The 144,179-nt window shown below is 44.7% G+C and overlaps 3 protein-coding genes across 5 annotated transcripts in view; 1 reads left to right on the plus strand and 2 right to left on the minus strand.

Annotated features, from left to right (window-relative positions):
• ACSL5 (acyl-CoA synthetase long chain family member 5) overlaps positions 1-8,060 on the minus strand; it is a 41,631-nt gene extending 33,571 nt beyond the window's left edge. The window contains exon 1 of the mRNA XM_059899481.1: positions 7,818-8,060. The gene's annotated coding sequence lies outside the window, so the exon portion shown is untranslated. The remainder of the gene's footprint in view (positions 1-7,817) is intronic.
• Positions 8,061-22,112: 14,052 nt separating this feature from the next.
• LOC132351058 (guanylate cyclase 2G-like) lies at positions 22,113-62,581 on the plus strand. The gene is given in 24 exon segments (XM_059900767.1): positions 22,113-22,496; positions 23,927-23,942; positions 23,945-24,247; positions 26,354-26,463; positions 29,163-29,348; positions 30,898-31,042; positions 34,849-34,984; positions 36,183-36,286; positions 36,911-37,074; positions 39,150-39,287; positions 39,657-39,740; positions 40,376-40,480; positions 41,014-41,085; positions 47,060-47,272; positions 48,881-49,017; positions 53,507-53,686; positions 55,393-55,533; positions 56,441-56,633; positions 58,382-58,424; positions 58,427-58,555; positions 59,725-59,823; positions 61,107-61,182; positions 62,293-62,308; positions 62,477-62,581. Coding segments are annotated over 24 exon segments (3,279 nt in total).
• A 2,635-nt stretch (positions 62,582-65,216) lies between these two features.
• TECTB (tectorin beta) lies at positions 65,217-82,296 on the minus strand. Of its 3 annotated transcripts, none has more exons than XM_059899563.1 (11): positions 82,157-82,296; positions 81,877-82,024; positions 80,957-81,147; positions 79,049-79,191; positions 78,876-78,948; positions 75,208-75,311; positions 74,976-75,059; positions 70,888-71,050; positions 69,315-69,387; positions 68,153-68,185; positions 65,217-66,000 (listed from the first exon to the last, which is right to left on the minus strand). In XM_059899563.1, the coding sequence occupies exons 2-11, from the start codon at positions 81,950-81,952 to the stop codon at positions 65,939-65,941; spliced, it is 1,002 nt and encodes a 333-aa protein (XP_059755546.1). In that variant the 5' UTR covers positions 81,953-82,024; positions 82,157-82,296; the 3' UTR covers positions 65,217-65,938. The 3 variants fall into 3 exon arrangements, with proteins under 3 accessions (XP_059755546.1, XP_059755547.1, XP_059755548.1); XM_059899564.1 differs by having other exon boundaries at positions 65,217-67,051; XM_059899565.1 differs by lacking the exon at positions 70,888-71,050 and having other exon boundaries at positions 65,217-67,051.
• Between the last annotated feature and the right edge of the window lie 61,883 nt (positions 82,297-144,179).

Here is a 144,179-nt window from a genome sequence, read left to right on the forward strand (position 1 = left end):
CAAAATGCACTATCAATCACGAAGACGTAAACTTGGGGCAGCCTCCGTAGGGATGTGCCCATTGCCCGCTACCACAATTTAAAATGTGTTCCCTTTGACCTAATGACCCTACTAGTAATTTATTCCATAGAAAGACATCAGTTCAATAAAAAGTGCATCACTTTAAATGGCTGTTTGAGGCACCGGTTAGGAATATGGACCCTGAGTCACACTGCGCTTAATCCTTGTCTGTGGTCAGCTTTGTGACCTAGGGTAGATAACTTCTGTGTGTTCTCTCATCCATAAAATGGCAATACTAGTATCTCCCTCATAAGGCTGTCACCATGATTAAAGGAGTTCATGTACCTGTATGGTGCTTAGAACAATGCCTGAAGCATGGGCTCAGGTATGAGCTATTCTGTTCATCATCATTAATCTATAGGATTGCTGATAATGTCAGACACCAGGAAAGCCTTCCTTGATAGGAGAGTAACCAGATAAATTATGGCACTTACACACAATGGAATTCTTGGCAGGTAGTAAGGAGAATAAAGCAGGTCTGTATATACTGATAAGGAAAGAACTATGTGAAATACAACCAAGTAGAAAGGAAAAAACCCACTTGGACAGTGTAGTGTATGCTTTTGTGTTTCTGAAAGAATAATCCTCATAGGAAAAGACAGACTGAAGAGGAGAAATTATGAATGGATTGTCCAGAAAGTTTTGAGTATTCAGTCATTCAGCCAAAGATATTTAAGGGCTTGACTGTATATCATCAGCATCATTCCAGGTGCTGGGGATATAGCAGTGAAACCCTGCTCTTGTGGGGTTGTATTTTATTGGGAGTTTGGCGACAAGCCTGAACAAGAACTAGATTATAGAATACTGTGGAATAAAAACTATATTAGGGAAAGAGGATTGAGTGTACAGCAGGGGGTGAATTTTAATTAGGGAGGTTACAGTAGGTATTATTGGGACGGTAACACTTGAGAGTATGTATCATTTAATCTGTAATATGCATGCTTTTTTTTAAAAAAAGAAAAACGTAAAATGAACAACTCTGAATTATCCCACTTCTGACTAAGGCAGCTGACTTAGAAAGTTCCACCACCTTGGTTGGTGGCATTTCATGTGACTACACCTGAGAATACAGCCTCAGCCTCGTTTCTAGAAGTGCAGCTCTCCCACCACTAAAGCTACATTCCATCAGTAGCCTTTTCCCTGCACTCACGTTACCTGCCAGTCTGGATGGCAGCTCTGAGGGTGGAAACGTTTTTCATTCATTCCCTTAGTGGATAAGAAACCAAAGGTGAAGGTTGAGTCATGGGGTCAAAGGGGGCCCGAAAGTGCATCTTTCAACATTCTCAGCAGTTGCTGAGCACAGAGGCTGGTGTAACATCCCAACCTACGAGCCTACAGATAACTTCTCAGCCACTCACCAGCGCCTGGTTGCTCAGGCCACCGCCTGGCACTAGCCTTCTCCACCAAGCAGGGCCGGGTTCCCAGGCCTGGGTGGCTCTCTTCCCCTGGGGGCCTGGCACCCAGTGTGCTCTGAAGCACACAGCCCACGGGATGCCCCCAGGCAGATGGGAAAGGGCCTCCTTGTCACCTCCACGGGGTCATTCACGTGTGGCCAAGCAGGAAGACAGCATTATCAAAGGGGATCCCTGTTAAAACCCCAAGGGTGGCGAAGCAGTCATTTCCACACCCCGGAAAGATTCTGTGAGTGCTTAAATAACTAAAACAGGAAACAGAGGGACCTCCCTGGCGGTCTAGTGGTTAAGATTTCACCTTCCAATGCAGGGGGTGCAGGTTCAATTCCTGGTCAGGGAGCTAAGATCTCACATGCCTCAGGGCCAAAGAAACAAAACATAAAACAGAAGAAATACGGTAACAAATTCAAAAAAGTCTTTAAAAATGGCCCACATCAAAAAATCTTAAAAAATAAAAGCCAAAAAAAAACAGGGAAGAGATACCAATCTCCCACATTTGTTTTTCCTAGCCCAATTCCTAGGCCACACCCAACAGTTCCAGTTTGTCAGGCGGCTGGCAGAGAGGAGGTGAGGGCTAGGCTTGGGACAGTTCCCTGACCCACCAGCAAGCATAACCGTAAATAAATCCTCAGGGTTTCGATGTTTTTCCACTGGTGATATCTTTGCTACCGAATAGCACAGGAAAAGCTGTAGGAGTCGGATCAGCTCTTTCCTTGGGTTTGGGTCTCGGGGGTCCCTGGGGCTCAGCTGACAACTTGAGCTGCCTCTCCCAGGCAGAGGCTATCTTAATGCAGCACTGTGCCCGACATACGGTGGGAACCCACTGAGTGCCCTCGAGCCAACCTCCCCTTTCGCTCACCATTAGCACAAGTTCAGAGGAAGGCACCGAGGGAGGGGAGTCTACTGAAGGAAACAGGTTGCAAAACTCATTCCCGCAATGACACGATGTGCGCCTAGACACAGTGGGGGGTCGGGGGGTGGGGACAGCCGCTGAGCCCTCGTCAGAAATGCCACAGCCGGACTTCCTGCTACAGCAAGGGCAACACTAAGCAACCCGACCCGAGTGAGGTCAAGGTTCACTCATCCTACAAGCATTCGAATATATGAGCACCTACTATGTGCCCGGCAGTGTGTCCAGCATGCGGAAACTACACTCAGAGTTCATAGTCCAGTAGGGGATGAAGCCAATTCCCCAGGCAGGAAACAAATGCTCTGTGGAATGTACCCCAGCTTTGGGAGCATCTGCTCCATACATTCTGGAGAAAGTATGTATGTGGCAAGAGATACATTTACCCTCTGCACTTTAAATTTACGTATAATTTCCTTTGAATGAGGCAAACCAAGATCTTAGACTCAGTGTATGCCCAGCACTGTGCTGTGTGCAAAGGGCCAAACACTTAGAAGGCACAGCTCCTGCCCTCTGGGGACTTATGGGTCCATCGAACACTAAAATCACTTATACAGGGCTTCCCTGGTGGCGCAGTGGTTAGGAATCCGCCTGCCAATGCAGGGGACACAGGTTCGAGCCCTGGGCCGGGAAGATCCCACATGCCGCGGAGCAACTAAGCCCGTGCGCCACAACTACTGAGCCTGCGCTCTAGAGCCCACGAGCCACAACTACGGAGCCCAAGTACCACAACTACTGAAGCCCGCGGTGCCTAGAGCCCGTGCTCCGCACCAAGAGAAGCCACCGCAATGAGAAGCCCGCGCACCGCAACAAAAGAGTAGCCCCCGCTCGCCACAACCAGAGAAAGCCCGCGCACAGCAATGAAGACCCAATGCAGCCAAAAATAAATAAATAAAATAAATTAATTAAACAAAAATTTTTTAAAAATCACTTATACAAGGATTCAGTGTGCAAGATAAGCTAATGAATATGAAGAAGGGAGAGGCCAGTGTAGACTGGAGTAGGTGGAGGTGGCTGTAGACCCTCAAGGATATGTGGTCCTTGATCCCCTGGCTTTATTGACAATAGTCTTATGTCCAGGGTCAATCAAGGATGACCACCCCACCAAGGAGGCCAATGGCTGGTAAGACCCCAACTATGATTCCAACCAGGGTCACTGTCACCAAACTATCTTTCTCCATTGTTGTCTGTGTCTCTCCATCTTCTTTTCCATGGAGAGAGCAGTCACCATATTAGGTTGGATAAACCTAAGTAGAAAAGAGGAAGAGGAATACCCGGATGTGGGGTGAGAGGTGCAGCAGGGTTACAGGCACCAAAGTGGGACAAGCGTGAAGGGAGATGGTGAAGAGACATGTCTGATGGAGATAGAGGATCCACCTTTAGTTGAAAGGGAAAAAAGACAAAGTCTCCAAAGGGCTGAGTAAGACAGTGTCTGGGGCCTGGTATAGACACTACACCACTGGAGTCATTTGGTTCACAAACACCAGAGAGCCTTGGGATGCCAGGCCTTGGTGGGGTGGGTGGGATTTATCAGGTAAGCCTTCATTAAGTCAAATGCCAAAATCCTCTTAACTCAGTCCATGAAGATCACATAGGATAGTTGCTGAGCCACTCATAGGCTGGTGACAGGCAGTGACAAATCCCACCGGATCTTAGATCGACTTAGTCAACCTTGATCTACTACTGTGCTTCCAACAAGCCATAGTCCAGCAGCTCTACCCTGAGGAGATTCTTGTCTCAGTAAACATTCCCAAAGGCCTCCCAAGCCTATTGCTGACCAAGTGAATTATGAGAATGCTGAGGTCAGGAGAACCAGTACCATCCACTGGAGTTGATAAGAGCCTGTATAAAGATAGGCTGGACAAAGTGCTAGCACCCCGTCACCCAGGCCAGGATAAAGACAGGCTGATGCAGGAGGCTGTGAAAGAGGTCTCTGCAGAAACAGCCCACTCGCTACCTGGTCGGGCAAGTGGTCAGAGGTCACCAGATTAGTGTGCAAACAAGCAGCTTTATTCCCAATAGTCTCATTTCCAGTGGCAAACATTTAAGGCCATTGCCTTTCTAGGTACCAGAGCAACAGCACTACCACTTACCAGATATGTGGCCCTGGGACAGTTACTTAATGTCACTGAGCATCATTTTCCCTCCACTGCACACCAGAAGGGGTAGGTAATTATCTCTACTTAAAAGGGATACTATGGGTAGACTTTCCAGTATGCTGTCCAGCACATAGGAAGCCCTCAGTGAAGATGAGCTCTCTTTTTCCCTCTTCCACTTAAGTCAGTTTCTAACTCCTTGTCAATATCAGATGTTCTATTTTGAGATGTCCCCAAAGAGAAGAGATGGTCATGATCTTTGTAGTATAACTGCCCTTCGACTTACATACAAAGGTCTTAACAACTCCTCATTTCTATTTAAACAGAGGATTTCTAGTTGGGGACCACATGGTCCACCTCTGAGCTCTGACCCCGCCATCTCCCTCAACCCTACCGCACCCCTGCATCCTCCCACAAGCCACTCACAACCTCACAACTCTTAGAGTAGAGTGACCCGTGGAGACCCAGAGATCTACAACAAGCTTCCCCACAGAGGGTGGGTACCAGGGCCTCGGCACAGCAGTACAAGGGCTGCCTGACTTTCCAAACTCCAAAACTCGTATTTATTCTAATGACATGAATTAAGAGCCTGAAAATACCAGCCTCTGTGCCAGGGGAAGAACGAGAGAGTACATTTCTGATCTCATGGTGCATGGTCAAATGGGGGAGAAACAGACCGGGATGTGTTTATAGCAGAGTGCGGCCAGAGCAGCGACGGCTGACCTCAGGGCTGCTGGGGACATGTCACCCTCATAGGGTGCCTCTGGACACGAGTCACCTGAGGTCACACTCCAAATGAGGGTCAGTTCATCTGCTGGCCAGGCATATGAGACAGACAGAAACAGAAACCTCCTTCCTGATTTCTAAAAATATCGCCAAATCCTGGTTTAGGAATTCACCTGCCTAGAGGTGGGAGGGTTTTTTTTTTTTTTTGAGGTGCAATTCATGTAACGTAAAATTAACCACTTTAAAGTGAACAATTCAGCGGCATTTGGTACATTCACAATGTTGTGCAACCACCACCTCTATCTAGTTTCAAAACACTTTCATCAACCCCAAAGGAAATCCTGTAACCACTAAGTGGTTACTCCCCATTCCTATTTCCTCCCAATCCCTAGCAACCAAGGATCGATCTGCTTTCCATTTCTATGGATTTGAAAGTGGGAGGATTTGCAAGGAAAAAGTTTCTCCCAGTTTCTAATTCTTTGGTCCATGCACTAAACTAGACTCATCAGAAATGGAGGCAGAGTTTGCCTTCAGAACTAAATGAGCCAGAGTTCAAATGCCAGCTCCAATCTCTTCATACTGTGTCCAGTTTATTTCTAAGTCTTGGTTCCCCTGTCTACAAAAAAACATACCTACCTCATAGGACTGTTTTGAAGATCAAAAGATAAAAGCCCCATAAATAAGTAAGCACTGGGGCTTCGCTGGAGGTGCAGTGGTTAAGAATCCGCCTACCAATGCAGGGGATGCGGATTGGGGCCCTGGCCCGGGAAGATCCCACATACCACGGAGCAACTAAGTCCGTGCGCCACAACTACTGAGCCCATGAGCCACAACTACTGAAGCCCGTGCGCCTAGAGCCCATGCTCCGCCATGAGAAGCCATTGCAATGAGAAGCCCGCACACCACGACAAAGAGTAGCCCCCGCTTGCTGCAACTAGAGGAAGCCCACACGCAGCAACGAGGGCCCAACGCAGCCAAAAATAAATAAGTTAAATAAATAAATTAAAACAAAACAAAAAAAACAGTAAGCACAGCACTGCACCCACAGTAAATATTCAAAGAATGGTAGCTGTGATATTTACATTCTAGAAAAATGTCAACCTGAAAAGTCTCTAATAAATATATGAAGTCAATATCTGCCCAGGTCACCATACATAAGAATCTTTTTAAAAATGAAAATTTCTAGGAAGTCCAGAGAGAGGTTAACTCTACACAGGAGTGGATGGAACACAGTTTTTAACATCACACCAACTGCAGCTTCTGTTCCAGTTGACAGCTGGCTGCTTTGTGATCTTGGGAAGGTGGCTTCACCTCTCTTAACCACCCATCTCCTAATACTATCTTAATGAAATGTCAGAGTACCCACTATGAGCTGGTGCGTAACTGGCTTCCTGTTCCCCCTCCCCCTTAGTTCCCTTCCTTTCTCCTTCCTGGACCCACAGCCTCCCTCTAGCATCTGTGGCCCCCACTGCAGGTTTAGGGCCTAGGCACTCAATGATACACTGATATTATTTTAGGTGTCATTGCCCCCAGAGAGTTAGAATAAAAGTTGGGAGAAAAGACTATTTCAGGTCAGGACCTCAACAAATGCTCGGCTGAAGCATTCTGTTTGGTCTGGATAATGTTTGAAAAAAACCCGTTAAATTGGAGTATGTTTATCTGGGTGCGCCTGCCTTGCATTTTGCCTCTCACCTGCATCTTATTACATATCACCTACTTTACTTAGCTCTATTGCCTGCCTCTTCTATAAGTATTTGTGACTCTTGTTTTATTTCAGTTTTTGTCCCTTTTATTGTGCCAAGCGTACAAGTGATGCCTACAAGATTTTATACCAAATCTCTTCCAAGACTATTCTGTGTTCACCTCAAATACTTGTCCATTGGAGGGGACAACCATAAAGTAACTCTCACGCTGGAATACAGAGGGAGGGATCACCAAAACCAATTATTCCTTTTTTTTCAACTGAACCAATCTTTTATTTTTAAATTAAATTAAATTTAGTTTAATTGTATTATTTTTTAAGACTGCCTCTGTTAGAGAATACCAATTACCTACAAACTGGAGCTATAGATCCAATCCTACTTTTCAAATCACCAAAAAGATGGATACCCACAGAAGGTAGTAAGCCCCAACTATGGAGTCCCTTTCCAACACTCACTCCTTGAAGGTCAAGTTCATCTTAGATTCAACTTGTGGCCCTACTCCTTAAAACAGATCCAACTTCATCCAGAAACCATTCCATTAGTCACGCATCGGGCAGCTCTTCCCTTCAGAAGGACTGAAAATCCATCAGGAAAATTGAGGACAACCCCCAGTGCAGCACAGGCGAGCTATAGGCAGAGGCTCAGGCTCACAAAAAGGGGTCTGGGTTGTGGTTCCCCTTCCCCAAGAGAGGCAGGAGAAAGGACTCCTCCACACTCCTCCTTCTCCTCCATGCTCCTGATGAGGAGGGTTTAAAGAAGTTCCTTAGAGACCAGGAAGAAAGTGAGCACTGACATGTGCCTGTGACACAGCAAGCTGCAGATTCGCCAGAGCTGGGGGTCAGGATGCCACCTGGGCTTCTGCCCCATACCCACGAGACCCCTTACTGAATACCCCCTCCAGCTGCCCCCTTACCCTGCGAGGGGACCACATCTCTTGGTGCTTCCAGGGAATGGGGCCTCCTGGCTCTGAGTTCCTCGTGGCACGAGTCCCTGCCCTCTCCCCTCACCCCCCGGTTCCTCCAGAGTCACGGGGGCTTCAGAACATTTCTGCAGGCTGAGGGTCCCCGGTTCTGAGCCGTCTGAGCCGTCAGGCCCCTGTCTGAGCTGCCCCGTGTCAGGAGTCAGGCCATGGCCAGCTTCTAACGTGCTCGGGGACTTCACTTCCTGGTTTTTCTTTCACAACTGAAAGTGGAAGCGTTCTGACCAGAAGGAGAAAGGCTGCTAAAGCTCTCCTGGCTCCGTTTCAAAGCCTTTACCATCAGTCCCTAAGGGCTGACACAGAAGCCAGACTGCATCCACGCGACTCACGCTCTCCCTGTTTGTCTGACTACCGCTAAACCAAGACCAAAAACCAGACGGAGATGACTGAGGTGCCCCCTGCAGACCACCAGTGTCAGAGAGGTGAGACCCCCTCCTTGGGTTCCCAGGCGAGGGAGGTCCAGCCACAGGGCACCTTGGCCCTCGCTTCCTTCCCAAGACTGTGGGGACACCTGGAGGCCAGCCTGGCCTGGCCAGCATTGCCGGCCAGCTGCGCACTGTGTCACCACCCACTCTCCAGTCCCCAGTGAGCCTGCCTCAGTCCCCGAAGCAGTGCTGATAAAGCCAAGAAAACAAGCACGTCAGGAACGACAGGGACAGCCACGGAGATCTGTTCCTTTCCTCTGACACATCCTTTTCGTACCTCATATTTTTAATTAAAAATGTATTCTGCTGTCTCCCTCACCTCCCAGATTACAACTGGGAAATTTTAAAATCAGGAATCCACAAGCACACATGCCATTAGCTGTCAGATTGATCCTGCCTCTTGGAGCCTCTGGAAAACTCCACTGTATACTCGTGAGACAACGACAGTGGAAAAGACAAATTACTTCTTGGTATTATTATAAAAATTGCTTTGAATGTGCAGATGCCCTGAAAGAGTCTTGGGGATTGGTCTACAGGGCATCGGGACCTGCAGTAGTCTCACTGGATTCACCCACAGCTGTGGCCACAGAAGGGCATGGGAGCTTCCATTCTCAGATTTGAAGGCAGAAAGAACAAGTTCTCCGGCCCCTTCCTGCCCCCACCCCTCCCCACCACCTCTCAGACACCCCAGAATTAAGCAGCACTTTCCCCAGCCTTGGTTCCTTTAAGAAGGCTGAGGTAAATCCAGCATGAGCTCAGCTCTTTACTAGAGTTAGATTAGGATTCCTTCTCTACACAGAGGAGGGCCTAAAAGCCTCCAACCATAAAAACCAAAGTGAGCTGTGCCCCAATCTCAGGGAACATAAGAGCTGGTCCCTTGGCCTCACAGGAGCCCACTTTAGACATGGGAGAACGATGAAGTATGGGAAGATGAGGGTGCCCCCTCTGCCTTTCCATCTTCAGGTTCATCTCATGGCTGGAGGAACACTTGGCTTTGCTTAGTTTCCAAGCTCACCTCCCACAGGGGCAGCTCCCTTCAGCGGAGAGCAGAGGATGGCAGAGTGGGTGTCAAGCCTCAGTCATTCTAATGCTACTGGGCTCTTCCCTGGGTGCTGTCTTCTTCTACCAACCCGACAAAGAGCTTAGGGCCAGGAGAAGATGGTTTCCTCCAGGATCAAATGCTCAAGTACAGAAGAGTCTGGGTCATTCTAAAGCTCTAGCATCTAGAGGTGCATTCCTGTTCAATCCTACATGCATGAGGGACACCCCCAAGATTTGAGGGAATGATGGAAGGTTTTCACAGCCCCCAAGAATTCTGCATCATGCAGCAGGCTGTAGTCACATACTGATCAGGACTCAAATTCCTGCCCCACCTCCTCCTAGCTATGCAGCCCAGGCTGCGCTGTTTAACAGCCCAGAGGCCCATTATTCATCTGTTATATGGGAACTACACCACCTACCTTACAGGAGAAAACGAGCCAATGAGGTAACGCACATCACATATCTTGTACGGACCCCAGCATGGGATAGAAAGTCTGCTAAGAATTCCCTTCCCTGCTCCCTTCCAAATGGGAAGGGCTGTCAGCAGCAGCTGATGGATGGCCTTTCTAATCACATTGATACAGACATTTCTAAATGGAAGATGAAGGAGACCCACATCCTGGCTTTGGCTATAACCTTTAAAGCTTTTAAGTCTGTTTTATTTGCATTTGGTGAAATTAACAACTCTCTCTTCCAAGTCCATCTCCTGCCAGCATTCAGAGCCCCTTCCATGTCTCCACCCCCATTTCAGTTGATTTTTTCTTTGCCTCCCACGCAAGTCAGCTGAGATTACTACTCAACCAAATGTTATTTCATGTTGTGAAAGAGCCTTAGGCTGAGAATAGACACACGTCCCCACTGCCTCCTCCCCAACCACCCCTATCTCTGCTCTCCCATAAACATATAAGCTATAGAGCAGGTAGCATTATTGCAGCTTACCTTGTAAGAATACTCTCACTTCTGGGGTCCAGGAAATGCGTCCCTCACAGCTGGCTGTACTCGTTCAGCACCACATTCAGCTCCTGAGTCCGGACGTTTCCTTCAGTGATGATGCCTTTCCTCAGCGCCTGAGTCGGGACCACACCTGAAGCCAATGAGAGTGGCTAACCAGCTCTCCTGGAACCTTTGAACCTGTTGCAATAGAAGTTCAAAGGTAGAAGTTACCTGTTCAAACACTTGTGGTAACCTCCGACAGTGAGAAGTGTAGGATTTGGCAAAAGTTTAAAACAGGAGACTGTTATGCAACGGGCTTTAGAGGAAGAAAAAAAGAGAGAGAGAGAGAGTCCTCAGCTCAGAAAGCTAACGTTTAACAAGCAAAACATTGTATAAAGCCCATACCTCAGGGAAACCAGAGGGGTTAGACAGGGCTTTGCACCTGCTTTTTGGGCAGAATCCTTGAGACTGTGACAGGAAGAGGAAAAAAGTGCTCCTTGAGTTTAGGGGGGAGAGGAAAATGAGACACCACTCTAACTGGCTCTAGCTATAACTTTAAGATTCAGATAAGCAGAGGCCTGCATTTTAGAGATGAGCCTTCTTCTAGAAGGGGCCAGTGACCCCTACAGAATTACAATGTCTCCAACACAATCAAATAAGGCAAATCACTCTAGAATCTAGACAGAAGGACAGGCATAGCCGGGTCGGATTTAGAATGCAGAGTCATGCATACAGCCTACACCACCCACGGCTCAGCGAGCTCTGGAAGAAGCAGGGCTGCTGTTGCGTCATGGTCCAGGCTATCCTCCTCTGTCTTTCCATTTTAAGTCGCTAGTCACCATTCTCGAGTCCAAAATCTTTAAGACTGCAAAGCATCGTCACTAAACAAAAATGCTGGATGGAGAGGCAAGCGGCTCTGGAGATCATTTGTGATCTCTATTTTATAGGTGAGGCCAATGAGGCCTTTTCAGGTGAAAGAAATCACTCTGAATCATGCAGTCAGTTAGTAGTCAAGGTGAGACCTGACCCAGGCCCACAGACAACCACCGCAGTGCCTTTGCCCCCATATGGTGTTGCTTTGTTGCTAAGTGTTCATTTCACCACTAGCAGACTTGAACGCTTTCTGAGTATCAGGCCTGCAGAAATTCGTGGAAATGCTGCATTAGGTTTCTTCTCACTGTATTTGGTCGGGCGGCCAATATCAAAATCAGAAACCAATACCACTTCCTGCTGACTCTGTCTGGAGGAGTGGCTACCTCACTGACATAGAGGTCTTATTTGGCCAGATTCTTATCCAGGTCGTAGGTGCATTAACTCTGTAAGCTCACTTCTTGCCATGGAGCCCTAGTCCTACCGTAGGACCAGAGAGAAAAGGCTTCTAAGAGGTGGCTAAAGAAGATACAGTTCAATGGGAACTGGGGGCTGAGGTCCCACTTGATTAGATTAATGTCAACTTGTGTTAAGTAGCAACCCACTGAACACCTGCTGACGCCACACTAGCCAGAGAGCAAGATGCTCCAAGCCAGTCGTTCCCAAACTCCAGTGAGCATGACAGTCCCCTGGAGAGCTTGTTATACTGATTGCTGGGCCTATGCTGGAGTTTCTGATTCAGTGGGCCTGGGTCAGGGCCTGAGAATCTGCATTTCTCACAATTCCAGTTGATGTGGAGGCTGCTGGTTTGGGGACGCTCTTGGACCCCCACTGCTCCAAGCAACCACCCCGCCTTCCACGGGCTCAACTACTGAACTGTTCAAAGGAACTCTGCATGGGGTCGTTTTGGCTCTGGTGATCCTGCCGTTGGGAGGACAACTTAACACAGAGTGGAACTCATGATGAGTTCTAGAAGAGAGGTGTTGCTCAAGACCAGCGAGAGGGCCAAGACCCAGGGAGGGTGCTTTGACAACAGCAGGAGTTATTGCCACTCACTCTTCTCCTTTAGGTAAGTGTAAGTCAGTGCTGACAGCATCCCAGCTAGACGACCCATGTGGGTATGAGTGCGGGTGTGGAGGGGGCATCACCTGATCTAATAACCTTAACTTTATTCCCAAGGGCATCTGAGACACCAAAAGGTGAAGCAGCCGGCTAGGGTGAGGCATCAACTTAGTAGGAGAGGGAAGTCCAGAACCCAGGCCTCCGGTGCCCTAGCAGGCCACACTGTCTCCTGATCAACCATGGTTTCCTATAACATCTCCCTTCAAAAAAACACATGTTCGATAAGGCTTTGCAACACCCTCTGCTTCTCCCTGCCTTCCCACAGCCATATGCATTGAGAAATCAATAAAAACCAAATTCCTTTCCTGTCCAGGCATCCCATGGCCTCTAAAAAGTGCAAACCTTCATTGTTTTATGTCATTCACAGGTGAGGTGCCTGAGGTGAGGTGCCTGACCCAACAGCTGCAGTTCTGACACACATACTCTCTGCTCTGGTCAGGGGGAGCAGTATACACTCCTTCACTCCTTCCCCTTTCGTAGGGACAAAGGAACCACACATCGGGCTTCCCTGGTGGCGCAGTGGTTGAGAATCTGCCTGCCAATGCAGGGGACACGGGTTCGAGCTCTGGTCTGGGAAGATCCCACATGCCGCGGAGAGGCTAGGCCCGTGAGCCACAACTACTGAGCCTGCGTGTCTGGAGCCTGTGCTCCGCAACAAGAGAGGCCGCAATAGTGAGAGGCCCGCGCACCGCGATGAAGAGTGGCCCCCGCTTGCCGCAACTAGAGAAAGCCCTCGCACAGAAACGAAGACCCAACACAGCCAAAAATAAATATAAAAATAAATAAATTAATTAAAAAAAAAAAAAAAGGGAACCACACATCTCATTTACAACAGTTCGAGAAGACCAGAAGCCAACACTCCAGAGTTCTGTAACACAGTCTGGAAACAGCCAAGAAACCTCTCACCATAGGGCTGGCAGCTCTTTGGAAGCAGGAACCAGGTTTCCCCTAGTTTTGAAAGCAGGGAAAGCAAGACCTGCTCAGTAGGCCAACGTTACATAACGCCACTGTGCATTTGTTCAGCTCCTCCCAACTTATAAAACACCTCCAAACTAACTCTCAACAAACCTGCGAGGTATAAGTGGGGACAACACCTTTAACAGCTTCAGTGGCTGCCAGGAGCCAGGCTCTGTGACAAGGACATCGTTTGGCCCTCACAGTAAATCTTCCAGGTAGTTATGATTTGTACGGGTGAAAAGATGGAGGCTCAGAGCAGGTACGTTACCTTCCTAAGAAGATGATGATGACGGTGAGGGCAAGCATTTTAAAAAAAATAATTTCAGGCCAATTTGCAAAGCCAGGTGATTCGCAGCTTGTTCCTGAAAAGGATACCTTTATTCGGGAGCAGAATTGGTGGCAAGGCAGATTTTAGAGCAGGTTGGGAGGTGTGAATCAGTCAGGGAACCAAATATTATTTAAAGGTCTTTGGGGTGTTTCCAGATTCCAGACATCACTGAACCTTCATGAAGTCCCTCTAGGGGAAAGTGGAATTTCTCCTTTTAGTAAAACCTCTGCCCTCAGAATTCAGATGATTCATCTTGTACCTCTGGCTCGTCTGCTTTAGCAAACTTCATTGGATTCAGATTATGGACTAGCTACTCAACGATGCTCACTGTAGGCATTCCGAGGGAGGGCAAAAAAGGAAGCCGGAGATGAGAAGGGGCGGCACAAGGTGTGTGGAGTAGCTGGGACGTGTGGGGTCCGGTGAACACTTATTTAGGAAGGATCTGAGGCTGTTTTGACTGCTAATCCAAGTCTTTAGAAGCCAGGCAACATGGCCCAAGAAGAAAGAGAAGCAGAGTCCTAGAGCTATAGGCTGCATCTATTCATGTTGACTCAGTAGTGATGAATCAGAATGCCATGTCCCTCCCTAGAGTCAGCTGTACAGCAGGGCAGAGGGTGTGATGGCACAAAGTGGGCAAAATGAAAGCTGTGATGGACTGACCTTTAGCTTCCCACATGGCAGAGCTGACTTTGAAGTTTAGCCTTCCACTGAGATGTGAAAAGAAAGGGGCAAAGTTCCCTAAACTCTTAACAAGATGCCCTAACCGACCATTCCGATGATCTGAATTCCATACCCACCCTTTCCTTGGTTATCTGATGTTTCAAAAGGCTAATGGCGCTCAAAGTACACCTTACCGAGGAGCAATCTTAGGTTCCCAGGTCAGCTCCATTGTGAAGGCCTTCGAGATGATCGTGAATATTGTCGAGCACTTGCCATGTGGCCCCACTGCGCTGAGCTATCTGCAATACCACATTTAACCTCACAGCAGCCCTATGAAGAAGTTATTGTCATTTTGCAGAAGAGGAAAGGCTGAGAGAGGTCAAGTTTACTTGCCCAAGGCATGTGGCCAACAGTTGGCAGAGTCTTAGAGGTGGATTTTGAGCTCAGGTCATCCTGAGTCCAGAGCCCAAGTACATGTCTATGATTAAGGATGACTCATCCCATGAACCGCATGCAATATATAAACCCTGTGTGTTTATATATTTCTCTTGGGAACTCTGATTGGTATCTCAAAGAGAATTAAGAGCCATTGCCCTGGAGGAAGGAGAGCCCAATGCCAGCCCTGGGAACCTGATGCCCAGGGTGGAACAACAGCTCCCTTTCCCCTCCTCAGAAGGGCTTCCCAGCTGCCTGGACATCCTTCCTGATGCTGAGCTCACTTCCCACACAGAGCCTTGCTTCCCGCAGTTGAAGGCGGCCTGGGGGGGCAGTGTACCACATCTTTCAGCTGTACGATCCCCAGCTCTTTCTGCTTTGCTGTCTGCTGGGCTGGGAGTGGCCACTGTGCTATTCTGGGCCCCAGTGTTAGCCACACGGGACAAGCTGACCCCACAGCTCAGTGTCTGGAGCAGCTTGTTTTGCTCAACTCGGGTCACTGACAGTAACAGCTTGGGCACCTGAGCTCTTGAGGCCACTTACTCATTCTTTGTGGGAAGGAAGTGTTACTTAAGCATGAGCACTTGATTGACAAGAATGGTGTTTGCACAGATTGCAATAAACAGCTTCCCTCAACCCCAGATACTCCCCCTGTGCCTCCCCTCCCCCAGATAACACTCATAGAGCAGATTGCCTTGCAGGCTTGGACCTGAGCTTCCCAACTGGCGAGCCATGGGACACTGGTGGGCCAAGAGATACTGATGCCTCAGCCCTCACAGGGCTGGGTGTGCTCACGGCCAGCCCCACCTAGGGGATTCAGTGTGTCATATAAATACTGTTATTCTCAGTGTCACGATGTCAACGAGGTTGGAACGCAGTGACACAGGCAACTTGCACCTTTATCAGCAAGAGCATCCCAAGAGCATTTAAGAATCAGATGGAAAGTGTGAAGGTCCTCAGAGAGGCGGCAGCTCTAAATTCCCAGAACTTCCAACAACCCCATAGGAAACATCACTATTTCCCAGCTGGTTAGAAGCGTAGCTCAGAGCAAAGATTTAGATGTACGCTGTCCAATACTGTGACCAGTAGCTACACGTGGCAACTGAGCACTTGAAATGAAGAAAGTCTGCACTAAGATGTGTTTAAGTACAAAACACATGCCAAATTTTGGAGACTTAGTACGAAGAAAATAACATAAACTCTCAATTTTTAAAATATGGATTATATGTTGAAATGATAATATTTCAGATAAACTAGCTAAATAATTCTAGTTGTTTCTTTTAATCTTCAAATCTGTCTGCTGGGAATTTTTAACATTACCTAAGTGGCTCACACTCTATTTTTCATGGACAACACCAATTTAGACCAAAGAGCCTCTGTCTTAATGCCTATAGGACACAGGTGAAAGGTGGTGTTACCCAGTGTCAGCATGTTATACCTGCTCTGGGTGAACTTGAAGACAATGAGATCTTTGACCTGTTTCTCTGGGTTCTGTAGCAGCAGCAGTTTGTTCCTTTCGGTTTACATACATCCACGCAACAGAGGTCATGATCTTGACGGAAGCAATAGTTCCTTATTATAGAACCGCTACTATTCACTGACCGTTGTTCCGGGCCAGGCACTACGCTGTGTGTTCAACATCTGTTCCTTCATCTAATCCTCTCATGAGCTCATCAGGGTAATTAAAAATGAAGAAACTGAGGTTCAGATAGTACAAAACTTGTCCCAGCCAGCTCAAGTCTCATTCCAAACCCGTGCTCCCCACCCTTCTGCTACACTGCCTCTTACAGGGGAGTGTGGGAGAAATCTCAGACAGGAGCATCAGTACTTTGGGGGAGCCACGATCACACCTCCCCCCTTGCCAAGCCTTTAAGAACATCGTCCTCTGCTTTGCAGCCTTGGTTCCCTGGGCTCGCAACATGGGGGAACATCACTGAGTGCCTGGCTAGGGAGCAACTTGGGAGCTTTTAACACGAGCAGAACGGAAACGCCAGGAAGTGGGAGGGGTACTGGTCTCTGCAGACCAGAAGCTGTAAAGGGTGGAGGAGCCTGGAGGAATATCCTGCCTGGCTTTAGATGGCTACGCACCAGAGAGACACCACCCAGATGACAAGCCTGGTGCTACCCAGGCCCCCTATTGGCTTGGATGGAGAAGCGTATCATTTTTATGGGTCAAAAGTGTGTAATCACCAGAGGAAGATGCGTTAAGGCAAGGACACATTCTTTATTTGCTCCGTGTTTGGGACACTGTGACAACAAAGGTGTTCTTGGAACACTTAAAATTTTATGGACAGTAGCTTGGAAAGTCATTCCATCACTGCTGAACATTTAGTATCTTGATTACTGAGCAGACAGCTGCCCCTTCTCCCCACTAGTTTCTGGAAGGTTTTGCTCTTCATGTAAAGGCTAATTAGGGGCTGGGGACAGTAATCTGGGAGGCAGGATCAAAAAACACAGAATAAATCTTCAGATCGGAAATCTGGCATTTAGGCTGGATCAATCTGCTAAACTTCCGATTAGATCTGTAGCCAGAAGAAAACTTGAAAGTATTGATTAGAAGCTCCAGGTTGTCAACAGCAACTACTCAGGCATCAAAAACCCATTCCTGGGGGGCTTCCCTGGTGGCGCAGTGGTTGAGAATCTGCCTGCTAAAGCAGGGGACACGGGTTCGAGCCCTGGTCTGGGAAGATCCCATATGCCGCGGAGCAACTAGGCCCGTGAGCCACAGCTACTGAGCCTGCGTGTCTGGAGCCTGTGCTCTGCAACAAGAGAGGCCGTGATAGTGAGAGGCCCGCGCACCGCAATGAAGTGTGGCCCCTGCACAGAAATGAAGACCCAACACAGCCAAAAATAAATAAATAAATAAAAACATGCTAATAAAAAAAAAAAAAAAAAAACCCATTCCTGGTAAAAATGGGCATGAGAAAGAGCAACGCATTACAGGCCAGAGGAAGAGTCTATTTCAGTAGCTCAGGACGAATAGCAAGAGTTTGAAGTACAGATGAGACAGGCAGTGTCCCCAGGAGGGAGGATTCTCCTCCCTCACATCAACCTTTTCAGAAACAATCAGCATGTCCTCATCAGAAAGCCAAGGCCAGTGCCCCATCCTCGGCTTTCTGGGAGTAGTCTGTGCATAAAGGGGTGGATTTGGATTCAAGGAATTGCCTTTTGTTGCAGATCTAAGAAACACAATCTCCCCTTCGTGCAAGTTCAACCTTTACTCCACTCTCCTATGGCTCTTTAGACATTTACTTACCAGGAGATTCTTTTTACTTGACTGCATCACAACTATTGGCAAGTGCTGAGAACACAACAGGGAAGTTTGAAGTTCATACCCCGGTAGGTAATAGCCACTTTTGACTTGCGCTTACTTGTAGGATGGTTGGTACAAGGTATGCTAGACCTTCAGGAATGCTCCCTTTAGGAACCTGTAAGCAAGACCTGGAACGAAACTGCAGCCATCACTGAGCATGGAGTACTTGGGTAGTTATGAATCCACCAGGGTCCTAGGGTTGTAGGGCAAGAAGCTGGTAAGGTCAGAAGTCTCAGCCCTCTGCCATTCCCTCAGCCCACTTCACAGATAAGAAAACGGAGGCTCAGATCCAGTCTTATAGACTCTGGAAGCCTGAAGGTGTTGCCTCTTCCCAGAACACACCGTGAGGTGTGAGAAAGTGTGAGGGCAGAGGTGATGGCTGTCTCTCCCTTGGTCTTTCCCTCCAGGTGGGAAACTCCAGCCTGACTTTATTGTATTCCAAGTGAGCCAAACACCTGTTTCTGTTTCTCACCTTCTGGAGAAGTTCCAACCCACATCATTTCAAACCTTTCCGTTTTCTCTAAACGTGATCAGGCCACAGATTTACAAATTGAAGGGAGGGAGGGGCAAGTGGGAGGGGAGGAAGGACAGGTAGAAAAAAGCTAGTCCCATCACCCTGGATACAGCTAATCTTATCTGATTTTGTATGCTGAACAGCTGGCCCTATATCTGATTTATGGCCCAGCTGGTCAGCAGTGAGGAAACTATAAATTAGAAAAAGAGAATCCTCCCTCTGTAATAATCTTTTCAGGAAACAGAGATGGGATAACGTATCTAGGAATCAAAATGCTAACATAGGGAACCAAGCTCTGCATCTCTGGGGGTCAAGCACAGATTACTTTTGTTCCAAAGCATTGTGGGATAAAACAACATGGTCTCCCCCATCTACCACCACTGGTAACTTGCAGGCATAAGACTCTCCTAGAAGAGAGCAGGGCTGGAGAAGCAAAGTGGAGAACAGTGTGCCCCCTCCAGCAGCCACAGTCCCTACCAATCTCCCTGGTTTTAACCTCAGGCCTTGCCACTCCAGCCAATCAAGCACTTCGTACAAAGTGGGTGGGGCTGTTATCATGGCAATGGTTTCCAGACGATGATCACCATTACCTGGACCACCGCATCTCTGTCTCCCTCCCCCTCTGAGGGCAGTGGAGACATGGAAGGGGCTGAGTTCAGCAGAGAATAAGCCAAGTGCGTAGAAGTGTGAGGGTCCAGACCAACGTGAAGTGCTCCTGACCCAGGAATTCAGACAGCATGAGTGTAACTCCCTGTGATTTCACTCTGCAAATATGTCTGTAGGGTTTATTTTCAATTAAAACTTTCACTTTTCTTCCTTATTGCAAAGACATGAAGATAAAAATATGAAAATTAAGCAGAGAAGAAAAAACATCCATAACTCCTATCACCCAGAGTTTTTATTCGTTTGGTGTGTATAATATTTGTTATGCAACTTTATGTGCTTTTTAAAAAAACAACAAAAAATGGAATACTATTCATGTTGTTTTAAAGTGTGCCTCCTCTCTTAATAATTGTGACTATTTTTCTAAGTCAGTAAGTGCACATTTAATATATCATTTTTAATGACTGCCCTCCTCAGTCACATGGATTCACTCCATGTTACTCATCCAGGCCCCTACAATTGAACATGGGGGTTGTGCCTAATTTTTGAAAAAAATTTAAAAAAAAAAGCATTTTGGTTAAATCTTATCATAAATGCCCCAAATTGGAATTTCTGAGTCAAAGGTGCATATATATTCTTAAGGCTTTTGGGTGCATATGGGAAAACTGCTGTCAATCAACACTCCTACCAGCAGTGTATGTCTATTTCTTAAATTCCCACCGACACTGAACATCATTGGCATTTTCTTCTGGTTTTGACCATGCTCACTTATAAGCACTTACAATACAAAAAAATACTTATTATGATTAGTATGAATTTGCACGCTTACTGGCCCAACACTGTACTGGATCTGAGGCTCCAAAGAGGAACACACACAGTCATCTGGCCTCAAATGTTCTCAGGGAAAGGCAATCTGTACACACAAAGAATCTCAAATTATCCAGAGTAGGAATACAAGTTTTAAGAAGTTTGTATATTGGAGGGGGAGAGGGGGGACACAGAGTGTATCAGAAATATTGTTCTCACAATCCTAGTGTTGAGACCCCAACTTATGCAATGACACACCCATTTGGAGTACTTCTTTACGGAGTTCCTACTAAGTGTAGGGTACTGTGCTAATTTATGTCATCTCACAATATCTTTACAACATCCTTCTGAGAGGGACATTATTAAGCTCTTTCTGAAGCTGAGGAAACTAAGGCACAGATTTAACTGACTCGCCCAAGGCTACTTACATCTGGTAAGCATCTGAGCCAAAAAGATCCATGGAATTCTGCCTGTGATTAGAGCAAGGGAGTCCTTAGACTCAGACTTTAAAGAATTTAGACTTTAGTCTTTATGACTTTGCAAATTGACACTAAGCTGTCCTAGCAGAGGAGAGAGAGACTCTGAAGTTCAGTGAGGAAGAAGCGACGATGAATTTGGTTTGGAGAAAAGCAACCCCTCTAATCCAGCAGTTTTGAAATGCCCTTCTGAGGCAGGTCAGAGCTAAAGCTCCGTAATCCCATTCTGGGAATTTGCTACTGAAGGAAATTGAGTAGTGAATAGTTATTGGCAATTCCTTCTCTCTCTAGCTGCAGACTGTCTCAGAGCTTCTCAAACTTTAGTGTACTTAGGGATATGTGAGGGTCTGTTAAATGCAGATTTCCAGAGTAAACCCAAGACATTCTGGTTCATAGGGTCTGGAGTGGAGCCCTGGAATCCGTCTTTTTAACCGTCAGAAGAGACTGATGTAGATGGTCCTTAGATCAAGCTTTGAGAACCACAGCAAGTCTTCTGTGTTAAAAGACATGATCCTGGACTTCCCCAGTGGTCCAGTGGTTAAGACTCTGCACTCCCAATGCAGGAGGCATGGGTTCAATTCCTGGTCCAGGAACTAAGATCCTGCATGCCACACGGCGTGGCCAAAAAAAAAAAAAACATGATCCTGAGATGAGTGGATGAGTGGGAGATGCCAGCCCCTCCCCTGCCAGGGTCCAAAAGAAAGTCCATGGTAGTCAGAGTTGAATTCTCTATACTGATGTGCATTTGCCTGGCTGATGGCTGGGTCATCTTACCTGGGGACAATAATGGCTTCCCAAGGGTCTTGCCATCCCTGTAATACTTCATACAAAGTGATACTTTACATGTGAAGTATTACCTATGTAATACTTCATATGTAATTCTTCAACGAAGAACTGCCCCCAGCTCCTTGCCCTGACCTATGCAGATGGAGAATTAGTATTCATCCATCAGTAACCTTTCCATGGCACCCTAGACCAGGGTGAGGGACACAGATTGTGCCAGTTGTGAGTAAACCCTTTCATAACCATTAGCTCACTCATTGTAGAAAAATTTCTTATAAGATGGAATCGGCAGGTGATAATAATAACCATTATTGCACTATCAACATCATCAATCACCCCATCATCATCGTTATTGTCATCCTCATCACCACCATCATCTAACATCTAATGTTGACAAGGTGGCTCCCTTTGCCCAGACGCTGTACCAAGCACCAGACTTGTATGATCTCTTTTCATCTTTACCATATCACATTGGGGAAGGTCCCATTAAATTTTATCCCCATTTTACGGATCTGGAGATGAAGCCATAGAGAGGGAAAGTAACATGTCCTAGGTTACACCACTGATATGTGATGGAGTCAGAATTCCAGCCTAGGCCATCTGTCTATACTTGAGTGGTTCCCATGATTCTTATTTTACTAGTGGAGAGGGATCTGGGGGGTTGAGAGGGAGTGGGGGTTATGTGGCTTGCCAAGGACCATGGAGTTTGACAGTGGTGCCACTGGATCAATTACCAGGGCCTTGCCGGCTCCCTGTCCCAGCCTCCTTCCACAAGACTTCTGCTTCTAGATGTGTTAGGACGGACTCTGGAAAGGGAAGGTTTTGGTTAATTAACAGCACTGAAGAGAAAGCAAGCTGTGGTCCTCAGGGAACTGCGCACTATCATTTAAGCTCTGGGCACAAGTGGTCAGGAGGCTAAGCCTCCCAGGGTTCTGCAATGATACAGGTGGTTGACCCCATCCATGGCTCCCAGGACAGGTGCTGAGGCCCCACTCGGATCTGGGCTCTGTTTGGGGGTTGAATGCCAAGCTGGCCACGCAACCTTAGTTCTGATGCCCTTTGTCAGTGTCCTGGTGACATGGCTTGAGGCTGCTAAATTCACCGGGGGGTTCCAGGACCCCTGGAACATCTCCCATCCATTCAATGTGCAAAGGCTGGGTGCCGGACTCCAGATTGCCGTGGACAAGGTCAACTCTGAGCTGGCAGACTTCGGAAATTTCAGCTGGGAGTTTACTTACACCAACTCAACCTGCAGCGCCAAGGAGTCTCTTGCTCCTTTCATCAACCAGGTCCAGAAAGAAGAAATTTCTGCCCTGTTTGGACCAACCTGCCCAGAAGCAGCAGAGGTAGAGTATACAGCCTTCTAAGAAACTCTGAGCTTCCATTGGAAAGGGTGGTCTTAAAGATGATGGTATAGACTTGAATAATCTCTTGACTTGGATGACATTATTATAAATAATAACTGTATAAGTCTTGGGTACCATTTCTTTGAGATGTAATTAGACCATGCAATTAGAACAATTAATACTCTCTCTAAAGAAAGCCTCTCAAATCAATAATTGTTAGTTCACTTACTAACTTGATGTTCACTAACAAACTTGTTGATTGTTTGGCCTTGGTGCTGTTGGATATAGACTCATTATTCACTCTAACATTGCCAGCCACGTGGCTCAGAAAAATTAAGAAGAAATTGAATGCTTGGCTTTAAATAGAAAAATAACATCTGTTTGTGTAGGTTTCCCTTTGGCATGTATAATAAATTATTCAGTGATGGGAAAGAAAGAGGGAAAGGATGAAGTATGACAGATTCCTGTAAGCTAAGGCAAGAAAATGAGAGATGTGAATGATTTGTATTTGTTTAGCTAATGAGATTAGCTTTGTTGACATCCTTGGGTATCTTGTGCTCTGAGAGGTATAGATGCAAAGGCTGAATAGATGGGACAGCACAGTTCTCACGTTCAAAAATACATTAGTGGATGCTATAGAGTTAAGTTTACATTTGAATTTGAATCTTAGTGTCTCCTAGAATTCCCCATTTGACACATTCCCCATTTGATTAACAAAGCCTACCCATTCTTCAAAGTCAAGCTCAAATGCCACGGAGCCTTTCTTTATCCCTCTACCCTCATCGTTCACATCTCTAATTCCCAAATCAGAAGTAATTTCTTACTTCTCTAAGCTCCTCTAAATCTATTGTCTATAAATATTGAAGGGCATATTTAACTCTACAGCTGTTTTTACACGTCTTAACTCCTGTAATAGTTGATCACAAGATCTTTTTAAGAGGAAGGTCTCTGAAGTTCCCTGTAAATAGTAGGCTCCTAGTGGAAAATGAATAAGTACGAAATTAAGAAAAAGTGAGTAGTACCTATGAGTGTGGCTCTGTGACCACATTACCTGAATTCCAAGCCTGCTCCACTATTTGCTAGTTTTGGAACTTATTAATACATTTCTGTGCCCCCATGTTTTCATCTCTAAGATGAGATGATAATACCTACCTGATAGAAAATGTAAGAATTGAGATAATATATGTAAGCTCTTAGTCGAGTGCTTGGCACATAGTAATCACTCAATAAATGCTGGCTATTGTTACTCTTGTGCTCTGAGGTTTTGCATCCTTAAGTTGGATCCAAGACGTTATCATCAATATTCCAAAAGAGAGGGGCAGTATGACCCATAGACTCACTGAATCCAAAGTTTATACAGATATTTTACAATGGGGTTGGAGTGTAGCAAAACTCAATTATGGAAAGACATCCCTTTGGTTACTTTCAAGGTTATTGGTTTGCTGGCTTCCCCATGTTTGACTTTGTTGGACAAACAGCAAAACTGGAGAACAACTTCTTATATGACACCTATGTGAAACTTGTGCCATGCATGGACAGAGTCGGTGATGTGCTCCAGAAAAGCCTCCAGTACCTGGGCTGGAAACACATTGGGCTGTTTGGAGGTCACTCTGGGACTTCCTCCTGGGATGGAGTGGATGAGTTGTGGAGGGTCGTAGGGAATGAACTCAAATCCCATTTCAGCATGAAATACACCACCAACAATCCAGCCTTTCAAGAGAATCTTAGGAGCCTGTCATTGATTTCCAGAGGTAAGTAGGAAAGAATCTTCTGTTGCTTATGTTTAGAGGGGCAAATAGAAAAAAATGATGGAAAAAAAATCTAAGAATTTTTCATTTTTCTATGAGTGTAAAAAGCAGATGAAAACAGAGTATAAAATTAAGGATACATAAAAGCATTACCAACCAACAGAAACTTTTTTTTGTCTAGAGTGAAATCCTCGATGCTATAGTGTTATGATGTACAGAGTAATTTCTGGAAACACCTGCTAGGTGGGCTGGGTCTTGGACTTGGGTGTTTGTTCAGAGAATGGGCTCTGGAGACAGACATCCCTAGGTTTGAAACCCGCCTCTGACACTTTCTAGCTGTGTGCTCTTGAGCAAGTAGCTTAACCTCTCTGTGCCTCAGGTACCTTATCTGTAAAACAAAGACAATCATCTTACCTACCTCATAGAACGGTGAGGATTAAATAAGATCATGCCTGTAAAGTGCTGGACATAGTAACTGATCAACACACCATAGTGAATGTTGTTGTTGTGGTGCCTCTAAGACTCTACTTTCTAGCAGGAATTAGTAGCTGACTCCTTTCTCTTCTTCCAATAAACCAAGCTCCTTCTGGCTTTGGAACTTTGGGACTTGGTATCCCTTGGCCTGGAGTTCCACTGCAATCCCACCTCATCCCGCCCAGTGCTCTTTCCATAGGTAGCTTGCTCTCATCCTTCCTGAATCAGCCCAGAGTCCATCCCATCTCCTCTGAGGGGCCTTTCCCAACTACTTGACATGGAGCGATTCCCCCTCCCCACATTAGTATCACAGCGTTCTTTTCCCCCTTCATTCATTAGAATCTTGAATGATCTCTCTAATCTCTTCAATTGTATATTGTCTGTCTTAATGTCAGCTCCCTGAGAACAAGGACCTTCTATTTTGCTCACTGTTGTATCCTATGCTTAGCGCATTGCCTGGCACCTAGCTGGAGCTCAGGTAAATAGATTAAAATTTAACTCATTTAAAAAATAAGTCACTAAGGACTTCCCTGGTGGCACAGCAGTTAAGAACCCACCTGCCAATGCAGGGGACACAGGTTCAAGCCCTGGTCCGGGAAGATCCCACATGCCGCGGAGCAACTAAGCCCGTGCGCCACAACTACTGAGCCTGCACTGTAGAGCCCACGAGCCACAACTACTGAGCTCGTGCGCCTAGAGCCCCTGCTCCGCAACAAGAGAAGCCACCTCAGTGAGAAGCCCCCGCACCACAACGAAGAGTAGCCCCCGCTCACCGCAACTAGAGAAAAGCCCCAGAGCAGCAACGAAGACCCAACGCAGCCAAAACAAAATAAATAAATAAATTTATTAAAAGTAAATAAATCACTAAAATAGATAACCAACAAGGACCTACTGTATAGCACAGGGAACTATACTCAATATTTTTAACAACCTATAAGGGAAAAGAATCTGAAAAAGAATATATATATGTGTGTGTGTATATATAGATGTATATATAGATGCATATCTATATCTGAATCACTTTGCTGTACACCTGAAACTAACACAACATTGTAAATCAATTATACCTCAATTAAAAAGAAAAATTCTGAAGCAAAAAAAAGGCATGCTCCAATTTAAAAATAAATACATAACAATAAATCAGTATTTCATTTTTGGTCCCTCAAAAAGCATGCTGATGTGTTTGGATGGAAGAAAAATACCATGGCCTACTCCTTTTCCCCCCATCCCATCTCAGACGGTCTAAATGCTCCTGGTTCTAGGTCCTCCGTCAACGCAACCTACCTGATGATGAGTCACAAGCCAGATCTATTGTTCTGAGTCAATTAAACGAAGAAACTAGAGCACAGAAGTGGTCTCAAACTTTTTCGATTTGTGCTTTGGGAGAGAGCTGCAGCGAAGGCTTTAGTTCCGCAAGACGAAAGCTGCCAGTTTGTATGCTACCGGCATGATTAAAGAAGGACACGCTCTGGGAACAGTTTAGACCTTCCTATTTCCTAAAGCATGCTCAAGGAAAGACAAAGTTCATGTCTCATTTCTAGTGGTTTTAGGCTAGACTTTAAAACGTGTGTATCTGTGTGTGTGTGTGTGTGTGTGTGTACACATGTGCAACTGGCTGACTGTCTTCTCTTACAGTTCTTATCTTAATCTGCAGCTCAGAAGATGCAAAACTTATCCTGCCGGCTGCAGAGAACCTGGGACTCCACACAGGAGAATTCGTCTTTATCATTTTGCAGCAGCTGGAGGTGGGTACTGATGAGTCGTCAACGGCTCCCGCAGGAAGAGGTAACAAGCATGCAGCACTTGCTATGTGCCAGATGCATTAGCTCACTGAATACTCAACCCTAGGAGGCAGCTACTCTTGTGACCTCAACTTAAGATCAAGAGACTGAGACTGAATTGAAAGAACCTACCCAGAGTTCGTTTGCACAGTTCCTGGGACGGGGACCCGGGCCTTGAACCAGGCTGCTGGTTCTGGAGCCTGGTCCTCTGTAGTCTACATCAGCAAACACCAGCTGAGGAAGAACCGTCATTCCTCCCGGGTGGCTGAGACCTCCCCAAAGGCTCTCAAACTCGGTGGCTCTCACTTTCTTTTCTTCCATGGCCACCTGTGTTTGAGCCCCAACAATGGCCTGGAGAAACCAACACGCTGGTCTAATGAGGCAATCTGTAGGTGGTTTGGTTCTTTTGGTAACGATAGGGATGGCTGACATGTACCACGTACCTCCCATGAGTACCGAGTTATACATTATACCTGCATCTGTGCACTAGATTTTCCCAACAGCCCCGTGAGGCAGATAGAGAGTCCATGAATTGTTTACATGCGTCATTACATTCAATATTTCCAACAACCTTATAAGGTACAGATTATTAGCATTCCAACTCACAGATGAAAAAACTGAGGCTTAGAGAAATAGGGTAACTTATCCAAGATCTTGGACCTCCTAAGCTAGTCTTTTGGACTCTGGGACTGAGCCCTTGACCCCAACAGCTCTGCCTTGCGGAGTGTGTACTAAGTGCCAGGCCCCACGGTGAGCGCCTGATAAACCAACACTCATTTCAGCTCACACCACCCTAAGGGGAGACACTTTCATCTTCCTCATTTTACAGATGAGAAAACCGAGGTCCTGAGAGGTGAAATAACTTAACCAAGGCCACACGACTAGTATGAGGGAGACCTAGTAGTCAAACCAGGTGGGCTGGCCTCAGTGTCTGTACATTTAACCACCACACTACACCAACAGGCTTCTAAAATAAAGCCCCTGGTATTGATATTTAGCCATGGACACACTGTGTAATTTTTCCAGCAGTTTTATCTTTCTAAAATGAGCTTGTTTTATATGATCATAAGAAGTTGAAATGGGGTGACACGGAGTACAGGAAGATGCATAATAATGCTCCAGGTTTCTTTTATCTTTTTTTTTTTTTTAATTAATTTATTTATTTATTTTTGGCTGTGTTGGGTCTTCGTTTCTGTGCGAGGGCTTTCTCCAGTTGCGGCGAGCGGGGGCCTCTCTTCATCGCGGTGCGCGGGCCTCTCACTGTCGTGGCCTCTCCCGTTGCGGAGCACAGGCTCCAGACGCGCAGGCTCAGTAGTTGTGGCGCACGGGCCCAGTTGCTCCGCGGCATGTGGGATCTTCCCAGACCAGGGCTCGAACCCGAGTCCTCTGCATTGGCAGGCAGATTCTTAACAACTGCGCCACCAGGGAAGCCCTCTTTTATCTTTTTGTCATTAAGTATTTCAGATTGCCAAAAGTGTCTCAGGTTTCGCTGGGCAGCCAGTTGGAATTCTAATCGTAAGCCAAGCTTTCCAGAACCTCCCCCTACCTTCCCTTTTCATTGCCGTCCACCCCTTTCTCTTCACTTGTCCTCTCACCTCTGCCTGCAGACAGACGAGAAGGGGAGAGGGTGCACCAAGTCTCAGGATCAGCAGGGAAGTCCTGCCAACCCCCTCGTCACGTTCTCCCCAAACCTTGATAATCAAATTCCATTTGGCTGGAAGTGCAGAAAGAATATAGGACTAAAAATAGACCACACGACGTCCATGCAAGTGAATTCATGCTGCTTTAAAAAAAGAATAGCATAAATCCATTCCCTAAAAGTGTTCCCAATATAGGCTGAAGCTGACAAAAATCAAGTTGCAGAATACCATTATAGCATGATACTATTTATGTAAAATGCACATACGCTCACACACACCTCTGTACACGTCTAGAACATTCGGATACCTCTCAGAGGAGACAAGAGGGAGCAGTAGGGAAATTGGGGAAGATCTTACCGTCTTTCACATATATACACACAATGAGTGGGTGTTACTTTCATAATAATAATAATAATGTAGGTAATAATGATAATAACAAACCATTTAAGCCACAAGCAGAAATTTGAGAATTGACAATTGTAAGTTTCTCAAGTTTTTGCCGCCCATTGTTAAAAGGTAAGCTTTCTACATATTAGTTGCTCGATGCCCCAAGTAATCTTTTCTTATTTATTGATTGATTTTTTGGCTTCCTGCCCACTGCTTCGAAGCTAACTAGAAAACATAGACTTTGCGTGGCAAAGTCTTCCAGAGTCATTGTGTTTCCGAGGTTTAGAATAAAAATTCACATTTGATGTTGGGGACTTCCCTGGTGGCGCAGTGGTTAAGAATCTGCCTGCCATTGCAGGGGTCATGGGTTCGATCCCTGGTCCAGGAAGATCCCACATGCCATGGAACAACTAAGCCCACGCGCCACAACTACTGAAGCCCGCGGGCCTAGAGCCCGTGCTCCGCAACAAGAGAAGCCACCGCAATGAGAAGCCCGTGCACAGCAACGACAAGTGGCAACGAAGACCCAACGCAGCCAAAAATAAATAAATGAAATTAAAAAAAAATAAAGTTGATGTTGACTATTGCTTAGGGTATTTCCTACAGAACGGCTACATTTATTTCATTATTTTTCAGGACAGTTTTTGGAAGGAGGTATTGACAAATCAGAAGGCGATGCACTTTCCCTCAGTCTACAAGTCAGTGATTCTCATAGCCCTCAGCTCCTCCCGAGAAGGCCCTGGAGATGAAGGCTTCCGAGAGCAGGTCCACCGAAGGCTGCGGGGACCGCCCTTCCACGGCCCCCTCCACATGCTGGAGCAGGTCTGATGGGGGTCTTCCTACACAGGTCCCTCCTCCCTTCCTTGAGAATATCTGTGTTTGGCCTTTACATTTTCCCTCTTATTCCCCTTCTTCTTCCTCCACTCCCCAGGCTCCTAACACACATACACACACACACACATGCACACGTACACGCACACACACACACACGCACACACATGCACAAACACACACTTCTGCATCTTCCACAGCCCCAAACAAACAGTGGCCCGATGAGATCTTGTGAAATCGGCACCCCAGGTCCATGCGGAGGACAGAGGTTACTAGATGGGTGATTGGGTGGCCTTTGGAGTCAGAGTCCTGGGCTTCCATCCTAATTCTGCTATTTACTAACTACGGGGCTTTGAGGTGAATTGTTTAACCTCCCTACACCTCAGTCTCTTCACCCAAAAATGGGACTGATAATGACATCTGCCTTCCAGACTGTGGTTTTGAGTATCTAATGACATAGTACACAGAAGTAGCAGAACAGATATCAGTGGGAGCTCAGACCATGACAGTCTCCTTTCCCAGCTGGATGCCGTGACCAGGAACCAGAATGGAGTAGTCAGAGATGTGGAGCTAGGGCAGGTCAAGGCAAGAAGATGTTCTGAGAAGGCAGCCAGGAGAGCCAGTGGTAGTTCCAGTATGTGTGGGATGATGGGGCAAAGTGTCTGATTAACTAGACCATTGTCCAGATCTGGAGCTCCTGCCAGAGCGGGGCCAAGCTGAGCCTGAAGGCGATGAGAAGCTACTGATGACCAGGGTTCCATTTGGAATGAGGCAGCCGATTGTGGATCCCAACACACAAGGAAAGATGGTGGATCAATGAATATTTGGGGAGTCATCTCCTAAGTGTCAGCTCTGTACCTGGTTCTATGGGAAGAACAGTGCCTAGCACCTAGTAGGCACATGCATTTTTGTTGACTAAATGAAGTATTGAAGACCTACTATGTGCCAGTTTGTACAATAGATACTATACCTATTCTGCCTCATTTAACTATCCTTATACTCACCACAATAGTGGCTTTATCCGCATTTTATAAATGAATGAACCGAGATTCAGAGAGATTCAGAGAGGTTCTGGAACTTACCCCAAGTCTCACAGTAAGTACCAGGGCCAACCTGACTCCAAGATCCACCCTCTTTCAATTAAACCATATTCCCTCCTGCCTATGGCCTAAAAAGCTGTTCTCAATCTGAAAGATCATGCAATCTAATTGAGAAAACAAGGCCTAAGGAGGAAAAGTGCAGTTGTGATACGTAGGTATACCAGCACAGGCCAGGATACGTGGAGGGTCTTCCTTTCTCTGTGGAATAATGGAGAACGTGTGCTCTGTTACAGTGTTAAGAGGATGGAGAAAGCTTGCTTCTAACTGAGCCCGGACTGTGACGTAGCAGGCCATGGGCTTTTTTTTTTTTTTAATCTTTTTAAAAATTAATTAATTTTTATTGACGGAGAAATCAAACGCTTCACAGACAAGTAAAAGCTAAGAGAGTTCAGCACCACCGTGGGCCTTTTTCTACCCTGCCTTTCCTTCCCTCATCCAAGGTGAGCCCTTACTCTGCCTACTTTCACGATGCAGTCCTGCTGTATGCTGAGACCGTGAAGGAGATGATAACGGCCAGAAGGGATTTCTGGGATGGGCGGCAGCTCGTCATCACTCTGAAAGGCTCCAATCGGACTGCTTTGCAGGGTAAGTGGCTTGACTGTGGTAGGTTTGCTGAACTCAGGCCAGCTGAGTCCGTGGGGCTTGGAGTTGCTGGGCGTGTGATTACAGAATTCCGCTTTCTCATGGCGATTCCGGCCTTCTGGGAAGCGTTTTTGAGGTTATAGCTCCCAGCGGCCACCGTCTGCTCTTTCTGCTGTGTCCAGAAGCCTTCCCAGACCAGGTGGGGGGCCTCTGGGGTCCCTTCCCGCCCCTGAAAAGTCTCTCCCACAGCTCCTTTCAAACTGAACCCATCAAGAATAAAACTCAAGAGGGTGGGACCCTCCTCCTGGTATCACTCCCTTGATCCTCCCCAACCTGCATCCTCACTGATGCGGTGCCTGTCTGAATCATGACCATCAGCCTCTAAAGATGGGGCCAATCCTATTTTACTTTCCTTGCAGGTGTGAGGATAGGCTTGGAATTGAACTGTTTTAAAATCACCCTGGGAGCTGGCCAACGGCTGTCATCTTGCTCTACTCCAGCTTTCTGTTTTGTGAGACAGAGATAATACATACTGCCATATCTAGTAATAATAACCAGCATCTATTGAGGGCTTACCTTATATCAAGCTGGGTGCCAAGAGCTTCTGTGCACTATTTCATTTAATCCTCACACCACCCATGAGGTAGTGCTATTACCATCCATAATATACTACACATGTGAGTAACCCCAGGGTAGAAAAGTTACATACTTGCCCGCGGTCACAAAGTTACGAGATGATGGAGCCAGAATTCAAAATAAGGCCTGTTTTTATCTCCAGGGCTCATGTTCTTTACTGCTGTGTAACACCGAGGAGTAATTAAAATATTGGGTTGGCCAAAATGTGCCTTCGGTTTTTAAGTAAAAATAAATGACACATTTTTCATTTTCACCAAGAACTTTACTCAACAACATATTTACCCTTTTGTTCCACTATCTTCTACCATTTTTCAGGCAACTTCATAATTCCACCTTCCCAAAACTTTTAATCTTTTTGAGCAAAGAACTGTTCCAGGTGCTTTTACAGTCTTCCAGGGAATTGAAGTTTTTTCCATTAAGAGAATTTTGTAAAGACCGAAATAAACGGAAATCCGAAGGTGCAATGTCTGGTGAATACAGCGGATGAATCAGAACTTCCCAGGCAAGCTGTAACAGCTTTTGCCTGGTCATCAAATAAACAAATGGTCTTGTGTTATCTTGATGGAAGATTATGTGTTTCCTGTTGACTAATTCTGGACGCTTTTTGTCTAGTGCTGCTTTCAGCTGGTCTAATTGGGAGCAGTACTTGTTGGAATTAATCATTTGGTTTTCCAGAAGGAGCTCATAATAATGGACTCCCTTCCAATCTCACCATATACACAACATCGCCTTCTTTGGATGAAGATTGGCCTTTGGTGTGATTGGTGGTGGTTTATATCACTTGCCCCACGATCTCTTCCATTCCACATTACTGTACAGTATCCACTTTTCATCGCCTGTCACAATTTGTTTTAAAAATGGAACGTTTTCATTAAGTTTAAGTAGAGAATTTCATGCGGAAATATGGTCAAGAAGTTTTTTTTGCTTAACTTATGTGGAATCCACACATCAAAGTGATTAACATAACCAAGCTGGTGCAAATGATTTTCAATGCTTGATTGGGATATTCTGAGTATGTTGGCTATCTCCCGCGTGGTATAACATTGATTTAACGTCTCGATTTGATCTCTATCAACTTCAGCTGGTCTACCCCACCGTGGACCATCGTCCAGAGAGAAAGCTCCAGCACGAAACTCTTTTTTTAAAAAAATTTATTTATTTATTTATTTATTTTGGACTGTGTTGGGTCTTCGTTGCTGAGCGCGGGCTTTCTCTAGTTGTGGAGAGCGGGGGCTACTCTTTGTTGTGGTGTGCGGGCTTCTCATTGCGGTGGCTTCTCTTGTTGCGGAACATGGGCTCTAGGCACGGGGGCTCAGTAGTTTTGGCTCAAGGGCTCTAGAGCGCAGACTCAGTAGTTGTGGTGTGTGGGCTTAGTTGTTGCATGGCATGTGGGAACTTCCCGGACCAGAGTTCGAACCCGTGTCCCCTGCATTGGCAGGTGGATTCTTAACCACTGCGCCACCAGGGAAGTCCCTCCAGCACAAACCTTCACAAACCACTTTTGACATGTTCGATCAGTCACAGCTCCTTCTCCATACACTGCACAAATCTTTTTTTTATGTTTCAGTTGTGTTTTTACCTTTCTTGAAATAATAAAGCATAATATGCCAAAAATGTTGGGTTTTTTCCATCTTCAATATGCAAATGGCTACACAAAAATTCACCAATTTTGATGTCTTTTTCTAAATGAACGCTGATATGACAGCTGTCACATACAATCTAACAAAATTGTTTTGAATGAAGTTAAAGACAACTAAGTGCTACTAGAGTCATCTTACAGAAAAAAACAAATGAACGTCTGGGCCAATCCAATATATGAAGTGCTTGGCACATAGTATGTGCTCATTAAATGGCAGCTATTTATCTTTTCTTTGGCTTATCATTCCCTTAATAAATTAAGACTTAAACTTCATCCTAAATTTTCAAAAGGACAGCCAAGTCCTGCTCTTTGGGGCATTCATAGATTCAGTTCACAATGACCCCATCCACACCTTTTCCAAGTGGAAATATTAACTTGCTTCCCTTTCTTCTTTTCTTCCTGACCCTGAAGCATTTGCTTTAAAAAAGGGGAGGAAGTGGGAGGGGTCTGTCTTCCTGCTCGCAGTTTAATCCCCTCTGTCAGATCAATTTATTTCCTGGTTCAGCCCTGGTTATTGCATTTGCTGCAGCCCTTTCCCTGTGCAGACCTTGGGAGGGAGCCGTGCTCAAGCCCCACATTCAGGATGCCAGCAAGTGGGCACAGCAAGGCAGCAAGGGCTGTGGGAAGACCACGCACTTGGGGCACAACAGACCTGTGTCTTCCTGGCTCTGGAAACTCCAGCAGGTCTGTGCCTCCAAGCCCTGCTTGCTTATTAGGAGTGGATCATGGTGCCTCCTCTGTGGGGTCAACCGGGACTAGATGTGTGAAATCACTACCGCCCTCAGTGCTGGGCACATAGCAGAAGCTTATGAATGTTAATGTTGTGTCCTGTCCCCAGTGGGAACAAATCATAAGTCCTAGGTCAGACCTTGGGTCCTAGTTTGGGGTGTGGAACTGCTGTACTTTACTCCTCTGGGATCTCTGATGTGTCCTTTGTGTGGGGGGGCAGGGCATGTCCTAAGCAAGAACAAGGAATGCACCTGGGCCAGGTCTGAGCGCAATGCCTGAGCACAAAGCAAAACCGGGAAGGAAGGGCCATGCTGAGAACAAGGCTTGCAAACTCGTGCGTGCCCCAGGGTCTGGCAGCGTGGAGAACGTGGGGGGAATAGGATGGTAGGGGCTGGGAGGAGGCAGTGTCCCCAGCCCCAGCCAACCGCTGCCATGTCATTTGGCCTCCATTGGTCATATCTGATTGTTTGGGAAGCATAAATCTTGGGTTTTAGGTGAAATTCATTGGAAACTGCTTAACTTTTTTTTTTTTTTTTTTTAATGCTGGATGGTCCTCCCCAGCGTAGGCCTAACAGAACCAAGTGGCCCTTGAGTCCCACCAGGGTACCACCTCTGAACTATCTTCTTTCTTTTCCACTCTCCTTCTTGACTGCATCTTAGATTCCCTGAAAGGGCAGAAAACTCACGGGTGGCTTTCAGCAGCTGCTGGGGAGGGCATTCCTCTGATATGACTCGGCAGGCTGGCATTTTGAGCCCCAAGCTCCTCTCTGTTCCCTTTACTGTGTGCAAGTGCCTCTCTTTCCAGAAATCACCGGCCCTGTGTTTGTGGACTTCCAGGGAGAAAGGCGCATGGATTACCGGGTCTATGCCCTACAGAAATTCCCAAACGGGCCCCTCTTTCTTCCTTTTCTTCATTATGACAGCTTTCAGGAAGTCATCAGGTATGGCAGGGCCTTTCCCAAGTTTAGCTCATGCTACAGGAAGAGGCCTGGGAGGAGAGGAAGGGCCGGTGGTCCTGCTGGGAGGCCAGCTGGGGATCCAGCTCCTATAATCAAGTTGTCTGCTGCTCTCTGAACTCATAAAGATCGACTATAAAGATCGACTTTGGGCCTTCAACGTGGTCTTGCCCTTGACTGTGGGTGTGGCTCAGCCACTTCCGGTTCCACTTATAACACGGCGTCCCTACCTGCACCTCCATGTGGGCCTGGGCCTCCTCTGATGTGCCAGTTGGGCAGGTCCCACAGCCCCAGTGTCTCAGGGAGAGGCCCTGGCCCTGGGCGATGATGGAGCACAGCGCCTCCTACAGGGTCAGGTTCACAGTCAGTGAAACCGACTCATCCAGACAGCCAGGGGGACACCAGGACCTGGATGCTGTCCTGGGCTCACAGTATCCAGAAATCCCTGGGGGGAAAAAAAAAATCTCTGTTTCTGTTCTCTCAGTTATAAATCAATGAGCAACTACATGAGAACATAAAACTTAATTCAATTTCTACTTGCCCCCCACTGCCATCACCCACAATTCAGATTTGATTTGACAGTTTTCTCTCCCCTACTCTTATGGAATTTTAATGTCCCCAAATGGGTTGGCCCAAGAAATAAAACAACCATGGCCAGCTAGGTTCTCTGTATTGTAGGAACAGGCATTCTCCAGGCAGGGGTGACGTTTTGGTCTGTGAAGTGTCAAGATGCTCTATAACAAGATTTGTCTGTATCAAACACGGGAGAAAACTCCAGTAACATCTGAGAATTGACACTTCATCTTTTAAATCAGAAGTGACATGGTTTAAATCAAAAGATAGAGTCAGTTATTCTATCTAGCAAAAAGGTATTGCTCTCTCATGAATTATATTACCAGAAGGCTAGGTTTGAAGAATCTTGGTGAGGTGGGAAAACTGGATGGGTCAGCAGATGTTTGAATGAAGAGACCAAGGCCTGCTTTTTGCAAATGACATGTGTGTTTCAGTTGCCCCTGCTCTACCTGAGGTAGAGACAAGTTGAATAAATCAAGTTGGCACTGACCTTTCATTGTCTTCTTTTTTTTTAAGACCCATGGGGAATTTCTCCACGGTTCCCTTCCTGAAGACAGACGTGGCTGTGGATTTTCCAATGAGCTCTGTGAAACTGAGCCTGCTTTTGCAGATCAGTGTGGCCGCCTGGAGAAGGCAGCAGGAAAGGACTCTTTACAACAGGGCTTTTCAGCAGTGGCAACAGCATTGATGTTCAGGACGGGATAATCTTTGTGTGTAAGGGGCTGTTCCGTGCCTTGTAGGAGGACTAGCAGCACCCCTGGCCTCCACCCCACCCACTAGATGCCAGCAGCACCCTCTAGCTCTAACAGCCCCAAATGTCTCCAGACATTGCCAAATATCCCCTGGGGAGGCAACGTCATGGCCTCCCCTGTTGAGAACCTCTGCCCTGGGGAAACCTGGCTCCTGAGATATGAGTCTCAGGAATTCCATTTCTACGGAGGTAGAGTCTGGACAAGGGAGTGTTTCCTGGTGGTTAGGAGCCCAGGCCTGGAATGAGGTGGATCATGACTGAGGACACATGTAAGGAGAGCACATAGTAAATGTTGAATGAAAGGTGGTGATGGTCTTAGAAGTCATCCTTTTTTTCTCTACAAGGGAAATTTCTATATAAGGAGAAGGTGAGTGCAGTTGCCGTGGGAACCAGAGAGGTGTGGGAAGACCACGCACTTGGGGTCCAATAGGATTCCTGGAAAAGACAGGTCTGAGTGGACGCTGTGTGCCCTAACTTGGACCCGTGCCTGGGCAGCTTTTGAGCCATCTGTTTGGCAGGGCTGGGATGGGGCCCTGACGTGCTCACTTCTGCTCTTAGGTGGGCCTGAGTAACGATATGCCCTCCAGGTGTGACTGCTGTGATTTTCACCATAACCCTCCTGATTACCAACCTGGGAGCTGTCGTCATAGGTCTGATTTTAAGGATACAGAGGGGGAAACTGCAGAGGCAAAATAAAGATCTTTGGTAGCAAATCAATTATGATGACATCACCATGCTGTCCCAGAACAAGGTGAGGCCACGCCTGGCCCAGACATCCACATTCCTGCTCACTGCTGGTGATTCATGGAAGGGACCTAATCTAGGAGCTTGCGAGGGCAGAGGCTGACTCATTTATAAAGTGAGCTCTTAATGGAGAGTCTTAGGCCCTGAGTTCTGGTTCTAGAACTACCACTTTTTTGCTGGGAACATCATTTCCGAGCCTCAGTTCCTGAATACTTTAAAATGATCAGATGGCTTCTAAAGTTCCCTTCAGCTCTGTTCCCTGGTGGGTAGAAGAACCCATACATCCTGCTCAAATATTAAAGCTGTCTCCTAGGGAGCATTTAGTTATTTTCAAAACCACATTAACTCCTTTAAACTACTGATAACTAAGACAATATAATTCATTTGCTCAACACACACGTGTTGCCCGTCTACTGCAGGTCAAGCAGAGTGCAAGGCACGCCACAAATGGATGCCTTCCGAGGGAAGTAAGCACTCTGGGAGGTGTCTACAAGCTGAGGCAGAAACCCCGCAGGTAGAGGGATTGAATGTCACAGCATCATGAAGGCTTCAGAGAAGAGGTGACATCTGGGGAGAGTGGGTTTCCTAGTGGTGACCAGGAGAGAAGTAACACAGGGTATGCTGAGGGCTTCTCAGGGCTGTGAAGCTGGGCACGCATTTAATAAGCATGACATTATTTGATAAGTAAATAACAGTTATATAATTCCAGAAAATATAGCCATGACTATCTTTTATGCATATCTTAAGCTTGAAGTTTTGAAGTCTCTTTTCTTTCTTTCCTTTTTTGTTTTGTTTTTGTTGTTGATGTAATCTTTGCAAGCATATATTGATTATTCTGGAGTACCTACTGCCTTCCCAGAAAGGTTAGTAAGAATTGTTCTTTAGAGTAGAAAGATAGACCCAAGTTTCTATACTGTAATAAGAGCTCTTTGTTCCTGGGGGGAGGTGGAGGGAGGGGGTGAATTTTGTTTTCATCTCAAGTGATTAAAAACCCACAACTGAAATAAATTTTACATCAAAGATCAAGAATTTTAGAATTTCATATAGTACTTGTTCAGGAATACATGTTACTCATGATATTCAGAGAATAACAAGATATGCAGATTAACCAATGAGTCAGAATTTATGTTTTTGAACAAATGTGTGAATCTTAAATATCTCAAAGCAAAAGAAAAGTGTTCTAGAATGTTGTTGCTTGTTAGAGAGCGCTCAAGTTAGACCAAGGCATACAGGTTTGTTCTAAAGACATTTAGGTTAATTATAAAAGTAAGGAAAGCATGATGGGTCAACAATCAAACATTCATCTCATGTTATGTGTATTTTGTTCCTGTTATATTGGCTTTATTTTCAAAATTGTAGTTTATAGTATGTTTCCTTTTATTGGTATCCTTGCATATACTATTCATTGAATAAATGAATTATGACTTTCAAGAAAAAAAGGTGACTTGGCAGGTACCAAGTCAAGGAGGCTTCAACATGCTATGACCAGGTGATTGGGGTTCATTTGTAAATTATTTTTCAAGTGTCCCTGGGGATTCTGGAGCTCACTGGTCTGGCCTTGGGTGAATGATAGAATGAGGTAGAGGTGGGGAGGAATCCTGAGCCTTCCTCTTCCTCTTCAACTACAGCAGCTCTGCTTTGAGCTCTTGTTTTCTACATTAGGGTTCCAAGTAAGACTCTTCTAGAAAAACAGGGGTCCTCTGTTTAAAATATATTCTCTAGGTGCTGGGGAGGCACTGGGGGTGTTACACAGAGAGTTCACCTCCTTAGATGCTCATTGAGGAAAATGACTGTGTCATCAGGTCACACATCTAGTTAAAGGCCAAAGCCAGCACTTGAATTTGGGCAGCCTGACCCCAGAGTCTTAACCACGACATTGTGATGTTGGCACAGACACAAGAGTGGTGTGGGTAGCAGTTCAGCACTCACACTTCGGGTTAGAGAAGTCAGGATTTGAGTCCTGACTCTCATTTACTAACTGCTATTAACCTTGGTGCTAATTTTCCTCATCTATAAGAGGCATAGTCTCATCAGTACTTGGTCGTCCTACTGAGAGCAGCTGAAACGTGTCCTGTTCCGCAGCCATCCCGGAGAGGCACACCTGTGTCGAGAGGGAACAACAGTAACTCATCTAGTGTGATGATTTCTGGGGACTTCAGCTCCTTTGTTGAGAACCAGCAGGGCGAAGAGCTCTTTTATGCCCCAGTAGGGCTTTACCGGGTAATTCTGAGGGCAGAGTGGCTGCATGCAGATGTTCAAATTCTGGCTGTACTACCTACAGATGTGTGACCTTGAACTAGTTCCCTAACCTCAGGGATCCCATCTGGAAATGGGCTAATCACATCCCACCCCCCCCTTGCAGGGCTGTGCTGCCTGTTAAATGAGGTCTCCTGTGTTGAGCAGCTAGCTCGGCTCCTGGACACAGCTCGGGGCCACCCGAGGGCTGATTTGGGCAGGGAGGAGCTCAACGATCCCTTCTGTAGGTGGATTTCTTGCCAGTCTTCCTGCCCCCCTTCCTAGCTCTTTCTGAGCGTAGCTTTTTCTGGATCAGCCTGGGTTAAGGACATTCCACTTTGTCTCCGGTTGCAGGGAAACCACGTGGCCATCTGTGATGTTGGTGACCAAGCGCAAGCCTGGGTCAGGAAGCTGTCTGTGCTTCAGGAAATCTGGCTGGTGAGGCCCCCAGCCCTGGGAGGAGGCAAAGCCTTGCTGCCCTTTGCCTTGCATCTGCCAACTCCCTGTTCCCACCTGGGGTGCGGGTGGCCTTCACCCCAAAGGGCAATGGTGGGAAGCTGCTTCCCTTAACTTGGCCCATGACCCCCACCCCCCAAGAGCCCAGACTTTAGACCTCAGACCCTTATGCCTGACCCAGGCACCTGCATCCTGGGAGCTCTCCTAGCCTGTTCTTTGCCTTTAATTCTTCCTGGCCTTAATTCTGCCTCTTCATTCTTTGTGTCTGTATCTGTCTCCCTTGAAGCTGGTCCTTGCAGGGGAGTCAGGTTCATGGGGCCCACTTCAGTTAATCCTCGTTACTTTGGGGGACTTTGATCATTCCTCTGGTTTATTTGCTGGAGGCAGAGTGTCTGGATTTACCTCCCAGCTCTGCCACTATTAAGTTGTATGATCTTTAACACATTAATTTATCTTTTGAGCATCAGTTTCCTCATCTGTAAAATGGGAGCAGTCATAGTTCTTATCTCACAGGGTCTTTGTGAAAAATAGCTGAAAGTGTGTAAAGCACACAGCATTGTCCCTAGGGCAGAAGACACATTATAATCACAAGCTATTATTACCATTATTATTTTCAGATGTATGAATTAAGGCATGAAAACATTGTTCCCATCTTTGGTATCTGCACAGAATCACCCAACATCAGCATTGTCACCCAATATTGCAAAAGAGGAAGCCTTAAGGTAAGTAAAATAGTAAATCTTATCTCAGGTTTGATTAGCGGCAGCTAATAAAGAAGCTTATCAATGCTTTTGCCCCTTCGTCCAAGAACAGTTCCTCTCTGGTTTAATTTCAAGACCTGAATTATCTTGCTGGGCTGCCTATAGGGAATTAAATTAGCAGCGCAGTTGCCAAGTGTCTGGTCTCTTTGTTCTGGGAAATTGTCTGAGCTTGGTTTCATCTCCTAAGATGTCATATCTACGTCTGAATTGTGTTCCTGGGCCCAACTTTCCCGTGGTATGTGACCACCAGCTTTATGTCAGGAACAAGGAAGTATCTGTAAAACTCAAGACTGCGTAACTTTCTCCATATTGAGTCAGGTTATGGTTTCTTCCAAGCAGAGTTCCGGTTACTAGATGTAGAGTTCTCTGCCTCAGGTTGTATCATTTCTGCTCAACATCATCCAAAGCATTAGAATCAAATCCACTGAACCCGCGAAGATCACTGTGCTTCTGGTTGAGTTACTGGTGATGTTTCAAGTAATTGTGTTTTCTAGGATGTTTTGAGAAACTCAGGCAATGAAATTGATTGGATATTCAAGCTCTCATTTGCATATGACAGAGTCAACGTATCACATAAACCTGTGTAAAGACAAATGCTATTAGTGTTTCTTTTTTTTTAGAGGGAAGGATTTATTTGTTTGTTTGTTTGTTTGTTTGTTTATTTTTGGCTGTGTTGGGTCTTCGTTTCTGTGCGAGGGCTTTCTCTAGTTGCGGCAAGCGGGGGCCACTCTTCATCGCGGTGCGCGGGCCTCTCACTATCGCGGCCTCTCTTGTTGCGGAGCACAGGCTCCAGACGCGCAGGCTCAGTAGTTGTGGCTCACGGGCCTAGTTGCTCCGCGGCATGTGGGATCTTCCCAGACCAGGGCTCGAACCCGTGTCCCCTGCATTGGCAGGCAGATTCTCAACCTCTGCACCACCAGGGAAGCCCCTATTAGTGTTCTTGAGGGGACCAAGCTAATGACCTGGGAATGGGTCCTGGTGGGGAAGTCACTCACTCTGACACATGGCAGCAGGACAAGGCTGGTTGTCATCTGTCAATCAACAGTCCATCCATCAATCAACATTCCCATCCATCAACTGACAGACTCCTATGGGCAAGACCCTGCCTGGGTGCTGTGAGGGATACGTGGGTGAAATGTAAACTCTGCCCTCCTAGGTTTTAGGGCCAGTGACACCTTGAATGACTGTGGCAAGTTACTTCCCCGCTGATGGTAACGGCAGATGCGGTGAGCTTAGAGAGAGCAGCTGGAGTTTAGCCCAGGCTGAGGAGAGCATCCTCCGAATGCTGGTCCACACTGACATGGCCCACACGGCTCATTTCCCATGTGTGAAATAGGGATAATAATAGAGCTACCTTACATTTTGTTGTGAGAATAAAGTAAATTAATATACACAAAGGGCTAGAAAGTATCTGAGCCAAAATAAGTACCAAATATATTTTAGCTATTATTGTTGTTATTATTATTATTACTCAGCCTCCACGTAGGTTTAATGGATGAGGTTGGCCTGATTAACATCGAAGGAGTTTTCTTCCTCAAGAATTTGATTGCTCTTTGTGTGTAAGGAGCTGAGTCTTAATGGCCCTGTTAAGCTTTGACTTCCCAGGCCTTAGTGGGAAGCCAGTGTATTGTTACCAGGAGAGGTAAACAAACAGAAACCTCTCTGTGACTGGTTTCCGTGGGCCACCGCTCATTATTTCAGTAAAACTTTATTGAGTGTCTGTTAACGGTTTGTCGTACTCTGGGCACTTTCATATGAAGACAAGGACTTGTTTCCATCTTTGAATGGCTTAAAATTAAGCTAGAGAAAAAAAAATTAAAAAGTCATGAAGTGTACGTACCAAATTATTTAAGTGGCAGTGGAATGGTTATAAGATAGGAGGATCTGATTGTCATCCTCTCCTCCTCTGGGCTCCTCTCTCTTTCCCCTCACCCACTTTCCCTCCCTTCCCACCAAGCCCAGGGAAGTGCTCTAGTCTCTGGTGATCTGTCTCCCACCCAATCAAAACAGTTGGCATCATTTATATTGGATGTAAAGAGAAAGCTATTAAGTTCTCACCATGGTGTGAATGACTAGTAGATTTAGCCTTTTCAGTGGAGGCATTTGGCTTTCAAGAAGAATTGACTCCATATATATGTGTTAGCAAATACCATATGCTAACTCATATATATGGAATCTAAAAAAAAAAAAAAAAAAGAATTGATTCTGAAGAACCTAGGGGCAGGACAGGAATAAAGACGCAGACATAGAGAATGGACTTGAGGACACAGGGAGTGGGAAAGGTAAGGTGGGACGAAGTGAGAGAGTGGCATGGACATATATACACTACCAAATGTAAAATAGATAGCTAGTGGGAAGCAGCCGCATAGCACAGGGAGATCAGCTCAGTGCTTTGTGACCACCTAGAGGGGTGGGATAGGGAGGGTGGGAGATGCAAGAGGGAGGGGATATGGGGATATATGTATATGTATAGCTGATTCACTTTGTTATACAGCAGAAACTAACACACCATTGTAAAGCAATTATACTCCAATAAAGAAAAAAAAAAAAAGAATTGACTCGAAGGATTCTCTGGAGAAATGCTGGGGTGGGTGCGAATGACACTTTGAAGGGGAAAAATCTCCCTGGTGGTCATCAGCTATTCTAGCTCACTGAATCTATCCTCCACTCCACGCCAGGACAGAGGACAGCTTGACACCTTGCTTTGGTAGGCTCGCTGTCTCCTGAAATGGAGTGTACACATTCTGGGATCCTGTAAGGAAGTTGCAATGCCAACCTTCCCTGAAAGGGGACTAAGAGTAAGAGAAGAGTCCCTACAGCATTTTGGAGCTCTGGCATGGGTGACTTTGAAGCGAACCCGGGCACTGGGCCAAGCTCTGTGGGTCAGATTGCGCTTTTGGCCATCACATACCAATCACAAGAACAATTCCTGTCCCGATATCTATTTGATCAGAACCTCCTCTATGCGAGGTAGCAGGGAGATTCTGAGATGCCACAGACTTTTCAAAATAGCAGATGTATGTTGATTCAGCACCTAATTGGGTCAAACCCGATTCTAGGCATGGTGGGCACAGAGGAATAAGTCTTATTGTCCTGTCCCCAAGGAGTTGAACCCAGTGGGGCCAACTTGGGAAGGAGCTTTGGAGAGTATAATACTCGTCTTGTGTTAGGGAGGGGCCTTTGTTTCTAAGTGAGAGAAGTCTTGATAGATTAAGAGGATGAAGGACAGTTTGGCATGCAAGTTGTATTGGGGATTTAAACCCTGGCTCTGCCATATACTGACCAGGTGACCTTAACTACTCTGACCCCTAGTGTCCCTGTGTATAAAATAAAGATAACAATAGTACCTGCCTCATAGGGTTGTTGTGAGGACTAAGGTATGTAAATTGCTTAGCACCATGTCTACGCCATAACAGGTATCTAGTAAATGTTAATTGTTAGTATTAGCAGGAGTAGAGTATTACTATTATCCCAGATAACCCAATTTCTAGTACTAAAAACCACACACTTTCTTATTTATTCCCCCAACAATCTTACAGGATAAGCCTGCACTGTCCAAATATGGTACCACCAGCCACATGTGACTACTGAACACTGACCCTGTGGCTAGTCCAAATTGAAATGTGCTATAAGTATAAAATCCATGACAGCTTTTGAAGATTAAGAAAAAAAAGGAATGTAAAATATCTCACTAATACTTTTGTGTTGATTACATGTTGAAATAAGATTTTTAATACATTGGGTTATATAAAATATATTATTAAAAGTAATCTCACCTGTTGAACTAAAAATTAAACATTACACATGTGCTTACATTGTACTTCTATTGGACAGTGCTCTTAATAATTAACAATTAACTCCATTGTTAATTTATCCTGAACTCCAATATTAATAGTACGAATTCTTACTCCCTTTTCGAAAGGGGAAAAAAAAGAGGCTTAGTGAGGTGAAGTAACCAGCCCAACTGGTAAGAGGCTGATTGGGACTTGCAGCCAGTCTGTCTCCCAAAGCTGAATTCTTTCCTCCCTGGAAGTACCAGAGAGCACAGATATGGGATCCAGAGGTAGGAGCCCTGTGGACCAGCCTCAACTTTCCAGCAGGAAAATAAATGTAGCTTCAGACACGCAGGTAATAGAACTGCCAAAAGTGTAGGAAACCTGACACGTCAATGGTGAGCCTCTCATGGTTCTATTTGTTCTCAGACAACAGAATACATAAAGTCAGACATTTCCATCAAGATAGAAAAATATAATAGAACAAAACAAAGAGATGTGTGCCATCTCTTGGAGAGGACTACATTCCTAGGATTCCAAGCATCCCGAAACATGTTATTTTTGTCCTAATGGAAGGAGCTCCGCTAATATACCTGGATGTCAGGGGTGGTCAGCAGCGACCAGAATGTAGAATGTCTCATGCCAGGGGTGGGCCTGGCACTAGCAAGGGCAGGGACAGTCGTGTGTGTCAGGGAGAGTCCTGTGGAATGGAAAGGTCTCCGTGAGGTCAGAGAGAACTCTGTCTTGGACACAGGTCTCCCCAGATTTCAAGACCAGACCTCTCAGCCTGTTGGAACCTCGCTGGAAACATTCCAGAGGGAGCCCCACCCAGGCCCTTCCTCTCTGGTTAAGTGAGTTGTGTTTCTAAAATGTGATTCAGCTTTGTCATCTCAAAAAACAAATAAGCAGATTGATAAAGGAACACGGCCTCCTGATTTTTTAGGGGCTGAGGTGGGTGTGGTGTACCCACTGTCCTGAATGTTTCCTTATTGCTTTCTGTATTAGCCTGTATTTCTAATGCAATATTAGCTCAGGGTTCTTGCTAAAGCTGACAGTGATTCAGCCTGTCGTCACTGCTGGAGGAAGAGGTGAGTCCCAGAGCTGGTGCCCAGGAGGCCCGAGGACCCGGTCCCTGGGTGCAATAGTCCATTCAGGGGCCCTCCTCACATTCCTCCTTGTTGGGCACCGAGGGCCTGTGACTTCTCGTAACCACGCTGTGTGACTCAAGCTGGACTTGTGATTCATTTAACTTGGCAATGTTGCCAGAAGAACACGTATGCTTTTACCTACCCTCTTCCTCCTCCACCTTTCTCTTACAGCCACCCAGGGCACCAGAAACAGTAAAACTAGTGGTTTAGAAGTGGCTGGGCTTCAAAGGCGACTGGACCTGGGTTTGTCTCCCAGCTCTGTCCGCACTCCCTGGGAGCAGTTTAAAACGCTGAGTTCCTTCATTGTGAGAGATCCCCACCCCCCTGCCCTCATCTCCTTGCTAAATAAGAATCATCACTGCCTTGAGGACGGAGCTCCCTCAGCCAGCCTTCAGATTAAGCCCTCTTCCTCCATTCTGATCACTCACCTCTGCACGCAGGCTTGTTTTGTGTGAGAGGTAATCTGCAGCTAGTATAGGTTCTTATATCTGGGCCCTAGCATTGATATAGTCTTTTTAAGCTCCCCAGGTGATTTTAATGTGCAACCAAGGCTGGGAACAATTGACAAGGACAGGTCTTCTCAGACTAATACGCACACGCATCTCCTGGGGATCGGGTTAAAATGCACGGTCTGATCCAGTAGGTCTGGGCAGCGCCTGAGATTCTGCATGTCTGCCAAGCTCCCAGGTGATTCTGCTGGTCCCTGGGACATCTTTCAAGTAGCAGGCGTCTAAGGCAGACCCATTTCACGGATGGTGAAATCGAGGCCCCCAGGTGATTTGTTTGAAGAGACTGGTAAAGTCTAGACTTGAACACGTCTTCTGACTCCAGAGTTTGTTCTGTCCTCTTTATAAATAATAGTGCTTCATGACTGCATACAAATAATTGATGTAACCTCTTAAGAACACAGTGAATGACATGAGAACTTTTCAATGTTCCTCATTTCATTGCCTCTCCCTGTGAAGTGCTCAAACAGGACCCTTAAGTGCATGTAATAAATATAATATTCTATTATTATAGAACCATTATATGTAGATAGTAATAGAATATAACCCACAATATGTAGGTAATAAAATAATATTTTTAATTGCATAGTGTTGTTTCTAGATTGTTGGTATCCTTTATTATATTCATACAAATTTTTCATTATAATTTGTAGCAGTCTTTACTTTGTGTCAGGCACCATGTCTGGTGGTTCGCATGTATTATTACATTTAATCTCCACAGCCACCCTGAGAGGGATTATCGTCATCTCCATTTTGACAAGAAGCGTGAGGCTTACAGGGAAAAGTAACTTGCCCTCTACTGTGTGGTAGAGCTGGGATTTGAACCCAGGAGTCTGACCACGAGGCTACATTTATTTTAAGCTGACCTTGCCTTTGTGGCTCCACGTGGAGGGGCCAGAAATAGTTTTCTCCTTTTTGGCTGTTCCTGCCCAGGGTGACCCCCTGGGCGAGGGGCTGTGTTAGTGGCTCTTGAACAAATGAACGTGAAGATGGGCATGTCTCCCACCATGGGTCTGTCTGTCTGTTTCTGTCCATCTGCCTCTGTGTCTCTGTTTCTTCCAGCAGCGTCCGCTGGCACCTGCTCTGATTCATTTGCTCATTTCCACTCTTCAGGGCTTGCTGTTCCTCCACAGGAGCCCACTGGGATCCCTTGGCAACCTGAAGCCTTCCAACTGCCTGGTGGACAGACAGATGCAGGTGACGCTGTCAGGATTTGGGCTGTGGGGACTCAAATATGGCCAGACGTACAGAACGTATAACGAGAGAACGACGGACCGCTCGGGTAACCGTTGGCAGATCTTGCACCCACTAGCTGTCAGGAGAGGGGTAAAGGGCTCCTTATCCCACCTCTGCTTTCCGATGCTCATGTGCGTGGGTACCTGCAGGTGGGCCTTCCTCTGGGGCTGATGGTATGTGGTTATTCCGGTCACCCAAGGAGATGAGAAAAAAATAATCCCCACGAGTGGCATGAGTCCATGGTGGGATGTCTGAGTTAGGAGACTAGTTCTCACCCTGGCTTAGCTGGGTGATCTGAAGTGAGTCACTGCCCTTCTCTTCAGTCCTCTGTGTCTCCTCGCGTCTTCATCCTGTGTTCTCAGTGGAGAAGGCACGACCTGCCAGGCACCTTACACATGATGAGCTCAGTAGTTCTCCAACCTCTCCGCGCTCCGGTATCACTTGAGAAGCTTTAAAAAATATGCAAGGGGCTGGGTCCCACCCTATGCCAACTGAATCAGAATTTATGAAGAAGGGGTCTGGCCATCTGTATTTTATTTATTTATTTGTTTGTTTGTTTGCTTATTTATTTGGCTGCACTGGGTCTTAGTTGCAGCATGCGGACTCTCAGTTGAGGCATGCGAGCTCTTAGTTGCGGCGTGCATGTGGGATCTAGTTCCCTGACCAGGGATCGAACCTGGGCCCCCTGCATTGGGAGCGTGGAATCGTAGCCACCGGACCACCAGCGAAGTCCTCGTATTGTTTTCTAAAAGCCTCTCAAGTGATTCTGATGGGCATCTCAAGATCAGACCCACCACCCGGAGTCCAACCCTCCTTCACACGTGCACGAATTGAGACTCTACGACTCTTCCTACTTGTCCAAGTTACTGAACACTCCTGAGTCTCACCTTGCACTGTCCTGGGCCCTGGTGAGCCCAGTGGCCTCCACCTTGACTGCCTGTCTCTGAAGCAGCACACTCCCAGCAGCTTTGCTGTGTGCACATGGCGCGGTTTCTATAATATGGGGGCAGGATGGTATCTTGCAGAGAAAGGCAAAAGGGGGAAATTTTGAAAACCTGCTAGCAGCCACTTCTATCTCCCCATCCCCCAATATATTTTCTTTTCATGATTATAACCTATAATGATATAAACCTATAAACCTCACTGCCAAAGAAATGTAGGTTTATAAAATATCCAGAATACATACATCTGTAGAGACAGAATGCAGATTAGTGGTTGGCAGGAGATGGGTGGTGGGGGAAATGGGGATAAACTGCTTAATGGGCTCAAGGTTTTACTTTGGGGTGTTAGAAATGTTTTGGAACTAGGTAGAGGTGGTGGTTGTACAACATTGCCAGTGTACTAAAGGCCACTGGATTGTTCGCTTTCAAGTGGTTAGTTTTATGTTCTATGAATTGTTAAATTATTTTTTTACTGTAGGCAATACAGAAAGGGAAAAGGAAAAGGAAAGCCACCTGTAATTGCACAGTTGTGAGTTAACTGCTGCTAACATGTTAGTGCAGAATCATTTTGATTATTTCCTCCGTATTCACACACACGGACCCCCAAGTGTGTGAATATGGAGAAAGTCTAGAACCATCAGGGCTGACTTCTCAGGGGCTGGAGGCTTTCACTGTTCCTGTGCTTCCCTGAGAAAAAAGGAGCGGCTTTTCCAGTTCCGCCTGGCAGCTCTGACGTTTGACATCCTCGGCTTTGCAGAGCTCTGCTGGACGGCTCCCAGAGGTGCCCCCGTCGGGCACCCTGAAGGGAGACGTTTACAGCTTTGCCATCCTGATGAGGGAGATGATCCACCACCAGGACCACGAACATTTTGATGATCAAAACCTGGCACCAGAGGATAAAGCTGGGAGAGACTCCTTGGCTGGCTTTGGTCATTCGGGCTAGCTTTTAAGTGCTTGTTTTTATTGTTTTGTTAAATGTTTATTAATTTAGAATCTATTCCATTCTTATTTTTTATTTTTAACATTCATATATATTTTTTAAAGAATTAGAAGACATATTGCAGTTTGGTTACCAAAAAAAAAAAAAAAAAAAAATCAAGAAACTCAGAACTATATAATTTATTCAATAAGAGCAGCCAGAGCAATTCTGTTAGAAAATGAGTCAGATTGTGTCACTTCTCTACTCAAAATCCTCCCTTGACTTCCCATTTGGGGAGTGAAAACTAAGTCCTTACAATAGCCTGGAAGATCACTGGAGGCCTCTGATGGAGCCTCTATGACTTATGTTAGTGTCCTAGGGCTGCCGTAACAAACGACCCCAAGCCTGCTGGCTTGAAACAACAGAAATTTATTCTCTCACAGTTCTAGAGGCTAGAAGTCCAAAATCAAGGTTCGGCAGGTCTGAGCTCCCTCTAGAAGCTCTAGGGAAGATCCATTCTTTGCCTCTTCCAAGGTCGCTGCCCCAGCGTCCCTGGGTTTGTGGCCATGTAGGTCTATGTAGAACCATCTTCACATTGCTGCCTTCTCTGTATAGATCTCTTCTGTATGTCTCCCATGAGGACACTTGTCCTTGGATTAGGACCCACCCAGATAACCCAAGAAGATCTCCTCAACCTGAGATAATTATATTTGCAAAGACCCTTTTTTTCAAATAAGGTCACATTCACAGATCCTGCAGATTAGGACATGGACATATTTCTTTGGGGACCATTCAGCCCACTGCACCCTTCTAATCCTGCCTCCCATGCCTTGCTCCTCTCAGTCACACTGGCCACCTCTATGTGCCTCCAAAGTGCCAGACACACTCCCACCCCAGAGCCTTTGCACATGCTGTGCCCTCTCTCTGGGCATCTCTTACCTCATATTCGTATATGTAAATTTGCCTCATTCTTTCTTAAGGACTACAAAATTTGTCATTGTAAGGCTATGTCATATATTATCGATTGATGGACATTTTTGTGACTGTTTTCCGTTTTTTGCAGTTCCAAATTGCTGCGATGAGCAGTCTTGTATCTTTGTGGGCATGTGTGAATGTTTCTTCAGGATAGATTTCTGTTCATGAAATTGAAGAGGTAAACGTATTTTAAACATATTTAAAATTTTTGATAAATGGTGTCCAATTTTCTACTTACAAAGGATATACTCAGGTTTGGTTTTTTTGGTTTTTTGGCCAGGTTGTCTCTTAACACATTCCATGAGGGAATTAAGGGCAAAAGCAATGGGAGGTGAAGCAAAATTTGATCAAAATTGATAAGAAAATGTATAGCAGCTGTAACCCCCTGGCACTTTTATCTTCCGCTTTGGCTGCACATTGGAATTTCCTGGGAAACTTTAAAAACTGCTGAGGCCTGGATCTCAGACTCAAGAGAATCTGATGTCACTGGTTTGGGGTATGGCCTGGGCATCTGGGTTTTTAAAGTTCCCCAGGTGATTCTAACATACAGTTCAGGTTGAGAACCACTATCTTGGAGAGAGGAGAGGGATGTGTGTGTGTGTGTGTGTGTCTATGTAAACCCAGCCCACCTTTCTCTCTTGATTTTTTTCCTGTTATTTCTTCTTTATTGCCTTGCCTACCATTTCTAGCCCATCCCCAGTGGCCTATCCCAAGTCTCATCTTTCGATCATCATGCATTCCCTGGAGACTTTTTCAAGTCAGGAGGCTTTCTGAGTGTGCTAGTTGCTTTGAAAGCAGATTCTGATTCTAATTTGTGGCTAAATGAAGCAGACGTGAGACTCATCCTAAAAGGTTAATCTCAAACCCAGGGGCATCTGAATTTGGAACCCAGCAGCGAGACAGATCTTCCCTCCACTGAACCCAGGCAGGAGCCCACCTACACTTGCTAAGCTCGGCTGCCATGTGATTGTGCCAGCTGGGGTGGGGAAAGGGTGGGAACGCTGTGGACCATCAGTATATTTCCCCCTCAGTGTAGTCCTCTGCTCACCAGGGTAAATGAGAGCTGGTCACAGGGGACGATGGGTACACAGGACCACAACCAGGAAGAGTAAAATGTGCACCTAATTTATAGAGAAACACACCCTTCCATTAACTTCTCATACACCCCTGCCAACAATCCTGGTGCTGGAAACAGTACGGATTCTCTGCGCACACTAGACCAATGGTTCTCAAACGTGTTAGTGGGCAACAGAATCACCTGGAGGGCTTGTTAAAACAGAATTGCTGGGTCCCATCCTCAGGGTTCCTGACTCAGTAGGACTGGGGTCAGGCCTGAGAATCTGCTTTTCTATCAAGATCCCAGGTGATGTTGAAGATCCCCAGTCTGCGAAGCACTGGCCTAGCGTGGTCCCTGGCCCCGTAGGAGCAGATCATCTGGGAACCTGTTAGAAAATCAAATTTCAGGCCTTACTGCAGACCTTCTGAACTGCAAACTGGGGGTGGGGGTGGGGTGAGGCGTGGGCCCAGGGTCTGTGTTTTAATTAGCTCCCCAGGTGATTCTGATGCCCACTAATGTTTGAGACTTGATTTCCCCTCTTCCTATACTGTCCTCATAAGAAAGAGGTCACGATGTGAAATCTTCACCTAAGGATGGGGGTGTTTGCTCCACCACCTTGAATGGAGAAATATCTACATAAGTTATTTGGAATTTATTTCTACAGGTTTGTCCATTCTCTCCCATTTATTTATCCATTCAATTACCTATTATATTTCATTTATGATATTTATATATAATTTATTATATTATATAGCTATTTTATATTTTGAGTTATAATCTAATACTTCTTTATTTATTTTGTAGCTCAAATTGTTTTATCTTGGACCATTTAATTTCAGTTGGCTTCTGGGTACTTTGACATACACCCATTGCAGTGTTTTGTTTTGTGCTTCCTTAGTTTCTGATAGTATAAGATGCTTTAGCCTCATCTTGTATTTTCCCTGCTCCAATACTAGAATCAGCTGTTTAAGAAGCCCTGGCTCCTGTATTGGAGAATGAACACCTGGACACTAGATGTGCTTGTTGCTGCTGGGCTGCTGTTGCTTCTAGCCCCTCTCATGGACAGAACAAGATAATAGGTGTGTATATACTAAGCCATATGTATACACACATTCATATCTCTATCTACCCATCTGTATCTGTATTAAGCTAAACATGGGTTCATAGTGACATCGCCAATGTCGTTATCACATGGTTCATTTACTTTAGTCTCTGCCCATCACTTATCCATAACCTCCCTTTCCAACAGAGAGAACCCTGGTTCCCACCATCTGCCATCCATTTACTTATTTGTTCAATCCCAGTATTTGCGTACAGTAGTTTCAGAGTTCTTCATCTGTACCCCCCTGAGAGGCGATTCTACCAACTGGAGTATAGTGGTTTTGAGTAGTTCCTTTTGACTTTAGTCTCACCGTCTCTAGTTGTTTCAGAAGTTACTTACGTCGGCATTTTACCCCCATCCCCTTCGATGAGATTAGGTCACACATTTGTAAAACAGATTCTTTTGTCACAGTCTGCATTCTGTCTTGCAGTTGTCCAGTCTCCCAACTTATACTTTTTTTTAAATTTGCTTTCTTTAAGGTTCACTCTTTGTGCTGTAAAGTCCTATGGCTTTTGGCAAATATGTAGTGCCATGATCCACCAATGCAATATCGTGCAGAATAATTTTATGACCCTAAAAAAAATCCCCGGTGCTTCCCCTAATCAACTTCTTCTCCTCCCCAAACTCCTGGCAGCCTCTGAGCTATTTTCTGTCTCCATAATTTTGCCTTTCCTAGAATGTCATATAAACAGAATCATACAGTATGTAGCCTTTTCAGACTGGCTTCTTATACTTAGTAATACATTTAAGATTCATTCATTTTGTTACACCACAGTGTTTTTTTTTACCAAAACACATATACATTGTTCTCAAAATATTATTTCCTCCACAAAACCTGGTTAAGCAGAATGTTTAATAAATGTCAGTAGAAGCCAATGAGGAAGTGAAAGAAAGTAGGTTTACAAAGTGGGACACAAAGGTGGGACATAGTAGTTAACATTTATTGTTTGTTAAAATAACTTTTATGTAACATTTTATATGGAATGCAAATTGCGTAAAGCATACTTTGCGGATTTCTAATACCAAATGCTTATACACTTCTGAAATCACATGGAGATATGCTTCATTTCAAGAAAAGTTCTATTAGAAAAAATCTTAATCAAAAAACAGATAAATTAGGGTGTGCTTATGTGTTTTACATTAGGAGTCCTCATTTTCCAGGAGGATTCCTAATATTTCTTGTAAAATATTCAGATTTCTCTGAAATTCTAATCTGTTCAGCTTACTTAAAAACTCAATTTACAAATTTAAAAACATGTCTGTTTAAAGTGAAGTGTACTAAATGGCACAAAGCTCAGACATTTAGCTACCTAAACCCCAAATGGATTTCAGAAATCATCAGCCGGATCAAGGACCCCAGGGCATCAGTGCCACTTCGACCTTCCCTGTCAGAAGAGAAGGGAAATGAAAAGATGGTGGTCATGGTGAAGGCATGTTGGGATGAATCTCCAGAGAAAAGGCCCACTTTCCCTTCCATCAAGAAAATGTTATAGGAAGCCAGTCCCAGAGGGTGAGTTAGTTGTGCAGCAGATGTTTTCTCCTAATTATTTAACCATTAGAATTTTAAAACTATATGACTATGATTGCTTCTGTGTGCTTCTCTCCCTCCCTCCCTCCCTTCTTCCCTTCCTCCCTCCCTCTCTCCTTCCCTTCTTTCCTCCCTCCCTCCCTCCCTTCCTTCCTTCCCTTTCTTCTTTTTTTTTTTTTTTTAAATTTACTTATTTATTTATTTATGGCTGTATTGGGTCTTCGTTTCTGTGCGAGGGCTTTCTCCAGTTGCGGCAAGTGGGGGCCACTCTTCATCACGGTGCATGGGCCTCTCACTATCGCGGCCTCTCTTATTGCGGAGCACAGGCTCCAGACGCGCAGGCTCAGTAATTGTGGCTCACGGGCCCAGTTGCTCCGCAGCATGTGGGATCTTCCCAGACCAGGGCTCGAACCCGTGTCCCCTGCATTAGCAGGCAGATTCTCAACCACTGCGCCACCAGGGAAGCCCTTTCCCTTTCTTCTTTCATCATATACTCACTCAGTGCCTACCATACACAAAGCACTGTGCTACATGCTGGTTGAAGTCGAGTGGTAAAAATTCTTCCTTTATTTCATAAATGATACAAAAATGGATCAGACATTAGTGCTTTCGTTGCCCTCCTTTGTCCATTCCAGACACCACTTATCAATCAAGGCTCTTGTTCCCAAGGAATTTTGACGTGGCCTCGGAATCTTTTTCAAACCAACATTCCAGGGGTTATGACTAATCCATTGGGATTGGACTGTGGGAAAAAAATTATTCACGAACCTTAGAGTAGGCTATTGATTTAAATTATTCATGCCTCTTGAACAATTTTCTGAGTAGTAGCTTCACATCAGGATAAATGGTGTCATCTTTTGACCCATTGAATGTAAGAAGGCACAGACATTTAGACGTAGCTTGAGTTGATAGAAGGCCCGGGCTGGAAGTCAGGCATCTCCTCTTAATTTGTCCATTTCACTGTACATTCTTAACACAACAGCCCTGTATTCTGCATTTTCCACATCAAAATAGTTTTAAATAGTAGGTCTCAGGTCAGTCAATACTTTTTACTTAGAAAATAGGGTCCCCAATGTTAAGGTAAGTCCATTTCCTATGTGAGCCTCAGTCTCCTCATCTAAAAGATGAGAAACTTAAACGATTTCTCTGAAGACTCTTCTAAAACAAGAGCCTATAGGATCTAGAAATGCCCCTTACATCTGTCATCTGAAAAGAAAACATCTGGTGTTGCCGTCTGAAAAGAAGAGAATGACCCATCCTGAAATCTACATTTCTGCATGATGATGACGATTGGCATGGAGCATGTCAGGAAGTGGGGGTGATGGGGAGGGCAGTGAAGGCTACTGTTTGTTGAGTGCCCACTGGGCACCAGACACAGCCTTAGTACTCATTATCTCCCTGAATCTACAGAATGACCTGGTGAGGTATGTATTATTATCCTCATTTCCCAGATGAAGAAACTGAGGCTCAGAGGGTGCAGCTCAAGATCACAGGGCTGGTAAAGGACAGGCTCTGTCCTGCCAGGCGGCCTTTTGGCCATTGTCATTTCACTGCTGTCCATTGGCAACCCTTAAGTAGGAAACCTTAAGGGCGAGACATGTTGTCTTGGAATGTATACTTGGATGTTGTGCTCCACTGTGGCCCTAAAGTTCTTGGAAAAAGACTTAAATCTCTGGGTTCTTTTAAAGCCACGTGAATGTACTAGACAGTATGGTGAGCAAGCTGAAAGTGTACACCAATCACCTGGAGGAGGTGGTGGAAGAGAGGACCAACTAGTTGATGGCCGAGAAGAGGAAAGTGGATCAGCTTCTGTCCACAGTGCTGCCCAGGTATTCCAAAGTAGCAGGCGCCTTGACAAACCAGGAAGCAACACGATCGCTATTTAAGGAGACCCCACATGGAGAGACTATTTCCTGTGTTCTTTTTCTAAGAGAATGTTAGGCTCTTCTAAAAAGCGTCAAGCATTTTGTGTGTAATTCGGTACACCTTGTAAAGGGAGATAGAGGCAAGGCCCTGGAATCCACAGGAATTAGAGAATGCAGGTCTGTAGAAGATGGAATATAGGGGATGCAGCAAGAGGAAGGGACCACTAGATGGCGCTCTAGTTCCAGGAGTCCAATTAATTACTACCCTCAGTATATTCAGATTCTATGTCTGCCCAAATGCTTTGCACAGTACAATAGGCACCAGTAACTTCAGATTCAAAACTTGCTTATTTTTGGCTCTGTTATCACCTGTGAACTCTCTAAACACTTAGCAGAGCATCTGCTGTTAAAATTCCGGCACCCTTCTTATGTGTCTTGACCAAGAAATGGGGTTGGGGATTTGAATGCGTCAGTGTGAGTGAGATTGGTTGATAGAAGCAGAAATGTTAATTTGTGGATCGATGAATGTTTACATTTGCTTCCACATCTGCAGACTGAGTCTTTAAAATCAAATTCTATAACCAATAGGGGCAAATGAAATTCCCTCAGGGAGAAAATCTTTTTGAAAAGGCATTTATGTGAACTGCTTCTCACCCCTCCCTGAATTTATACCCACCAATTCAAATATCTCTTTAGAGAAAATGCAGGCAGAGAAATGGGTGTCAAAAGAATCCCTCTAGATGATGGATTTTTGTTACCCCAAAATCTAACCCACCGAAGCAAAAAGATCTACCAGGGAGACTTTGTAGGGGTCTAATAGGAGACAAGATGAATGATACTGTTCGAAAACGATCCTATTCTGTGGTTTCAGCTTCATCGGAGAACAGCGCATAGCTGGAAGAGCCGTGGAACCAGAGCATTTTGAGTCCATGACAATCTTTTTCTCTGACAGTGTTGGATTCACGAAACTCTGTTCTCTCAGCTTCCCGCTGCAACTTGTGCAGCTCCTTAAGGACCTGTACAGTTTATTTGATCACATCATTAAAACTTATGATGTGTATAAGGTGAGATGCCTGGTTTCTGGGTTGTGGAGACACACATGACCCTTGTAGGCTGTCTCCGGGCATGAGTGAGGATTAATCCAGCCCTAGACCTCAGCCAGGAGGAAGGCTCTATTTCAGGCTGGCAGTCTATCTCAATTCATGGCAGAAACTCAATATTTGATTCCTGTTTGTTTTCTTGGAAAAGGGCTTGATTCATCACAGATGTAGGTGCTTGTCAAGAATCATCAGTTGTTCCCTCTGTTTCCTTCCATTATTTTATCTCACAGTAAACACATTTCTAAAACAGGCATTGACCTTCTTCTGGCTAATTCCTCCAGTTCCCTCCTGAATATATTTTTTCCACATTCAGAGAGGTTCACATTTACTCTCCTTTAAAGATTGTCTTTGGATCTGGCGTTAAGTCTCACTTCTGTTACTGTGATCCTTAGCAATTCAGATGAAGATAGACCCCCAAGCTTAGACTATCAGACTCACGACTAAAGGTCAGACAGCAACCACCCGCCTAGTGCTACACTGGGGATGTATGAACAGGGTCACCTAGAGTGAAAATTGAATTTTGCAGGGGAGGAGAACAAAATAATAATTTGGCTTCATTCACTGGTGGTGATCATGAGGCCACTTCATGTGTTTTCTGACTGTTCAGATGGGGCCAGATCATGACTCCAAGGTGCCCATGTTCACATATACCTGGTGGGCAGCCACTAGTTCACCAGCTCTGACCATGATCGCAGGGCTCTGCCTGTGGTCCTGGAATCGGGAAGACTTGGGACAGTGTAATCATGTCCCCTGGCAACACATCCTCAATGGTTATCCCCCCAAGTTCCTCAAAGTTGTTGCCTGTGTTCAAGAGCAGAAGGAAGGATGGTACAGATAATCACAAAGAGCAGATCACATTCAGCCAACAAAAATGGAAGCCGTGCTGCTTAGACGAGCCTCCTCTGGGATTTCCTCTTAGTGTTTTCTTCTTAGCTACGTTTTGCATGAACTAATGCTAAAATCAGTTTATATTGCTAAGGGATGTGCCCATGGTGGGGAGAGGTAGCCTAGAAGCAGTTAGACTTGTGTACTTATTGGCTTTGGGTAATTTTAGGGTCACCAGGAAGCAGACGTGGTCTGATTGCCTGGCTAAGGCCTGAAATTCCACATTTTCCACATCATCTTTGGATTCTGCTGAAAAGCAAATGTACCTGGAAGGGGCTGTAACTTTATGCTTACACTTGTCACTTATTCTCTGTTGTGAATGAAGGATCTGAAAGATGATTTTATTGGGAGGATTGGGGAAAAAGAGGACAGATCAGGCAGGTACATACATTTATACATATTTTGTATAATATAAGCATATGTATAATTGTATCTAAGAGCCCTTGTGTGGAGTGAAGACAGTTCACCTTGGATAAGATGGATTGCACTTGATGGATCCATGTGATCCTTCAAAATCTACTCCATCAGTATATTGCTGCCTGTCTAACTGGTTTTGAACTAGGGTTGGGGAAATATAATCACCAGCACTCTCAGATTTCAGAGAAGAAAGCAGAGGGTGAGGGAAGGAAGGCTTTGTAGGAGCCAGGACAAGAGTAGGAACTTGAGGAAATGCTGGGACTTGGATAGAATGAAGGTCAGGGAGTACGACCCTTCAAAGGATGGGGCCTCAAACAGGATCAGTCATAAGGGGCCTTGTCTCTGACCCCGCCGTCACCCCCAGCCTCCCTCATGATGAACACAAGGCCACTTTCTTGCTTTATTTTCAGGTTGAAACCATTGGAGATGCATACATGGTGTCTAGCGGACTTCCCATCGGAATGGTACCCAAAACGTGGACGAGATTGCCACGATGTCCTTGCACTTCCTCAGTGCCACCATCCACTTCCAGATTGGGCACATGCCTGAGGAAAAGCTTAAGCTCTGGATTGGCCTCCACACAGGTAGACAGCACTAAGGGCAGGTGGCCTTGTGGTCCAGATACAGCAGCAGGTAGTTCTAAATTCACATCCTAGGTCTGAGGCTTAATTTAGGAACCCTGAAATCAAATGGTAGCATCTGCAGGGGAAAGAAAAGATTGAATTCTCTTTGCATGTGTATTTCTAGTTAGTCAGATTGCTTGGTAACAACAAGGACAAACAAAGACTCCAAGGTGTTGAACCCAAATTAGGAGGAGCCCCCAAACCAGGACAGTTATTTTGGGCTGCTTTCCCTCCATGCCTCTGCATCAAATGCCCTTTGATCTGTTCTGTTTTTTTCAAACTCATGGGCTTGTGACTTGTGCGGAAGTGACCTGTACTTGGTTTAATGCCATTCTGTTACTGTCTTGAAATTCTTGATAATTTTTGAATGGAAGATCCCTTATTGTCATTTGAGACTGGGCCCTGCAGATTATGTAGCCAGACCTACTCCTACTTATTCTCCACAGCTTAACTAAAATAAAACCTGACTCCTAACCAGGATGAATTACTCCCATGTCTGTGCCACTGATGCTTTGTTTACATCTCCAGTGCATGAATAACACTGTCATTAATTTCTGTCTTAGTCAGTTTGGTTGTTATAACAAACTACCTTAGAATGGATGGCTTAAACAGCACACATTTATGACAGTTCTGGGGGCTGGAAAGCCTAAGGTCAGGATTCTACTATGGTGGATTCTGGGGAAGCCCTCTCCCCAGCTTGCAGAGGGCTGCCTTCTGGCTACGTCCTCACGGTGGAGGAAGAGAGAGAGCTCTCGTGTCTCTTTCTCTTCTTATAAGGGCACTGATCCCATCATAAGAGCCCTCCCTCTCATGACCTCCTCTAAACCTAATTACTACCTAAAGGCCCCATCTCCTAATACCATCATATTGAGGTTAGAGCTTCAACATGTGAATTGGGGTGGGACACATGAACATTCAACCCATAACAGTTGATTATGTTGCTTTCCACCAAAAGTCTGTGGGTTCTGTAGTTTGCCTCCTTGTAAACCCTGAGGTCTATTTCAAGCTTTGCCCCCAGAGGGTAGTTCACGAATATTTATTGAATTGCTTTTGTTGACCTGATTTGCACTGTGGAGTCCCACACTTGGGAAATGCAGACTGGTCATGCCCCTCTGTCCTTCCCTTTGCAGGTCCCATGGTGGCTGGCGTGGTAGGAATCACCATGCCCAGATACTGTCTGTTTGGAGACACTGTGAACATGGCATCCAGAATGGAAAGTAGCAGTTTGCGTGGGTATCGTTTACAGCACTTCGCAAACACACGATCGCTGCCCCTCCGGTCCCCTATCTTTAACCAGAGAGTATTTTTAGAAGATCCATTTGCATTTTGTCTACTCTTTTTCCATCTGGAGGATAAGATCATTATCCACTTCAGACAACACTGGTCACAAGCTTTGTAGATGGGTTTTTGCACTGTGTTCTCGATGGAGCCATGTAAACACACATGACATCTCCTTCCAAGACTTTCCATCCTAAACAGTCAGGTACACATATAGTAAGATCATTTAAATGAGAGCAGGAGTTGGCAAACTTTTTCTAAACAGGGCCAGACAGTAAATATTTTAGGCTTTGGGGGCTATACTCTCTGCTGCAACTATGTAACTGCTGTTGTTGTGTGAAAGCAGCAATTTGCAACATGTAAATGTTGGGTGTGTTTATGTTCCAATAAAACTTTATTTTGCAAACACAGGTGGTGGGCAGGATTTGGCCTGTAGGTAGTAATGTGCCAACCCTGCTGTATAGTTTTGGCGATGCCAAAGAAATCTATGGCCAGGAACTCCCGGGGACATCAAATTCTTTTGCATTACAATAATTTTATTGTATTGATTATTACTAGACACATATATGCCATTTATCAGCTGAGACATTTATCAGCTGGAAAAAATAATTACTCAGTGATTTAAGTTTTGAAAAGTTTCGGTTAACATTCTTTTGAATTTGTAAATCTTCCACAGTATATAAAAACACACAAAAAATCTTTTCCCCTCTGATTACTTTGTTGTCTAAGTTAATCAACTGAGTCTCCAATCCAGATTTAAACGTCTCTCTTAGCTTGTAAGTAAAGAGTTGAAGGACAAAATATGAAGTTAGAAATGCTGATGTAGGCTCCAAACCTGACTTTAGCTGCAGTTCTGGTTACAAAGGACATTTTCAGTGGTACATTCCAGCTCTGGTACTATCCCAGGGAGCCTGAGGACCCCAGCTGCCCTCATCCATCAGGAACACCAACTTGCATATGGACCCAGTTCTGTCTTCTGTTTCTAAACCGAATGTATTAAAGCTTGAGCGACACCCAGCAGCACCTGAGCAATGCCTGGATGTTTGGGGGTCCCAGTCCACGTGTCCTAGACGTGAGAGAGGTTGTCTGTGATTTGCTTAGTGAGAGGTGCTGGCGGTCCAAGAACTTGAGCCGTGTGTGTAGCGTTCCCTTCCCACAGCAGCCCTTGCCCCACTGACATCCATATGAAATTCACAACCAAGGTGATGACTAGGGTAAAACTGTTTTCTGGCAGCTCTCCGGATTCAGGTCTCTCACAGCACTGCAGGCGCCCTGCTGGCGTTGAGAGGGTGTGATTTGCAAAAGACTGCATTCCAGTCAAGGTAAGACCAGACCAAATGCGTGCCCACTCCACCACCCCGCCCCATTTGGGTCCCTGAAGGAGATATTGAGGAACTTAGATGGGATGAGTGAATCTCCATGCCGTGGTTCGTGGAGACCATGAAGGTCCATGTGGAGGCTCTCATGACTGTGAGGTTATCTTCCTCCAAAGAGGACTGTACAATTCCCTTAAATGGTCAAACATGGAATCTGTAACTTTGGCTCCAACCTAGACCAACCTCTTGTGTGATGCCTCCTTTCTCTTTGCTACACTGGTCTCCTGGCTTCTGCTTGAACACCCCAGTCTAGTCTCCCACAAAAGCAACAGCAAATATAAGCCCAGGAATTATAATGTCCACATTCTTCTATTTCCCTTCTCCTGAGTCTAAAGTGCCCAGGTGGAGGGGATGGAAGCCCATTGGTTTGGGGGCACTTGGACCTCATCTCTACACATTTAAATATCTCTTCCCTTTCTCTCTGCCTTCCTTTCCATCCTGGCTCCCTGTCCATCACTGAAACGTACCATGATAACTTCTCCTCTTTCTGATAAGCATTGCCCTTTCTGGGGGCGGTGGTACTCCGCTTGAGATGTTCTCAAGAGCATCTTGGAGATGTTCACAGTGGGAGTGGTGGGCGGTTACTATGACATTGGGAATTTGAGTGGGTGTCAGGGTCCAGGGAAAGAAGTGAAAGGGAGGAGGTACCTTCAATTCCACAGTTTGCTAAGTCTGGCTCTGGCATGATGTATTTCATCAACGGACTTCAGGTAAGAGGAAGATTTTTCTAGATGTCAACAGTGTAGACCTAGCTTTGAATCCTGTCCCACTTGTTCCTAGCTGTCCATTTGGGGGCTTAGTTTTATCATCTGTAAAATGGGAATGGTGATAATACTGCTCTCAAAGGGTGGCTGTGAGGATTAGTTGTGAACCTGTATGTGAGGTGTTTCACTTGGTGCGCTACACATAGTAAGAGCTCAGTAGATTTTATTATTATTTTAAAAAGATTTTCTTTGCAACGGACTTTAGCCTCCACTGGCCCTCAGCCCATAGACCGTCGCTGACTGTCCATCTAGGCTGATCAACAAAGTCCAAGGATATGACCACGATTTCATCTACAGTGAAGCTTTTCCCTCACCAAGGCATCTCCTGCCTTGTTGCAGTTCTGGCTACAAACAACGTTCTCAGGAAGCGAGTAAGGGCGACCTGAGTTGTCTGCTGAGGGACCACACTTGACAGGCAAGCTCTCCTGTTCCGTGATTCACCAGCTCTCCTTTGCTTCCCACAGGGCAAAGGAGAACAAACAACCTTCTGGTTGAAGGGCAAAGAAGGCTTCACTATTCCACTCCCCGAATTTCCTGAGGATGAAGCTAAAGTCCCAGAGATCTTCTGAGGTGAGTATTTTCTTCAAAGGTGTTTGTGGGGTCCCAGGAAAGTCCATGGGGTGTCTTAAATATCCCATTCAGGGGTTGTAGTTCTGGGGTATTGAGTCAGTCTCCCAGTAGGGGGAGCCATCTAGCTGGCCTCCTCCGTCCACCCTGGAGTCCTGTGGCCTAGAGCAAAGGTGGAGACGGACGAGCTGGATACAGTGAACTCATTTCCTGGGAGACCAGGGCTGCCGCTCCCAGACCGGCCAGTGAGCCTGCCTCCTGCCAGAGGTTTCCAGCCCATTAGCTTGCGAATTTGCAGTGAATCCAATTTCACCCTGGGAAAGGGGAAAGCTGGAGAATGAAGCCTGGGGCCAGGGACCTGCCTTTCTTTGCAAACTGCCTGCTCCCTAACCCTTAGTGTTTATTATCTTTATCAGCTAATCGGCCTGCAAGGACATAGAAGCCCACAGCAGAAGGCATCTCAGGAATGTTTTCAGGGGCTAAAGCTCTAACTGAGGGGTGAATCGCTGAAATCCAGCAGGTTCAGGCCGTCCCAGGCAGGCAGAACCCCTGCAGTCAGTGGCTGGAAGGCCTGGCCCTGAGCTCTCACTTCCTGTGAGCACTGCAGCTTCCAAATGGATCATGTCCCATTCTCAATTTATTGCTTAATTTCTTTCTTATCCATCCGCAGGACTCTTCTTCTGCCCAGAGGTGGGCAGCTGAATTCTAGGAACTTCACAGACTCCATTTTCTATGACACGATTCCATTTTCATCTTATTTATGTATTTATTTTTGGCTGCATTGGGTCTTCGTTGCTGTGTGCAGGCTTTCTCTAGTTGTGGCGAGCGGGGGCTACTCTTCATTGAGGTGCACGGGCTTCTCATTGCGGTGGCTTCTCTTGTTGCGGAGCATGAGCTCTAGGTCCATGGGCTTTGGTAGTTGTGGCATGTGGGCTCAGTAGTTGTGGCTCACGGGCTCTAGAGCGCAGGCTCAGTAGTTGTGGTGCACGGGCTTAGTTGCTCCATGGCATGTGGAATCTTCCCAGACCAGGGCTCGAACCCGTGTCCCCTGCATTGGCAGGCGGATTCTTAACCGCTGGACCACCAGGGAAGTCCCAAGGATTGAGAGCTTTTGACTGATGCTCGGAAGGAGGGAAGGTAGAGGCATTTTTATGAAGGGACGGGGGAGTTACCTTAGCATGGAGACAGTGGGCCAAAAGTTATCTTCTCATGCCTCATATCTTCTTCCCTTGTTTGGGATCAGGGCTTCTGGGTGCTAAGCACTTTGTTCCATTATGAAAGGGAACAAGGCAACTTCTGCTATGGGGTCTCTTAGAGAGATTGGCCAGTTCCCACCAACCTATCCATCTATCCATCCATCCATGCATCTTTATGAACATTTCATTAATTCAAAGAGCATTTATTGAGTACTTACTCTGTGCCAGGTACCACATTGGGGGACACAAGAAAATATGAAACTTTCTATGATCTTTAGTTCTCAGTTTAGCTGGGGAGAGGAAACATAGTAGTAATGCAACATATTGAGGACTAACAGGTATGTACAAAAGAGCAGAAGTAACTGAGAAATCCAGTACTGTTACATTGAAAGAGAATTAGAAAATAACACACAGATGTAGGGATGGGGTGGGATATGACAATCAACTATCATTATCCCATCTTTGTATCTGTACGGAGTATGTGTGTTTGTTCCCTTCCAGCCCTAGCCCACATGCTTACACAGTTATGTTCATATAATAAAAACTTTGTTACTTCTGCCTTTTTCATCAAACATTGTAACATAAACATCTGGCATCCAGTCACACACATGCACATAGAACATATATACACATGTGCCTACATATAAACATTCACACACACATGCGCATATATACATACACATGTACGCACATATACATATATACATGCACATATACACATATACTGAGTATATACAGACAGCAATCTCTCTATATCTATCTCTCTACAGCTATAGCTATAGCTGTATCTATCAATTGGTAGAGATTTATGTGCCTGTGTATACTCAGTATATATGTGTGTGTATATATCCATGTCTCTCTATATATTTTGTTTGAATTACTCAAGTTTAGAGAGAGAGAGAGAGAGACAGAGAGAAGATGTCTTTAGGGTTCATAATTAGGAATTTTGATAAGAGCACTTTCCTAAAATCTATATTCAGGGTTTTTTTCTATGTCAACCAAGGATACCTAAGGGAGAAAGTACCCTTTCCTCCTTCTCTAAATGTCTGTTTTATGTTTAGCACTAATGGGAATTTGCAAGAGAGATTGTTTGGAGAGTGACTTTCTCTTAATTCCTTAGTAGAGAAGTTGTGAGACATGAAACATGCAACCAAACATCATGGGGCTGTTAACTCTGAGTTGAAGCACATGCCGTTGCTGGTGACAGACATGAGGGCCTTAGAGACAGGGGTGACCACAAAAACTTTTCCCCCAGACATTAATCATACAAAATGGCTCTGCCTCCTTGCCGAGGAACACAATACTGGAATTTTTGAAATGCAATTGTAGGATAAAATGATTGAAAGCCTGTGAAATATATGTGAATTTAAGAAGCTCTAGTTGTAGAAACCAGTGGGAGGGTTGAAGAATTGGCTACCAACATGATATATTTACACTGTAAGCTATCGTCATAGGTTATTTATTTTAAGGCATTTTATTTATTCCATAGCACCACCAAGAGATACAAGATCATTAAACATTATGATAAAAACAAAGCAAAACTAACACAACATTGTTTTACTCTGACAGCCAAGGATTTATGATTATGGCTGTGAGTATGCTATTTAAGAGTTTTTGACTAGAACCAATGAAATACGTCTTCTGTCCTTCCTGACTACAAAAATTCTGAATTTATAGGAAGAAGAGATCCCAAACTGGTTGGAGCACCAGCTTTGAGACCAGTTTCAGCTACGAGTCATTTTAATCTAGCCTATTGCTAAACATGCACCCTGTGTCTCCAGAGATTTGAGAACTAGCTTAATTTCTGAGTTCATTAACACAGTTGTAAAAGAACCATCAAACTACAGATCTCAAAACTTCTCAAATACATTAAATACAGAGATACAAACTGACGTGTTTTCCAATGATAAGCCCGCTAATTGAGTCTATACAAGACAAAGAACAGAATTTAAAGCTCAGGCTTTTCCTAGCACATCTCAGCTTCTAGCCTCAAACCGGGGTCCTCAGTGCATTTTCAGGGATCTGCCAATTCTCTACCAGGACTGCTTCTTTCCGTTTTTGTTTGCTTGACCGTGTAAATCATTACTCTCAACATATTCTGGATCACTGGGGTGGCAGTGCTCTCAGCATGAGAAACCACGTGATTTCACTGGCCATTTGTCTTCATTTTATTTGCATTTGTGTTTCCGATTTTTTGTTGGTTCCATTCGAATGGTCGTAGGTTACTGAGACAAAAAAAAGATATGGGCTTGAATGTTGAAGTAAAGCCTAAATGAGGTCAGACCATTCTCTACAAATGAAGATTTCTTAGCAGAGCGAATAGAAATAGTGAGAGCCTTGGGCATTACAAGTAGGATGGGGTTGCCAAGCTGCAGAGAACCTGTCGTGGCAGTCCCTCTGAAGCATGTTACAAGTAGCAGTTTCATTTAGGCAATGCCATATTAGCATGGTCAATGAATGCTAATGTGAGTTTTACTCTTTTTGTAGCTTGAGTCCTATTCAATTTGTAATTTTCTTTTGCTCTTAGACATATATATCAGCTATAAAAATAAGGAGTGTACACCTATATAATGTTTATACATATTTAAGAAAACTTATAATAAAACACCAGTTGGGTTAGCACTCATTGGGGGCTCTCAAGAATCATTTTCCTTTATATTATTCAGGTTTGAGCAAACGAATGTTTTCTACTCTGATTCCCACATCATCATTTGAAAGATTAGAACCCCCGCCTGGTGGCTCAGCTCTGGTCCTCAGATAGGAATTGCACAGCCTCAATGACAAAGGCTCCTTCGGCAAAGTTGGTTGTTCCTGTGCATTCTGTCCTCAGCACTGACTTTGTGCTTATGCCCTACCTTCTCCTCAAAATGCTCAGCTGCGCTTGGTTGGGTGTGCTAGTCTTTTAAAATTAGAATAGCTTTCAAAGGAGTCCGCTGCAGTCTCGACTTGACTATGGGGAAAGGAGACTCCTCCGCCGGCTGCAGGGGAGGGACGGCAGAATCTAAGAGCCACAGGAAGTCACAAGAGGAAGTGGGGCACCGAAGAAAAACAATCACTGGAATTCACGAAAATCACTGGAACACATATTTGGCAAAGCGCTGTTCTCTGCTCCCCAACAATACGGTCTTCTGTTTGTTCTTTTTGGCAGCACACTAAATGTGAGTTTGTCATTGACAGAGGAGATGGTCTTGGGTGGAGGAGCTGCAGCTGCCTGCCTGGCTCTCCCTTAGAACACAGCACAAACCCCCAGCATCACGATGAGGTGATAGAGAACATCTGTGGACCAGACAGGAAAGGAGACAGTTCGACAAGGAGCAAGGAGAACTCGACAAAAGAGTCAACTCAACATAACTGAGTCAACTCAAGGACGTTAAGTAGGTTTTCATAAAACTCTGCACATTTTGTACATAGTCATTTTGTTCATCCTCTGGGGTTTGCATAGCTCACTTTCATCAGTACAAAGAACCCAACAGATAAGCCTAGGATAGGGACCTCTGACAGATGGGAACCTGAACTTCGATAATACAGTGACGGTGCGTTTCACTGTAGACTCCAGATGGTGCATCTGAGAGTCTCAAACAGTTTGTTTGCATGGTTTCCTGTAATTGTGAGAGCAAATCCTACATCTGTGAGTTGGTTTATAAATAGAACTGCCTTACCCATCTTCTCGCATCATTTGGTGAGATCTTGGGTCTTAGCTGAAATGCTTCTTCCTCTAAGATGCTTCCCGGGCTGCTGTCTAAATCATTATTCAGCCCCACCCACCATACTTCATGCATATTAGGAAGGGCAGGAGCCTTGCCTGCCTTGTTCACTGCAGCAGTCGCACCACCTAGAAAAGTGCCTGGTACAGAGTCAGTAATTACGGCTGATCTTTACTGGATGTTTGTTGCTTGTTGGGCATTGTTTAGTGCTCTTAGCTGTAATAGTTAATCAACACAACAACTTCTGTGTATGATACGGGCAATTATTAACCCAATTTCATAGAGGAAACTGGGGAATGCAGGAGTGGGGTCATGGCCCAAGGTCACTCAGTTCATGAGGGGCAGGGTCATAGAACGGACTCAGAAATATTTGTTGAATGAACAGATCATTGAAAATCACGTTTTCCGAACACAGAAACCCAAGAGGAACCACCTAGTGATGTCTTTGCTTAGACTTGGTAGGGGGGTGGGGGAACCAGCTCTGCTTCATCCAGCTTGCCCCCAGCTGGTCCCTCCCTTCAGAGCTCAGGGGCTGGTTGGAGAGAGACCTTTCGACCTCCAATCCCCCTCCACCTCATTCAGGTAAAGGCTTTGCTGGGGCCAAAGGTAAGCCTCTTTTAAAACACACATCTGCCTGTTAAAAGCATTGCCCAGAGCTGTCTCTTTTCCTTACCTGAGAAGCTATAGAGACCGGAGGATCCCCTGCCTGTAGTGAGTAAAGAAAGAGAATACAGAAGGTTTAAGAAAAGATCACAGAGGGAGAAGTCTCAGAGCTGTGTTCCTAAAACACAAACCTGACTGGATTCTCCCCTGATGAAACCAACCCGCTCCCCATTGTCTTTAGCACAAAGTTTCTTGCAGGGTTGACAAAGGCTTCATCTCACACCATTTTCATCTCGGCTCTCTATGGCAGGGGTTGGTAAACTTTCTGAAAAGCGTGGGTGATAGTAAACTTTTTCAGCTGCGCAGGCCACTTGTTCTCTATTGCAACTACTTGATGCTGTCGAAAGTAGCTGGAGACAAGCCCTAAATGAACCAGTGTGGCTATGTTTCAATAAAACTTTCTGTATATACAATGAAATTTGAATTTCATATAATTTTTGTGTGTTATGAAATATTGTTTCCTTTGATTTTTTTCAACCACATAAAAAGGAAAAACTGCCCTTAGCTTACAGGTCATACAAAATCAGGCAGCAGATGGGGTTGGGCTCCTGACCAAAGTTGGGTGACTGTCCTCTAAAGCTCCCAGGCCTTGCCCCCCCTTGATGTCACAGCACTCTTGAGGTCAGACTTAAAATGACTCGCAGAGGTCCTCCCTAAGCCTGACTAGGCTGAGCTGCCTACGCATCTATTCCCATAGACCCTACCTCTTCCACCCCCACTAACAGTAATCTCCCTTTCCCTTAGCATTCAGCATCTCCCTCCTTGCTGGATGGTACATTCTTGAGGACAGGGCCCGTGTGGGTCTCCTTTATTTCTGAAACCCCAGGGCCCACCCAGCTCCTTTACTAGTTTTGTTGACATGCCCTGGATGCCCCAGTACGTTTCATTTTCTATTATCATTATCACCTGCACACTGTGCCTGGAAGCTCAGCACTTCCTAGTCCCTGGGGGGCATTGGAATTGAGGCCACAGGCCGAACTTTTCAGGGTAGTTAACAAACCTCCTTGATCGGGCGTGAGTTACCCACCCCCCAGGTGAGGAGACGCGTTGCAGGTAAAGGTTGTGTCTACAGGCACAACTGGTTTGGCAATTCAGTTAAAATGCTCAAACCGGCCGTGCCTGTGGACGCAGCCCAGCTTGAGGGCAACCATTTGGAAAACAGAGAAGCTTACTACGGAGGGAGAGCTCGACGACCAGGACGCCCCCAGTCTGGTCCCGGAGGAGGCGTTTTCGTTTGTCACAAGTCTGGAGACCCAGGAGAAGCCGAGGGGAGAGGTGGGATGAGAAACAAACACAGGAGAGAAAAGAGATATTTTTTTAAGAAGTCACAAAGTTGATGGAGTCAAAATTCCCCAGGCCTCAGACATTAGTTCCCTTATTGCTTTTATAACCCAGAGAGATGTATTTCATTGCTTCTCCAACTTGAGAAAAGGAAGAAATCTTTCCGGCCTTAACTCTTCAAGCTGGAACAAATCCACATTGCGTGTGGGAGGAACTGACTCCGTTTCTTTTGATGAGAAGTAAGGCTTTTACCCATAGTTACTCTCATCTCTGTGATTTGAGACGTGGATACCCGCAAAATGTGTTCTGGTTCATTTTCTTTTTAAAATGTAGTGCCAATAATAATCCTTTCATGAACAGTTAAATGTTTCTCTACTCCCTTCCCTTTCTGTTTTTGCTCATAAGTGACCACTGTCTGGCCCAATGAATCAACAGAAATAGAGATTATCATCTTATTTCTGTTGGTTACTATAGGCAATGCGAGCAGGTACCCTCTTCAGAAACACTGTGTCCTTCCTCACTGAGGTCTCTGGTCCAAATAGACTGGAGGAGGTAACAGTTTGGAATTTAACACTTTTAGATCTTCAAGGCAGTGGTTCTCAAACATGCGCACCCCTTGAAGAGCTTGTTAAAACACAGATTGCTGGGTCCCCCCAGAGTGTCTGAATCAGGTGGTCTGGGGCCAGGGGGTGGGGTGGGGGGCTGAGAATTTGCATCCCTAACAAGTTCCCAGGTGATGCTGAAGCGGTGTGGACCACACTTTGGAACCACTGCTCTAAGGACCAGGTTCTCACCTGGTCGCAATGGAAAATCGTCTTCCACCTGAATTCATTACGCATGTTGATTGATCCTGCAGCAACTTCTTGGTGGAGGAGGTGGAGGGGAAACTGACCGTCCTGCGTGAGCTACTAAATATGTCTGGGAAGCTGGGCCCTTCCTCTCACGTGGTCGGAACAGCTGTGACCTCATGTCGTGAATTCCTGCAACATCTCTCTCGTCCACCTTAAGTCTCCGAGGTGGATGTTCAGGCTGGTAAGTCACGAGCTAAAAATACCTACCTTCGACTTCCATCCAGAGCCTATTGCTACCAGCTGAATTTTGAATCTCCCTTGTCCTGTTAACTTTTTCAAAGCATCTCCATGTCTGTTGTTTCTTTCATTTTCCCTAACATTGCTCTCTGAAAAGAGAAGGGCCGCCATTACTCATCACCACTCTATCTTTAAAGAGGAGAAAACCAGGCTCTGGGGTTAAGTGACCTGGGCCAGACCATGTAGCTTGTTCGTGGCGGGGCAGACACGCCTGGAACGTCTGCCCTACCCTCAGCAGCCTTTCCTCCAGTATGTCCTCACACACATCTACACTGGTCTGTTGACAATTTCCCAGGGAAAAATACAGCTTCTCAAATACCGTCCCGTCACCCTCACAGCCTCAGGTAATAGTCTCATTCCGGGAAGGATGGCTCACCACTGGGCAGGAGAGCTTCTCACTGTCACAGATGAAAGTCTCACAGTGTAACCACACCTTGGACAATTTGGGGATGTTCTGGAACCGGAAAGCATTGAATTGGAAGGTTGCCCTGTGGTCTTTCCCATTCTCATGCACGAGGACTGTTTCATCCGTAGGGCAGCTGGAGCACACGGGGTCGGGGGAGGGAAGGGGGAGAGACAAGGTCATCTCATGAACTCCAGCAAGGGCGCCTGAGGCAAAGTCACGCACGGCCTCCCCTGGGCTTTTACACAGCACGTTATCCTTCTGAAGCACTGTGGCAGCACCTCACTTATCCTCATTTCTTTGGGGTCAGTTGGAGGAGCTATGAGATGGCTGTGACCATCCCCATTCTACAGATAGAGTACAGCAAGGGTGGAGCAACTTACGAGAAGCCACACATCTGGAAGTCACCACACCTCTGTCCCCAAGAAATGAAATCCCCCAGACAACGTCCTCCGGAGGACTGGGATACGTAAAGACTCCCAGCATATGTCCAAAATAAAGATGGTGGTGCTGGGAACGGCATTTCCCAAAGTGCTCTCACAGCCGCCTATGCCCAGATCACACCCAACATATTGCTGTGTGTGTATTGTGAGGTTTTGCCACCGGGAATTTGAATTTACATTGTACTATTTAAGCAGCGCTATATCTATTCTATAATTACCTTTGTAAAGATATTTTTAATATGAGCACAGAAAACAATGGCTGGAAGGATACCATTTAAATGTTAACACTGGCTATTATGGACAGTTTTTGTTTTCTTCTTTCACCTTTATGTTTTGTTTTTTTTTTAATTTTCTATAATGAGAATGTAATATTTGGGAAGTTTCAAAGTCCCAAATGTACAACTGCAGTAAAAGAAAAAATAATGACATAGATGGGCATTTGTCGAAACCAATTGTTCTCACCTGGGGGCCATTTTGCCCCCCAGGGGAAATTTGGCATGTGGTTGTCATGACTGGGGGGAAGATACCCCTGACACCTAGAGGGTAGAGACCAGGGATGCTGCAGAATGCCCTACAGGGAACAGGACAGACCCCACAACAAAGAATGATCCAGCCCCAAAAGTCAACATTGTCGAGATTGGGAAAGCCTGGTTTAAGCACAATACTTTTTCATTTACCAAACACATATGGATTCCCTACTTAAGTGCCGGACATTCAGCCAGGTTGGGAACAGACACAGTGGTTCTGGGGAATGCACAGCGAGACCCACAGAGTGTGAGGGTCTGTATGCAGGTGACGATGAGAACCAGGACCTGTCCTCTTCGGAACAAAGGTCTCTGGGTTCAAAAGCTTAAGACCAGTGGACAGCACCGCAGTGGAACCCGAAGTTCCTGCCCCGCCTGGCGTGTTTCTCTGACTCTATCGTCCTTCCAACTCAACACACACACTAGGGAGCAGTGCAGCCGCCCCAGGGAAACTTCATGGTGGACCCTCCCCCATCCCAGTCCATCAGAACCAGACATTAGGGGCCAAATTAGAGGTAGGACGGAGGGGGTGTTAACTCTGAGAGTGAGTGAAATGAGCCGTGAAAACTGCACCTTATATCTGGACCAGGGCCAGAAGCTGGGATCTGTTGGTGGTGGCCTCTGAGCAGTGACAAGAGCTAGGGGCATCTTCTGAGCTGTGAAACAAGACTCTTGAAGGATCATTCGGTCATTAAACCCGAGACCCTTGTACGAACTCAAGACTAAGTCCTTAAAATAGTTCCTGGCTGCTGGAGTGTCCAGGTATGGTGTCAGACAGTGGGAACAATGTAAAGCAGAGCTTTGCTGGTGGCAGGAAGGAGGCAAGTAACAGGCAGGCCTAGATGCCCTGGCACTGCTGCCTCTTGGCTCTGGCTGTGGCACCTGTCCCTCCGTGACAGGTATCTCGGGATTGTGGAATGCCCACGGGGAGGCTTTCACACCATCATCACTTCCCCACCTGAGATCAAAATTCCTATTCTAATATCTCCAGGCATTCTTGAAAACTGGCTGTTCCTTCCAAAGGGCCGGGTGTGAGCCAAAACCATTTGGGAGGTTATGGGAGCGGCCTTTCTAATTCTCCCCTTTGGCACTGGTCTTTGTGCAATTATCTCCAACCTCAAGGGGCCATTTCAGTTAGGCAGTATTTGCAACTAGGTCAGGGTGTCTTTAATTTGGCTGTGCTTAAATGCAGAGTCCCAGGGTTCACCCAGGGACCTTCTGATGTTGTAGGTTTACAACGTGTCTGCATGTGTAGCAGATACCCAAAGGAATTCCTGTGCACACTAGGGTTTGAGGACCACTTGTAGCGACTACCCCAAAGTCACATGCATTCCCTTTTCTGCCATATTACACATCCACTAGGTGAGCAGGGACACTAGAATTATCTGAGGAGATGATTCCATGGTGTGGCAGAAGCCTTTGCCCTTGTGTGGCTATTGTTTGAGAGAGGTTCCCAATGCCTCTTGGTAATTTCAAGGTCCCTGTAGGTCAGTAGTTTATTTCAGAATCTCCCTGAGGTCATTTGATTTACACCATCATCAACAGAACCTAAATGAATCATTCAAGGACAGATGTGAAATAAGGACCCAAACTAAGCTCCCATCTCTGCAGGAAGATGGGTTGCTTGGGTGTGGGCCTTGCTGGCCTGTCCTACCCTGTGTTATCAAGAGATAACGCTGCCCATATCATCCATCCTTTTACTAGCTTAGACTCTGGGTAAGTTTCTGAACTTCTCTGTGCCTCAGGTTCCTCATCTATAAAATAGTGATTGTTATACTACCTACTCTATAGGAAGTGTAATGAAATTGAAATAAATTAGTATTAGTAAAGCACCTACCTAGAGTAATGCCTGGTATGTTGTAAGGGCTGTATAAGTGTTTGTTAAATAAAAATAGATAAAGATCCAAAGTGGCTTCACCTTTGTTATCTTATCATCTTTGTCCCTGGCGGCAGTGTTTACTCAGCCCTGATGGGTCCAGTGTAACTGGTCTGCTTTGGTTTGGGGAATGGCCTCTTCTGGGTTTACTGTTTGCTGTGTGGATGACGCCTGCACCTCTAGTCTAACTCATCCTCTCCTTTGTTTTCCAAAGTTACAATTCTAAGTGCTTCTAGACAATTGTCATCTCAAGGTCAATATGTCATCCGTGAACTCAAGGAGAATCCAAACTCCCTTATCCAGAACCCCTCTTCCCTAGGAGCCTACGACAAACAATTTCTCATCTTCACAATTCACGGTGCAACAGCAGAAAGCATTCTTTGTCACATGTTCCTCAGACATTGTACCCTGTCCTTCCCTCTACCATATCCAATTGGTTGCTAAATTTTTATTGCTTCTCCCTCCCTTGGGTGACGTTGGATGACCTTCTTTCCATTCACTTGGCTACAACCTTGATTCAGGTCTTATCACCTTTGGCTCTAGAGCTGCCACAGCCTCTAATCTGGTCTTTCTACCTCCCATGTTCTGTTTCTAACCACCCTATGTGAGATTTCCAGAATCACATTTCTATACTATAATCCCATTACTTTAGTCCTCTACTCCAAATTTTAAGAACTCCCCGTTACCTATGAAATTATTAGTAAATAAAAACAATGATATTATTAAAATTGATTGAATACCAGCTAGGTACTATGTACTAAGCTTTTTACGTGGATATCTAAGTGAGTTCTCATCAGGGTTCTGATGTCAGATTGATTGGATTTGAACCCAACCTGCCCACTTCCCCATAATGATTGGATGTGAACCCAACCTGCCCACTTCCCCATAAACACACACATACACTAACTATGTGATATTACTTAATCCCTCCTGTGCCTCAGTTTTCTCATCTGGAAAATGGGGATGATAGTAATAATACCTACCTGTTGTAAGGCAAATGAGTTAATATATGATAAAGCTCTCAGAACAGAACCTGGTACCTAGAAAGCACTATGTAAGTGATTCCTGGTATCAGTACTCAGTCTGGAAGCACAGAAGAAGTCACTGATGTGACCCTAACAGGCTCCACCTCTTCCTTCCAAGCTGTCCCAAGCCAGAGCAGCCCTGGATCTACCTAGCCCCACCTCTCAGCCCTGTGGTCCAGAGAGCCGTACCTACCCCTTGTTGATCAGCTGCCACTGCAAGGGATACATGAAATCAGCCGAAGGTGTGGCCCAACAGCTGTTCACAACCACTTTAAACCTGGAAATGAAACAAAACGCATCACTGTGAGCTAGGGAGTTGTATGCCTAGAAACTTTGGGTGATTAAAAAGCCTCTGGGCTGTTTTTGTTTGTTTGTTTTTCTCTTCTTTGTATTTATAAATACAAACATTAAGAACACACACTTACCTAATGCTTAACCCTTTGGCTTCTACTCCTGCAAACAGATCTGAACCAATTTCGGAGGTCTCCAGGATAAAAGGCGCTTCTTTCTTAATGGAGAACTTGGCATTCTTTGGAAGGAAATTGACACTGGGCGTTATGATCTGTCAGACTGAGCAGCTGGGTCTGACGGGAGCAGATGAATCGGGATGGAAGGGGGGAGGACAACCCAAAGGCACAGGTACATGAGACCACAGTGAGACCCGCCGGGACCAGAGAGGCTGTACCTCCTAGGATGCTGGTGCCATCTTAGAAGGGATGAGGACATCACATGTATGTCCAGGAGACTGTGCTATATTGAGACCAAAATCATAGACTGCTGTCCCCGGTGTAGCCAGAGGTGCTTCTCCTGGCTCCATCTCCCAGGAACCAAGAATTGGAATATTGGAATAATACCTCCACTTGCAGGGGAAGCTTCCTGATTATGTTACATAGTGGAGCACAGAATCTGCACCCTTAGTTCAATTTCTGAAGCAAAACGCTTTTAAGGGTCAGTTTTTCCACTTCTCACCTGACAGTGAGGCAATACTCAGTGTGATTTCCCCCTACTTTCTTTGTAACATGAAAATTAGGGACCTATGTCCAGATAGCTTCACCCTTTAGTACCTGGACAGTTTATTTTGGCAAATTCTGGGCTCTGCCTTTTAATAGGGGCATTAACCCAGGAAATCATACAGAGAAAAGAGTCACTAGGATGATGAATGGACCACCAAGAATGGCATGATGTTTAGTTTGGGAAAGACAAGCTTGAGCTAGTTGAAGGACCATCAATAACATGTAGTATCGTTTCAGAGGACAGAACCAGGACCAGTGGGCCAGAGTTCGGAATGTCAGATTTCATGACATCAGATTTCACATGCTGACCTAACATGAGAAGGTCCAACTTTCCATTGCCCTTGGAAGAGGTGGGGAACCCATCCCTCAGCAGCCTTGCAGAAGGGTTTTGGGCATTGGGTGGAAGGTCAAGATTAATCACCTCTGAGGTTTGTTCTGACTCCGGAAGTCTATGATTTTGGTCTCTATTGCTTGCCTTCGTTCCATCCCAAGCTTTGTCATTTGTTTCTGTCTAACTAAAAGGAATAGTCAATACCATTTTGATTGAGTAGAAGTCAACCTAATCCCACTCTGACATTGATGTTCAACCCTATAAAGGTAACAGTGCTGGTGCTAGGAGTTCTCAGTTTCCACTTTAAACAAGGTCAAAGTTCACAATTGTGAGAATGACTACTTCCTCAGGCATTTACTTTGCACCAGGCGCTGTGCAAAGGGTTTTATAAGGATTATTTCATTTAACCCTCATAACAAACCTCTCAGATAAGTGCTATTATTATCCCCACTTAACAAATGCATAGGCGGAGGCCCAGAGAGGTTAACTTGTCCGAGGTCACACAACTAGTAAATGGTGGAAACAGGCTTCAAACCAGTGGTCTGATGTCAAGGCCTATTTTCTTAACCAGAATACTAGGCTACTTCTACAAGTTGACTACCTTCCTTTATTTCGGATTGGGAGTCAAAATAACTTTACCAAGAATACCAACCACGGACCGTTTTGCAGAATTGAGTGGAAGGGGGTAGAGAGAGAAAAGAGGAAGCATGCTGAATAGAACTGGTGGTTTTGGAGCCTGGCATTTGGAGCTCTCAGAATCCTAAGCAACTAGCAGAGCATTGATTCTATTGTGCCATGCAGGGCACAGCTCGGTCTCTGGTAATTTGATGGAAATATATGCAGCTAGCAGCTGTTGCTTCAGAAACACACAAGAATGCCCTCAAAGCAGAAGAAGGGAGGAGAAGAAAAATACCAACCTCATGGGTAAGGCACAGGAAACCGAGCCCATCGTGGGAATGTTAATCAGTACCAAAGTCTCGGTTATAACCTCAGAGCCCCCTCGTTGCCAAGGTTTTTTTGTCCTGTAAGGGTCTTGGTGGGCCCTAGGGAAGGTCTTAGCCTCATTTCTACCAGTTCAAGGAAGCAGTCTGTCTAGCCCAGAGGATGGCCTGGGTGATGCTGAGGACATGCTTCCTAATTTTTGTTTTTTCTTAAAAAAGTTATAAGATTTGATATTTCTGTCTGAAACTTAGCTGCACCTAACTGATGGTGGATGATGACTTTTGACAATCGTGGTGCCTCTCCATTTCCAACTGTTGTAAAACCTTCATAGGGTCATATCTATAATTTTATCTGGTTAAAGCAACAATCATGTATTTCCAGACAGGGACTCAGTAGTAAAGACAGCCTGTCATCAGGATGTCCCCTGAGTCTGTTGTCAATGTGTGAAGCTTATTTTCCGCTCTGGATAACCTTCAACAGTTACTACAGTGGTTTTGCCATCCTTTCATCACCCTGGTGATCCACGCTGTTTTAACCCCCCTGATTATAGGTCAAGGGATTGTATGGGATTTCCTTTTCTCAGGACTTAACCACTAGTGGTGTGTAGCCTGGGGCAGATCTAGGTTTTGTGGGACCTTGAAGCTTATTTAGAGAGCCCTCTTTAATTAAAAGAATCAAAACTTTGAATACAAAATTAGACACAGGGCCTTGAAAAGGGCCTGTGGAAGTGAGGGGTCATGAAACTTAAGCTTCATTCCCTGCATAGTAAGTTTGCCTTGGAGACCAATGTTAGGGGACCTTGTTCCAGACTGGGTACTGCTCTGGACCACCTGTGGGATCTTGGACAGATCATTTCCTCACTGGGTTTCAGATCCTCAGCTGTAAAATGGACTAGGTTATTCTAGGATCCCTTCTAGCTCTCACCTTCTAAGTTCAGCAAGATTAATAGCTTCCAGGGAGCTGGTAAAGCAAGTTGAAAGAGTTCAAGGTCAGTGGAGTTCCAGGTAATATAGTTGTTTCCTTTGCGAAATGAATGGGTTGCACATGGTGGCCTCTAAGGCTATCTTCCAGTTCTAATGTTGGAAGTAAAGGTTTCTATTTCTGCCTGCATTTTCCTTTAGCCAGCTGGGCCATCTCCTATGTGCATGTCCCCTCACTGGAAGCTGCGGGTCTGAAAAACAGAGCACCCCATCTAAACAGGAGGCCAGCTGGGCTAATGGCCATTGCATATTCAGTTTCTCTGGAGCATTTTATTCTTAGTGCCTTTAGCTTTGATGTCAACGTAGGCAGCATGCCCAAATTAGACAAAGAGGAGGCCCACTAAGTAAAGGGCTTTGGAGACCAAAAAACTAGGCGGCAGCAGCCAACCCCAACCTCCCCCCTTAGCCCTGTCCCAGGTAGGAATCTCACTACTCTGTGCCGAGGTTTTAACAAGAGCTGGACCCTAAATATAAATCTCTGGAGGGGGCTGTAGTGGAAACTAATCTTGATTAAGCATTAGACCTTGGCTGTCTTTACTGCCGACTGACCTTTGATTTCTCTTATCTCAATATTCTCATCTGTGAAATGGGAAGATTGCCCTTTTTTCTCCGTGGCACCTTTCCTTTCTTCCCTCCAGTCTATGAATCTGAATGTCTGCTGCATCTAGTCTTTAAAGAGGCTTAAAGCTAGACCAAAGCTTACGTCTCAATTCAAATTCAAGAATGGGGGTCTGCATACAGCTTAGAGGAGAACAAATGCTGAGGAAGTATCCCATCATCTCCTAGAAAGGCCCCAGGGTAGCAGTGGAGACCTGGAGACCACTTACAGTGTAGAAGTTGAGAGACAACTGGCTTTCAAATGTGCCCATGCTCCCGTTCTTCACATGAACAGTGGCCACTCTGAAAAGGGGAGAGAATTTTGCATAAGGACTGAAACATGCCTGGTTGACAGGGACTGCAGAACACACGCAGCCAGCCCTCCTCTCGCGGAGCAGCTTACCTCTGGTCAAAGGCAGCCTGGTTCACCAAGTAGGTGGAGTGATAAGTGCAGGAAAAAGAGTAGTTCACAGGCTGGTTCTTTACGATCACGGTGCTGTCGTTGGAAACAATGTGGCTGTAGAAGTGGTAGATGGGGGGCTTGTACTGGAGAAAGAAAGAAGGCGGTTAGGGTGGCCCTGTACCCCCATGATGTGAATGAGGCCTCTTGGATAAATGATTGAAGATGGTTCAGAAAAAAGCCCAATGGGGAGGCATGAATGTCTGCCATTGATATAGCACCCACTCTTGTTTGTCGGTGAGCTGATAATTTTTGTAAAGAGATCTTAAGTCTATTCAAGATTGTTTGTTTTTTTTTTATAAATTTATTTATTTTATGTATTTATTTTTGTCTGTGTTGGGTCTTCGTTGCTGCATGCGGGCTTTCTCTAGTTGCGGGGAGCGGGAGCGGGCTTCTCATTGTGGTGGTTTCTCTTGTTGTGGAGCAAGGGCTCTAGGCACGCGGGCTCAGTAGTTGTGGCGCACGGGCTTAGTTGCTCCGCGGCATGTGGGATCTTCCCGGACCAGGGCTCGAACCCGTGTCCCCTGCATTGGCAGACGGATTCTTAACCACTGTGCCACCAGGGAAGTCCAAGATTGTTTATAATAATCTAAGTTGAATGTTGTACACTTAAAAAAAATCCATATACCCATTGGGCTTCTGACCGAAATGGACTGGCTCAGGAACCTCTATCTCCCAACATCAACTTTTAATTTACTTTCCCCTGTCCAAGTAATCTTATGTGACACCTTCACCCACCTCCCATCTCTAGAACATTACTGCCTGGTTCTTTGCTCTTTCCTTCTTCCAATCATGAGCACTATTTCTGAGATTCTTTCCTCTGACTTGTTGGACTTTAAAATCACCGAATATTAGAATTAAAAGGGATCTTGAACATTCACTTGAGAAGTGATCTGCCTAAGACTGCATGGATGATTTCTAATTCATTTTACCAGGATATTCAAAGACATGATGTTTTTGTTAATCATGCCCATGACTCTTCTCCCTAAATCCCTGAATCCTTGTGGGACCTTTAGGAAGAGGAGGTAGCCCCAGGAGCTGAGACCCGATAGATGTACCATCTCCTTCAGTCAAGGCCGTAGGAGTTCTAGACGTGAGCCAGAGCGTCAGAAGACCTAGGCTCCCTTCATGAGTATATCACTACTGGTTCTGTGGCCCCGAACTAGTGGCTTTGCTGGGAGGTCTCAGATTTCTCCTCCATCCCATGAGGATACTTGGCGAGAGTATCCTGATTATCAGTAATTCTGATTACCTGTCCTGGGTACTTCACAAGACCCAATTATGGGTTGTGTTATACTTTGGTCACTTCTTTAAGATGACTTCCATTATCTTTTTATTTTTTTGGCCATGCTGCGTGGCATGTGGGATCTTAGTTCCCCGACCAGGGATTGAACCCGTGCCCCCTGCAGTGGAAGCACAGAGTCTTAACCGCTGGACCGCCAGGGAGGTCCCTAAGATGCCTTCCACATGCACCCCTTTGTCACCACTTCCAAGTCTCGGGCAGAGGATGGCTCACCCATCCAACTCAGGAAGGATGGCAGCCATGAGCACGTGTTCAGAGCTCCAAGTGAGGTGGAGGTGGGAAATGTACTTTGTTCTACTCACGGAAGGTGGCTTAGCTGCTCAGGCAGTGAATTAGGAGAATAAAATTTAAATCCAAAGAGTCACCTAAACTAGACAGAAGAAAAGAATTTAAATAACACTAATATCTCAGGAAATTTGGGAGTTGGGACTGACTCTTCAAAAGAAAGTGGTGAATTCTGAATCTTTTTAAGGGTGGACAGAAGATGTCTCATTCTTGGGCCCAGTTGCCTCCTCTTAGCAACTCCTCCACGTGTGGCCTGGTCTTACCTCGGACTGGGTTCCACAATAGGACTTGTTTTTAGGTGACAAATCTGGGATTACAAATTGGTAGTAACCTCCTTCGTGGACCCCATTGTAACACAGCCCACCGAGCGCCAGCTGGTGCACTTCCCATCCATAGGGACACTCTGGGATTTTGGTGATGATTGTTTTCGGATAACAAAACACAAGAATGACATCTGGAAAGAGGAAAGACATGGTCTGAAATCAGATCTGGTAATATCTACATATGATGGGCTCCTGTTACAGCTGAGCATGCAAAGCAGTTAGTTAAAAATACTTTCACCACTATTCTTCATGAGCTGTGACGAAAGTTTTCCCCCAACTTCAGTCACTGAAGTTCCACTTTTACAGTTTTTGAAACCTCTGTGTAATATCTGCATTATTCTTAATATGTATTCAAAATTGGTCCACTTTTAAGCTTTAACCTATATTAAGGAATGTATTTTTGAAACCAGATTAAATGTATTTTCATAAATATATTTATATTTCCAAAAAATATATATATATTTCCAATCCATTCAATCTGGTTTCATATGTATATGAAAATCCCATGAAATGAGCATATAAAATTTAAAATGTCCATTTATGCACAATGCTATGAAACAGTAATTTATGGCACAGGACAGAAAAGTAGTAGTCAAACAGAAAATGGGAAGAAAATGTGAAGATTTTATCTCTATTTGTTCATCTATTTAGCAGCCTCTAATTTTTAAAAAGTGTAACTTCACCCAATAGATTTGTACTTTCTGTGGGGAAAACCGGATGGGCGTTGGGGTGCTTAAGTGCTTCTACTTGGCTACAGTATCGCATTTTCCTAACAATAAAAGCCCAGGGCTATGAACTCTGCGAAGGGAAGTGTCAGGAAAAGTTCCTTTCCAGGAAAATGGGCTAGCACCAGAGCATACCTGCTTTATTTGGAGTGCAAGATCTCGCAGAGGCTTCTGCAAAGACAGCCAACAGGACGAAGGCCCTCAGCACCATTGCTCTTGCCAGGTGGCCAAATCAAGCTGGCCGAACGTTCACGGTCCTCTCAGGGCCCGAGCCTCGATCATTCTAGGTCAGAAACACGAGCGAGAAATTAAAATCAAGGGTGAGCACAAAGCAGCACGTACAGAGGAGATGGATCGTGCATCCCGTTTCTAAGGGCTCTTCGTCTGCGTTGCGAGGCAAACATGGGGCTCATACCACAGAGAGTGTCAATTTCACACGCGGCTGCTCGTGTTCCCGACTGTTTCATTCTCTCCGACTGGAGACTGCCTCTCAGATGCTCCCCAAATCTCTGTTCCCAGTCCTAGCTGGACTTTATATACGCCGAGGGTGTAAAAGAAACCGGCTCCAGATAAATCACAATGAACATGCATTATCCACCGTGGGGGGGAAATAAAAGGTAACCTTGCACAATAATCCGATGGGAAGCTCAGTTACGGCCTCTTGAGGCTAATTTCTTTTACTTCACAGAGTTGGAGAACCTTTTTTTTTTTTTTTAAACTACTTTTTAAACCAGGGGTGGAATAAAAAGTTGAATTTTTTCCTCCTCATACAAAAATAACTCTGATTGGAGGTTACAGGTTACAATTTGCATGGTTGCATGGTTACAGGTGACAATTTTCTTCTTTTACATCTTGCTTTCTTTGGTTTATTTCTTGCTTTCTTATTTTTATATGCAGGCTATCTAAACTGAATTTAGGAAGACAAGTTCAGCAGTGGTACACTGGATACTAAACAAAAAAAATAGGCTGTTTATGTTCATGCAAACATGTTAAAGATTTTTTTCTCTAATATCTTCTAATAAACTCCGAACTTCTAAAGTTTCATCTTGAAGTTCATCAAAACTTCATTTGGAAATACAACTTTTGATTGTAGACCCCCTAGGTTTCTAAAGTTTTGTTAGTCTCCCAGAGCAGTGATATTGGGAGAAGGAACTTAGAAAGGCAATCTTTCTTTAAAAAAATTTTTATTTGTTATGGAAGTATAGTTGATTTACAATGTTGTGTTAGTTTCTGGTGTACAGCAAAATGATTCAGTTTTATGTATATATATATTTTTATATATGTATTCTTTTTCATATTATTTTCCATTATGGTTTATTATTGAATATAGTTCCCTGTGCCAGACGGTAGGATCTTGTTGTTTACCTATTTTATATGTAGTAGTCTGTATCTGTTAATCCCAAACTCCTAATTTATCCCCCCTACACCCCCTTTTCCCTTCAGGAAGCACAAGTTTATTTTCTATGTCTGTGAGTCTGTTTCTGTTTTGTAAATAATTTGTATCATATTTTGGAGTCCACATATAAGTGGTATCATATGGTATTTGTCTTTCTCAGAGAGGCAATCTTATGATTCAATTCTTAGTCACCAAACAAGATCCCACCAAAAACAACAGATAAAATGCGGCTCCTGGGAAGTTTCCAAATATATTCCCTGGGAATTTTTAGTACCCAGAAATTTAAGAATGAAAAATAAGGGTTCCTTTTAGTTTTTGTTTTTAGAGGAAACGGACTCTTTTATCAACCAACTGAGAGCATTTTGTACAGAAGCACTACATTAAGCTTTTTGAGAGACATGTAAAAATTGTAGAAAAATGCCCTGCTTGCGGGAGTTTATAATGTAGCTGAGAAGGTAAATTGTACACAGTGACTCAGAGTTAAAATGCCATGTTAAGTCATTGTTCCACTACTGACCACATTTTCTTAGTTTTAAGATACACGTCTCTCCCTCCAAGTGCATATAATTTAATGTCTCAGAAACGCTGGGATGTGTCTTATAAGCAATATGTATACACAGTATGGTAGAGTTTCCTTATATCCTCAAAACCTATTGTTAAATCAATGGCATGCCTTACAATGATGATACCTAAGAACTAAGGAAATAGCCATATGGCAAGCCACGAAAGATTTCTGTGACTCAGTTTCTTTCTCTGTAAATGGAAGCCACAGCCCTGAACTCACCTCACGGGGTGGGAGAGCAATGACGTGAAGGCTCTTGTAAACTGTAAAGTGCTAGGTAAAGAAACAGTTCACACGAAGAGACAACTAACAATTTCTGGCAACATGTATGTGTCCCTGAGTTGTTTTTCTTTTCCTCGGAAGTACCATGAAGTGCCCATTGTAGATTCACGCTACATGAGACATATCTATATTGTATAACACACATGAATATATTTTATAGATAAAGACCAAATGGGCTGGAGAGGGGAAGAAGAGGAAACACATCAATTTTTTTAACGCTAGGATCAAGTTTAGTGTGACCTGGAAATATCAGCACATTTATACTGGTCTCCACAACTCATTAGAGGCATTACTTCCTGAGCAAAAAATGGCGCTTGAATCTCACAGGCATGCATAACGTCTGAGTTTCTCTTTCCTAGGGCTTAGCACTAACTCTGAGCTTCTTCCTCCGTCCATTTTTTAAAACATATATTAAGTCCCTACAGTATACCAGGGACAAGGCCCTGGGAAGACACAGGCAAATCAGCAGAACTAGGAACTGGGTGGGTGGGTGTGGGATGCACCGAGTCATGGAAATCTGTACCGGGAACGTAGGATGGGGAGGAGGGAAAAGGGAGAGTCGACATGCTTGACAGAGGAAGAAACAGGTAAGCCGAGTCACGGAGGCCTCATACAGCCTAATTTCATAAGGATGGCCTCTCTGATTTGACACAAATGTTATGCATCACTGATAATTCAGCATTGGTCTTCCATGTACGTGAGGATACTTGTTTCTATTTCAAGAAGATTCTTTTCACCCATCTTCAAATACATCCTTCTTTTTAGCCAACCTTGGCCCAGGGGGGTCAATAGGATCGTCTTGAGTCTGACCTGGAAGGGCAGAGTTCACTCATGAAAAGGGTTGCAGGGGAGCTAAAGGCCTTCCCTCTCTCCCAGTGGAAATGTCTGATGGATGCCTACAAGGTGCCGGGCAGATAGATACTGAAGTTGGCCTGGGAATCAAAAGCCCACCTCTACCCCTTACTAGCTGTGTACTCTTGGGCAAGTTACTTAGCTTCTGTGAGCCTTAATTTCCTCCTTTCCTGAAAGGATGTGATCATATCTATGATATAATGTTACTAGGAGTATTAAATGAAGTGTAAATTGGTTTGCATAGAGTAGCTTATTTTCTTCTATAGGAGCAGAACCTCAGGGAAGACTTGTTTTATGCTCAGTTCTGCTTGGAAAATCCAAAGAGGGGAGCCTATTAGGAGGGGGTTGTCACTAGATAGTATACATTAATGTCATCAGTGCTGAATTACGTCATAGGTAATTAAGAGCACAGGTTCTGGAAGTAGAGGTTGTGGCTCTGTCACATTTCCAATTGTGGGATCTTGGGCAAGTCACTTGACCTTTCCAAGCCTTCAGTTTCCAAATCTGTATAATCAGACTTCCCATCTCCTATGGCTGTTGCAAGGACCTTGCACACAGTAAGTGCTCAATAAAGGTTCCCTAGTTTATTGGTCTAAGGTTGGTACCCTCAGGCTGGGAGGACATGTTAATCGTGTTCCTGTTTGAACTCGGGGCATTTTCTAATGGGAACATTTCTCTCTTTAGAAGCCCATCTTCACAAAGAGCAGGTGCTTTTGATTTCTAAAGAAGCCCGATAATGATAAGATCTTGCCTACAATTTCTCTGATTGTTACCCAGCTAACAATCAGGTACATGATACTCCTTTCAAAGGCAAGTTGAATAAAGCTGGGGAAGCGAGTCAACTTTTGTGGCAGGCTAGTCTCTAGATGTGTAATTTGCATAAGAAACAGAATGGGACAAAATGTACTTGGGCCAAACAGTATTTGATACTAGCTCTGATAAAAGGTAGGAGGCTTCTATTTTTTTCTTGGTAATTACCCACCATTTCACTGCCCCACCCCATCCCCTTTCTGCTTTTTACCACTCCTCTTCCTTCCTGAGATGGTAGGGTAGGAGGGGTGCCTCTGGGAAACGACCCAAAAGCGACGTCTCCAACTGAGGCCCATGGCTACGTCTCCGTAAAACACAAATAAAACTGATGGGAAGATTTTTAAAATATCAGGATCTTGAAAGAGCCCGATAAATAGGGTTTTATGGCAAACTCATCTGAAAAATGAGTTTGTCTCTCCTTGTATCTTTCTTTTGTGAATTGCCAGGCAATAGAAGGTACCAGTTCTATTCGAAGGTCTTGCACGGTTTGTGAAAGCTGGCCCAGATGCAAAAGGGTTGCCATTTGCAGAATTCCAATCAACGTTGTCATTCATAGCTCAGGAATCATATAGGTGATGAATCATGATGATAGACAAACCAGTAAACTCTTCCTGAGGTAACAGATGGTAGTCTGAAAATAAAGCTAATAAGCATGCATTAAAATTTAAAAGGCTGCTTTATTAACTTATTTTTTAAAGCGCACTGTTTCGAGTTCATTAAACATTGGCTTTGTTAAATGAACTCCATTGTTTCCTTTAAGCCCTGAATCAAGCCTTCTTCTACTTTGTGGGAGACCCTGTTTGCCAGTTTGCAGATGAGTGGGTGTTCCCTTGCAGGCTTCAATGGCCTACTCCTCCCAGTTCTCCAGAGAAAGTGGTGTTCCCCTCATGGAAAATGCACTTCATAAAGGAGAACTGAGAAGTGAGAAATGACCCTCTTCTGAGAGTGCATTTGCAATTCAGAGCAAGAAGCTCCACCTCCTCCATCCCTCCGCAGACCCTGAGGCCACGAGTTCCCAGAGTGCCCCAGGCATACACACTGGCCTTTCCAGGCTTATCTGGCTAATCTCTGAGCAGGGGATAAAGACTTGCCCTCTTTTTCTGAAGAGTAGGACCCATCAGCCCCTCCCTTTCCTGTCTTCTCCCCACCCTCCTCTCCTCCTCCAATCATAGGACTGAAGAATTAAAAATAGCTCATCCTCAGATCAAGATTAGGAATCTCACTGCTGGTATAAAACATTGAAGGTGAATAATTTGTTCTGTTCTTAAAACTTCCCAGAGTATCGTCCACTTATTCTTTCATTCATTTACTCATCCATTCATTCACCAAATATGTAATGAGTGTCTGTAAGGTACCAGGTAGTAATCAAATACATGTATATGAAAATATACGTATCTCTATCTATCTATCTTTCTATCTATCTATCTATATCTATCATCTCCTACTTGGGGTAAATGTAAGGATATTGAGGAAGAACACAAATAGGCTTTAAAAATAAAGACTAATGGGACAGGGAAGAGGCATCTAATTTAGACAGACTGGTCAAGGAAATCTCTTTGAAGAGACTTAAGATGGGACCTGAAGGATGAGGAGTTGGGCTGGGTGCTGAAGGGATGTGTGCATGTGTATATGCACGCTTGTGTGTGTGTATAGGGACAGAATATTCTAGGAAGGGGGTATGGCACTTAAGGAGGCTCTGATATAAGATGAAGATGATCACATACTTCTTATTTTAAAGCTCTTTTCCCAGGCACCCAAGCAAGTTTTCCTGTTTGACTCGAAGCACATTTCCTCTTGCTTGGCCTTTCATATTATGAGCATTTCCATCCTTGGTGGATAATGCCATTCTGGGTTTTCTTCCCCTGTTTGGCAAATTAGTGTCACTTTGGTTATAGATTTATAATTCAGATTAGAGTAATTGTCCCATGGATCTGTAGAAACTAAAACTAATTCACAGATTTACTCTCTAGGACCCATGTCTGTTTCGGTGGACTGATTTTCTTTCCAGGAACTTCAAGGGGAGCCATTCTCTTACCCAGTGAGCTTCTTCCTCATTCCCAGCCAGAGTCTAACCAAGCCTGATACCTTTGTAATTATGACAGAGCTGGAGTGAGTTTCATTTTCCTTTATGTCTGTGATGGTTTAGTGTAGAGATACTGGCCCAGTCCAGTTCTCAGATAGCCAGAGATGGGTAGAAGGAAGAAGCAGCAGCAGAAAAGCACCTATATAATGATCTTGTGCACTATTGCTAGACAACTGTGCAACTGTAACCACATGTCACTTTGTTCTCAAATGCCTACATGCTCTAGATGGATACCAGGTACATCAGATACATGGCACATGTACTACCACTTCCCCCTTCTGCATGCATGCCAGACAAGACCTCAGAAGCATTCTCAACACCATACTTCAAAGAGACACTATTAATCAATTGGAATTAGCATATGAGTTGAAACCCATTTGTTATCTGTGGTATAAGCAACTGCATTGTTTCTAGGACAGAATTATACCCTCAGAGCTGATGCACTTCTCCTACATAGCATTTATCATAGTGTGACTTCACTTTTTTGAATGAAACCTCCTTTACTAGAATGAAAACTCCATCAAGGCAAGGGTTACAACTGGGTGTTTGCTTAGCATTAAATTCCTAGCTCCCAGCACAGTACCTAGGGCATAGTTGATTTAGAAAGCATTTACTGAATGAAAGAATGACACAAAGTTGTCCTTTGGAAGAAGCCAAAGGACTTTTCAAACTGCAAAGCAACTGCCCTCAAACACTAGCCTCTGTTGAAGGGTATTATCTTGGATTTCTATGCGAAGTCAATTAGATTATGGCTAGTTAGCATATAGAGACCTGATCAAACTCCTCCTGAAGCCCTGAAAATGTGCATCTCTGATTTTCCTTCAGCCAGCTCTTTACAGTCAGTACTAGTTCTCAGTACCTGTTCTGATTACAGCAGCACCTGCAGGCACCATTGTTTAAGTGTTTCTGAAGAGAAGGCCATTTCCATGCTGCATCAGAGGGGTTTCTGTATAACAGTAGTGCATGTGCCTGCCCATGTTTCCCCTTTCCTCTAAGAACAAACAGCATCCTGAGATGGGGGAGGAAGTGTTTCAAAACCCTGCAGCTCCATTAGCACCCTCCTGCAAAATGCATGCTTGACAGGGTGATTAAATGAGTTTTAAATGATCTCATGTACTAAGTGCTGAGTAGTCCTGTTTTTTTCTGTTTTCTCTGACACTGCACCTGTGGGTCCCATTTGTTCAATAAACTGGCAGAATGACGTGTGACACTTTTAAGTCTAATTCACATCTCAATGAATACATTGTGCATTTCTGAACCTAGAGAATTAAAATGTCTGTGTTAAACATTTGGGGAAAGTTGAAGTAACTTGGGAAATTACAAAGGTAGTTTCTACTATTCATATAAAATAGGCACTCCAACTAGTTTTAAAGACTAAAGGGCAGGGGAATTCCCTGGTGGTCTGGTGGTTAGGACTCTGCACTTCCATTGCAGAGGGCACGGGTTCGATTCCCAGCTGGGGGACAAAAATCTTGCCAGCCGGGCAGTGAGGCCAAAAAAAAAAAAAAAGAAAAAGGCTAAAGGGCAATAGTTTTGATGAAAGCAACTTATAAATCATGGCAGAATTCCCATCATATCATCTATAATTCATTATTTGTAGAGGGAAATTAGAGCAATAAGTTTACGTTGCAAACTTTCTGTGTATGGTAATGATTAAAAAAGAAAGCTCTTTCATTGGATTGATTGATCTTTTGATTAAAACAAAACCCTTTCGTTGGATTGATCAGTCTTTTGATTTCTGAAATGAAGCTTTTTGCTTGTACAGCCAGAGGGAAATGGTAATGAAAATGGATTTATTGATCAATAGCTGCAGGGAGCAAAGCAAGAGGCTGGAGCAAGGTACACACATACTTATAGTTTCATTGACAAGTGATTTTCTTAAAGCCACAAACTCAAGGCTCTTATGGACCCAAGGGGAAGGGTATCAAAAATTCTGAAGCTGCATGTCCTTCCTTTCTTGGGTCAGAGCTTTGGGGATGGAAAGTGGAAGTTAGGTGATTTCAGAAGGTTGCAGATGGCTGACATGGTAACCAGGGCCAGACCACACTGGACAACATTGGCAGCAGACATGAGCAATAGAGAAATATTGGGTAAGAGCTGAAGTGTTTACAGACTATGGGGGTAGATACTGGATTATGGGGAATTTTTTGTTGATTTTTAAAAAAATGTTGGTGAATGAATGCAGTCTCTATTATCCAGACAATTCATACCCAGTCTTCAAAGACAAACTCAACGCTACCTGCTACGTGAGGCTGTCTCAGATTTCCTAACTCCTGGGGACTTTGAACTGTTTGAACTTCTGTTCTCTGCATCACGTATATGGCTTCTAGTGTGTGCTGCTGTATTTGTCTTGTCTTCTTAAAATGAGAATTTGTTGGGCTTCCCTGGTGGCACAGTGGTTGGGAATCTGCCTGCCAATGCAGGGGACACGGGTTCGAGCCCTGGTCTGGGAAGATCCCACATGCCGCGGAGCAACTAGGCCCGTGAGCCACAAATACTGAGCCTGTGCGTCTGGAGCCTGTGCTCCGCAACAAGAGAGGCCACGATAGTGAGAGGCCCGCGCACCGCGATGAAGAGTGGCTCCCACTTGCCGCAACTGGAGAAGGCCCTTGCACAGAAACGAGGACCCAACGCAGCCAAAAATAAATAAAATAATTAATTTTAAAAAAATGAGAACTTGTAGGTCTTTGTATTAAAACAACAAAATAAAGTCATAATGATCATTTATTAAAGGATTATGATGTCAGGTTCTGTGCAAGAATAGAAAGATAGATATAAAGCCCCAAATCTTAGTGGTTTAATATGATAAAAATTCATTTCTCACTCATGTGACGTTTCCAACAGTTATTCCCAGTTGGTCGGTAGTCTTCCCATGATTACCCACAGAACTGGGCTTCTTGTGTCTCATGGCTCTGTTCTCTGAGTCCTCAGATGTCTCTGTATTGAGCCAACAGATGGAGAATGAGTATGGAGGATCTCCAGTGGGGAATCTGAAAAGGCCAGGCTTGGAAAGAGTACACATCATTTCTACTTACAGTTCATTGACTAGAACTCAGTCATGTGGCAACATTTAACTCCAGCTGTCTGCCCAGGGAGAAGAGAAAATGGGTTTTGGTGAACAGATAGCAGTCAAATATATAGAGCTACCTTTGGGAAGAGTGTGTGTGCTTGTGTATACCTGTCTGCCTGACTATCTATCTATCTATCTATCTATCTATCTATCTATCTATCTATCTATTTTTCTATCATCTATCAATCTATTGATCTAAGTGGATTTTATTATTCTCATTTTACAGATAAGAAAACTGAAACCTGGGAAGATTAAGTCACTTGCTGGGGTAAGTGCAGGTGCTTGAATGTGACCCACAATTGTCTGGTTTTACAGCTACCACACTATATTTGCTTATTAACCTGATTTATTCTATTATTACATTGTTCTCTATTTCCCCTGTCACCATTCTTATTCATGCCTCACAGCATCCTAACTTAACTGCTAGAATAGCGTCAGCTGTGTTCAGCTTGATGTCAGTCAATCAGGCAAATTACTGACAGATCAATCTCCTTAAAAGACATCTCCAACCTTATCAATTCATGACCTGAAATCTTTAATAAATGCTCAGTAAATATTTGTTAACTGACTCCCTAATACAAAGCAAAGGCCTTGGACTGGGTTCAAGGCCCCCGATTAGAGAATTATCTGGAAGCAATCTGAGAGTGTGCACTGGGTCTTAGACTGTCCTAACACTCTAGGGGTAAGCCTTAGAGAAGGCTGTTTTCAGAAGCATTGATTCTGGGTTGTTAAAGAGTAAGTTCTTTCCTGATCTCATTCTAGGAAGGGTTGGGTATCTTACTCCCCGAAAACCTTCAGGTTTAGCCACTTAAGCCTCTGTCTTTGGCAGAGAGAGAGCAAGAGAAGAAATCACCTTTGGACACGACACACCGTTCTTGAATCCATTCCTCTGTACATACTCTATGAATACCAGCCTTTACACTGGTTGTGTGCAAGGAAAGAGTCACAGAAGGTTCCTGAGCCTGTGTAGGGGCTCTGCTTAATGAACCCAGTGATGTATCTGGAAGAACTAGTTGATGCACAACGGTGGCAGCAGATTTTCTATAAGGAAAGGATTTAAGGCAACAACGTAGTTGATAAATGGGATGTTTCAGTGATTAAGGATATCTTACATAAGACTGAAAAATCTCAGTTGTTCATATTGAAGATTGAAACGGTTGATGTGGATTATAAATACGCTGAGGTCCCCCAATCCTCTCTATTTTTTTGTACTACTGTCCAGGAAATAGATGCGATGCTGAGATTCTCTGCCCCTCCTTCATCCCCTCCTCCCACCTCTGCTTCCTTTGGCAACATTGCAAGGTTATGCCTGTCAATCCCAGTTGCATTAGAAGTGCCCACTGGCGGCCACCTCCTGGGCTCTGGCCCAGCAGAAGAACTGCAGACAGTGTGATGGTTTCTTTGATGGCAGCCGACCGTGTGGGAAAAAACATCAAACAGACAAACAGAAAAGGGTTTATTCTCCCTTTTCGATCCTCCACTGCTGAAATCTAAAGAGCAGACCCTGCAGAGATAATGGGAACAGGATTCAGTAGAAAGACTTTACACATTTCAGAGCGGCCAGACCTTCTGACCCAAAGCAGGCAAGCCTCAGGCCTCAGAGTGCAGGGTGGTGAGCTCTGGCCTTGTGGGGACAGAAGAACTTGGGGACCTGGGCTGGATGTTTCAGTGGCTATCAGACCTGGAAAGGGTTCTGGTGACTAACTGGCCAGCACAGTCAATCTTAGCACAATGCTGCTGCATCTCTTTCTGGTACCCAGGACACACAATCTGCCCACCCACTCCACCGCTTGCTGAGCCCCTCTGTAGATTCCTGGTCAATCCCAGGAGAAGATATGATTGGTCAGATAGTACCTTATTGGTGGAGCTCTTTTGCCAAGCCAGCTATCTCAGTGGTTGCAAACCAGCCTAGAGAGTGACCGATCCCTGGTCCAAACAGCTGAGATTAGACAGTCAAGTTCAAATTGGTTAAAGTATGGTGATCAGGCATAAGAGAATTTTGGCTTCCCTTTCCTTCGGAAGAGGTTTATAAATGGTTCAGATTGTTATGTGCAGGACGTTCAAACAGGCCCTTTAATGATTAGCTTCCTTATCTTCAAAGTAAACATGTTGTTGAAAGGGATTTTTCAAAGTTGAATGACAATGATAGTCAGTAAGCTACATGTAATATGATTCCAGCTGATAGTTATGCCACATTTACGATGTTAGCACTATTATAAACACTTTTCATGTGTTGACAAATATATTCTTTGCAACAGCCCTGTGAGGTGGGTATGTATGGTTATCTCCAACGTACAAGTGAGGCTACTGAGACACAGAGAGGTTAAGAATATTGCCTGCATCTCACAGCTAATAATGAAAGCCTAACTATGACCCCATGCTGTGGGGCTCTGGGGTCTGCATTAACTCAAGTGCTTATTAATTCAATTCAATTTATAAAATGAAAAGGAAAGTAAAAAGTTCTGTAGGTCTTACAGATGTAGAGAACAAACGTATGGACGGACACCAAGGGGGGAAAGCTGAGGGGGCAGGGTGGGATGAACTGGGATATTGGGATTGACATATATACACTAATTTGTATAAAACAGATAACTAATAAGAACCTGCTGTATAAATAAAATAAAAAGAAACTCAAAAAAAAAAGTTCTGTAGGTCTTATTAACAGAAGTACTAGCTAATAATGATCATATCTGGTGGCTAATAAATATTTATTATATGAATAAAATAGGAAAAATGAACAAAACACACAGAAACCTTGGAATGGCAATACCTAAGTATTCAAGTGGTTATTCGTCTCTTTAATAATCTTATTATTGAGCACAGAGATCGAAGTCATCAGTTCTCAAAACTTTCAGTCAGGATTCCTTTATGCTCTTAAAAACTGTTGAAGAGCTTTGGTTTTGTGGGTTTTGTCCATTAGTATTTAAACATATTAGAAATTAAAGCTGAGAAATTTTAAAAATATTTAAAAATTTATTTAAACATAATAATACAAACATTAAATGTTAGCATAAATAGCGTATTTTTAAATGAAAAATAACTATAGTTTCCAAAAGAAAACAATTTCATAGCAGTGCTGTTTCAGATTGTCACAAATCTCTTTAATATCTAGCTTCATAGAAGAAAGCTGCATTCTCATATCTACTTTTGCATTCAATCTTTTGTGATATGTTGTTTTGGTTCATGTATAAGAAGAAAATCTGACTTCATACAGATTTATAGTTAGAAAAGAGAAGAGTGTTTTAATAGACTCTTTAGATAATTATGGAAATTCTTTTCTGATATAACACCAAAACTCAACAAATGGTCATTCCTTACAAGTTAGTAGCGACATGGAATCTGAAACCTATCAATGAAATTTTTGTACTCTGCAACACTAAATTCATTGGTCTATCTTACACTTTAATAGATCTTTTACCTTTGCATGATTTATGACATTTTGCATTCGTCTTTTAGAAAATACTAGTTCATTGAGTTTTGCAGATTTTCCAAAGGTTGACATGTTCATTATAAGTATTTAAAATATCACATTTATTAAGATCACCAACATCTCTTCCGAAAATTCAGTGAGTATTGAGAAGCTGTTAAGGTCATGGTGGTGGATAGCAGATTTTGGAAATTCTACTTTTCTAGCAGAAGTTCAGCTTTTATCATTGGCAACAAATACCATCAGTTATTTTCTTGTAGTGACAAGCTCACTTAGTTTGTTTTGGAGAAAATGTCTGCCAAAGATCCAAGTCTGAATAACCACAGTTTGTCTGCTAATTGTTCATTCAAGTAAAAGTGCTCTTCCCTGAAAAAGTGGCTAGTTTATCGCTTAGTTTAAACAACCTTCTGAGTGCTTTTTCTCAAGACAATCATTACACTTTGGTATGTAGCAGAAGTGTTTTATGCATGCTTCCCGTTCTGTTATGTGCAATATTAATTTAATATTGAAAAGTTATGTACTCAAGGGTTGGGATTTACGTAAATTAATAATTTTTACTGCTTCATCAAGGATATTCTTTAGTGAAAATGGCTTTTTTCAAAGCTGGGAGTGTACTGCATTGACAATTACAAAGACTTTCAGTGCTACTGCCTTGATTCTTTTTTTTTTTTTCTAATAGTAACCTTTTATTTATTTATTTATATATATATATTTTTTTTGGCTGTGTTGGGTCTTCATTTCTGTGCGAGGGCTTTCTCTAGTTGCGGCAAGCGGGGGGCCACTCTTCATCGCGGTGCGCGGGCCTCTCACTATCACGGCCTCTCTTGTTGCGGAGCACAGGCTCCAGACGCGCAGGCTCAGTAGTTGTGGTTCACGGGCCCAGTTGCTCCGCGGTATGCGGGATCTTTCCCAGACCAGGGCTCGAACCCGTGTCCCCTGCATTGGCAGGCAGATTCTCAACCACTGCGCCACCAGGGAAGCCCCTGCCTTGATTTTTGCTGAGACACCAGCAGTTTTACCCACCATTGTTTTTGCACTATTAGTGCAAATGCCAGCTCAGTGAAAAAGGCACTTAATGCCTTAGTATTGTTACGAAAATGGGTTTCACTCACTGACTCCCAGAAAGGGTCTTGGGAGTTCGAAAGGGCTTGGGAAAAAAAAAAATCCCTTGCATCATCATTTCCTAAGCACTTTGAAACTATCAGCTATTTGCTTTCACAATCCCATCATTATTTCTTGTTGAATGCTTGTGTCTCCCACTACACTGGAAGTGCTGGGAGGGCAGGGACCCGTCTCTGGATTATCTGTCGCTGAATTTCCACTGTCTGGTGTCCAGAATTCAGCTAATTGACTTTTTGTTAGATGATGACATAAAATGCAATGATTGCTGTCTGAGTCTCATCTGGACTGGGAGAAAGCATCGCAGCCTTGGTACCTGAGCGTGATGTCACTGTTTCAGTAGTGATGGGGAGGGGGCATGGTGGTAGGAAGGTGTGTGTGGTGGTTAGAGCCAGGGCACAAAAATGAGAGAGACCAGCTATGTGTCTGCAGATCAGTTTCTTAACCTCTCTTTCCCCCACTTCCCTCATTTGGAAAAAGGCGGTAATCCCAACACCTGCCTCCAAGGAGTGTTGTAAGGACGAAATGAGAGAAGGCAGATAAAGCACTGGGCACCCAGTAAGCGCTCAATAAATGGCAGTATTGCTATCATCTTATCACCATTTCTCCAAGTCCCTGTAGGAGGGCAATTTTCTCTGGCACATTCTTTTATGGAGTTCTGTTCCCTTCATTTAAAGGACATCTTTCTTCCAAGCCTTTGGGGCTTCTGCTGGATAGACTCAGACACTCCCCATGTATGTGGAGCTGAGGGCCCCTTTTTTCACACTGCCCACACCGTTGCCCTCAGCAGTCTGGGAGCTTCAAGTCTCAAGGTACTTCTGGCCCCCAGCCCAGTCTTTCTGACACTAAGTTTGCTTTTAAATCTCATCCTAGGGGACCATTTATCCACCACCTCTGTCTTGTCAGCCCCACATCTCCTTATTGGCTGGGAAATCGGGTCAAAGCAGAAGAACAGGCAGGCTTAGAACTTACAGGAGAAATTTAGGCCAACCCCCTACAAACTTTCATCTGCAGGACTGGGACCCCTGTGAGCTGTCTTTCTGGTTTCCTTCCCACTTGCTTTTATCGTCATCAGCTGTCTTTACAGAGCCAACTGATTTAGTGATCTTTGTGGTCACTGAATATTTCCCCAACTGTGAGATATTTTATGGGAGAATGTAGCGCAATGATATATTTTTTTTTCTTTTGAAAACAATGCAAAACAAAAGAGTAGCCCAGTAAGTTGAATTTGAGCAATCTGGACAGTTGCGTGGTCAGGCCTGCAATTTTTTTCAAGTATTGCAAATGCTGAATAGTTCTGTGGTTTCCGGCCCTGACCTTTGCACGCTGTGACCTTCACTAGTTACCCCAGACTATTTACACAGCTTTAGTTTTGGGTTTGAAACCAACTCTGTTCTCTTACAGTTGGATTAAAAAGCTGTGGAAATCTATTCTCCCAGTGGGCTTAAAAGATGGTTAAAATTGATAGGAAATCCATTTGCGGCTCTGTGCACACTCCGAGATAACCACAGCACAACGTGGTCTGCCCTTGGGCTTGGGAAGCCTTAGATTTCTCCAACCCCCTCCCCGCTGTCAGTTTGGTTCTGCCCTGAACTCACTGTGCAACCTTGGGTAAATGGCTCCATTTCTCTGGTCGTTCATTTCCACCAAGCTCCTTACAAGGTTGTGATGAGGGACAGAGGAGAGGCATTCAAAAATATTTAGAAAAGTTAGAATTTGTATATGAAATTATATAATTACATATAAAGATTATGTAAAATATATATATATAAAACATCTCTTGTTACTAAGCAGAGAGACAGACAGGTAAGTGGAGGTTGTAAAAGCATTTTCAAAACTATAAGATCACACACAAGTGCAAGACACTGCAGAGATCACCACTTCTTTTTTATTTATTTATTTATTTATGGCTGCGTTGGGTCTTTGTTGCTGCGTGTGGGTTATCTCTAATTGCGTTGAGGGGGGGCTACTCTTCGCTGGCTGCGGTGCGCGGGTTTCTTATTGCGATGGCTTCTCTTGTTGCGGAGCACGGGCTCTAGGCACACGGGCTTCAGTAGTTGTGGTACATGGGCTTCAGTAGTTGTGGCTCGCAGGCTCTAGAGCACAGGCTCAGCAGTTGCGGCGCACAGGCTTAGTTGCTCCGCGGCATGTGGGATCTTCCTGGACCAGGGCTCGAACCTGTGTCCCCTGCATTGGCAGGTGGATTCTTAACCACTGTGACACCAGGAAAGTCCTGAGATCACCACTTCTAACAGTGAAGTTGGCCTTGTGTCTGGTGGTGTTTTTATCTTGAGGAAAGCCTAGACTGTTGTGCTGACTACGATTTACTGAATATGCTAGTGGAGATAAGACTTGAGTGGTGACTCTGAGCTGGAGCTTGCACGCCTCGGTTAAGTTAAGGTTAAGGTTAGGTTAGTTTAGGTTAAGACATGGCTCTTACCATCCTCTACCATCCTCTTCTTTCATGTTTCTTACCCTCATTCTTCCTCCCCTTTGGTTTCTTTTTTTATTTGTTCTTTCTACAGAAGTAATACTTGCTCTTTGCAGAATATCTAGAAAGTTCATAAAATATTAAAGAAACAGAGAAAAATGCATAATTCCATCCCCTTGAGGCAACCCCTAGACTATTCACTATTTTCTTCCTTTTGTTGTTGTTGTTACTGTTTTTAAACTATGCATTTTAAAAACATCATTGAGAGCCTACTGTTTATGAAATTTTGGTATCCTGCTCATCCTTATTTCTGACTCTACCATAGTAGAACCTTGATGATCTTTAGGGATGGATCTCAGGACCTTCTTGAATCCCTATTTTGGTAATACTTGTGTAGAGTACGATTTCCCCAATAAAACTTTTCTCTCTATTTCAGCAGCAGTTGACTATCTGTTCAGGGTTACTTTCTACTGCTTTGCATGAACTAGTACACACGTGACAGCAACTGCATTGTACTGTGGCCTGTTGACGGGGCTCCACCACTAACTATGGAATCAGATCCCATAACCTAGTCCCCCACTACTTGAAACTCCAATTCACATGACCGGAAAGAACAAATGACTCCATGTCTTGGACTTTCAGGATCACTTGTGAACAGTTTCAACCTCAGATATTCCACTGTGACTGTCAAGGGTGCCCTGATCCCCATGCCGTTGAGTAGGAGGGGCAGTTCAAGATTCTGTTTCTCATCTTCTCCCACATGGAGTTGGGAGAATTGGAGCCTCGAAGAATCACCTCACTTAGCCTCATCGCCATCCAGGGAGGGGGAACCCACAGCACAAGTCATTATTTTCCAGCTGGTGAAAGGGGTTGAGGTGGGGATAACAGCACCGTGACTGTAAACTACACACTTGAATCTCTCATCAGGGCCCAGTAGAGGTTCCTTATCAAATGGTCACTGGAAAAATGCAAATGGTGACCTCCCCCCTGTGCTCTTGAGCTTATCCTGAGTGGAATCAGAATTCTCTCCTCCCATCACTCAAGCTCATGACTTCACGCCAGGGCCTCCTTTTCTGAACACATTGAAACCATTATCCTCCTGGACGATCCCTGTTTTTCTACATTTGTGGTTTCGAGGGAGCCGATAGCGTCGTCTCCCATTGTCTCAGGCCTTTTGGAGCCCATATTAAGTAACTCCTAGGTGGCCCTGTAGAGGTGGCTTACACATTGCAAGTGAGAGAATGACAAGAAAGTGGCTTTAGGGAAAAAGAGCAAAGTCAAGCCAGCAAGTTTGGGCTTGAGTTTCAGGTGTCCCTGTATCACAGAAAGGACTGTGGCCTACACTGCTTTCCTCTGATTACAGTCTACTGGTTTAGTTGAAGGGAGGGAGGCAGTTTCATCCTTCAGAAAAAGAGATTCTAGGGATGGCCAAATTTTCTAAAATCTTTCTGCAGGAAAGTGTCAGTCACTCTCTTGCTCAAACATGGCTCCTTGTTAATTTCCAGGATCACATCAAGTCCCCAGATATCAATATTTGGATCCCTCCATGACCGCCCTTAATTTATGCTTCCGGTTTTATTTCCTTTTTCTCCATCCCTCTTAGTAGATTAATCACAGTCTCGCCACTGTGTGCCATTGACTAACACCTCCCAACTCTTGTTCAAGTGCTTCCACTCTGCTGGTAGTGGCTTCCCTATTTTCTTTTCAGGGTCACTTCCCACTGTTTACCTAATCTGTAACTGTTAACAAAAGAGCATTCCCTTAGATCAGAGGTTATGAACAGGCAGGCCGTTGGCTGATTCAACCAGCAGGTGACATGACTTGTTTGGCTCTCACAGGGCGTTATGAATTTGAGCCAACATTTTTTTTTTTTTTTTCAAATTTTACTAGGTATCCTCTATTTTTTTTTTTTTTAAGTAACTTTTATTTATTTATTTATTTATTTATGGCTGTGTTGGGTCTTCGTTTCTGTGTGAGGGCTTTCTCTAGTTGTGGCAAGCGGGGGCCACTCTTCATTGTGGTGCGCGGGCCTCTCACTATCGCGGCCTCTCTTGTTGCAGAGCACAGGCTCCAGACGCGCAGGCTCAGTAGTTGTGGCTCACGGGCCCAGTTGCTCCGCGGCATGTGGGATCTTCCCAGACCAGGGCTCGAACCCATGTTCCCTGCATTAGCAGGCAGATTCTCAACCACTGCGCCACCAGGGAAGCCCTGAGCCAACATTTTTAAAATGAGGAGATTTTACATAACAACCTACCTTTTAACTTAACTTGAAGAATGATACGCTTGCAATACCGTGCCCACGTTTGTGCACGGTGGTAGCTGTGGTTGCAGAGAAGCTCCTGGCCCCTGTTGACAGGTCACAGACTCTCCAGCTGTCACAGTCCCTGCCACTCACTGAGAGTCTGTACCTGTGCTTCCACTTGCCTCTGCTTCTCGCATTCATATTCCATGTCTGGACTCTGTAGGCATTTGTGTTTGCAATTCCTGCTTTAAATGAAACAATAATAATTTAAAAATAATTAAGACACACTCAGGAAGTCTTCTAAAGCACTACTCAACACATGAACGTGCTGCCTAGAACATGACGTTGCAGAGTTGGAGGGGATGTCTGGGTTGTGATCTGGTGAAAGCCTAAATCTCCCCATTCTGGTTGAGGCCCATCAGCACTTATGTGGGCAGACCGTGAGGGATGAGATGGGGAATGTGGAAACAGAGAGGACTCCAGGGTGGTGCCCGGTGTGGACAAGATTTGTCCAGCCTAGAAAGAGACCTAATGAAGGGCCCCAGGTTCCATGGTCTGTTGTAACAATGGAAAAGGTTGTACTTCAGTGAGGGAGGCACTGGACATTCATTGAAAGTGACTGTTATACCATGTCCTGGGCAACAAGAAATCAAGATGATGACTGGAGGCTTTTCTTGGTCAAAAGACAAATGGAACTAAAAGCGAAGAAACTGGACAAGGTGTTTCCTTGTTCTTTTCAGCCCTCTTGGCAAAAGCAGAGATGGCAGATAAGCTTTATCTTTATGCCTGTGCATAAAGATTGATTGATTGATTGGTACAGACTGATTGGTACTGGTTGTCTAGAAAGCTGTGTTGACAAAGATTCTCAGATTAGTGGGCTCAACATTTGGATAAAATGTTGTTATTGATTAGCGATGTCTACTAAAAGCATTGAATTGGAAGTAGCGAAATGCATGACACACATTTGTATCCTTGGGTGAGTGAGTGTATTTTGTTGTCAGCAAAGCATTTCATGACCTCTATGGAGACAGAACATTTTACTATAGAATGTGATGACAGTTACTCTGCATTTTTTGTAATTCTTCCTTTTTTGTTTTTCCTTAGGATTCCAAAGTTTTTTTTTTAAAAAAACATTAGAAATATATTTATTTATTTTGGCTGCTCTGGGTCTTAGTTGCAGCACGCAGGATCTTCGTTGTGGCATGTGGGATCTTTAGTTGCAGCACACGGACTCTTAGTTGTGGCATGCATGTGGTATCTAGTTCCCCGACTGGGGATTGAACCCGGGCCCCCTGCATTGGGAGCGTGGAGTCTTACCCACTGGACCACCAGGGAAGTCCTCCAAAGGTTTTTATTCGTTTTCTTTTTAAGTGAAAACGCCATGTGTTTTGGCTGTGCTGAAAGGAACTAAAGAGAACTAACACTTTTTTGACAACTCTTGGCCTGAGAGTCAAAAGGGGAAGGCCCCTGCTGGTGCTGGGGGCAGGGCTGACACAGGAGTTGGGAACCCAGAGCTATGGGCAAGGTTGCTTGTGTAAAGATGTTAAAAAAAAAGTCTACCTATTGAGTAGTCTGTGGTAAAGCAAGCATAAACAACAACAACAAAGCCCTGCAGTGTTTTTTTTTTTTTAACATCTTTATTGGAGTATAATTGCTTTACACTGGTGTGTTAGTTTCTGCTGTATAACAAAGTGAATCAGCTATACATATACATATATCCCCATATCTCCTCCCTCTTGCGTCTCCCTCCCTCCCACCCTCCCTCTCCCACCCCTCTAGGTGGTCACAAAGCACCAAGCTGATCTCCCTGTGCTATGCAGCTGCTTCCCACTAGCTATCTATTTTACATTTGGTAGTGTATATATGTCCATGCTACTCTCTCACTTCGTCCCAGCTTACCCTTCCGCCTCCCCGTGTCCTCAAGTCCATTCTCTACGTCTGCGTCTTTATTCCCCCTGCAGTGTTTTGCGTGAGAAACAATCTGGTTTTCTGCAAGCCTATCCTATCTGCCTAGGTTTGGGGGGCTGAGGACCAGGAAGTGTGGTGAACAATAATACTTTTGGGTGTTTTCCTTTTTTTCTTGCAAATGGATACACTTTGGGGTGGGGGAATGTGTGAGAACATATGGAACATTCCATTCTGGCATCACCTGGCTCCTGTCCCACTACTATTAGAGGGATCTGGTAACAGTCAAAGCATTGTTCCAAGAGGCTTTTTGTCGCTTTCTTCTGCCTTTCAAAAAGCCCCCTTTTAACCTTCAAAAGTGGTGGGTTAAAGGGAGGATCCTGAGGGAAAAGCTCACAGGCTTGGCCTGTTCCCTTGTCCCACTTTGGCCACCCCCCTCCCCTCTGTCTCAAGGCCAAAATAGAGAAAGGTCTGCATTGGCTTCAAACAGAAGAGCTCTTTTCAGGGATGGGTGGGAGGGCAGGGTAGCTTCGGGGTAAGAGTGGCCATTTTCCAACTTCTGAAACAGCCTCCTGTGTTAGAAGAAAACATGAGCAACTGGAAGGAAGGAAAATGCGATTTTTATCAGATTTGTAAAAGCAGTAGAGGGTGGAGGTGGCATGGACGCAGGGCTGATGGGACAGGGTGAGCATTTCCTCTTGGCTGGTTTCAGAGCCTCCTCTACGCTGGCTGCTTCCACATTTTCAGGAAGGTTGCGAGTGGTTGAAAGATGCAGGGGAATGCTGAGTTGGTTCAGCAACTGGGGTGCTGTCTGTCCTCCGGGAAAGCTCCACTGGATGTTGAGCGTGCCGCCTTCTCATCTCTTACGGAATGTCACTTCCCTGAGGCACCATCTTGGTAAAGCCCTGGGGCCTCAAGGAAGGTGGTGCCCTCCCTGGGATGGTAAATTTCAGGGGTTTGAAAATATCTGAGAGAAGAGTCTCTTTCTCTTACTAGTTAGAAATAAAAACAAACATTTTTTTCTGAAAGCAGACTATGGCTGGATATTTCTGGAGACCTTTGAGAAGGCAGAATAATTACATGGAAAAATGCTCATAATTTAACGTTTAGTGAAAAAATAGGTTACAAAACATTAGGTATAGTATGATCCCAAATTTAGACTATATTAATACATAAACATATAGGTGTATGTGTGTGTGCATGTGTGTGTGTATGTGTATATGCTAATCCCAAATTTAGATTATATTAATACATAAACATATAGGTGTATGTGTGTGTGCATGTGTGTGTATGTGTATGTGCATGTGTGTGTATGTGTATGTGCTAACAGTTATTATCTCTAGGAGAAGAAACTGTTATGGACTGAATGTTTGTGTCCTCCTAAAACTCATATGTTGAAATCCTAACCCCACCAATGTGATGGTATTAGGAGGTGGGCCCTTTGGGAGGTGATTGGGTCTCATGAATGGGATTAGTGCCCAGAGACCTCTCCCCCTTCCACCATGGGAGGACACAGCAAGACGGCCTTCTATGAACCAGGAAGTCGCCCATCACCTGATATCGAATCTGCTAGTGCCTTGATCTTCGACTTCCCAGGCTCCCGAACTGTTAGAAATAAGTTTCTGTCATTTATAATCCACCCAGTCTCTGGTATTGTTTTATAGCAGCCCAAACTGACTAAAACAGGGATTATGGGTGATGTTTACTTCTGGTTTGTGCTTTCCTGTACTTCCCCAATTTTATACAATGAAATGAATTGCTCTCAAAATGTAAGCAGTGCCCAGAAATGTTAAGAATTTTGTCATCCTTGAGGCTTAGTTGATTTGTGAGCTTTCTTTCCATGGGAGAATTTATAGGTTCTGAGTTTCCCTTCACACACCGTAAGAGTGATGGACCTAGTCCCTATCTGCTTTCAACATTATAAGGGCACCCGCCTCAGTCCGTGGGATGTCCATGAAAGCCTTTCATCCTGGACACAAAATGGAAATGTTCCCCCAGGATCCTGTAGCCCTGCAACCCGGTGCCAGGGAGCGCTTAGTTTGTCAGCTGTCCCTGCCTTGCTTGCTTTTGGAGCTAATTTTTTTCAAGGTAAACTTGAATCGGCCCCTACCCTCACTCCCACTCCCCACCCCTGCCACCAGCTTTATATTTTAATGAATTTATTTGTTTTTGGTAAGCTCTGACAGTCTGAGGCAGGCTTGGAGCTGACACAGATACACGACCACCTGAGATTTTAGGGAGATCATTCTGTCCTGTGTTTCTCAAATTTTCTCCCTTACAGTAGCATATGTAAATGGATTATGCCTCCTTCCTGGTCTTAAACATCCATAAAAATTTTGTGACGCTGTAATATGTCTGTGTGTGTTTTAATAAAAGCAAAAATAAGGTTTTATGTTGCCGCTTTAAAAACTTAGCAGGGAAAATAAAAATTAAATTTAAAAAAATAAATGAGAATAAAACTGGTGTCTTGGGAAGGATGAGTTGCTTGCCCTGTGCCTTTGGGTGTCCCTAGCTCCTGCCATATTCCTGCAAGGATACTGGTCCCTCAATATGAGAAACAAGGGTTTGGAGCTACTAAATTCTACCTGTAGGGTGTAGAAGGCCTGGACAGGCCACTCGCTTCAGTGTTCCCTTTGCGATTGTTAGAGAGATGAAGACAGACCTTTCCTATCCTTCAGAGAGAAATACCCGCAAAGAAGTTTCACTTAACAATATTGGACAATTTTTATATAGCAAATCTTTGATGCATTATTTTGCTGATAGGATTTCTGTCTCTTTTCTCCATTTTAGTAAGGATTCCCTCCCAAAGTAGTCGGGAGCCATGCTAGAGGCAGGAAGTGAGGGAGGCCAAAATAGGTCCTTCTGACATAGACCTAATTCAAACTTCTCATCCTGATGACCACGAAGCTGAGGTCCAGAGAGGGAAATTAGGAGGAGACAGGCACTAAAATTCATTACCAGGGGCTGAGCACAGGACTACATAGTCCTTTCCACACCATGCCTTGTTAATCTTCACAACCCTGTGAGGAAGGGGTACCATCTCCTCTTTTCAGATGAAAAAATGGAGGCTCAGAGAAGTCACTGAACTTCCTAAAGTCACGTAGCCCATAAGCAGAGCTGAGGTTTTCTCTCCAACTGACTTGACTGGAAAGCCGGGTATCTCTCCACCCATGTTGTGGTTCTTTAGCTCCATGCTCACCATCTTCCTGGAGGTATGTCATAGGAGTTTGTAACATACATTTATCAGAGTGCTCATGTCTGGAAACAGTTAACTTTTAAATTAAATTGGGAGGAAGTTCTGTCACTCACCTGCTCATATGCTTTCTTGGGTAGAAATGAAAGAAAGGACAGAAGTGGGTGAGGAATATAGGGGCATGGAGGGTTGCAGGTGTGTGGTGTCATGAAGAATGTTCTGGAACATGCTGTTAATACATGCAGGGTGTTTAGGAATTATTGTCATATTTTACTTTCCTATGCATTAAAAAAAACACACACCTGTTTTCCAATGGGAAAGTCATCTGTCATTTGGTTGTGGCAGAATACAGGTTAAGAACTGTCACAAACCACCTTGCTTTGGGGGACTTACCTGCGACTACTCTGACTGATTAGTAACAACTTTAATCAGAATTCAGGTTTCCCATTTTCTAGCCCAAAACTTGTTTAACATTGCCACTTTTAAGATTTGGCCTGTGAGTGTTGACTTACGAGATACTTTAACTGAGAAGAAGAATTTGGCCACCTCAGAGAACCCCAAAGGCTTTACCTAAGACCAGTGAAATAAACAGACCCAACCTTAAAGGTCTGCACTTTGCACATGTTTCTTCCTTAAGCCATTAATCCACGTAGCAAATGGTTATTGAGGAAGTGCTCATTAAATAATTTTTAGACGTATGACTGAACATCTACTGTGTACTTAGGGAGGGGGTCTTCACCCACTTTAGGAATCTGATGAAAGCTGTCCTTGTGGCAGACAAATGAACATCCTCAAAAATATTTACAGACATTTTTAGAGGGTTATTGGACCTGCTGAAGTCTGCGCATTGAGGTCATAGAACCCAGGTGAAGAGCCCTTGATCTAAGGGCTCAACCTTGAATCAGACAGTTTCTGTTCTCGAGTCACTCATAACCTGGGTAGTTACCGTTTAACCATGAATTTCTCAGCCCACTTCATTTCAGGATTGACAGGCACGATCTGGTAATGAAGTAAAATATGTTTCTCATTACAATTCCCATGGCACCAAGAGGAAAGCCATTCATTTTCAAGCTTTAAGAGAAAGGCTTCATGCCAAGTACCATGGGGGCACAAAGACATACCCCACACAGTCTCTGCCCCCGAGGAGTCCTTTGTCTCCTAGGAAGTACGGACAGGGATACCGAAACATAGCCATTTCAAGGTCTGGTGAGTGGGACAGCTGATGAGCGGGGAGCGTGCCTGGTGGGCTCAGGTGAGAGGAGGGGAAGCTGAGGCCAAATCTCTGCAGTTCCTGCGATGGAGACTCAGAGCAGGGTTCCATGCAGGGTAAGTACTCAGATAATGTGGCTGTTAAATGTCACCCCTAGGGCCCAACATCCAATATTACTGGAAATAACTGCAGAGTGGGGGTGGGGATCACGGAGCCGGGGGACCTGGGTAGGAATCCTGACTCTACCAGTCACTGCCTGGGTGTCCTCAGGCCAGTTCCTTAATTTCTCTGAGCCCCCATTTCCTCATAAGGTTACTGAAAAAATTAGAAATAAGACATAATACAGTATATATTGGCTGCCTAACAGGTTAAGGTGTGTTAGTTTTCACCCCCTAGTAAGTCAGGGGCCAGGGTGATGTTAGCTCATCTGACGTGGCCCCTTGTCAACTCCCCCAAGTTGTCATGTCTGCCCAACTTCCCAGGCAGCCACTCATTCCTTCCAACCCATTTCACCAGACAGCTTTGGGAAGGAGGAAGGAGCAGGGCATCTGGAAACTGGAAGTTCAGTCCCAGTCCCCTCACTCACCAGCTTGTGAGTAGCTACTTAACGCCTGTTCCTCAGTTTCCTCATCTGTAAGATGGGGATATGATATGTGTCTCACAGAGCTGTTGTGAAGATTAAGTGAGAGATTACATGTTGCAAAAAATCAAGCCATTGTGAGTGATCCACAAAAATGCCTGTTGACACCATGATGATCTCACTGAGCCCGGGAGGAAGAGTAGGGACCAAGGCAAGGTCACCTGGTTTGTCGTCTCTAAAGAGAAGGTGGAAAAAGAGATCAGATGGAGCCTGGGGCTAATGATTTGGTGTATTCTCTTTCCTTGGGCTCATCAAAACAGAAACACGAGGGGCCTTGAAAGGGAGAGAATGCATGTTTGCCCAGAGCCTGCTCTATGCCAGGCACTGAGGGAGGTGCTCTGTGTACATGAGCTTATTTCATCCTGAGGTCAGCATGCTTATTGCATTTCGGAGATGATCCAACTGAAGCTCAGGAGACCCTTTCAAGAAACTTGTAATCAGGATTGCCCTTGAGTATAACAGAAGATGGTTTGTTCAGAGGGAAAATATGGAGATCAAAGACAGGTCAAGTGCAAGAGGAGAGAAGATGCAATCCTGGATCTTTCTGGCATCCTCTTTACAAAGACTTAGCATTTCACAGAATACTAACGTTTCAGAGCTAGAAAGGAGCATATGGAGATGATCTAGGTTAGATTCTCTTTTGTAAGTTGAGGTTCAGAGCCTGTAGGGGACTTGCCCAAACTCATGGCTGCAGAGCAGAGGGGGCTGGACTAGAATTTAACCCTCTGGGCCCTGAATCCAGCCTTGCTCCATTGGCCCATTATTCCATGCTTCTGTGTGTACCTGTGTGTCTGACTAGGAAAGGAAAAACCTGGAGAGAAAAATCTCTTTTGAGAGCATCACTCAAGTGAGAAGCTCAGGGATTCACTGAAAACATATTAGACATTTCAGCATTGCTGAGATGATTGTCGGTAACACTTGACAGGTTGCTTTTATGTCCATAACTTGTCTTTCTGGGTCTTGTGTAAGCAGGTCAGGTTGGCTCTGGGACCCTTGGCATTCACATGAGCTAAGAATGCTTTACTACAACTACACTTTGCTGCTTGAACATTATTAGTTTTGAAAGATGCTGTCTGGTCTCAGACCTTGAGTTAAACTTGGAACTGATAGAGCAGTAAAATGCAGTATAGATACAGTGAGCTGGGGACGAGACACACTGATTATTCCTTCAGCACATGTTTATGGAGCACCTACACTTACTCTTGCTAAGCTCTTCTGTAGACCTTCCTAATGGAGGGAGAGGATCATAAATGACTAAGTAAAATATATAATAGTGATAAGGAGAAGGTGACAAGAAGTTCTGGGGATGGGGAGTTCAGAGTAGGCCTCACTGAGAAAGGGACATTTGAACAAAGACTTGCAGGAGGCCGGAGAATGAGCCACAGCTGTGACTGGGGTGGAGTTGTTTTGGCCAGAGGGAAGAGGAAGCACAAAGTTCTAGAGACAGGAGCCTTCCTGGGAGACGGAGGACTAGCACAGAGGCCAGTGTGGCTGGATCAGTGCGTTAAGGAGAAGTCGTAGGACATGAGGTCAGAGTGGTTGGTACCAGGGGCCAGAACATGGCAGGGACTTAGGGCTGGACCAGAGTGACAGCAGCTGGGGTGGGAGAGATGGTCCGATACTGAATGTATTTTAAACATATCATCCAATGCAGTTTTAGTTAACAAATATGTGATGTGTGCTTTTAACATTCAAGGTAAATACAGCACAACTCTGAAGCGCTCACCATGAAGCTGAAGCGATAAGAAAAGTAAAGAAATAGCTGCAATACGAGATTGTGTAAGGCTAAGCACCGAGAGGAGAAAATCACTAGGGGAAATCGTTCTTGTTCCGGGTCAGGGTCAGGGACAAAGGCTTTACTGAAATATGCAAAAGGTCTAGCGCAGGAGGCAGCCCTGTTCTTAGGATAAATATTAGTTAATTCACTTGGGCCTGAAAGATGCTGCTTTGCCCTCATCTGCAGAAAGATGATAGTAATGACTATTGTTCTTTGAATTTTCTTTTTTTTTTTTTTTCTCCTTTCCTTTCCTTTTTCTTTTTCTTTTTTGGCTTTAAACAACAGAACTTTATTGTCTTCCAGTTCTGGAGGCTAGAATTCCATAATCAAGATGTCAGCAGAGCCACGCTCCCTGTGACACCTGTAGGGGAATATGAGTTCGCTTCTTCCTGGCTTCTGGTGGTTTGCCAGAGGTCCTTGGCATTCCCTGGCTTGCAGTTGCCCCACTCAGATCTCTGCCTTTGTTGTCGCATGGTGTTCTCCCTGTGTCTCTGTCTTCACGTGGCTGTCTTGCAATAGGACACCAGTCATATTGGATTAATAGCCCACCCTACTCGAGTAGGACCTCATCTTAACTAATTACATCTGCAACACCCCTATTTCCTAATAAGGTCTCATCTTAATGTACCAGAAATTGTTAGGACTTCAACATATCGTTGCCGGGGGGTGGGGACAACACACTTCAACCCATAACACCAGCCTCATTTGATTATATTTCCTGTCAGGGCTTTTTACGGTAAACTAGCTTTTTTTGCTGTCATTCATTAAGATTTTATCAATTAATCCTCACACTAATTCCTTGAGGTGGGCCATTATCATCTCTCTTTTGCAGATAGGAAACTTGCTGAAGATCACACAACTTGAAGTATTTGGAGGCAGGGCTTGAACCCAAGCAGCTGACTCCCAGGCCTGTCCACTCACGGGGTTACTGTGAAGAGGAAAGGAGTTCTAGAATACACCGGGGAGTAGTGGCCCCAAACAGATGGTTCTTACAACAATAAAGTCATTAAACAAATACCAAGCACCTGCTGTATATTAGACACTCTGTTGTGCTAGAAGACATGTGAGCCCAAGTAGACTCGGTCAAGAGTGGACCTTGCAGTCCATGGAAGACAGACATGAATCCAATAACCACACAAATGGATGTGGTTAAGTACAAACTGAGGTTGGTGCTCTGAAGAAAACTTACCCAGTTTTAAGAACATTGAACTGGGAACTGGCCAAGATTGAGGGAGAGGGATACCCCAACATAATATGATAATTATTAGGAATGAGGGAGTGGCTTGGGTGGGATTCAGTGTAAGTGTCTAATAAGTAATCAGATAAATAAGTAATCCAGTGTTCTTTCCAAACCATGGGCTGTGGCACAGCAGTGAATTGTGAAATCAATTTGGTGGCTGCAACTGGCATTTTAAAAATAAAATGGAATAGGATCAGACATCAGAGGCATTGTCCATAGGAAGAGAGGCTGTGAAACTTTCAGTTATACAGTATATGTGTGTGTTGAGTGTGACCTGAGTCCTTATGTAAAATATATTTCATAATGTGTTATCATCAAAGAAGTTAGAGAAACATTAGATGAGCTTTTGTGATCAGGTGGAGTCCTAGGTTTGAATCCCAGCCTTGCTTTACCTTCCCAGGGTCAGTTTGGGCAGCTTATTTAATTTCTCCCAGCCGTCTCCTCTCCTGAAACGTAACAGCATCTCTCCGATCAGCTGCAGGCAAAGAATGAGTCAATGCCTGGGGAGAGTCTAAAACAAGGCCCTCTCCCTTTCCACAGTGGCTTGGTCATGTTCAGAGGATGCCCACCTAGCTACGGCAGGCCCCGCCCCCCACTTCCTCACACCTGTATCCTTTCTAGACAGTGAGCACCCAGGGTCCCTTGCACCACGAAGCAACCTCTTTTTGTGCCCCACGTCACAACTCCTTGCCCGGCCCCCCAGCTTCAGGCGGTGGTGGTGGAGAGTTCTTTGCCCATTGCCAGTGTCAGGGCTTTCTCTGAAGCTGAGGAAGCCTGCTCAGCCCACGTGTAGGTATAGCCTGGAGCCGGGGGCCCTTAGTGTCGCTGGAGAAACCCTCGACCAAGAGGAGAGTGGCTGACAGATAAATGCCTCAGTTTCCAGTCCTTCAGACTCACATCCTATACCGTCCCTGGGGGGACTGGACTCCGTTTCCCAAGGCGGTAACCAGCTCAATAATGTACCCTTAACTGACTTTCTCCCTGCTGGTCTCACTTTCCTAGGTCCCTCATCCTGCTTCCTGGGATCTTTTCCCAAGAAATTACCTGCTCCCAAGTGCTTCTTTCAGGCTTTACTTCCAGGGAACCATTTGAAGTCAGGGCAGCACCTAAATAGGCTCAGGTAACTTTTCTCAACAGCTCCCAGTTAAGGAAATTCCATCCAACCTGCTTGCTGGCTCTCACTTCCCTGGACTAATGAAAACTCAAAAGGACAAGGAAAACCCAGGGGATCCACACTATATGTTTATTTTTGGCAGCCTTCTCAGTTTGAGTTTGAGCTCGGGCTAGGTTGGTTCATACCTCACATTCTTTTGCATTCTGGAGGATTCACAGGGAGAAGTATTAATTAATTGCATCATAACAAACACATGAAAATAATGACAGTTGTCATTTAGTGAGCAACTTGTTCTATTAATTTTGAATGTTCTATTTCAACTTCTATTAATATTAATTTTATTAGAAATTTAAATGTAACATTTAAATTTTAATTTCTTTTTTAACAGCTTTCTTAAGATGTAATTCACATACCATACAATTCACCCATGTGAAGTGTACAAATCGATGGTTTTTAGTAAATTTACAGAGCTGTTCAGCCATCACCACAATCAGTTTTAGAAGATTTTCATCATCTCACAAAAAAATCCCTTATCCATTAGCAGTCCTTACTTCCTTCTCCCCAACATCCCCGGCCCCCAACCCCTGGCAACCACTAATCTATTTTCTATCTCCATGGGTTTGCCTATTCTGGACAATTCATAGAAACAGAATCATTTGTGGTCTTTTGTGTTTGGCTTCTTTTACTCTGTATAATATTTTCAAGGTTCATCGAAGTTGTAGCATGTATCAGTATTTGATTTCTTTTTATTACCAAATAACATTTTATTGTATGGATGTACCATGTATCTACTACTTTTTGATTGTCTCTTTTGATCACTGTAGTACTCCTAACACCTAGAACAGTGCCTGCCGCAAAAACTGTTGGATAAATATATATGAGACATATGAATGAGTAATTGGTGAGAGATCTCACAGTAGGAATGAAACTTAGTTCAAAAACTAAGCTGTGAAAGAGGTGTACGTTTCTTTATTTTTCTATAACTAAGTTAAATTCCTATTTTTAGAACCATCCTGTGCAATTCAGGGTCTCGTAGCCTGAGAATACCTCTGTCTCCAGGATCATCCCCTACCCACACTGGCATCTTCTGAGACAGACTCATTCCCCAAGATTGCAGGTATAGGAGTCCATCAGGCAGGATGCAGCTAGGTTACCTCCTTTTCCAGCAGGGATTCTCCTTGAAACTTCCCTGCCCTCCAGTGTGCAGGGGTCCCTGCCAGGCAAGGCTGAGGGATAGCTGTGAGGCTGCCTGAGATCCTCTCTGCCTGGACACACAGCTGGTGACGCCTTCTCTGGAGTCCTGCAACCTACCCAGGTGCTGCAGACTGACACAGGACAGTTGGATTGTCCCCAATTCTTGACTCTCGTTCTCATCCCCTGACTGCCCGCTTTTTTAGCTAACTGTGATGGGAAGAGCAGAGGCTTGATCCAATAGCCACAGGTTCAAATTCAGGTTCTATCAACCTAGCTGTATGACCTTGGACAATTCCTTTCCCTCTCCTGAGCCTCACTTTCCTTACTGGTAGTGTTATGGGGGTGAACAAGTATAATGCCTATGTCCCCCCAAAGTCTACTGGCCCTCTTGTCCCTATGTGTTGAGGCTGTTCTGACCTCAACATACAAACGAAGCAGTTTCGTACTTTGGATGATCACCACCCTGCCTACTCCTATCCTCACCCCCACTCGCTCTACTCCAGCCTTCACGGTCGACTCGGCATTTCTCTAATGCTCCAAGCATGTTCCCATTCCAGGATCTTTGCGTTTTCTGTTTCTTTGCCTGGAATGCTCTTCTCCTAGACACTGGCAGGGCTAGCTCCCTCATTTCCCTTAGTTTTTGATGAAAACTCACTTCTTGCAGGAAGACTTCCTGGCCTGCCTCAACACCACTCCTCTTCCCCCTCACATACCACCCGCCCAGTCTGTCTCCTTCCCTGACCTAGGTTTGCCCCCAGCTTGTATCACTACCTAACATCTAACATCCTTCTTCATCATGTGTCTTCCCCACCATAATATCAGCTACATGAGAACAGAGTTTGATCTGTTGAGTTTGCTAGTGTAGCCCCAGCACCCAGAATGCTTTGCAAGATGTTGTGAAAATATTTGTTGAATCAATGAATGAATCAATGAATGAATGAGTGAATGATGTGGGGAATGGGGAAAGTCTATATTGTCTGGCTTGTCATATTCACTGTCTGCTTTCTGGGCTCAACCCCGGTGGGGATTTCCCAGCCTCTGAGAAGCCAGTTTCCTCCTCCCCTGCATCTTCCCACCCCCAGATCTTTAGATATCTCATCAGCTCCTTTGAATTTGCATGCCCCACACGAGGAGGTCAGCCACAAAGGGCCTAGAGTTCCGGAAAAGGCAATCTTTAAAAAAACTTTTTTTTTTTCTTCCCGTCTGCATAAAGTGCAGAGGCCTGCCCGAACAGCAGTGCGACGGGTAACAAGTGTGCACCACGGATGGCGGTCCCGTCCGCGGTAGGTGCTCAGATGCCTGCTGAGAGGAGCCACTAGGAGAGCTGAGATTCAGAGGTGTTACCTCAGCTCACAGCTCCATCCTGGGATTGAGGTACCATTCAAATGTCATGTTTTGGAATCTGAATACACTCCACTCCACCTTCTTTTAGGTTTTAAAAGCTCATCAAGGAAGAGAGAAGTAGAATCTGGAGGAATTGGTATATGCATAGATGTTGTAGATCCCTGCCCACCCATCTATCTCTACAGGGCAAACCCTGAGCGTTGTTTATAACGTGCAAGGGGGTCCAGTAGAGGTGTTGACACAACACATAGAGGACGAGGGCTTTGTTATTTTCTTCTACACTTGACACGGTTGCTTAAATGTGCTAAGGCAGGCAACAGCATAACTTAAGATGTTGGGTTTGTTTGGGGCCTGAGCAGCAAGTGGTCTAATAAATTGGGACTGGTTTGTTCAACTCTCTACTCACCTCCAACTTGCTGTGTGACCTTGAATGACATTCCCAGCCTCTCTGAGCCTTAGGCTGATCCTCTGCAAAGATCATCCACTGGCAAATTACAGTATCAAGTGGTTTTCAAAGGCTGGGCTACTGCTCAGTGTCTTTACAAGGAGATGCCTGAGATGTAAAAGCCTTTGTGTACAATTTGCCTGAGACCTAAAGCAGAAGTGAGAAACAGCTGAATATGTGGTGTGTCAAGTTCTCAGTAGAGATGTGAACATCTTTTGCAAAGCTTCAGGCACCGATGGCTTCCTGTGGGTATTTTACATCTGAATGCCCAGCTCAGTTGGACTTGTCAGTTTCCATTTCTCCCTCGTCAGTGGGAGGATCGGAGGACTCATGTGAGGAAACCAGACTCCATCCTTGACCTTCTTTTCTACACACGTCTAATCACCAGTTTTGAGCAATTCTCTGCCCTAAATTGCCTCCAAGCCACCCACTTGTCTCCATTCCCCTGGACACCACCCTAACCCAACTCCTCACCCCACCCCACTCCCGGTTCCTGCAATAGCCCCCTATCCTGTGTCCTCCCTGGTTTGCAGAGCAGCTCGAGTGACGGTTGGAGCTAGACCAGGGTCACCGCCCCCCCTCTCCTGCTCCAGCTGCTTAAGCTCTTCAAAGCCTCTCCACCGCTCTCCTATAAAGTTCCAATTCTTCCTATAACTCTCACTGCCTTCTGTGTTCATCTCTGCAGCCCTTCTGCCCCCTGCACTTTATAACCCTGGCCACATGGAATCACTTGCCCCCTTTCCCACATCTATCCCTCACATGTGCTGTGCTTCTGTTTGGAACCAGCATCTTTCCCATCTTCACTTGGAGAACTCCCACTTGATCCTTAGGCCTCTCGATTTGGGAGGCACTTTCTCCCCCCAGTTTCCCTGATCTACTCTCTCTGGCTTAGGCTGAGATTTCTCCTCCTGTGCTAACTGATTAACTGGAGGCATCTGCCTGGAATGCTAGTCTGAGAAGGTTTTGGAGACCAAGGTGAGTGAGAAAGAGAGCTGTGAATGGTTGAAGGTGTTTGCAATGGAAGGAGGGGTGTGTGTGTGCAGTTAAGCCTTCACCACCTGATATGACCCTTCCCCTTGCCTATGTCTAGCTCCCTCCCCGCCCCCGCCCCGCCCCATGAAATCCTCTGACTTCATCTGCTCACACTGATCTCACCTTCTCCAAATGCCTTTGTGTAGAATCAAAGCCACAGAGCTAGCCCTGAATTCTTCCATGATTGCGTTAGGCATCATTTCTGTCTCCTGAGGCAGGATGCTCCTAGGAAATAAGAAACTTCTAATGGAGTCTTCTCTGTTCCCCATCCAGCAGGGCTGGAAAATAGTCGCTGAGAGCTGGATGGCTGCTTGCAGCCCTTCGCTCCGGCTCCCCAGGACCCTGTCGATGGTCACGTGTCCTCTTCCCTACAGGCTCTAAGACCCCGTGCTCCCAGCGCTCTGATCTCATCTCCTGCTGCAGCCTGTCTATGTCATGCTTGAGCTTCTCATGGTTCCCCCACTTCCCACTGTTCAAGTTCATTTCAAATGTCACCTCCTGGAAGACCCTTTCCTGACTATCCTGCTCCTTTATGACTCTCTAGAAAGTTACCCTGCTTTACGTTCTTTAGACCATGTGTCTTCTTTTGCTGTGTTTCCTTTTTTCTTATTGTCTGGCTCCCCCACCCCCATGCCCCCCAAATATAGACTCCCGCATTTTGTCTGTCTTGTTCTCACTGTATCCCCAGACCAGGCACTGTGGCTGAATGGATGGATGAGTGAGTGAATGAATGAATGAATGAATGAGCGAATGCCTGAGGAATGGGCTGTCTGTCATTGAGACTGATCCAGTAGGGGGGCATCTTTTACCAGACTGTTAATTTCCCAGGCCTTTGGAATTACAGCATCTGGCTCTGCACATTCAGCAGAATTGTAGATGGCCTCTTGCTTTCTGGGAGAAAGCAGTGGAAAGAAAAGAGAAAGAGAAAGAAGGAGAGAAAGAGAGAGAAGGAAATGGTTGCTGGATTTGAATGTGCACTGGGCCACCTGAAAGGCAAAGGAGCCATCAGCCACTGTTCTGCTTCCCAGCTTCTTCCACTCCTGGAAAGAAAGGAGGCTGGGAGAGTGTCCCTTCCGGTGGCCATATTTGCTGAAAAACAATAAGCCACGTTTCACAGCTGACACACCAGAAAGGAACAAATACCCCTCTGACGGGCTCTGAGCCTTGGACTTGAGAATCCCCTGAAGATGTTAAGGGAGTTTAATATTTCCCAGCAGAAAGTGCTTTTGGAGAAAGGAAACAGGGAGGGAGGGAAGCATTTTCTTGTATCCTTTTTGGTCTTAACAAACCAGGCCTGTCCCTCCGGTGAATGCTTTGGGTTTTTTTCTGCAGTTTATTCTCAAAGCCTGTTCAGTGATGCTCAAAGGCTGCCTTTCCTCCAGGACCAGGCAGAGAACTTCTTAACCTGAGATAGCTGTTTGTTTCTAATATTTTTTACTGTGATAAGTTTGGAAAATACCAAAAAGCAGAACTTTAAGGAAATTAAAACAATCTATATTCCCAGCACTCAGAGGCAAATCTCCAGGCTTTTGCTTCTCTCATATATGCTTATGAAATTTGGGAACATGTCATATATACTGCTTTCTCATTTGACAATATGTCATAAACCATCATGAACATTCTTAATTAAGAGAAATTGTTTTTGTTTTCTTATTACAAAATAATACACTTTTGTTATAGAGAACTAAAAAAAATAAAATGAAATGAACAAAAAAACCCAGATAGCACAGAGAAATTTTAAAAATCTATAATTTCACCATTCAGAGATAATCACTATATAATATGTACCCAACTATTCTTTAAAAACATATTCCTAATATATATAAAACATAATTATATCTAAAAGCTATTCTTAAAAGGATAAAAATTGAGCCATGTTGTACATTCAGTGAGGCCAGGGAAATAGTCTCTCATAATATGACCATTTAAAATCAAGTACATTTCATATATAACATGATTATTATGTGATGGAACATGGCAGTAGCTCCAGTGAAACATTTAAGTCACCTTCTCCCTTGCTTTTCTCTACTATGGAGCCTGAAAAGTGAAAAATACTCAGCTTCCCTTGTTGCTGAGGGTGGTCATGTTATTTATTCTGATCAATAGGACAAAGGCAGTTACCTGAGAAAGCCTTCTCTTCCCAAATAAAAAGACAATAACTTAAAAAGAGAAGACTTTTTGCCATTTACACTACCATTTCTTTTTTTTTTTTTTTACACTACCATTTCTTTTTCCTTCTTGGAATGTGGATGTGATGCCTAGAATGCAGCAGCCATTTTGAAAATACGAGGACAAAATCCACAAGCAAAGGACAGTATAGCAGGAAAATAGTAGAAACTGTTGATGATTTTCATGATAACTTCTCTAGCTCTGAACTGGAGTGAGAAAAATATGCTCCATACTTGTTTAAACCACTATTTGTGAGTTTTACTCTTACTATCTGTGATTGCTCTCCTAACTGATTTGAGATGTGTATAAAATCCAGCATTATACAAGTCTGCCCTTTATCTCTCCATGCTCCATGCAAAATTACCAACCCTCATATTCGAACTTGGTGGGGCCATGTTCACAATAATATGCTTAATCCAGGAAGGCACCTATTTCAGATGTTCATTTCAGTGGGAGTTCATAACATCTGGCTATCTTCACTCAATTATTTTTATGTAGGTTTGTACTTTTTCTGTCTTCAAACCCCCTTCAGTGACCAACTTACCATCCCAAGTCAAGAGATGAGCTGTATATTTCTGTGTACCAACCCATAGCACAGTGCTTTGTGAAAGTAGGCACTCAATAAATGAGTAGTTTGATTGTCTGATTTTAATTCTCTGATTTCTTGGTTACAGAATGTGTAAGAATTGCTGAGACTATTGATTTAGACATCTTTACAGTACGCACGAACACAAAATGATGTTTGTTTTTTAAAATGCTAAGCAGAGTGGTTAAAATGACCTTACTGTACTCTTTTGTTTAAGGAATATTTCCAGCTGCCCATCATCCATCATTTAATTATTGTCACCAGCAATATATCTCAGTCCAGTGGTAAGATTAACCTTTTGAAAGAAAGGTTTTGCTTGAAAAGATCTGGAAATGATTAGTGAGGCAGCTATGGCACTGCTCATGTCTTCTCCTGATAACAAATGGGCGGTGGTCAATTAGTTGAGCTATGCTTGGTCTTATGGTCTCTTGTAATTGAGGGTCTGGTGTTCTTGCCTGTCTGAGCAGGCGGTGGGTCAGCAGGGAGCCTCACGGCAAGGCAGACAAAGAGGGAAGAGGGTAGTGTGGTTGCCCAATAAGTCTTCAGAACAAATTGATCCGAACTGTTTGTGGTTCCAAAAGTCACCATGTAGCTGTCCTTGGTGTGTCATTGGGCAATGGTTGGGGGTGGGGGTGGGAACTTTGACCTTTGCCTGTCCACTTGCAGCAGCAGGATGAGAGCCAACTGTTCACTGCGTATCTTCAGTTCATGTCTTGTTTGCCTGGCTCAATCCATCTTCTTCGGCCATGGGGACCAGCACAAGGAAGAAATCACTGGAGAGGTTAGTCTTGTTGGCTTCTCCCTGGTGGGAGGCCAGAGGGCTAAAAGCCAAGGCCACTTGGTGACTGTAGGAGCCGAAGGAGCTTTGGCCTCACAGCCCATTAGGTGAATCAATTGAGCAAGAGAAGAACAAGGACAGCCAATGGCTGGGATCCAGGAAGGCGAGGTGCCAGGGGGAGGGTAAAGCAGGAGAGAGGCCTCAGGGCTTAGTTGGAAAGAACAGAACAGAGAACAGAACAGAACAGAACATAAATTCTGTTATGCGTCTTCATCCCCCGAGCTAATTGTCCTTAAGAAGTAAAAGTTCGTGTTTAACGGACTCTCCTTTATGCAGAGACCACATTTATGGAAACACCGTTAAGTCATTTTTTATAGAGGCATCAGGAGAGGGTCCACAAGAAGTAAAGGAAGAAGATGCTGGCTGGGTTAGAAAGGCTCATGGACGTCTGCACATAAAGGGATTTGGAGGTCATTGAGGCTACCAACTGCCTTTTATGGAAACGCTCAAGGGAGGGAGAGTGGCGTGCCCAAGGTCATACGGGTTCAGGGTGCAACGTGGCTTTTTTATGCCAGGCCTGGTGATCCTTCTCCACATCTCTTCCAAGCCTCCTTTGATATTTCCAGTGGGAAACAGCTCCCCACTCCCCTTCAGCCTCTGGGTTCTAATTCCTGTGCTCTGCAAATCCCTTTTCCTTCCCCTCCCATCCTCTGCCCATTGATGACCTTCCTTAATAAGGGAAAAGGAAATAAGTATAGAGCCCAGAGGTGGCTTGGTGCTTGGGGATTGGGTGAGTGGTTATACAAGCAGAGCGTTTACAGGGAAATGAACATTATCTAAGAATCAGTTTGCTGACCATGACACCCCAGACAGGAGTGTCTCCATCTTGGGCCTAGAAATTTATTTCAACATAAGGAAGATCTTTTTAGCCTCATTTAAAGAATAAAGAAAATGAGGCACCATGAAGGAAAGCGCTTTGCTCAAGGTCACAATGGTCATATGTAACTGAACAGGTGGCCCTGACTGACTCTACTGCAGCTTGTGGCTTCAGCATAGAAGAGAACAGCTTAGTGCGGTGCAGAATTTATTTAATTTATTTACATTGCTTCCAATGTAAACTGGGAGATCAGTAGCATCTTTTTCATGTGTAAGGAAGTATGGAAGTCCCTGGGTGTTAGTGGAGCTCAGGCACTTTAATTGTTGGGGTCCTCGGAGAAACAGGTGCTAAAGGAGTAGATGTGGACGAGATTTATCAGGGGTAACGCTTCCGAAGGATAAAGGGGGAGTGAGCAGAAGTAGGCAGGCCTTGGACCAGGATGCAGGTCTGAATCCTGTGAAAGGAGAGAGGGAAGGGAGCATTAGGAAGAGCCTCAGACCACAGTGCAGCTCTGGAACGTCTCTGCTGGACTGATGGGGGAATGCCCCAGGGGGCAGGAAAGGACTGGCTCTAGGGCCCCCGTTGTGTCCAGCCGCTAGCCAGCAGCAGCCTGGGGGAGGTGTGCCCTTGCTGGGAATGTGCGGTGGTCCAAAGGGGCGCACCTAGAGGCTGTCAGTCAACCATGCTCCTGCAGCAGGTTCTCTTGAAGGTGAAGGTGAGCTGCGCACCTCTGTCGCTGCCACGACGTGCAATGTTTGCCTGCACACCCTGTGTCAGGTTCCATGATCGGCCTGGAGGCTACAGAGGTCGGAGGAACATTGTTCCCATCCCCCAGGGAGCTCATAATCTAGCTGGGAAGACCAAACTTGCACACCTGAGTGAGGGAATGTGTGTTAAATAATGGCAAAGGTAAATAATAACAGGAGAGTGATGGAGCAGTTTGAAGTTGTCGGGAGCGATGTGTGCTGGTGGTTCAAAGAGGGATCCCTGGAGGAGAGCTTGGGATGCTCCCATTAGGCAATATGATAGGTGTGTGTGCCAGGTGTTCTGCATCATTTCAGCCTTCCCCATGCCCATGTGATGGCTCCATCCATTCGACATTCACCAAGTACCTACTAACCACGAGGTTCCATGCCAGGAACAGTAATTATGTGGGTCATCAACAAGCTTACAATATTGAAGGGCCTTGTAGTCTGATGAGTCATTTCAGAAAAACAAACCTGTAGACGTATGTGTGACTTTGTGGGGGGCTCCTAACGATGGAAGTCCTGCTAATATCCATGGTGAGGCACAACAATGGCAAAGGCATTCGCTTCATTACCATATACCTGTAAAGCTCTGTAAAGCACGATGTGGTAGTAGGAAGTCTTTTCTTTCCATTCATCATAAAAAAAAATAGAAAAAACATGAAAAAATAGAATAACAAATCATATAATAGACCATGAACACACACATCAACCAGCTTCAACAATTATCGGCTCACAGCAAATATTGTTTCACCTTTAGCCTCATCTAGCTCTACCATCTTGTATTATTTTGGAGCAAATCCGCAACGTCATATAATTTCACTGGTGAATATTTTAGTATATATCTCTGAAGAATAAGGATGCTGTTCTTCTTTTAAAACATATCCACAATACTGGTATCACACATTTAAATTTCCTGAACCTCAATTTTCTTATCTGTCAAATGGGCATAATGATATCTATCTTGCAGGGCTGTTAGAGTTTTATATAGAGTGCTAACCACAGTCATGCTCTTATTATATATAATGTGTATGATCATTGCTAGGTAATGTGGAGGAAAATAAAAGAACCCCAAAGCATGATTTCTGACCCCAGAATTTCCAGTCTAATTAGAAAAACTAAGAAACATATTAGTTGTGTGTGTTAGTTCTGCTTTCATAGAACACTTTGCACGGGAAATGATATTTAGTGAATTTGGTTTTCTTCCATGAAATGCAGTGACATTTTCATATGTTGAGGATCTATATCAAGGGAGAAATGCTTACTTAAGTAATTAGTCTTGGTAACAAAGGACCAAACAGAATCCCAATTCTTGAATTGCCCAATTATTCTTCTTTTGAATAGAATTAAATTACATTACTTGAATTTTTTAACACTTACACATATATTCTTTCTTTCTTACACAATCTACACGTAACATCACACAAACATATAAAATCTGTCTTGCACACACACAGGTCTTGCATCTTTTTTTATACACTTTTGACTTGGTGATGTGGTAGCTTTTATAATTTCCAATTACTGACCTTTTGAGTTGAATTTTGTCAGTCTTATCAGTTCATATTATTACTAATGGTCTTTATGTCTCAAGATCTGTATTAATTCCCTCGGAGTACTGGCCATTCATATAAAATTCCCCAGACAATTATTCAGCAGCAGGAAGTGTTTTTATTCTGGTAGCAAACACTATTTCATGCTAATGCCCTTGTGTCTCAGGGTTTATACAAGTACAAAGAAGAAAAGGCACTGAATTCAATAGCTTGGCCTTTCCTTTTATTTTCTGTCAGCAATTTTCAGTTGGTTTTTTCCTTGTAAGCCATTTGGAAAATGAGCAATTTTTATTTTCTGAATGATACCAAGCTCCAAATAATATAAATTACAGGGGTCAGTGCTTAGGAATCATGATGAAAACTCAACAACAAGAAAACAAACAACCTGATTTTAAAATGGGCAATGGGCTTGAATAGACATTTCTCCAAAGAAGATGTACAAATGGCCAATAAGCATATGAAAAGATGCCCAGCATCGCTAATCATTAGGACAATGCAAATCAAAACCACAGTGAGATACCGTCTCTCACCCATCAGGATGGCTACTATGAAAACAAAATAAAACAAAACAAAACAGACAAACAAAAAATCCCAGAAAATAACAAGTGTTTGGGAGAATGTAGAGAAATTGGAACCCGCGAACGCTGTTAGTGGGAATGTAAAATGGTACAGCTGCTACGGAAAACAGTATGGCAGTTCCTCAAAAAATTAAACATAGAATTATGACATGATCCAGCAATTCCACTTCTGGGTATATACCCAGAAGAATTGAAAGCAGGGACTCAGTGAGATATTGTACACCCATGTTCATAGCAGCATTGTTCACAACAGCCAAAAGATGGAAGCAATCCACGTGTCCATGGATGGGTGAATGTATAAACACAATGTGGTATATGCATACAATATTGTACAGCCTAAAAAAGGAAGGAAATTCTGACACAGGCTACAACATGAATGCACCTTGAAGACATTAATGCTAAGGGAAATAAGCCAGTTACAAAAGAACAAATACTGTATGATTCCACTTACATGAGGTACCTAGAGTAGTCAAACTCACAGAGACAGAAAGTAGCACAGTGGTTTCTAGGGCCTGGGAGGAGGGGAAATGAGCTGTTGTTTAATGGGTACCAAGTTTGAATTCTTCAAGATGGAAGATGTTCCGTGGAGGGATGGTGGTGATGTTTGCACAATAATGTGATGTACTTAATGCCACTGAACTGTACACTTAAAAATGATGATGATGATAAATGCTGGAGAGGGTGTGGAGAAAAGGGAACCCTCCTGCACTGTTGGTGGGAATGTAAATTGATACAGCAACTATGGAGACCACTATGGAGGTTCCTTAAAAAACTAAAAATAGAATTACTATAGGACCCAGCAATCCCACTACTGGGCATATACCCTGAGAAAACCAAAATTCAAAAAGAGTCGTGTACCACAATGTTCACTGCAGCTCTATTTACAATAGCCAGGACATGGAAGCAACCTAAATGTCCATTGACAGATGCATGGATAAAGAAGATGTGGTACATATATACAATGGAATATTACTCAGCCATAAAAAAGGAATGAAATTGAGTTATTTGTAGTGAGGTGGATGGACCTAGAATCTGTCATACAGAGTGAAGTAAGTCAGAAAGAGAAAAACAAATACCGGATGCTAACACATATATATGGAATCTAGAAAAATAGTACTGATGAACCAAGTGGCAGGGCAGGAATAAAGACACAGATGTAGAGAACGGGCTTGAGAACACAGTGGGGGGAAAGTTAAGCTGGGATGAAGTGAGAGAGTGGCATGGACATATATACACTACCAAATGTAGAATAGATAGCTAGTGGGAAGCAGCCGCATAGCACAGGGAGATCAGCTCTGTGCTTTGTGACCACCTAGAGGGGTGGGATGGGGGGGGGGGGTGGGAGGGAGATGCAAGAGGGAGGGGATATGGGGATATATGTATACATATAGCTGATTCACTTTGTTATACAGCAGAAACTAACACAATATTGTAAAGCGATTATACTCCAACAAAGATGTAAAAAAACAAACAACAAAAAAAAAACCCCAAAAAACAAATACACCAAAAAATTATGATGATGAAGGGAAAGGGGGAGGGGCAATATAAGGGTAGGGGATTAAGAGGTACAAACTATTATGTTTAAAATAAGCTATAAGGATATATTATACAATGCAGGGAATATAGCCAATATTTTATAATAACTATAAATTGTGAATTATATATGGTATACCTATAACTTATGTAATATTGTGCATCAACTATATTTCAATAAAATTTTTTTAAATAGTAATAATGATAAATGTTATGCTATATGTATTCTACCGTAATTAAAATTTTAAAAATCTGTAGTAAAAATGAGTCATGATGATAATACTAATATAGACTTTAATATACCAGGAGCTGGTTTTTTGTTTTGGGGTTTGTTTGTTTTTTTTTTTTTGGTTTTATTGGGTCTTAGTTGCCGCACTCGGGATCTTGGTTGTGGCATGCAGACTCCTTAGTCGCGGCATGCATGCGGGATCTAGTTCCCAGACCAGGGATGGAACCCAGGCCTCCTGCACTGGGAGCATGGAGTCTTACTCACTGGACCACCAGGGAAGTCCCATCCAGGAGCTGTTTTTAGAACTTTACGTAAGTTAACTCATTTGATCCTCACAACGACCCTATGAGCATCATTATTATCCCCATTTTACAGATGAGAAAGCTAAGGCACAAAAAGGTAGAGTGATGTGACCATGGTCACATAGCCTATAAGTGGCAGAACTGCGATTTGAAGACAGGCCATCTGGCTCCAGAGTCTGTGGTTTCAGGGACCTAATCCCAGTACACAGACACACTGAGGAGGCACTGAAAGTTCATATTCAAGGCAGGATTGCCTTGAATATTCAACGATCAACTGTTGAAACGAGAAGAGGCTAAGATCATAGTGCACACTCGCTTGTGTGAACAAAAAGCCTTCAGAAGGAGCCGCCTGGACCGACTACTAGTAGATGGATTGTCTTGAGAAGCGGGGAGCCAGGGCTTGAAGCTCTGTGGGCGGCAGAGTTGTTGGGCGCCTCCAGTGGACACCGGGACTGAGAGGGTATATTGCCAACATTTATTGTGAGCTTGGCACGTGCCGCACTCTGTTCTAAGAGTTTACATATCTTAACACAGCCAATGTTTAGAGCAACCCTATGGAGCACTTCTGTTTTAAGGATGAGGAGATAGGGGAATTCTCTGGTGGTCCAGTGGTAAGGACTCTGCACTTTCACTGCTGTGGGCCCAGGTTTGATCCCTGGTTGGGAAACTAAGATTTCGCAAGCCGAGCCATGCAGGCCAAAAATAAATAAACAAATAAAGATGAGTAGAAGGGTGGAGTGCTTAAGGGACCTGCCCAAGACCACACAGCTAATGGTGGTGCAGAAGTCAGGAGCGTCATATCCAAGCAAGATTGCTGGAGTTTTAATCCCTTTATGTGAAATGGAGTTGACGATTGCTGGCTCTGAAAGGTTTGTCACGATGAAAATAAATATGAGAGGACTTTGGAAAGCAGGTAGAACCATTCCAAAGTGGACCAGCATTTGCCTTTTGCTGGTTCTAGGTTTGGGCCAGAATTATCTGATCTCCTCTTACTTGTTGAAAATTCTATTTTTGAGAATCTTAAGCCTGAGCGTCCAGTTCAGGGACACTTAGGAAAGCCCCATCCCAGGACCAGGTACTCAGAAGATGCCTGCAGTAGGGAAATAACCCTGGTCACAGGAGACAAATTCTCTGCTCAGTAGCTGACACACAATAGGTGCCATCAACCATCTCAGGACAGACTTTTACACAGCCTCAAGGAAGTTAAAAGTATCAGCACTTATACCCTTCTCTGAAGGCAACAGGACACACATACCTAAAAGCAAGGAGGCATACATGTGAGTATATGTAAACAGATATGTATTCTCACAAATATGTATGAGCATGAACCTAGATACATACATGTTATATATGCACACATGCACACAAATGATTTTGGGAGTGCTAGAAAAATCACTGAAGGAAGAATGGGAATAAGTGGCAGCTTGTCAGAAACAGAAAAAAATGAATCTAAGAAAAAAGTGGTAACATGAAATAACAGAAATGTCATGGGCTTTGGAGTCAGATGATCTTAGCCTCAAGTTCCTGCTCTGCCACATATTAACTGTGTGACCTCAAGCGAGCTGGTTAAGCTCTCTGAGCTCTACTCTTTCATCCTGTGAAATGGGTATAAGTATTCCTATCCTACAGGTTTTTGTGAAGAGAAAATGTGACAGGGAAAGCATCTATCTGGGACCTGGCCACCTATCTGGTAGGTGCCAATAAATATTGTATTTTTTTCCACTGAGATGAACGTACTGATAAGTGCTTGCCTCGTTCTGTATCCTGGTGCCCAGTAATCCCTGGTGCTCTGATGCAGGAGGAGATCTAAAGATAGCCTTTCATTTTCCAGAAGTGGATCTTATAGATGGCTCAGACTTTTAAGGAGCCTGGGACTAGCTTGGGTCTGCTTCCTAACCTTAGAGAGATTTTCTAACTGAATTTTTCTGACAGTGTTTTGCCTGCTGTGTGCTGAATTCTACAAGTAACGGGCCCAAGGAAACCAGATAAAGTTGGCAAGGTCTTGGAGCAATGAATCAAGATCCAGAGCCATGAGACACCCGGCTGGTTCCAGACCTCCGGCATGCCCGCACCCCTGCTGTTCACGCTGTGATCCCTACTCCCAGGTAAGAAGTACTTTGCCCTGGAATCTCCACCTGGGAGGCGAGCTGTGTCTGTGCCCATCTCCTGTGCTCTCCTGGCCTGCTTGGCCTCGTCTCCCCCCATGGAGATCTTTGCCCTCCGGCTTCTGGGAGGATCCCTCTCCCGTGGTGCAGGACTGTGCTCTTTGGTTGGGGCTGGACAGGTGATAAGAAGCTGGATGGATTCTCTAGCTCTGTCCCTGGTTGATATCTTTCCCACACCATCCCACTCAGAACATCTGTTCATATTGTTTGTCAAGTGACCGCAAGGGTTTGGATGAAACATTCCTGGCCACGGGACAAGCTGGGAACTTGGCCAGCCTTTCAGCTGGACTCTCCCCACGTCCTCTGTTTTTTTCCTCCTGGTCTTCTCTTCATAGCTGTCTCTGCATCTTCAGACTCGCACGTTCCCTTATCCCCTTCCACACCCCATGCTGTGGACGGCATCTTCTTCACCCAGGCCCACCCTCACCTGCAGTGCCCCCTCCAAAGTTACCCTTCCTTCCATCTGAAGAGCCATGTTACTGCTCTTGGTTAGATGTTAGGAGGAAAGCAAGGTGATCTAGCCTGTGTTTGGGAATCACCTAGCTGCCTTTAACTCGGCAATGGCTGGCTCACTAGCTCTGTGCCTTATAAGATATTTAATCTTTCTGAGCCTTAAGTACAAATTTTTAAAATGCAGACAGTAACAACTATTTGTTGGCCTAATTGCCGCTTTCTCCATAAATAATGCCAAATCTCTTTTTCTTTCTTTCTTCTTCCTCATTTTTTTTCCCTTGGACTACGCTTCCTGGAAGCCAAGTCTGAGTATGTAAGAGAAGAATAAAGCCCATTTTGTGTGTGAAGATCTGCAGTACAAAGAAGGTAGAACTTAATTCTGGCTCAGTTCTTGGCTGGGTGACTTTTGGCAAGTTACCCAAACTTCCTTATTCTTTATGATCTTATCTTTAAAATGGCAATAAAAAGGATACCTCCCTCATCCCTAGGCTTGAGGGGAGGATTACACGAGAGGGAATGTATGACAGTGCTTTCTGTGTTGTGAAAATTTGTGCGAATATCATGCGCAGCTACTGTTGTGCTATTCTCTCTTCTGGCTAGAGAGATGTCCTTCAAGAGCTACTTCTCTCACCTGCTTTGCTTCCTTCTTATTTCCCTGTTATGAGATTGTGAATTTGTGGATAAAAGGGAGCGGAGAATGTCCATAGCAGCATTATTTGTAACAGCAAAAAAGTGGAAACAATCCAAAGGTCCATCAATGGATGAATGGAAAAACAAATTGTTGTATATTCTTACAATGGAATATTATTCAGCAATAAAAAGCAATGAAGTGAACCTTGAAAGCATTACGGCAAGTGAAAGAAGCCAGTCACAAAAGTCAAATAGTGTATGATTCCATTTATGTGAAATGTCCAGAATAGGCAAATCGTGGGAGACAAAGTAGATTGGTGGTTGCCAAGAGCTGGCAGAGGTGGGAGTGGAGGGCAGGGGATGGGGAATGACTGCTAATGAGAAAGAGTTTCTTTTTGGGGTGATGAAATGTTCTAAAATTCATTCTGTACAGCTGTGTGAATATACTAGAAATCATTGAATGGTGTACTTTAAATGGGAGAATTGTATGGTATGGGAATTAATGTCCATGAGGCTGTTATATATTTTTTTAAAAGGAGTGGCGATACAACTCTGCTTTTCCTCTTTTATCCCCTGGTCTGATACCCGTAGGGAGTTCCCTTGGGGAAAGTTTGGCTGCACTTGGCCCCCCGGCTTGAGTCCATTTCCCGTGCGCCGTTGCTGGTTTCTCCCTTGTCCCCTTTGGACGGGACCAAATCCTCCGTGATAAAGCCCCCTTCACTGTCCTATCGTTGGCTCCATGCACTGAGGACTCTAATAAACTCCTGCCTCCTGTGCTGTAACATTGTTTCGTGAGGCTGGGGAACTCACCTTGGTGCTCCCCCAGTGAGAGACGCCAAATAAATATTGTTGAGTGAATGGCTGAGGGGGAGTTTGGGGTACGGGGAGTAGGAATGACTGCTAACGGGTGGGGGTGATGAAATGCCCTAAAATGGATTCTGCTGATGCTTAGTGTTATTCACCTAACAAAGGGGTTCTCCTTAAGTTCCTTTAGATATTGACCTCTAATATATCAATACCTCTTAAGGGTTTGTTTACACCTCCTCAGGGCCCGTAAGAACCTCACGGGGACGTGGCAGAGTTCTCCCATTTAATCCTTGCAGCAACGAGGAAGGGGCAAAGAGGCGTGTTCAGGGCTGGAGAGATGGAGGGCCATTATTCATTCCCAGGCCTGCTAAGCTTCCAGAACCCACCCTCTTTATGATACCTCTGTGGCCTAATGGAGCACTGATAGCATTGGAAGGGGAGGGTGATTGGGAAGGCTGAAGAATAAAGAAAAGCTCAAAGTCACTGCTAATCAAGGCCCCCTAGGAAATGCATGTGAAGCATCTCTAATATGTGAGGGTGAGTCACTGGGGTCTCCACCACCTCTTCAGGGTCACAGTCAATGAGTTGCACAGCTGGTGTCAAATATGCTCACCCCCTGCTGACCCAAGCCTGCTTCCCAGCAGCAACAAGGGTCCTCCTGGTGACGTGGAAGCACCTGTGCAGGGAGCTGGGTGCCACGTGATCACTCAGGGCCCTCAGCTGCAGCCCCTGGGCCAGGCGCCTCCACTGACAATTAGGTTCCTGAGCTTGGGGTTTCACTTCCTAGTCAGAAAATCCCGCCAGGCAAAGCCAAGAAGACACCAGCGGCAGCATCATTAAATTATAACAAGCCCTGAAACTCAGACTCAGCCCCGGGTCTGTTTGCCTTTGCGGTCAGGAGGAAGCGTGTGATTGGCTGGCTGAGCTCGGCCTAGAAGGCCTTATCTCTGACTGGTTATTATTTGATTAAAGAGGGCTTCCTCCTCCTGTGGTGTTTCGAAACTGTGCTGGGAGAGTTGCTGCTGCCTGGGGACTTTTTCTGAGGTTACTACCGAGCACCCAAAGTCCTTCAGTCTTTGGCCATACAAACAAGCACCCCGAAGAGATTTTCATTCATCCCCACACTCAGGCTGGGGCTGTTTTCTCCAGAGTCTCCATCAGCTTTGCTAATCAACTGGTTGGAAATAATTCCTCAAACAGCACAAAGTCAAGGATACAGGTATTAAAAAAATTTTTTTTCTGGGGATGTTGGTCTAATTTCTTAAGATGTCAAGACATTAGAAAAGGGGATGGGGAAAGGGCTGGGGCAGTAAAATGGAAAGCAGGAAAGGCAGAGAAAGTGGAGGAAGGAAGTGGAAGGAAAGAGAACTCAGAATCTTGGAATTCTACAGAAAGGCAGAGCCAAGGAATGAGCTGTCTGCAGCTGGATAGCGGTGTAAGCGCCATCGTGAGGTATCGTTCGGGTCTGCGTGTTTTGCCCCCATGAAATCCTTCCCCAGGTCTAGCTGCCCCCTTGGTCTCCTTGTCATCCTTCCCGCTGGCTCAGAACCCCAAAGTCCTGAGAGGGTTCTGCACACATTATGAGAAATCCAGTTGCTTCAGCTTGAAACGTTGTCAAGTCTGATCCTCAAAGCCCTGCTTGGTGGTACCAATGCTCGTGCTGTTGGCATCAGAGAAGGAAGAGTGGGACCAAGCTCCTTGCTTAGGAGAATTTGTCTCCCACTTTGTCTGGGATCTGCACCTGATGTGACTCGTCCATTCTCATCTTCATTATAGTCCCACCTCGGTGGTGTTTTTTGAGCTTGAGGTGGGCAGACAGAGCTTGATGTCAAAGGACTTCTTTGCTACGCATGAAAGCTGGGCTCCTTGTGGTGCCAGCAGGGACTTCATCACTTGGAATGAAGGTGAAAGGGAGATGAAAGTATGGATTCCGTCCTCTCTAATTGTTAGGTTTAGCTGGAGGTGGTTGAGGAGGGGAGGATATGATACAAAAATAAGAAAAACGATTTTATTTTGGCATTAACTGGAAAAGAATACTTTTATGCTACATGGCTATTCTTAAAACTGATTTTTCCCTATGCATTTTAGGTTAAGAAATAGCCATGCCAACTGCATTTCCTTTCTCTAGTCTTGGTGGCTGTCTTAATCTCCAAATGTTTCCATCTGTGTTGTCTTAATTCTTGAGTGTTTGTATCCGGATTGTGCCTGCTTTGTTAGCTGCAGCAGGATGCTATCAAGGCTTGGTCTCACAAAACTGCTCCACAGGACGGAAGATCCTTCTTCTTGCTGACTGCTTCGTGGTTCCCAGGGAGTTTTCTCTACTGAGGCCCTATTGCATTTCTTGAGACTCTTCAGAGTAATTGGCCTGAGAAGTTCATCAAAGTGAATCCTGCTTCCCCCTCATAATTTTAAGGGACATATCAAGAGGTAGAGGATAAGCCCAGTACATGGAGTTATGTTTCCTGGACCCTGATCTAGCACCTGGCTTGGCAAGACCGGGCACCTGCCTGGGGACACTGGCTCTGAGCTGTCCTCTGTTCTAGAGCGATCCCTCTCCTGCTCCTCCTCTCTCCCAGATGTCCTGGGCATCTGGTTCTAGAACATCACAGCCCCGAAAACCTAAGCCAAGGCCCGCAGGTTAAGGGAATCTCCCTAGTCTGCTTATCTTGGTTAGAAGAGTAGTGCAGCATGGGGGAAGGGTCATTCAGATCCATTGCTGAGGTTTGCTTTTTCAACTTGTTATTTAAATTGTCTAAGCCCCAATTTCCTCCTCTGTGAAATAGGTATAATACTTCTCTCATGGGGTTACTTTGCGAATAGAGATTCTGCTTTCAATAAATAGCGGTGTGTGCCTACTGTGCGCGAGGCGTTGGGATATAGTGGAGAATGAGTCAGAGAAAGCTCCCTGCCCTCCTGGAGGTTACAGTTAAATGGGGTGGGGGGTGATAGGCAGTAAAAAAATCACACAAATAAATAGGTCATCCCCATTTGTGGTGAGAAAAAGAACGAAGGACCTGATCTGGATGGGGGTGGAAAGCTAGTCAAGAAAGCCCTCTTTGAAGAACTGAATGATTCCTAAGACTGCGTCGCTGCTCTCTGGTGTTTTATGACTCCTTGACCCAGAGCAGGATGGAGCCAGATCAAACGGGAACCTCCTGACTCCCTGTCCAGTGCTCTTCTACCCAGCTGCCTCCACTGCTGGAGAGAGGCTGGGCCCAAACTCAGAGAGGGCAGGAGGAAGAATTGGCTGATTCTGTCTCCTAGAATCCCTTTTCTCCAGCGCCTCCTTCCTACTCCCCAGCTGGAGCCCAGTATCCTCACTCCCCTGGGATCGTTTCTATCAGATAAAAATCCCTAACTCCTTCCCAGGGACGCTGGGGTGGGAGGGGCCAGATAACAGGCTCTCTGTGTCTTTCTCCCCCAGTTTCCTACACGTCCGTCCTGGATGACTAATCCACCTTGGGGCGGTCATCTCTGGTGGTGAAATTCCACGTGCAAGCAGGCTGGGAGGAGAGCAGGGAGCCGAGGATTTGGGGGTGGGCCCATCATCTTCTCTGGCTGCCCATGAGTGTGCCCAAGGCTGCCCCCTTCCTCACCCACTCAGCCTCCCAGGAGCACCGTATTCCTTTCACACTGTACACAGTGTCTTTTGTGAGCCTTCTGTCTGGGGCTTCAGTGACGGCTCTTGTAAGGAGCTGGTTAGCATTTTTTCCAGACAAAGCCAGAAGTTCTGGGAGGTGATGCGGAGGCTAAACCTGCAGAGAGTGATGAAAGGAAATGGTCAGTCTCAGGCTCCTGAAAGGACAGTGTCAGCATTTTCAATTCTCCCCCACCTTCCCCGTGGGGGACCCTGTCCCCGTGACCCTCAGAGGCATATCAATTCTCCCTCCGTCTCCTCTTCTTTAGCTGGGGCCTCAATCTTTTGCCTTCAGCTGTCTGCTAGCCAGCCCCCACCTGTTGCTTGCTGGCCACAATAAGGCTTAGTAGGACCTCCCAGGGTCATCAGTGTTTTAGCCAGTCATGCCTGAAGGGAGCAGTCATGGTGGGAAGACAGGCAGTAGGATTGATACCCCAAGGCACATAACTGTCTTCCCCTGAATTCAGGATTTAAAATCCTCTGTTTGGTGGGAGAGTCACAGAGGATTGGATGGTGAGAAAGAAACAGAGATGCCATGCCATAAATAATAATACACTACACAAGACCATTTCCAACAAGACTTTGAATAGCGAGTAGTACCCCAAAGCAATTTCTCCCCAATAGGTCGTAAGAGGAAAATGGCAGGATATTTGCAATGGGAAACTCACTCTCACCATTCAGTTCCCAGAACCCGCAGCCTTGCTAATCCCACCAAGGTGGAGCTCAGTTCTCCAGCTGCCGAGCTGCATTTCAGATGTTTAATGGGGCTCTGGTTGTCACACTGAGCTGGCTAATGAAAACGCTCTATCATCACTCCTGGGCTCCTGAGTCCTCTCCCCACCCCGTGTCCTCCCCTTGCCTCAGTGCACTTGCTCGGTGAGCCTTGCATTTGGCCTGCACCCAGTGCCCGGTGGGGATGGCAGGATGTTTAGCTGAGGCTGGCTCTGTCTATTGTGCTTCAACATCCTGCCAAAAATCAGAGTGGCTCAAAAAAAAAGACACCCAAAATGAGTCTTGAAAGAAAGCAACATCCATTTCCCTGTGGGCTGGACTTTCTCTGCAGGGAAGGGGTACTTGCTGTGGAACTGAACCCTGGTGTCTCCTGGTAACTGTGTCGGTGATGTTTTCTTTGAGTCAGTTCCAGAAAGTGACTCTGAGGAACGAGGGCCTGGGAAAAGTGAAAACCCTGGGACTGAGAACTCTCCTCGGACTCGACAGTGGGGAGACGGGAGGATCAAGCAGCAAGCAGGCAGGAGGCTGGCTTCTCCACACCCTCAGCCCTGCCGCTGCTCAGACAGCTGCTCAGACGTAGGCAGCAGAGCTGAGCCTTGGCTCAGTGGTCCCCTGGTACCTTCCTGGGGCAGCAACAGCCCTAACTCCCAGCAAGCTCCCCTTGGGGCGCACTTTAATTATCTTGTGGGCGGATGCTCAGGGTGAGCCTGCCAGGTAGGATGGAGGTGGCGCCCCCCTCCCACTACACCAGGCAAAAACTGCATGCATGATTAGATGATAGAAAATGAGCCTTCTCATCCTCAGATCGTATGGGTCCTGGAAGCAGCACTGTGTGTCCCTTGTGCTTTGCCATTGCTCCTTCGAATGCCCGCTTGCTACACCACCACGTCTAATTAGCTCTGTGACTCAGGGCAACAAGGTACAGACACTACTCTCAAGGAACTTAAAGCCCAGTGGAAGAGACGGGTAATTAAACAAGCAATGTACTGTAGCATTACCGCGTGGAGGGTGCCTCCATAGAGCAGTGGTTTATTCTCAGGGCAACTCCTGTGCCCCCATTTCTACCCCTCACCCCTCCTTATCCTTGGCCTGGAATATCTCCTCCATTCAACCTGGGTCTCAAGTCTAATTCTTCTTCACACAACTCCAGTGGCTACTCAGAGTACCCAGATTCCACACTGCAGATAGGTGCTGGTCTATGAGGTTTTTCCAGTCTCTGGTGACATAAGAACTAAAGACAAAGTAGCATGTCTTTAAGATGGCTATGGGTATTCAATTTGAGAAACTTCCCCTTGTTCTGAGAGTCTGTCCATCCTGCTTGTTGGGTTGTTAAAACATTCTTTCTTTATTAAATGATGTTGTTTGTAGATTGTCAATTTCTGTCGAGTTTAATTTTAATATTATGACTGGGCAGAATAAAAAAGTGATAGCTCAAGGTCTGGGAATCATTGCCCATCAAGCTGCTCATCCCTGAAATTAGCACCCATGTCCAGACCCAAGCAGGAGCCCCTGGGGTGTCTTTCTTAGTATCTGATTTTCCAGTCTGCAGCAGAGTGGCAGAGCTGATATATTCAAATTCCACTCACTTCCCCAAGACATTTAGCTGCCTGTGGCAGCCAAATCCTTAAATAGACACTACTGTTTTCTTGGCATCCCAGGCTCCTGTATGTTTAATGCCTTGAATATCTGATTTCTGGGCCAAACTCATGAAAATCTAAAGGGGAATTATCTGTCTCAGAAAGCAGTTGCAATGGAAATAAAAGCCATTAGAACTCAGTGTTATCAGGATGTTTAATTTTTCATTGAAATTTCAAGATAAAACTCCATCTTCAGAGTCGTGTTAACTGAGATCTCCAGCTTCCACTGAGAGGCAGCTTAGAGACTGCTGGAAAAGATGCCAGTACCTGGCTCAGGGTAGCCTTTTGGGGGCCCTCTGTTTACCTTCTCAGGTTAGGGGACCTCGGGGTCAAAGCATCTCCTCTGGTTAAGTGAAGTCCATATTGCATCTGGTTACCCTGTCATTCTAGGTGTGATCTAGGGCATTGGAAGTCCCCCATGAAGCTTGATGGATAGAAGAAAATGTCCCCCAGGCAAACCAAATCCCGATGACACAAGTGGTAAAGTCCAAATTCTTGGGCTGAAGTTGAGTGTTTGTGTTAAAAGTTGTTTAAAATGAGTGAATCATACTGGGCTTAGTATGATTTAGGCTGTAAAACCTAATACAGTGCACAACACATAGTGGGAGCTCAATAAAATAGGATAAATGAGGGTTTTGTTTGTTTTACCCATTTTGCAATGTTGGCTTTGCTCTGTGATGGCGGTTGCAAAGGAGACCCTCATGTTTGGACTGAGTACTTCTTGGGGTCAAGGATATAACTTATGTGTGATGTTAGTGGACACCTCTTCTCCTTCTGCCCATCTCTCCCCTGGGACCCAACACATCTCTTGGCACATAAGAGGCCCAAAAATTGTTGGTGGCAACAATGACAATGCAAAGGACTAATATGTTTTAGAGAGAATCAGTTTCTGGCAATATCTACTTGACCTAATATGACCACCCAATCATTAATATTTTTAGCTTGCCTATTTAACTATTAAAAGAAAATTCTTTCTTTGACTTGATCCTTGTGTTTGGTTTGCAACCCTAAGGAAAGGAAGGAGTGGGAGTGTGAAGCTGGTGGCAGCAAAGGCCTGTAGGTGAGCACTCTGTGTTCTGAGTCTTGGTCTCCTAGTTCCAGAACCTCCCTTGGCTGCTTATTCAGGGGATGATCCAGACTGAAGAGCGACAGTCTTGGTCCTTTTGAACCTGTGGAATTGTGTTTGGTTTGCCTGGGCCATTATGCCGACATGGTCTTTCCTTCCCACTGAACCCATCCCTCTTATGGCAGGCAGCCTTCTGGCTGGCTAGCCTTGAGGTCTGGCAAGAACCGGTGTAGAAGGCTTCAGGGGATGTCATCAACCAGTTGTTGATGTATGAACCTGGGCAAGTCTCCTTATCTCTCTGGGTCATGGGTTCCTTGTGAAACATGCTGGATTAGATCAGAATTTCTCGACCTCGGCACATTATGGGTCATAATTCTTTGTTGTGGTGCTGTCCTGTGCATTGTAGGATGGTTAACAGCACCCTGGCCTCTACCCACTGGATACCAGTGGCACTCCTCTCCTTTTGCGACAACAAAGCATTTCTCCAGACATTTCCAAATGTCCCCTGGGGAGCAAAATCACCCCCAGCTGAGAACTGTTGGATCAGATGATATCTATGTTTGAGAAACCACATTAGGAGTTGTTCTTTTATTTTATTTTATTGAGCTCCCACTATGTGTTGTGCACTGTATTAGGTTTTACAGCCTAAATATTTTTTACAGATATTCTATTGAGAAAGTGCCATCTACTTCATGAAAAGCTGAATTAGAGTAGGACTGTATCTACACAGGCATTGAGGTAAAGTGTGAAAAGAAGAGCTAGAATTCCTGTTTGGATTCTTGCTAGCATCATCTGTTTAACAGCAACGTTATACATTGTTGTGAGGACCTAATGCTCAGTGTATATAAAAGCACATAGATCATAGTAGACACTCAGTAATTAAACTCATTCCCCTTTTCTCTCCCCCAACCCTGAGAGAATCAGATCTGCACAAACCAGTTACTTTGCCAGCCTTGCTCTGCTGTTTCTGGGAATCTATCCTTATCCCACCATGTGCCCACAAACTCCTCCTTGTCAAGCCAACACTGATATGTCATCTCAAAAATAAATCTTCAACTGTTTGTTTCGAGGAGAGCCCCAGATCTCTTGTACCACCAGATTGTTGACTTGGTCCATCCTTAAAGGGACTGCCTCTCCCTAGCAAAGAAAAAGATTCTCCAATAACCAGAGATTTGCAGATGCCACTGTTTCATGTTGGCTTGAGCACAAAACTGACAGTAAGGAATTGAGGATGAGGGAACTCCCACTTTGTGGGTTATCGGCACTACTCCTCCTGGGGCATGGACTGGGCTGTGTGTTTTATCATCTCTCCTGGGTTCTAAGTGTCTCAAGGGCAAAGGCCATGCGTTGAACATCCATGGCAGGTCCTACACTATCTCCTCCAGGCAAAACATCTTGGTATTTTGTAGCCTGACCCAGCAAAAGCCATCATGGTACAGTAATAAAAAGTTAGGGTAGAGACTTCCCTGGTGGCGCAGTGGTTAAGAATCCGCCTGCCAATGCAGGGGACACGGATTCGAGCCCTGGTTGGGGGAGATCCCACATGCCGCGGAGCAACTAAGCCCGCGAGCCACAACTACTGAAGCCTGCATGCCACAACTACTGAAGCCTGTGTGCCTAGAGTCTGTGGTCCGCAACAAGAGAAACCACCGCAATGAGAAGCCTGCGCACCACAACGACGAGTAGCCCCTGCTGACCGCAACTAGAGAAAGCCCACATGCAGCAATGAAGACCCAACACAGCCAAAAATAAAATAAATAAATAAATTAATTAATTAAAAAAAAATAGTTAGGGCAAGGGAGTTTGAATCTGCATTTTTCTCTCTGGTCAGACTCTGACCAGGGGCTACAGGGCTCATGAAGGCAGTGTAGTTCTCAGGAAAAAAAAAAGAGAAAAAAAGGTTCAGGCTCAAATCCCAGCTTTGCCACTTACTCTCTGATTGACCTTGGGAAATTTATGTCACCTCCCTGAACTTCAGCTGTCATATCTGTGAGTCTGCAATCACAAGGGTTCCTCCTCATGAGGAATTAAATATTAGAACACATGGAAAGCACATGGCACAATTCTGGTAAAATACTAAGTGTTCAATAGAAATCAATTTTTATTAATAATATAAACAATCTGAAATAGTGGCTATTAACAACAATAAATATAGTAGATGTGAAACAGACAACAAAAAGATGGACATCTGGGTGGATGAAAAGGTATGAAATTGACTCATTGTGTTACTGATAAGAAAATAGGCTCAGAAAAAGGAAGCGAGTGGCGAGGGGTACCCAGGACATCATTGCTGGTTAATGCAGAGCTGGGTCAGATGTTGCATCTCTAGATGCTGGTTCTACCATGCTGGGGCTGCCTTCCTGTGTTAGAGGGAAAAAAAATAACAACACTTGTTAAAGATGGCAAGGCAGGCTTTACTTGGGACCACTGCAATGGGATTTTACAGTGGGGGTGAGAGATTGGGCTCAACTCCAAGTGCAGCCTGGGCAAGTGAGGATTTATAGCTAAGGGGCAGGTTGGGGGTCAGTGGGTGGAAAATTACCAAGAAGAAACATCATGGGTGAGGGGGATTCTGGGTATACTGACCCAACAGGATTCTTTGCTGAAGTCTCGGGTGTCAGATATCACCTGGGGGATGACAGAGGATAAGGAACCCAATCAGATATCAAAGATGGGGACTCTGGTGAAACTGACTTAGCAGCGTTCTTACAAAAACTGGATTTTACAAGAAAGCACAGACATGGGCCTCGGAAAAGCTTCAGGAGCCTGACTGAGGTTTGAATCTTTGTCACTATTCAAACATTTAAAGCCCATGTTTAGAAAACTGCATACAGATTGAGGAAAATGCACCTCTTGGTTTAAGAGCCACATGCTGTTTCCAGAGGGACACTTTCTTCAGGGTAAGAGAGAAATGAGTATTTTGTCTACAGTGTTTCTAATGCCCTAGGGCTGCCTGAGAGAAAAACAGGGCAGAGAAGAGGCCTCGCCCCCAAGGCTCCAGCATAGCCAACCTCTATAGAAACCACCTTTGTCCCTACCTCCCATCTTCCCAAAGTTCAGCCCTTACCCTGCTGCCCAGGCTCAAGGGACTGGTGAGTTGATCTTTCGCGTTAATGCTGATATTCAGTCTCGAGAGCCACTCTGATTAAACACCTGGGCACCAATATGTTCACCTTCTCGATGAGGCTGCGGGAGATTTCTCTGGGCTGGCTCTGACCTGTGATTCATACCTTGTCTTTCACCTCTTGCCAACAAACTCATACCTTTGCTTGAGAAGAAAAGACTGAAGTTTTCAGGCTCAGTGGTTGAGAGAGGAAGAGTTTTAATAGTCACAGTGTCTCGGGATACTTTATCCTTCAATCTTGCCTATCTTGGGCCTGCTTGGGATGGAGGGTATGTGTGGTCTGTTAGGGTGTTGGCAGGTGAAATCACGGCTAATTACAATATGAATGGAAACTTGGTTCAAACAGGATACCGTATTTGCATCAAACTCTCCTGTGGTCTCAGTGATGGTTATGTTAGTTGAGAAGTTGAAGAAGTAGAGTCATAACTCTTACCAGAACTCCATCGCCTATTTTGCCTTTTTAAACTTAGTTTATCCACCTGCTGTCTTTCTTATTTGAAGGGCGCGCATTTTAATGCTTTTCTTTTACTCCCCTCCTCCTGTTTTGTTTAACCCCCTTCTAGCAAAGCACAGATAGAATGATGATTTAAAGGAGGGATCTGCAAATTATGGCCCCTGGGCCAAATCCTGCCCACTGCTTGTAAATAAATAGAGTTGTACTGGCACACTGCCACGCCCCTTTGTATGTGTATTGTCGTGGTTGCTTTCTGCAACGGAGTTGAGGAGTTGCAACGGAGACCACGTGGCTCATAAAGCCTTAAATATTTACTATCTGCTCCTTTATGGAAAAAAGCGTGCTGACTCCTGATTTAGAGTGTAATGTGGGAGTTAAGCATACCTTGGTTCAAATCAGGTCTTGGTTACTTGCTTGCTTTGACATTGGAAAAGCCACATAAACTCTCTGAAACCTAATCTGTACCGTGGGGATAAGAAATACCTACCTTGGAGGGTTGCTGTGAGAATTCAGTGAGAGAGTATTTGCGGCCCTGTGCCTGGTACAGAGGAAAAGCTCAATACATGTAGCTATTATGATGATCATTCATTCCTTTACCCACCAAATGTATTTCTAGTGCTTTCTCTCTGCTAAGCCTGGGGGGCTGCAGCAGTGATCAAGACATAGACGATCCCCGCTCTCATGGAGCTCACAGTCTAATGGGGAAGACTGACAATAGGAAGAAAATAAATCAAGAGATTACTTTCAGACAGTGATAAGTGCTATAAATAAAATAGGACAGTATGAAGGAAAGTGCCAAAGCAGGGGACAGAAATTTGCTAACTGAGCTCAGACTGAAACATGAGAATGAGTCAGCCATGCAAATATCTAGAGAAGGAATGTTCCTGGCAGAGAGGACAATAAATACAGAAGCCCTGAGCCAGGGGTGAGCTTGGGATGGTCCAAGAACAAGGAGATGGCCTTGGGGACTGGGGTGGAGTGGAGGTTTTGGGGTGGGGGAGACGGTAGAAGACAAGGGAACAGAGGTCAGCACGGGTAAGAGCATGTCACCGCTCACAGATCCTGAGAAGATGTTTGACTTTTAGAGGCAGGGATGCAATCTAAGATCATAATGGGGCAGAAATGTAACTGGGTCCTTGGCCTCATTCTATGACCTTTGTTGTAAATATATTATTCTTCCTCTTTGGTCTCTGGCATTCATCACTGTCGGAAATAGGAGATGAGTAGGGGCTCTAGTGAGCCCTAGTCAAAGTGCCAAGCCCATCACATGGCCCCAGCAGGACACCTCCACCTCACTTGGGCTTTCTCCTTACAGTACCCCTGGCTCACCAAAAAAAAAAAGTCTTCTGGCCAATGCCATTACCTCTTTGAAATCATTCTTTATCGGGAGACTTTAATGCTTCTCCAGGTGGAGCACTTAAGGTAAAAATCAGTTAATGTAATCTTAAAACCCCCTAATAAATTTCCCGCAACTTAAGACAACCAGATAATCATTTTGTCCCTAGGGTCACTCAAAATTCACAGCTCAATTCCCATAATTAGCATTTCTTTTGTATCTCAGTCATTGAACAGGGGGTGAAGAGCCCCAGTGATAATATTTTACCTGTCTGAGGTTTAAAAGAAAGCTTTGATACAATCAGATAAACTGCCTCCAGAGTTGTGAATAATTATAGCCATAGGGTACGTTCCAGTTCCAAGCAGTGTGCATACTTCGCTCACTTAAAGGTAAAAGTGTACATTTAGTTTATCAACCTTGATCCATTTGGGGTGACTCCTCCTCCCCCTCGTGTTCTCCTCTTCATTCTCCTCCTCTTTCATCACCTTTATCCTCACCAGAACCCCTTATTTATCAACCCCCTTGGCTAACAGTAATTAATACTTCCTTTACAATGTGCAAGTATGTGTTTCTGTCTCATTTTGTTTCAGACATTCTCAAAAGAACAAGATCCAAAGGTGGCTCTCTTCCAAGCCATGCTTTCAAACACTGATTCTTAATCTGGGGTCCATGAATGATCATGGTGGGGGGCGGTTATGAGCCCCCTGAAATGAAATGCAAACTTTTACATGTACATTTTTTTTTTTAATCAGGAGGAAGTCTAGAGTTTCATTACACTCTCAAAGTGTTCCCTGATTCCAAAAAGTTAGGAACTACTGCTTTAAAGACTTTACTGACTCAATCTATAACATGGTTATCAAAGGAAAATTCTAGAAATTTTCTAACTGGAAAAGGAACATTTGTTGAGTTGGAGCTGGGCAAGCCTGTGATTCTCAAAGACCACATTTATCACTTATGACCTGTGAAAGCAAGGGGGATTGATGGTTGTTGGGTCAAATGCAGCCTTCCTTTTAGAGGACTACACATTCTCCTGGGGATTCTTATCATGACTGCAAACATTATATAGTTCCCACTATGCACCAGGCACTGTCCTAGAGCCTTATATATTTTAACTCTTAATCCTCACATTAACCCTATAAAGTATGTACTATTATTAGACTTATTTTGCAGATGAGGAAAATGGGGCACACACAGATTAAAACCATAGATTGAGTTTTATACTCAACATTCCAAGACCCTTCACAGTTCTGCATAATATAGTTTGTCCAGCTGTAATTAATGGCTCAGAATAATTATCATTTTGGATGTGTCTGAATGGCAGCCATGTTGTAAAATCGTGAAGCACATGCCTGATTAATAAAGGATTCCTATTTGTGCCACGTTTGGTTTTGTGAATAAGAACAGATTGCATGTCACATGCAGAGGAGAGTCAGCTGACTACTCTGCTTAATTTGAATTTGGCTAAGAGTCACCGTGGTTTATAAAGTGAGGTTATTGACCAAGTAGATAATTTTATTATTGTAACTATTATTTTTTTTAACATCTTTATTGGAGTATAATTGCTTTACAATGGTGTGTTACTTTCTGCTTTATAACAAAGTGAATCAGTAATACATATACATATATGCCCATATCTCCTCCCTCTTGCATCTCCCTCCCACTCTCCCTATCCCACCCCTCTAGGTGGTCACAAAGCACCCAGCTGATCTCCCTGTGCTATGCGGCTGCTTCCCACTAGCTATCTATTCTACACTTGGTAGTGTATGTATGTCCATGCCACTCTCTCACTTCGTCCCAGTTTACCCTTCCCCCTCCCCATGTCCTCGAGTCCATTCTCGACATCTGCGTCTTTATTTCTGTCCTGCCCCTAGGTTCTTCAGAACCATTTTTTTGTTTGTTGTTTTTTAGATTCCATATATATGTGTTAGCATACGTTATTCGTTTTTCTCTTTCTGACTTACTTCACTCTGTATGACAGACTCTAGGTCCATCCACACAATTTGTTTTAAGAGTTTTCTTTTTGGTGGGGGTGGGTAGGAGGCTTTATTCTTTTGGCAGATCCTCTCAGTCATTATAGATATTGCTGCACTGTTAATCAAAAATATATGCTTCTCTGTAAAGCATTAAAAAAAAAAAAAAAAAATCCAAGGATGAGATGGCTGAGGTCTGAGCTCAAGTATCTCCAAATACATTGTTGTCCATTCCCTGACCTTTCCGTGTGTTACAGCTGATTCACTTTGTTAGAAAGCAGAAACTAACACACCATTGTAAAGCAATTATACTCCAATAAAGATGTTAAGACAAACAAACAAACAAAAAAACAAATTGTGACAGGCGATGAAAAGTGAATACTGTACAATAATGTGGAACGGAAGAGATTGTGGGGCAAGTGAAATGAACCACCACCAACCACAACAAAGACTGGTCTTCATCCAAAGATGGTGATGTTGTGTATATGGTGGGATTGGAAGGGAGTCCTCTTATGAGCTCCTTCCGGAAAACCAAAAGATTAATTCCAACAAGTACCACTCCCAGTTAGACCAACTGAAAGTGGCACTCGACGAAAAGCATCCAGAATTAGTCAACAGAAAACGCATGATCTTCCATCAGGATAATGCAAGACTGCATGTTTCTTTGATGACCAGGCAAAAGCTGTTACACCTTGCCTGGGAAGTTCTGATTCATCGCCATATTCACCAGACATTGTACCTTTGGATTTCCATTTATTTCAGTCTTTACCAAATTCTCTTAATGGAAAAAAATTCAATTCCCTGGAACACTGTAAAAGGTACCTGGAACAGTTCTTTGCTCAAAAAAGATAAAAAGTTTTGGGAAGATGGAATTATGAAGTTGCCTGAAAAGTGGCAGAAGGTAGTGGAACACAAGGGTGAATATGTTGTTCAATAAAGTTCTTGGTGAAAATGAAAAATGTGTCTTTTATTTTTACTTAAAAACCGAAGGCACTTTTTGGACAACCCAATATCATCAACAATTAATGAGCAGGTGGCCTAGAAATTTAGACAGACTATTCTCTAAGAAAATCACTTATAAATAATCTATAGAAAAACCAACATTGTGGATATTAAGGTTTGTGTAATCCCATCCGTAGCCTATAGTGGCTACTAGGAATTCCACAATTCATGTATGTGGGTTAAATTTATAGACAGAGGTGAAGTAGGAACCCTGGACCAGAACAGAAAGCCTCTGGAAAAAGTAACTGTAAAATAATTTGATAAAGGGGAAAATGTTTTGCCATCTCCTAAGCAGAATTGGATACGCAACAGGAACAGGTGAGGTGTAAGTCATCCTAACTGAGTGAAGGGTCAGACTTAATCCCCCTGCAAGACAGCAGAATAACAAAGTGGGGTTGGGAGAGAGGATTGCACCCTGTGACCCTCAATTATGGAAAGCCTGTTTTCTAATATCTTACCTTCATGTTGGAGGTCATCCTTGTAATAAATTTCAAATATTTTATGGAATAATATGATGAGGACCATCAGAAAATATTTGGTTAAAACCGCAGTCAGCTGCATCATGCTTATTCAGGTTTCACTTTATATCAGGCAATTTAGAAATTGGAAATTGGGTTGATAACACTCTTTACTTTGGAAAAATTTTCTTTTGGGAAATCTGTAAGTTAAAAGCCAGAGACAGTTTTAAGGAGTATGTTTAGAATACCCA

This window comes from Balaenoptera ricei, chromosome 16 (assembly GCF_028023285.1).
Source record: "Balaenoptera ricei isolate mBalRic1 chromosome 16, mBalRic1.hap2, whole genome shotgun sequence".
Lineage (NCBI taxonomy): Eukaryota > Metazoa > Chordata > Mammalia > Artiodactyla > Balaenopteridae > Balaenoptera > Balaenoptera ricei.

Bases quoted from the DNA above. Each gene is read 5' to 3' on its own strand.
- TECTB (XM_059899563.1), bottom strand. From the start codon at position 81,952: ATGGTGCTGAGGGCCTTCGTCCTGTTGGCTGTCTTTGCAGAAGCCTCT. The intron at 81,148-81,876 runs GTATGCTCTGGT...TCCTCTTTCCAG, and splicing joins TTGCACTCCAAATAAAGCAG to ATGTCATTCTTGTGTTTTGT. The intron at 66,001-68,152 runs GTAAGGAAAAGA...TTTTTGTCTCAG, and splicing joins CGGTCTCTATAGCTTCTCAG to TAACCTACGACCATTCGAAT.